This window comes from Giraffa tippelskirchi, chromosome 4 (genome assembly GCF_054371585.1).
Source record: "Giraffa tippelskirchi isolate mGirTip1 chromosome 4, T2T-mGirTip1v1.2.pri, whole genome shotgun sequence".
NCBI lineage: Eukaryota > Metazoa > Chordata > Mammalia > Artiodactyla > Giraffidae > Giraffa > Giraffa tippelskirchi.
In genome coordinates, this window is record NC_137278.1 from 107,615,854 (window position 1) to 107,760,032 (window position 144,179).

Consider the following 144,179-nt stretch of genomic DNA (forward strand, 5'->3'; position numbering starts at 1 on the left):
TGCCCTTTCCACAGTTTGCAGAGCCAACTCTCCTTGTGGTGTTAGTTGCCGAGGAGACGTAGGTGATGAATCTCCTTTCAAAATATCAAACAATGGTTTCAAACTTACAGTAGGGAGGCGTAAGTAAGGGCGTATCCAATTAATGTCTCCCAGCAACTTTTGAAAATCATTTAAAGTGCGTAACCCATCTCTTCGTAACTGAAAATGAGGGACAGAGAACTTTTCTTTTTCTAAACGGAAGCCCAAATAGGAGTATGGAGGAAAAGTTTGAATTTTCTCAGTAGCTATAACTAAACCTCTAGACTTTAATGCAAGTTCTACTTCAGAAAAAGCTTTTAATAAATAGGCATAATCAGTATGAGCCAAAAGAACGTCATCCATATAATGAAGCATGTAGACATCTGAAAACCTTTCACGCACATTTGTTAGGGCTGCATCTACAAATTTTTGGCATAACGTAGGACTATTAGCCATTCTTTGAGGCAATACCTTCCATTGATACCTCTGCATGGGTCGTGAAAAGTTAACAGAAGGAACACTGAATGCAAAACGATAACAATCTTGAGGTGCAAGAGGAATGGTATAAAAGCAATCTTTTAAGTCAATAATAACTATATGGGCTCCTCTAGGAATTGCCATTGGAGAAGGCAACCCGGGCTGCAAAGCACCCATGATTTGCATGGCTTTGTTAACCTGACGAAGGTCTTGCAATAAGCGCCATTTTCCAGATTTTTTCTTGATAACAAAAATGGGTGAATTCCATGGCGAATTAGAAGGTTCTATATGGCCCAAAGTCAACTGTTCCTGTACCAGTTGCTGCGCAGCCAGCATTTTTTCTATAGTTAGGGGCCACTGATCTACCCACACAGGTTCCTCAGTTTTCCAAACACTAGGATCAGCGTGAGTAACAGGACAATCAGTAGTCCCCACTAAAAATATCCTAACCCTGCTCCTGGTGCTAGCTTTTGAGGCTGAATTGGCGCAATTCTTCCCTGACCATACTTACCTAGGCCTTGATGAGGCAAAAGACCCTGATCAAACATTTGTGAACTAACTGCAGTGCTTGGACTGTAAAGAAAAACTCCCATTTTTGACATAACATCCCTTCCCCAAAGATTAACTGGCAATCTAGGTAGTATGTAAGGACGTATTTTGCCTTGATGGCCATCTTGATCCTGCCAATGCAGTAGCTCTGCACTCTGTTCAGGATTACTGGACTGCCCAGTTCCTTGCAAAGTGGAAATAGCTATATGTTTAGGCCATCCGCTGGGCCAATGATGTTCAGCAATAACAGATACGTCAGCTCCAGTATCCAAAATCCCTTTAAAATTTTTCCCATTAATTTTTAACTCTAATTCAGGCCTGGATTCTTTAATAGCTTGGATCCAATAGGCATCTGAAGACCCAAAGGCAGCAGTGCCACGTGTCTTTTGAATCTCGTGCCCTGTAATTTTAAGAGGGAGGAGAACAAGTTGTGCAATTCTTTGTCCTGAATGAATAGTACTAATAGTACGAGGTGATTCTGCCATAATTTTAATTTCTCTATGATAATCTGAATCTATGACACCTGGAGCAACACTAAGGCCCTTTAAAGTGGTACTACTTCTTCCTAACAGTAAGCCTACTGTCCCTTTAGGTAATGGCCCAAACACTCCAGTAGCAATAGTCTGAATTCCCATTTCAGGGGTTAATACTGTGTAGGAGGAGGCACACAAGTCCAATCCGGCGCTCCCCGAGGTGGCTCTAAACAGGTCTGAGACCCGCTTTCGACTGGAGAAGTCTGCTGAATTGCCCCATAACATTGTTTCGGGGCCAGGGGCTGGCCCCTCACCCAGTTTCCCTGCAAGGGGGGTAATGGATTGCCCTGTGAATCTGTTTTTGACCTACAATCTTTTGCCCAATGTCTTCCTCTTTTACATCTAGGGCACACATTCGGGGCTATACCTCCTGTCCCCTTATTAGTCCTCTGAGGACATGCTGCAGCTCGATGTCCTGCTTGGCCGCAGGCATAACACACAGCATTGGACGAATTTTTCATCATCTCCTTTTTGCGCTGCTGCTGAAATAATACCTCTTTTATGCTTTTCCCTTGCAAAGCAGCTGCAATAGCAATCCCCTGCATATAAGAGGGACCAATATCAGCACAAATACGAATATAATCAGACAAAGCCCCCTTCTTTCTATATGGCCGCAAGGCAGTCTGACAGGCAGAGTTAGCATTTTCATAAGCCAATTGCTTAGTTAAAATCATACCTGCTTGATCATCAAACATTATTTTTCCCACAGCTTCCAAGAGCCGGGCAACAAAATCTTGATAGGGCTCGTCAGGCCCCTGCCGTATCTTTGCAAGATCTTCTGATCTATTAGAGGAACACGGCAATTTCCTCCAAGCCTGTCGTGCGGCGTTGGAAATTTGAGGATATGCTCCTGGCTGATAATTCAGCTGTGCATTGGTAGCCTGAAATGCACCTTCCCCTACCAACATCTCATAAGTTGTGTGAATCCCTTGTCTTTGATTGATTTCAGCTATATTGTGACATTGTTCTGCAAATTCTGATTTCCACAATAAATAATCACCGCCCGAAAGACATGCACGAGCGATTTGTTTCCAGTCATTAGGAGGCAGATTTAAGGCCCCTAAATTCTCAATCATAGCCTGTGTAAAAGGTGCAGTAGCCCCATATTGTGCACAGGCGACTTTAAGTTCTTTTAACTGTTTAAAGGGAAGAGGATCATAATATCGCTGACCAGCATTTTCCAGTACTGGAAACAGAACTGGGAAACCAGAAACATTTTCTCCATCTTTATATGCCTGATGAATAGCCTGCTGTAACGGGGAAAAAACCTGAACTTGCACAGCGGCCTGAGCGGGAGGAGGATCTAACCCAGCAATAATAGAAGCGGCATAAGCGGGTGGTGCAGCGGGTACCACAATTTTTTGAGAAGGTGGTTCTTTTAAAGTAAGACGCTCCATAGGAGCACAACAGGACTGTTGCACCATTTTATTAGCAGCAGGAGGTGACTCCTCAGCTAACAGATCCCAATCATCCTGGTGATATTCAGCTGCTTGTTCATCTAAATCTTCCTCATCAGAGGGAGACAGCCCATCCTCCGTTTCTGCGAGATGGGACAAAGTAACCAATTTGTCTTGACCCTCTGGAGCAGCAGAAATTGGCTCCTCATCAACCATTTGATTAATTTTAGAACCTTCTTCATGACTAAAATCAAGGCAATCACGGATTAAAGTCCACAATGAGAAAGTTTCTACTGGAACTTTGGAAGGGCCATAAAGTGTATAATGTGTTTGAATCTGCTTACCAATTTTTTTCCAAATCTCTAAACTCATAGTTCCTTCCTCAGGGAACCATGGACAGACTTCCTCAATAAACTGCAAGAATGTGCGTAATTTAGGTTTAGATACTTTGACCCCTCGGTCTTTTAACATTACATATAACATATGAACAAACAATTGACGACTATGAGTTTGCCCCATTTTTTACTCTCAACTATAAACCTTCCTGCCCCCGTATTTTTCTTTGTCTTTTTTCTTTTTTCTTTACCTATACGCGCGTTTTATCTCCGGGCAGGGGCCGAGAATCTCCTAAACGTCGATGCCCCACGTTGGGCGCCACTTTGTCGGGACCAGCCGATGAGTCAACGTAGGCACGGACGCGGGATTCCTCGGCTGAGAAAAGAAACAGACACGGACACAGAGAGACACAGACACAGACACAGTGGGGGTTGAGAGGATCACTGCAACCTGTAATGCCAGTGATGCCTGTTTATTTTTACACACAGAATTTTATACCCTTATACCAGGAAATTCTTATACAATACTATCATCAAAAATCACCTAAATAACATGCATCAGAAATCACCTAAATAATATAAGTCTATTAATCAAGCTCCCATGACTTTCCCATGATTCTGTATCTCAGGATTCAGGTCATAAAAGCCATTTGTCCTGCGTCAGATGTGCTCCAGAAGGCTGCAAGGAGTTTCCCCAGTAAACAATAAGAGGTGGCGGGACAGAGAGCTATGTCTGGATTTGACCCTTGAGTTAACAAGGCAGCTCCCAAAGCAATCCTGCTTGCAGGTTGCCCTGGACTTAACCCTTGAGTTAACAAGGCAATTTCCCAAAGCACGTCCTGCTTGTCAGGTTGCCCCCCACAGTCTGGTATGCCCATCTCTTTCAGAATTTTCCAAAGTTTATTGTGATCCACATAGTCAAAGGCTTTGGCATAGTCAATAAATTAGAAATAGATGCTTTTCTGGAACTCTCTTGCTTTTTCGATGATCCAGCGGATGTTGGTAATTTGATCTCTAGTTCCTCTGCCTGTTCTAAAACCAGCTTGAACATCTGGAAGTTCATGCTTCACGTATTGCTGAAGCCTGGCTTGGAGAATTTTGAGCATTACTTTACTAGTGTGTGAGATGAGTGCAATTATGCAGTAGTTTGAGCATTCTTTGTCATTGCCTTTCTTAGTGACTGGAATGAAAACTGACCTTTTCCAGTCCTGTGGCCACTGCTGAGTTTTCCAAATTTGCTGACATTATTGAGTGCAGCACTTTCACAGCATCATCTTTTAGGATTTGAAGTAGCCCAACTGGAATTGCATCACCTCCACTAGCTTTGTTCATAGTGATGCTTCCTAAGGCCCACTTGACTTCGCATTCCAGGATATCTGGCTCTAGGTGAGTGTGAGTGGTCACACCATCTTGATTATCTGGGTTGTGAATATCTTTTTTGTACAGTTCTGTGTATTCTTGCCACCTCTTCTTAATATCGTCTGCTTGTGTTAGGTCCATACCATTTCTGTCCTTTATTGAGTCCATCTTTGCATGAAATGTTCCCTTGGTATCTCTAATTTTCTTGAAGAGATCTCTAGTCTTTCCCATTCTATTGTTTTCCTCTGTGTCTTTACACTGATGGCTGAGGAAGGCTTTCTTATCTCTCCTTGCTATTCTGTGGAACTCTCCATTCAAATGGGTATATCTTTCCTTTTCTTCTTTGCTTTTCCCTTCTCTTCTTTTCACAGCTATTTGTAAGGCCTCCTCAGACAGTCATTTTGCTTTTTTGCATTTCTTTTTCTTGTGGATGGTCTTGTATCCTGTCTCCTGTACAATGTCACGAACCTCTGTCCATAGTTCATCAGGCACTCTGTCTATCAGATCTAGTCCCTTAAATCTATTTCTCACTTCCACTGTATAGTCATAAGGGATTTGATTTAGGTCGTACCTGAATGGTCTAGTGGTTTTCCCCACTTTCTTCAATTTAAGTCTGAATTTGACAATAAGGAGTTCATGATCTGAGCCACAGTCCCCTCCCAGTCTTGTTTTTGCTGACTGTATAGAGCTTCTCCATCTTTGACTGCAAAGAATATAATCAATCTGATTTCAGTGTTGACCATCTGGTGATGTCCATGTGTAGACTCCTCTCTTATATTTATGATTACAACTCTTCAAAAACTGGCCATAGAAGGAACCTATCTCAACAAGTAAAGGCATATATGATAAGCCTACAGCAAACATTATTCTCAATGGTGAAAAACTGACAGCATTCCCCCTAAGATCAGGAACAAGACAAGGGTGTCCACTTTCACCATTATTATTCAACATAGTTCTGAAAGTCCTACCTATAGCAACCAGAGAAGAAAAAGAAATAAAAGGAATCTAGATTGGAAAGAAGAAGTAAAGCTCTCAGTGTTTGCAGAAGACATGATACTGTACATAGAAAACCCTAAAGGTAGTATCAGAAAATTACTAGAGCTAATGAGTGAACTTAGCAAAGTTGCAGGATACAAAATCAGTACACAGAAATCACTTGCATTTCTATATACAAACAATGAAAAATCAGAAAGAGAAATTAAGGAATCAATCCCACTCACCATTATAATAAAAATAATTCAATATTTAGAAATAAACTTACCTAAGGAGACAAAAGAACTGTACACAGAAAATTATAAGACACTAAGACACTAATGAAACAAATCAAAGAAAACATAAACAGATGAAGAAATATCCCATGTTCCTGGGTAGGAAGAATCAATATTGTGAAAATGACTATACTAAGAAATGCAATCTATAGGTTCAATGTGATCCCTATCAAATTACCAGTGATATTTTCACAGAACTAGAACAAAAAATTTCACAATTCATATGGAAGCAATGAAGATCCAAAATAGAAAAAGCAGTCTTGAGAAGGAAGAATGGAGCTGGAAGAGTCAAGCTTCCTGACTTCAGATGATAGTACAAAGCTACATAAATCAAAACAGTATGGTACTGGCACAAAAACAGAAATATAGACCAATGGAACAAGATAGAAAGCCCAGAAATAAACCCATGCACCTATGGGTACCTTATTTTTGACAAAGGAGGCAAGAAAATACAATGGGGCAAAGACAGCCTCTTCAATAAATGATGTTGGGGAAACTGGACAGGTACATGTAAAAGAATGAAATTAGAACCCTTCCTAACACCATACACAAAGATAAACTCAAAATGGATTAAAGACCTAAATGTAATACCAGTAACTATAAAACTCTTAGAGTATTAAAAAAAATACATTTGAATCGGTTCTACTGAGATGGATGAAACTGGAGCCCATTATACAGAGTGAAGTAAGCCAGAAAGAAAAACAACAATACAGTATACTAATGCATATATATGGAATTTGAAAGATGGTAACGATAACCCTATATGCGAGACAGAATAAGAGACACAGATGCATAGAACAATTTTATGGACTCTGAGGGAGAAGGTGAGGGTGGGGCGTTCTGGGAGAATAGCATTGAAACATGTATATTATCATATGTGAAACAGAACACCATTCCATGTTCGATGCATGAGACAAGGGCTCAGGGCCGGGGCAATGGGATGACCCAGAGGGATGGGATGGGGAGGGAGGTGGGTGGGGGGTCCAGGAAGGGGAACACATGTCAACCCATGGCTGATTCATGTCAATGTATGGCAAAAACTATTACAATATTGTAAAGTAATTAGCCCCCAACTAAAATAAATAAATTTATAAAAAAAAAATAAAAAAAAAAAACTCTTAGAGAAAAACATGGGCAGATCCTCTATGACCCACCTCCTAGAGTAATGGAAATAAAAACAAAAGTAAACAAGTGGGACCTGATTAAACTTAAAAGCTTTTGCACAGCAAAGAAAACTCTAAACAAGGTGAAAAGACAACCCTCAGAATGGGAGAAAATAATAGCAAATGAAACAACTGACAAAGGATCAATTTCCAAAATATACCAGCAGCCTCATACAACTGAATAACAGAAAAACAAACAACCCAATCAAAAAGTGGGAAAAAGACCTAAACAGACATTTCTCCAAAGAAGATATACAGATGGCTAACAAACACATGAAAAGATGTTCAATGTCACTCATTATTAGAAAAATGAAAATCAAAATGACAATGAGATATCATCTCACATCTGTCAGAACAGCCATCATCAAAAAGTCTACAAAAAATAAATTCTGGAGAGGGTGTGGAGAAAAGGGAACTCTCTTGTACTGTTGGAGGGAATCTAAATTGATATAGCCAATATGGAAGACAATATGGAGATTCCTTAAAAAACTAGGAATAAAACCATCATATGACCCAGCAATCCCACTCGTAGGCATATACCCTGAGGAAACCAAAATTGAAAAAGACACATGTACCCCACTGCTCCTTGTAACACTATTTACAATAGCTAGAACATGGAAGCAACCTAGATGTCCATCAACAGATGAATGGATAAAGAAGTTGTGGTACATATACACAATGGAATATTACTCAGCCATAAAAAGGAGCACCTTTGAGTCAGTTCTGATGATGTGGATGAACCTAGAACTATTATACAGAGTGAAGTAAGTGAGAAAGATAAATATATTCTAACACATATATACAGAATCTAGAAAAATAGTACTGAAGAATTTATTTACAGTGCAGCAATAGAGAAACAGACATAGAGAATACACTTATGGACATGGGGAGAGGGGAGGAGAGGGTGAGATGTATGGAAAGAGTAACATGGAAACTTACATTGCCATATGTAAAATAGATAGCCAACGGGAATTTTCTGTATGACTCAGGAAACTCAAACAGGGGCTCTGTATCAACCTAGATGGGTGGGATGGGGAGGGAGACGCGAGGGAGGTTTAAGAGGGAGGGGATATATGTATACTATGGCTGATTCATGTTGACGTTTGACAGAAAACAACAAATTCTATAAAGCAATTATCCTTCAATAAAAAATAAATAAATTATAAAGATACTTTATGGTCTTAATGTCCATATGATAATGATGGAAGTGTAAATTATTACAAGTTCTGAGGGTAATTGGACATTCTCTATGTGAAATCTTTAAAACACTCATATCTTGTTACTCAGTAATTCTATTTCTATGAATCAATCCTACTATATATGGCTTATACATAAAGATATCCATGGCAACATTATTTATAATAAAGAAAATTAAAAAAGAATCTGAATGTCCAACAATAATTTGTCATGTAATGTTATGAGGCACTCATAATGATTTGAGGAAACATTGTACAGCTCTCAAAATCTTTATGAAAAGTCATAATGACTAAAAATATACTTATGAAATAGTGGTAAGTAGAGGGAAAAAAAGAATATACTAAATTGCTTGAAATTATGCCCACATTTAACAAATTTCTGCATATGTGGTTGTCGTTCAGTCACTAAGTCGTGTCCAACTCTTTGTGACCCCATGGACTGCAGCACGCCAGGCTTCCCTCTCCTTCTCTGTCCCTGGAGCTTGCTCAAGCTCATGTCCACTGAGTCAGTGATACCATCCAACCATCTCATCTTCTGTTTCACCCTTCCCTTCTGACCCTCAGTTTTTCCCAGAATCAAAATTATGCCCACATTTAACAAATTTCTGAATGTGTATTTTATATATATATTAAAAAAACATATATAAGTATGTGAATGTATATATATGAACACAAAACACTGAAAGAAGTACACCAAAAGGTTAAAAGCTGGAGGGACTCTTCTTCTGAGGTGGACTGATAGATGTTGTTTTTCCTTTTCAAAAAGCCAAGATTCTTGGGAATTCTCTGTGGTCCGGTAGTTAGGACTCAGGGCTTTCACTGCCCAGGGCCTGGGTTCAACCACTGTTTGGGAAGCTAAGATCCCACAAGCCACTAGGCACGGCCAAAAAAAGAGTCAGGACTCTTTGGCGGATACAGAATAAGCCACTCTGGCAAGGTTAAGCAGAGAAAGTATTTATTAAAGCAAATAATGTAGCTGACAGAATGGACGAGGGTGCTATAAAAACAGTCCTAGAGCAATGCCCAGATCTGGCTGATTCTGTGTAAGAAATGCTAGCAACAGAATTTTTCTACAACTGCTGGCTGTCAGGAAGTCTAGAAAGCTACTCTTAAACTGCAACCCCCAGAAGCTGTACATGTCTGGTGCCACACAGCCAGCAAAAATGGAAACAATGCGGAAGCAGTTTCCACATGTTACTCATCTGCAAGTGATCAGAGGGGTGATATAACTGACTTAAACCATAAAAGGATAATTCTGACTGTTGGGAGGAGAATGTAATGCAGAGGCAGGGGAGGAAGCAAGGAGACTGCTGAGGAAATCATCACCATATTCCAGGTGAGAGGTAAAGACTGATTGGTGAGAAGTGGTTGAACTCTCGGTGTATTTCAAGGGTGACTCCTCGATCGCGATCTGAGAATTTGGGAGACTCAGCTGTAACATAACAGATAGGAAAGATGATAAGTAGAAATCATAACCGAGCAATGTGCTGGGGTGCCCGCAGTGCAGAAAGTCAAACTCTGATGGTAGGTGTTTGCGGCAAAATAAGGGTTTATTGCAAATTGACTTTGCAGAGCTTTGTGGTCTTATGTAAGGCAGTTGTGGGCAAGTGACAGTGAAGTGTGAGCTACTAATCTAGTTTGATACGGTTTGCTCTGCTGGAGGAAGAAAACACTGGTGCCTCGGAAAGAAGCAGTCTACATTGTTGTCAGCTGCTTCTCTTCCTAATCCATTTGATTTGAAGGTCTACAACATTTGCACCAGAGCAGATGTCAAATGAAGTCTTTCTCTGTGAAATGTGTACCCAAGGCTCAAGCCCCTGAAGTCCGGTTGCCATCTAGGTGGTGGGGAGGACCTGGGGATGGTTCCTTTCAAGGAGATCAAGGGCAGTCTTTGTTCTTAAAGATTCCAAATCAGAAGTGTGGGGAAAAAATCAGAACCATTAGTTTGGAGAATCCAGATATCTGAGGAAATTAGAATTCAGGATTCAGTCCATACAAAGTCTCAAAAACAAAATTAATAGGATTAGAATCTAATAGAAAGGTACAAACATGAATTTTCTCTCTACTGTCATCCCCATTTTTTATCAAAGATAATCTTAGTAAAACTAATTTGTTTTCACTAAAGTTGGCCCGATAATTTATAATGACTATATAAGATCTTTTTAAGACTGCTTTGCTGAAGCAAGGTGCTGGGTTGACTTTTCCAAGGAGCTTTATTGGCTCCATAAAGCCAGCCTCAGTTCCTTAAAGCTGTCTGGTCATATCTGAGTTTATGCTTCTCTCTCTCAAATATGAAAATCCAGTCAAACCCTTGGTAATGAAACCACTTGGGTCATTTCTGGGGTTCTGAAAAGTTCTGGTACTGTGATCCTTTATGTCTCAGTGCAGAAAAGAAATCAGAGAGAGGCAAAGTGATAGATAAGAAGTGATTTATTAGAATAGAATGCTTGTGAGGTTTACAAGTGGGCAGGTGAGAAATGCCACGCCCCGAGAACTTACTGGGCTATAGTTTTATAATCAAAGGAAAAGTGGGGAGGGGAGGAGGCCTTCCTCGTCTTTCTTGAGCAGAAGTCATGCTTTCATCAACAGTTCCTCCTCCTGATTGAGCAGGGGCGTTTTCTTTTCTGTACATGTTCAAGTTAGGTACACAAATTACTGTTTATCATGTGTGCAGAGAGCATGTCCCAGGGATCATTAACTTCCTGAGCTCACTGGGCAGGATGTGGGTATCGTGCCACCGTTGCATTACTGTTCAGGGTCACGGCTCATGCTTCCGTTGCGTGGTTTCGTTGCTAAGCAAGCCTGCTTGGTTGTGTGGTAAAGCAAACCTGCTCTCTTGAGTGATCGTTTAACTTACAGGGGGTCTCCCTTACATTTTCTACTTACAGGCCCCTGATGGGATTAACTAATCACCTACTTTGTCCCTTTATTCTGTCCCTATCAGTAATACAGCAAATATTTTCAACTGTGTCCTATTACAAGAGACCAGATTCTTAATGAACTTATGCAAATAACTAACTCTATTGCCACGAAAAGAATACTTAAGGGTTTCCAAATTCAAGAAGGATCAGGTAGAGAGAAAAAGTAAATATTTCTAGGGTATACTTTACCAAAATGCTGCAAGACATAGATAGCTTGAGAGAAGTTTCCTTAAATTTGGGAAAGCATAATATAAAAGAACTGTCAAAGTTTAAAACAAAATGTCATAAAAATTATAATCATCCTCACCAGTTTGCTCAGTCTGATGTAATTAATACTTGTTCTGCTTGAATCTAGTTTTTTCATTAGTTCTGGCAAGTTTTACCCAATTCAATTTTATGATCTTAACCTTAACAGAAACCAGTACTTGTCAAAATCCTTTCCATGAATGTCTCTGAAGATGAAATATTTTTGCAGAAACACTTTTACAAAAGCATCTGAGTGAAACAGTAACTTTCTGTAAATGACAAAAGACTTTCAGTGTGTTATAATGGAATTTTGAGGATATTTCGTTTTTTCTGTGACACATAATGTTTTATGACAATATCTGATCAATTCATCCTAGATGGTTGTTCACTTGCTCTCTGTACATCCCCTGCTCTATAAGTCTCTGCTTTACCTTATAGTCCATGGGGTCGCTAAGAGTCGGACACGACTGAGCGACTTCACTTTAACTTTTCCCTTTCATGCACTGGAGAAGGAAATGGCAACCCACTCCAGTATTCTTGTCTGGAGAATCCTAGGGACGGCAGAGCCTGGTAGGCTGCCGTCTATGGGGTCGCACAGAGTCGGACACGACTGAAGCGACTTAGCAGCAGCAGCACTCACAGGACTGATCTTTCCTCTTGCTGGTAGATCCTAATCAGTACATGCCTACAAGCTTACTTGCCCCAGACCCAGATTATGATAGCTCTAAAGATTAGGAATACCTTATCAAAAGGACAAATAGAGGTGCTCTTCTGCTGGTTTCCCTGGTAACCAAAGAGCCAAGCTGAGGTCAATTCCCTTTATAACTGGTGACTCCTCCTCCCCGCCCACCAGTCCCCCACCATCCCATAGCAAAGACTACTGCCATGCCTTACCTCCTGTCTGTCACACATGGTGGAGTATTGCTCCAGGATTTTGCTTCAGACATGTAAGATCCTTTAAATGATGTCTCTGTCACTGACTCTGAAATAAGGAAGAAATCTTATTTTCTATTTCAAGTTAATCATTAAAGTAATGTTGCTTATCAGCTTAAATTACACAAAATAGTCCACTTCTGGGAACTCTGCCTCCCAGGTAATGAGCATTAAGCTAAAATACTTTTGTTTAGCACACAGAAAACATCATGGCCAGGCCCACCTGTGAATGACTGCAGGTGCAAAGAAATGAACACATTCCCTCCAGAGGCTAATGGGAACTAGGAAATGCTTGACTTGACTTCCCTGCCTTTTAGCAGAAAGAAGCCTGAATTCTAACTCAGGCAAGATGGTCCTGTGAGACAGGAGCTCACCATTTTCTCAGTCTGCTGGCTTTCCAAATAAAGTCACCATCCCTTGCACTAACAGCTCCTCTTTGATTTTTTGCCCTGTTGTGTGACAAGCAGTACGAGCTTGGACTAGGTAACGAATTTTGGTACAGCCAGCCAGAATCCTTGCTACTCCTTGGCTAGCCGGCCTGGCTTGGGGATTCTCTGGTCAGGTCCTAGCAGATGCTGGGACCTCCTATCCTGAGGATCTTGTCTTCAAAATTCCCCAAAGCAGCACTGGCTGCCCCCACCCTTGGCAGTTGGAACAGGGCAAGTGATATCCCTTTAAACTTTAGTTCCCTCATTTATTAATTTTTTGGTCATGCCGTGAGGCATGCGGGATCTTAGTTCCCCAACCAGGGAATGAGCCCATGCTCTCAGCACTGGAAGAGCGGAGTCTTAACCGCTGGACTGCCAGGGAAGGAATCAACACATGGGAGCAGCCCACAGGCTTCATACAGAAGGGTAAGTCACTCGGTGTTTACAGATAGAAATTTTATTTCATCTCCATTTGGGCCTTTTTCTTCAGACTGTCTTGTATTTGAGTTGGGTATCCTATTGGAGAGTGAAAAGAGTTGTTGGACTTTTATAGCTTGGTTTGTGAACTGGTTTATCTGTTTCTTTGGATGCTAGGATTTGTGTGTGCAGTTTGTGTTTTGTCTGTCTTGAATTTCTGTCTTTGAAAACAAAGAATGTTTCTATTAACTCTAAAAAAAGTCTTCTAAGGCACATTTTGGATAAGGGACCTGATTACAGTTGTGAACATGGGTGAGGCGAAGACGCTATATTGCATAATAACAACGCAAGACCACAATACTTGTTAGGATCTCTACAAGGGGTTTGGGAAGGATTATGTGAGGACCCTGTGGGACGCGTACTGATATTCTTGCTCAGTTATTTATGTTGCTTATGGTTTCCTGTGTCATTGGTATTTGTAAACAAGACCAAAGTTGAGGGTTTATTTAGGATTTTCGGTTTGACTGTAGTCCTTTAGATCCTTTTGAGGTTTTCATTTTATTTTGTTTAGTATGGTTTCTCCATGCATTCATGGCAGTCGCTTGGTTGTGTCCGACTCTTTTGTGACCCTGTGTACTGTAGCCCGCCAGCCTCCTCTGTCCATGGGGTTTTCCCGGCAAGAATACTGGAGCGGGTGGCCATTTCCTCCTCCAGGGTATCTTCCAACCCAGGGATTGAACCCCATCTCCTGCATTACAGGCAGATTCTTTTCCACTGAGCCACCCAGAAAGCATGTTTCTTCATATACACCCAAATTAGTTCTGTAATATTTAAAACTTTTGCTAATGTCAAATGGAGGAAAAGAACAGGAAAAAACAAAACAAAACCTGTCCTTGTCCCAGAGTGGGACATTCCCAGGAAGAAAGTCTCCAGTTGGTTCCTAAAAATCAGCTAGAGCTACAAATAGAAATGGACATGCCTTTCCCATAAACATCAGTAAAAAAAGGTTTTAGCCATCTAGACAGTTGACCTTGATTTGTCCTATCTGCCAGAAACCCAATATTTTTTGTAACTGAGTTTTACATTGTTTTTTACATGGTTGTATCTGATTTATGGCTGAAATTTTGGAACAGGAGCTATGGAGTCTGTGTTTGTACATGTATTATAGATGCGTAGCATTATCAAAATTAATTTGTAAAAGAGCTCTAATTATGTGACTTAAAGGAAATTAAGTGCTTATATAAATACTCAAAATATACAACTGGCTAGAATAAATTGGGGTCCATGTGATATAGAAGACAGTCATTATCAAACTAATATCTAGCATTAAACTTAGCTTGGGCTTCCCAGGTATCTCACTGGTAAAGAATTTGCCTTTCAAGCAGGAGACATGGGTTCAACCCCTGGGTTGAGAAGATCCTCTGGAGAAGAAATGGCAACCCACTATAGTACTCTTGCCTGGAAAATTCCATGGACAGAGGAGACTGGTGGGCTACAGCCCGTGGGATCACAAAGAGTCAGACACTACTGAGCGACTAACACTTTCACTTTTCAAGGTTTTAAGGCTAAGAATTATAAAGAAAACACTTCAGTATGAAAAAATGTAGGATGTTTCTTTTTAGCAAAGAAGGTATTAGGAATAAAAGTGCATTTTGTTAAAGGGGAAGAAGGTGGTTCTGCCGTAGAGTTGATTGTTTCTAAATGAAAAGAGGACAAATGTATAAGGACACAAAGTTGTGGAAGGTTTGTGGAGGAGGAATACTGAGTTTTGTGCATTGTCAGGATGGGTAAGATAAGGTTGAACTTAAAGAGAATCTTAAATGTACAGTGGTACAACAACTGAATTTGGTTCTCAAAGGGGACAAACTTGCTTTGAAATATTGAACTGCTTTCGGTAATTGAGTTTCTTTAAGTGAGCTGTATTTGCCATTGAGATCTTTTATTGTTGTTGTTGTCTAGTCGCTCAGTCGTGTCAGACTCTTTGTGACCTCATGGTCTGCAGCACGTCAGGCTTCCCTGTCCTTAACCGTCTCCCAGAGCTTGCTCAAATTCATCTCCAGTGAGTCAGTGATGCCATCCAACCATCTCGTCTCTGTCGTCCCCTTCTCCTCCTCCCTTCAATCTCTCCCAGCACCAGGGTCCTTTCTAATGAGTCAGTTCTTCACATCAGGTAACCAAAGTATTGGAGCTTCAGCATCAGTTCTTCCAATGAATATTCAGGATTTATTTCCTTTTATTATCTTTTATCAGCACTGGCTAAAATTTTTAACAAACTTTCCACAAGATCAAATTTTAACTGAAGTTCACTTGACCTCTAATTAACTTTGAGATTTTCCAAAGGGTCCTTGGAACACCTCAAATTATTTATATTCACTCCATCTCAGGAATATTTAACTAGGACTTATTTGGTATGTTAAATTATGTAGGAAGCACTGTTAAGTAAGTGGTGATAAAACTTCTTAGAGTGTATCCATGATTGTATTAATAGTGTTAATTCTGTAAATTATATGGAACTTCTAAAGTCCTGGTATATCCTGGTAAATGATACCAGTCATAATTTTAGTAATTAAATTTCTATATGTCACAACTGTAACCAAGCTTCTTTTCAATTGCATGTAGTCTTGGCTGACTGATGCCGAAAGCAGGAAGTTATCCTTTTAATGGTTAGAGATGAAAGTGAAAGTGTTAGTCGCTCAGTAGTCTCCAAATCTTTGCAACTGTATGGATGGTAGCCTGCCAGGTTCTCTGTCCATGGAATTCTCTAGGCAAGAATGCTAGAGTGTGTAGCCATTCCTTTCTCCAGAGGATCTTCCTGACCCAGGCATTGAACCTGCATCCCCTGAGTCTGCTGCATTGCAGGTAGATTCTTTACCCGCTGATCCATGAGAGACTGCTATTTATAGTTTTACAGTGGCTTTTGAATGACTATAGCAATTTCATGAAGAAACGAGGAAGAATGATGAAATCCTTTATGTCCAAGAATTTGTGCTATTTATTACATCAGGGTAAATAAAAGAAAGGGAATGAGAGAATGTTGTTTCAAACCTAAGTCCTTCAGCTGAGATCAGGACTAAGGGTCAGTTAGAAAATCCTGTGACATAAGAACAATCGTGGTTGCCAAGGGAAAGGGGGATGGAAAAGGGAGTGGGAGGTGGGGGAGGGATGGACTGGGAATTTGAGATTAGCAGATGCAAGCTATCATATATAGAACAGATGGACAAATCCTACTATATACCACAGGGAACAAGAGTCAATACCCTTCAATAAGCCATAATGGAAAAGAATATGAAAAAAAAAGGTATATGCTTAACTGAATCACTTTGCTGTGCAGCAGAAATTAACACAAAATTGTAAAATCAACTATAAGTCAATAAAAAAAATTAAAGAAAAATTTGTGTATTAATTTCTGGGGCACAGGGACTTGATCAGGTACCACCATCTAAGACCCAGCAGGGTACTCAATTTGGGCCAGGAGCGCTCCCAGAGCAGAGCACTTTCCATTGCTATTAATTCACATAGGGGGCTATATGCAAATAACCAGGCAGCAGGGTTTCTCAGGCTTGTTTACTTGAGGATCTTTACAGAGAGAAGCTCCAACACATGAAGACCACTTGGCAGCACCCACAGCTGAACCAAACTGAGACCTCAGTGTAAGAAGAAGGCCCTTATTAGAGCATTACTTATTAGTGCATCTTGGCAGGATTTTGAAATGAGGAACCAAAGCAAAAGAGTTTGAACAAAATTTAAGAAACTCAGCCAAAAAAAAAAAGAAGAAGACACCTGCCTCTGAATTTTTGAACAAGATTTATCAAGCCTACAGACATTATCTTAATGCAGATCATGAGGTCCTTGGAATGGTAAATTTGACTCTTCAGGGAGGTGCAAAGAAATTTGTGAAAATTAGATGGTGCATTTGGAATAAATCCTTCTCATTTGGTAGATGTTGCCTTTAAAGTGTTCAACAAGGTGAACAGGAGACACAAAGCAAAATGCCATTTTTTTTGACAGTGGCATTGGATTCCCAGAAGGCTAGTTATCCTAAGAGAGGTAAGCCACTATTGGAGAAGGAACATGTGTTTACTCTAAGAAGAAAGAACACTGGAAAACAGCTGGCCCCTCGGCTAACATAAAACAATAAAAGCCTCTCCTATGGCAGAAACAGGAACCTGAAGGGAAGAAGCCCAGGGGCTTGCTTAGACTTGAGACACCTGATTCCCCACAGGAGCTCCCCTTGAAACTGAGAGAGAATGACCTGGTTGTCCTTCCTGATGTTTTCCATTAGGACAGCTTGATATCAGAGTCTAAAAATAACCCCAGAATTGCTTTAGAACCTCCCCAGGTGGGGACTCAACACAGAAGAAACTGCCCCACCAAGGACTGGAAAATAGACTTGACTCAAATGCTTTGAGCTGCAGGAAATTTCGGATAACCTCCTAGTGTTTGTGGATTCTTGTTCAGAATGTGTGTGTGTGCTTTGTCATTGAGTTGTGTCCAACTCTTTGCAACCCCATGGACTGTAGCCCACCAGGCTCCTCTGTCCATGGGAATTCTCCAGGCAAGAATACTGGAGTGAGTTGCCATGCCCTTCTCCAGGAGATCTTCCCAACCCAGGGATTGAACCCAGACCTCCTATACTGTGGATTCTTTACCATCTGAACCACCCTCCTCCAGGGAAGACCAAGAATACTAGAGTGGGTAGTCTATGCCTTCCTCAGGGGATCTTCCCAACCCAGGAATCCAACCAGGGTCTCCTGCATTGCTGGTGGATTCTTTACCAGCTGAGCTACCAGGGAAGCCTTTTTTTCAGATAGTGAGAAGCATATCCCACTGTACAGAAAGTCTGAAGTGGTTAAAGTCCTCCTAAGAGAAATTATCCCCTGAATGGGGTTAAGGCATTGAAATTACTTTCATCTCAGAGACCACAATCAACAGGAAGAGCTATGAAATTGAATTATACATTTAAAAAGGAACATCTCTAAAACATGTCCAGACTAATGTAACTTGGGATAAGGCCTTCCTAGTTTCCTGACTACAGATCAGTGGGTCCAGGAAGCAGGCTTAAATTAAGCCGCTTTGAAATACTATATGGTAGGCCATTTCCAGGTGTCTGCCCAAGCAAGAGAATCCATAGACATTCTAAGACAGTGGTCCCCAAACTTTTTGGTACCAGGGACCATTTTGTGGAAGATTTTTCCACGGATAGGGGTGGAGGGGTATGGTTTGGGTGATGATGCAATTGATGGGGAGCTGCAGACACACACTGGCCCACCCCTCACCTCCTGCTGTGCCATCTGGTTCCTAAAAGGCGGTGGACCAGGCTACAGCCTGGGGGCTGGGGACGCCTGTTGTAAGATACCCAGCAATTGCCTATTATATTAAAACTTCAGGCACTATACTAACCTCTTCATGAGTTTGCCTCCAACAGGTCTGCCTATCTAAATGAGGTAGATGGTAATTTCACTGTAGCTGGAGTAAGAGTCAATTTTTTTATTTATGTCCAACTAAATAGCACAGGAATTTACCGCATGTATTGGGAACTGGAACTCAAGCTCCAAGTTCAACTACAAATTAGACAACTAAGTGCCAAGAGGTTTCATCTGCTTCAAGTAGTTGTAGCTAAAAAGGAACTGACTAAAGAAACTAAGGAATATTCATTACTTCCATTCAGCAGCAAGGAGCCAGAAAGTTTATTGCCCTTTTCCCCCACAAGATGATGGGATGGACATTGATAGTAGGAAATTGTAACAGAGACGAATGTTTGTATTTCAAGTTAATCACCAAAGGGCTTTTGCCTATCAGCTTAAGTTATACATAAGGGTCCATCTCTGAGAACTTTGCCTCCAAGTAATGAGCATCAGGGGCTTCCCAGGTGGCGCTAATGGTAAAGAACCCACCTGCCAGTGCAGGAGACATAAGAGACTTGAATTCAATCCGAGGGTCAGGAAGATCCCTGGAGCAGGACATGGCAACCCAGTCCAGTATTCTTGCCTGGAGAATCCCATGGACAGAGGAACCCAGAGGACTACAGTCCATAGGATCACAAAGAGTCAGACACAACTGAAATGACTAGCACAAATGCACGCAATGAGCATTAAGCTAAATTACTTTTGTTTACCTCACAAAACTTCCTGACCAGGCCCATCTGTCAGACAGGAAGAAATGAACATATCACCTCTGGAGGCTGATAGGAACCAGGAAATGCTTGACTCTACTCCCTCCCCTTTTAGTATAAAACAAACCTGAATTCTAACTCGGGCAAGATGGTTCTTGGAGACACAAACACACCATCTTGGTTTTCTGGCTCTTCAAATAAAGTCGCTATTCCTTGCCTTAACAACTTGTCGATTTATTGGCCTGCCATATGGTATATAACAAAAAAGAAAGAGTGAGCAGTATAGCTTAGACTGGGTACAACTCTGGGCTCTTTCTTTGGTCTTGAAGCCATGCAAGTACAGGGATGCAGGCCTGTGGGATGCAGCCCAATAGATAATAACTGAAATTAGATCTAATAATATTCAGTTCAGCCACTAAGTCCTGTCTGACTCTTTGTGACCCCATGGACTGCAGCACGCCAGGCTTTCTTGTCCATCACCAACTCCCAGGGCTTGCTCAAACTCATGTCCATCCAGTTGGTGATGCCATCCAATCATCGCATACTCTGCCGTCCCCTTCTCCTCCCACCTTGAATCTTTCCCAGCATCAGGGTCTCTTCAAATGAGTCAACACTTTGCATCAGGTGGCCAAAGTATTGGAGCTTCAGCATCAGTCCTTCCAATGAATATTCAGGGTTGATTGCCTTTAGGATTGACTGATTTGATCTCCTTGCAGTCCAAGGGACTCTCAAGAGTCTTCTCCAACACCACAATTTAAAAGCATCAATTCTTCAGCATTCAGCTTTCCTTATGGTCCAACTCTCACATCCATACATGACTATTGGAAAAACCGTAGCTTTGACTAGGTGAACCTTTGTTGGCAAAGTTATATCTCTGCTTTTTAATATGCTGTCTAGGTTTGTAATAGCTTTTCTTCCAAGGAGCAAACGTCTTTTAATTTCATGGCTGCAGTCACCATCTGCAGTAATTTTGGAGCCCCCCAAAATAAAGTCTGTCACTGTTTCCATTGTTTCCCCATCTGTTTGCCATGAAGTGATGGAACCAGATGCCATGATCTTCATTTTTTGAACGTTGAGTTTTAAGCTAACTTTTGCACTCTCCTCTTTCACCTTCATCAAGAGACTCTTTAGTTCTTCTTCACTTTCTGCCATAAGGGTGGTGTCATCTGCATATCTGAGGTTATTGATATTTCTCCCAGAAATCTTGATTCCAGCTTGGGCTTCATCTAGCCCAGTATTTCACATGATACACTCTGCATATAAGTTAAATAAACAGGGTGACAGTATACAGTCTTGACATATTCTTTTTCCAATTTGGAACCAGTCCGTGTTCCGTGTCCAGTTCTAACTGTTGTTTCTTGACCTGCATACGGGTTTCTTAGGAGGCAGGTAAACTGATTTGGTATTTCCATCTCTTTAAGAATTTTCCACAGTTGTGATCCACACAGTCAAAGGCTTTAGCATAGGCAATGAAGCAGAAGTGGATGTTTTCTGGAATTCTCTTGCTTTTTCTATAATCCAACAAATGTTGGCAATTTGATCTCTGGCTCATCTGCCTTTTCTAAATTCAGCTTGAACATCTGGAAGTTCACAGTTCATGTACTGTTGAAGCCTGGCTTGGAGAATTTTGAGCATTCCTTTACTAGCATGTGAGATGAGTCCAATTGTGCGGTAGCTTGAACACTCTTTGATATTGCCTTTCTTTGAGATTGGAATGAAAACTGACGTTTTCCAGTCCTGTGGCCACTGCTGAGTTTTCCAAATTTGCTGGCATATTGAGTGCAGCACTTTCACAGCATCATCTCTTAGGATTTGAAATAGCTCAGCTGGAATTCCATCACCTCCCTTAACTTTGTTCATAGTGATGCTTCCTAAGGCCCACTTGACTTTGCACTCCAGAATGTCTGGCTCTAGGTGAGTGATCACACCATCATGGTTATCTGGGTCATTAAAATTAATCTTAGCAATACTTTCCAGAGGTAAATATATATCACATCTACTGTCTATGAACATATGAACATAGAGACAAATGCAAAGACCTCATAGTCTTGTTCTGAAATTTTAGGCATTAGACAGGTACAATCATGTAAAGCTCACTAGTTATAAAAGAAGTTGAATCTGTTATTTTTTGGTAAATGGAATAAGGTGAGGTTACCTGCTCAGATAACTAAAGCCTTTCACTAATATCTGTGGAGAAGTGCTTGAAATATTTTATTTGCCCAAGTTTCAAATTACCTTTCCTCCTTTGTGCTCCTAATAAGAATTACCTCTAAGTTTATAGAATATTTATATTTCAAAGCACAAGGACAAAAGCAAATTCCTCCAAGAAATTTGGTTCCTAAGGTTAATATTTACAAACTTATTTAGAGTGGAGGTTTGGGGATTGGTAAAAGGAAGAAGTGAGCTTGGAACTGCCTCTAGAGCTTCATTTCCAGTTTTACAAAGAACTTAAGAGATGAAGACAGTTGCTCTCAGTTCCTTAATCCAGCAATCCGCAACCTTTTTGGCACCAAGGGCCGGAAGACAATTTTCCCACAAACCAGAGTGGGGAAGGGTTTCAGGATGATTCAAGAGCACTATGTTTGTTCTGCAATTTATCTATTATTACATCAGCTCCACTTCACCACATCAGGTATTAGATTTTGGAGGTTGGGACCCTGCCTTAAGTAACTGGGTTGTAGTTTAAACGACACTGGAGGTTGACCCACCCGTAAACCTTTTATGAGGGTTTTTCTTTCCCTCAAAGCACATAGTTTTCATTTTAACTTAGAGGAGGAGGCTTCAAAAAATTCCTTTCAGGTTCTGAATATCAGTTGCCAATTCAGCCAAATTTCTGATAAAGTTACTAAATCCTTTCAAATGTCTTGCCAGATTTTGGCTGAACAGACAGTAAATATTTCTGGCAGTATTAAATGACTCCATGGACCCAAAAGGCATCCTCAGAGAAGGTGCAAAATTTACTACTTTCTCAAGATCTAGAGTCACTCACATAGATAGCTTAAGAACCTATGGCCTGCTTCTTCCACGCAAGCAGAAAGCACAAGTCAAGCTCATAGGACACAAAACTAGACAAGCAAGAAGGCAATGGTTGTGCAGGTTTGGATTTGGAAATAAAGCTCTAATTGGCTTTATGTGAGAATTAATATATTGGGCAGAAACCCATCTAACAAAAGAGAAGCACTGAGGAGCTGTACAAAACGGAAAGTCCATCTCCTTTTGGGTGATGGAAAGAGAGATATGTGGCAGATTTCCTCATTGGCATTGGCCAGAAAATTTCAGACTGAGCAATCAAGACTGCATTTCTGGGGAAGGTTGTAACTGCAATTAGGTCAGGTATTAAGTCTTTGTGAACTTAGCATAAGTGACTTCATTTTGGACCTGTCGTTTTCGTTTTCTTTTTTTTAACAATTATACAGATCCCATGGTTCTCCAAAATAATAATTTCAATCTATTTTCTAATCAAAAGATAGTATATCTTATTTTAAAAAATGTAAACAACACAGAAAAGAGTAAAAAATATATACAGGACTTCCCTGGTGATCCAGTGGTTAAGAATCCACCTGCCACTGTAGGGGACGTGGGTTCAATCCCTGGTCTGGGAAGATTCCACATGCATGGGGCAACTATGCCTAGGCACCACAACTACTGAATCTGTGCTCTGCAGCAAGAGAAGCCCTGCAACTACAGAGTAGCCCCCAGTCACCATCTTCAGTGATTTTGGAACCCAGGAAAATAAAATCTGTCACTGTTTCCATTGTGTCCCCATCTATTTGCCATGAAGTAATGGGACCGGATGCCATGATCTTAGTTTATGAATGTTGAGTTTTAAACCAACTTTTTCACTCTTCTTTTCCACTTTCATCAAGAGGCTCTTTAGTTCTTCACTTTCTGCCATAAAGTTGGTGTCATCCACCCTAGGGTGGTGCATATCTGAGGTTATTGATATATTTTTCCTGGCAATATTGATTCCAGCTTGTGCTTCCTCCAGCCCAGCATTTCTCATGATGTACTCTACATATAAGTCAAATAAGCAATGTGACAGTATATAGCCTTCACATATTCCTTTCCCAGTTTGGAACCAGTCCTTTATTCCATGTCTGGTTCTGTTGCTTCTTGACCTGCATAAAGGTTTCTCAGGAGGCAGGTAAGATGGTCTGGTATTCCATCTCTTTAAGAATTGTCCACAGTTTGCTGTGATCCGCATAGTCAAAGGGGCTTCCAGGTAGAGCTAGTGGTAAAGAACCCACTTGCCAATGCAGGAGATATAAGAGATGAGACATAAGAGATGTGGGTTCCATTCCTGGGTTGGGAAGATCCCCTGGAGGAAGGCATGGCAACCCACTCCAATATTCTTGTCTGGAGAATTCCCATGGACAGAGGAGACTGGCAGGCTGGAATCCATAGGGTTGCAAAGAGGTGGACACGACAGTAGTGACTTAGCATGCATGCACACACACAGTCAAAGGCTTTAGCATAGTCAGAGAAGCAGAAGTAGATGTTTTTCTGAAATTCTCTTGCTTTTTCTACCATCCAGTGGATGTTGACAATTTGATCTCTAGTTCCTCTGCCTTTTCTAAATCCAGCTTATACACCTGGAAGTTCTCGGTTCACATATTGTTGAAGCCTAGCTTGAAAGATTTTGAGCATGACTCTCCTAGCATGTGAAATGAGTGCAATTGTACGGTAGCTTCAACATTCTTTGCCATTGCCCTTCTTTGGGATTGGAATGAAAACTGACATTTTCCAGTACCATGGCCACTGATAAGTTTTCCAAATTTGCTGGCATATTGAGTGCAACACTTTCACAGCATCATCTTTTAGGAATTGAAATAGCTGGAATTCCATCACCTCCATTAGTATTGTTCATAGTAACGCCTCCTAAGTCCCACTTGACTTTATACTCTAGGATGTCTGGCTCTAGGTGAGTGATCACACAATCGTGGTTATCTGGGTCATTTACATCTTTTCTATATAGATTATCTGTGTATTCTTGCCACCTCTTCTTAATATCTTCTGCTCCTGTTAGGTCCATACTATTTCTGTCCTTTATTGTGCCCATCTTTGCATGAAATCTTCCCTTGGAAACAATTCCATTCACCATCGCAATGAAAAGAATAAAATACTTAGGAATATATCTACCTAAAGAAACAAAAGACCTATATATAGAAAACTATAAAACACTGGTGAAAGAAATCAAAGAGGACACAAGTAGATGGAGAAATATACCGTGTTCATGGATTGGAAGAATTAATATAGTGAAAATGAGTATACTACCCAAAGCAATCTATAGATTCAATGCAATCCCTATCAAGCTACCAATGGTATTTTTCAGAGAACTAGAACAAATAGTTTCACAATTTGTATGGAAATACAAAAAACCTCGAATATCCAAAGCAATCTTCAGAAAGAAGAATGGAACTGGAGGAATCAACCTGCCTGACTTCAGGCTCTACTACAAAGCCACAGTCATCAAGACAGTATGGTACTGGCACAAAGATAGAAATATAGATCAATGGAACAAAATAGAAAGCCCAGAGATAAATCCACACACCTATGGACACCTTATCTTCGACAAAAGAGGCAAGAATATACAATGGAGAAAAGACAATCTGTTTAACAAGTGGTGCTGGGAAAACTGGTCAACCACTTGTAAAAGAATGAAACTAGAACTCTTTCTAACACCATACACAAAAATAAACTCAAAATGGATTAAAGATCTAAACGTAAGACCAGAAACTATAAAACTCCTAGAGGAAAACATAGGCAAAACACTCTCTGACATAAATCACAGCAGGATCCTCTATGACCCACCTCCCAGAATATTGGAAATAAAAGCAAAAATAAACAAATGGGACCTAATTAAAATTAAAAGCTTTTGCACAACAAAGGAACTTATAAGCAAGGTGAAAAGACAGCCTTCAGAATGGGAATAAATAGAGAGGCGGGGCTAAGATGGCAGAGGAATAGGATGGGGAGACCACTCTCTCCCCCACAAATTTATCGAAAGAACATCTGAACGCTGAGCAAACTTCACAAAACTACTTCTGAACGCTGGTAGAGGACGTCAGGCATCCAGAAAGACAGCGCATTATCTTCTAAAGGAGGTAGGAGAAAATATAAAAGATAAAAAGAGAGACAAAAGAGTTAGGGACGGAGACCCGTCCCGGGGAGGGAGTCGTAAAAGAGGAGAAATTTCCAAGCACCAGGAAACCCTCTCACCGGCGGGTTTGGAGGAAGATTTCGAATCTTGGAGGGCAACATAACTGGGAGAAAAAATAAATAAAACCCACAGATTACGTGCCTAAAGGCAACTCCCAGCTAAGAACCCCAGACGCTCACATCCGCTACCAGCAAGTGGGGGCTGAACAGAGAGGAGCGGGTGGCACTGCTTAGGGTAAGTACCGGGCCGAATGCCCTGAGGGCAATCTGAGGGAGCTAAGGTGAGATAGCAACCTAAACTGTGGGACAGCCAGAGAAAGAGCACTATCCCGCGAAAAGCCCAAATCTAAGGCACTGCCGGCCCGCTCACAGAACAAAGGACTGAGCGATACCAGAGGAGAGCTAGCTGGCTGCGGACCGCCCCATCCCCCGCCGGACACAGCGGGCAGGCCGAGCCAGCCAGAGCCAGAAAGGGGCAAATTCGGCCCCAGAGAGGGCACCCACTACCAAACTGCAAACAGGCTTCCAGTTTCTAAGCAAAGACTGCCTGAGATCCCGGAGGGTCGACAGCCACCGGGAGGGTCACAGCCAGAGACCAGCCCCCCAGAACTGACACAAAGCACACCGGAGCCGGGCGCGCCTGTAAACCGAGACGGGGACCAGGGAGGTGATAAGCCGCACTGCCCCAACAGGGGAGAGTGCGCTCGCCAAACTCCTGGTTGCCTGAGCTGCTCTGACCGGGAACGGCACAAACCGCAGGCCCAACCGAGTCTGCGCCTTTGTGGAGTACCCGGGAACCTGAACCTGAGCAGCTTAGACCTGGGAAGTGCACGCATCTCAGGGCCCGCTCCCCGGCCGAGTAACCTGAAGCCTGAGCAGGGCAGACTGGGAAAGCACACACGCCGTGAGTGGGGGCAAACCCAGTGCGGCCGAGACACTGAGCTCTCCACACACACGCCAGTGATATTGGTTTGCAGTGTTCCTCCCTCCCCACAGCCCGACTGAACAAGCGAACCCAAAGAGACCACCTCCGCCCCTTTGTGGCAGGGCAGAAATTAGATACTGAAGAGACCTCCAAACAGAAGCCAAATAAACAGAGGGAAGAGCGTTGGAAGTGACAGGACAACAGATTAAAATCCCTGTAGTTAACACCGACTGCATTGAAAGGGGCCTATAGATCCTAAAAAGTATAAGCAGGAACAAGGATCTATCTGAAACTGAACAGACCCCACACTGCTCACAACAGCTCCAGAGAAAGTCCGGGATATATTTTTACTATTATCATTTTTTTTTTTAATTAAAAAAAAATTTTTTTTCTTTCTTTTTTCTTTAAGTCCTCTATTACACCTTTAATTTTCATTTTCATAACCTGCTATTACCTTGCCAAAAAAAAAAACTCTTTTTTTAAATCAAACTGCATACATGTATCTTATACTTTTTGTTTTCTTTTTTTACGGTTTTTTCCTGTTTTACTTTTTTTTTTACTGTTTTACTGGGGGTTTTTTCTTTTTATACTGTTTTCTTTTTTTATATTGTATTTTTTATAAGAGTCTAACCTCTACTCTAGATTTTTAATCTTTGTTTTACATATTTGATATCAATTTTGTACATCTAAGAACCCAATCTTTAGTACCCATTTTTACTCAGGAGTGTGATTACTGTCTTGATTACTCTCTCCACCTATTGACCCTCTTTCTTCTCCCCCAGGGAACCTCTATCTCCCACCCTCCTCCTTCTCTTCTCAACCCAATTCTGTGAATCTCTGAGGGTGTTCTGGGCACTGGAGAACACTTCGGGAACAATATACTGCCCAGATCTCTCTCTCCCCTCTTGATTCCTCCCTTTCTACTCATGCTCACCTCTATTACCTTCCTCCCCCATCTCTATGTATCTCCGTGAACCGCTCTGAGGGTACCAGAATGTGGAGAGCACAGAGGGAAGTGCTTACTGGCTAGACTGCTCTCTCCACGTTTGAGTCCCCCTCTTCTTCTCCTGGTCACCTCAACCCTCTCTCCCCCACTTCACCTCTCCATGTAACTCAGTGAACCTCTCTGGGTATCTATCCCTCACTGTGGAGAATCTTTTCACCATTAACCTAAAAGTTTTATTATCGGTGCTGTATGGATGGAGAAGTCTTGAGGCTACTGCAAGAATAAGACTGAAAGCCAGAGGAAACATTAATTAATAAGAGATCATCCAATAGCCTCCACATATACACTGAAACCAAGCTCCACCCAAGAGCCAATAAGTTCCAGAGCAAGACATACCACAAAAATTCTCCAGCAACGCAGGAACATAGCCCTGAGCATCAATATACAGGCTGCCCAGAGGCACACCAAATCCATGCTGCTGCTACTGCTGCTAAGTCGCTTCAGTCGTGTCCGACTCTGTGCAACCGCATAGACAGCAGCCTACCAGGCTCCCCAGTCCCTGGGATTCTCCAGACAAGAACACCAGAGTGGGTTGCCATTTCCCTCTCCAATGCATGAAAGTGAAAAGTGAAAGTGAAGTTGCTCAGTCGTGTCTGACTCTTAGCGACCCCATGGACTGCAGCCTACAAGGCTCCTCCATCCATGGGATTTTCCAGGCAAGAGTACTGGAGTGGAGTGCCACCAAATCCATAGACATCTCAAAACTCAATACTGGGCACTCCATTACACTCTAGAGAGAAGAAACCCAGCTCCACCCACCAGAACACCGATACAAGCTCCCCCAACCAGGAAACCTTGACAAGCCACCCGTCCAACCCCACCCACAGTGAGGAACCTCAACAATAAACAGGAACTTCAAACTACCAGAATACAGAAAGGCCACACCTAACAAAGCAATCTAAACAAGATGAAAAGGCAGAGAAATACTCAGCAAGCAAAGGAAAATGAGAAATGCCCACCAAACCAAACAAAAAAGGAGGAGATAGGAAATCTATCTGAAAAAGAATTTAGAATAATGATAATAAAAATGATCCAAAATCTTGAAAGCAAAATGGAGTTACAGATAAATAGCCTGGATATAAGGATTGAGAAGATGCAAGAAATGTTTATCAAGGACCTAGAAGAAATAAAAAGGAGTCAATATATAATGAATAATGAAATAAAGGAGATAAAAGACACTCTGGAGGGAACCAAGAGTAGAATAACGGAGGCAGAAGGTAGGATAAGTGAGGTAAAAGATAGAATGGTGGAAATAAATGAAACAGAGAGGAAAAAAGAAAAAAGAATAAAAAGAAACGAGGAAAACCTCAGGGACCTCTGGGACAACATGAAACGCCCCAACATTCGAATCATAGGAGTCCCAGAAGAAGAAGATAAAAGGAAAGACCATGAAAAAATACTCGAGGAGATAATAGTTGAAAATTTCCCTAAAATGAGGAAGGAAATAGTCACAGAAGTCCAAGAAACCCAGAGAGTCTCAAACAGGATAAACCCAAGGAAAAACACCCCAAGACACATATTAATCAAATTAACAAAGATCAAACACAAAGAACAAATATTAAAAGCAGCAAGGGAAAAACAACAAATAACACACAAGGAGATCCCCATAAGGATAACAGCTGATCTTTCAATAGAAACCCTTCAGGCCAGAAGGGAATGGCAGGACATACTTAAAGTAATAAAAGAGAATAATCTACAACCCAGATTACTGTACCCAGCAAGGATCTCATTCAGATATGAAGGAGAATTCAAAAGCTTTACAGACAAGCAAGAGCTGAGGGAATTCAGCACCACCAAACCAGCTCTCCAACAAATGCTAAAGGATCTTCTCTAAACAGGAAACACAGAAAGGATGTTTAAACACGAACTCAAAACAACAAAGTAAATGGCAACGGGATCATACTTATCAATAATTACCTTAAATGTAAATGGGTTGAATGCCCCAACCAAAAGACAAAGGCTGACTGAATGGACACAAAAACAAGACCCCTATATATGCTGTCTACAACAGACCCACATCAAAACTAGGGACACATACAGACTGAAAGTGAAGGGATGGAAAAACATATTTCATGTAAACGGAGACCAAAAGAAAGCAGGAGTCACAATACTCATTTCAGATAAAATAGACTTTAAAATAAAGGCTGTGAAAAGGGACAAAGAAGGACATTACATAAAGATCAAAGGATCAATCCAAGAAGAAGATATAACAATTATAAATATATATGCACCCAACATAGGAGCACCACAATATATAAGGCAAATATTAACAAGTATGAAAGGGGAAATTAACAATAACACAATAATAGTGGGAGACTTTAATACTCCACTCACACATATGGATAGATCACCTAAACAGAAAATTAACAAGGAAACACAAACTTTAAATGATACATTAGACAAATTAGATTTAATTGATATTTACAGGACTTTCCACCCCAAAACAATCAATTTCACCTTTTTCTCAAGTGCACACGAAACTTTCTCCAGGATAGATCACATCCTGGGCCATAAATCTAGCCTTGGTAAATTCAAAAAAACTGAAATCATCCCAGCCATCAATTACAGGAAAAAAAAACTATTAAAAATTCCAACATATGGAGGCTAAACAACACGCTTCTGAATAACCAACAAATCACAGAAGAAATCAAAAAAGAAATCAAAATATGCATAGAAACGAATGAAAATGAAAACACAACAACCCAAAACCTATGGGACACTGTTAAAGCAATGCTAAGGGGAAGGTTCATAGCAATACAGGCGTACCTCTAGAAACAAGAAAAAAATCAAATAAATAAACTAACTCTACATCTAAAGCAACTAGAGAAGGAAGAAATGAAGAACCCCAGGCCTAGTAGAAGGAAAGAAATCTTAAAAATTAGGGCAGAAATAAATGTAAAAGAAACAAAAGAGACCATAGCAAAAATCAACAAAACTAAAAGCTGGTTTTTTGAGAAGATAAACAAAATTGACAAGCCATTAGCCAGACTCATTAAGAAACAAAGGGAGAAGAATCAGATCAACAAAATTAGAAATGAAAATGGAGAGATCACAACATACTACACAGAAATACAAAGGATCATAAGAGACTACTACCAACAGCTATATGCCAATAAAATGGACAACTTGGAAGAAATGGACAAATTCTTAGAAAAGTATAACTTTCCAAAACTGAACCACGAAGAAATAGAAGATCTTAACACACCCATCACAAGCACAGAAATCGAAACTGTAATCAGAAATCTTCCAACAAACAAAAGCCCAGGACCAGACGGCTTCAAAGCGGAATTCTACCAAAAATTTAGAGAAGAGCTAACACCTATCCTACTCAAACTCTTCCAGAAAATTGCAGAAGATGGTAAACTTCCAAACTCATTCTATGAGGCCACCATCACCCTAATTCCAAAACCAGACAAATATGTCACAAAAAAGGAAAACTACAGGCCAATATCACTGATGAACATAGATGCAAAAATCCTTAATAAAATTCTAGCAAACAAATCCAACATCATATTAAAAAGATCATACATCATGACCAAGTGGGCTTTATCCCAAGAATGCAAGGTTTCTTTAACATCCACAAATCAATCAATGTAATACACCACATTAACAAATTGAAAGATAAAAACCATATGATTATCTCAATAGATGCGGAAAAAGCCTTTGAGAAAATTCAACATCCATTTATGATAAAAACCCTCCAGAAAACAGGAATAGAAGGAACATACCTCAACATAATAAAAGCTATATATGACAAACCCACAGCAAACATTATCCTCAATGGTGAAAAATTGAAAGCATTTCCCCTAAAGTCAGGAACAAGGCAAGGATGCCCACTTTCACCACTATTATTCAACATAGTTTTGGAAGTTTTGGCCACAGCAATCAGAGCAGAAAAAGAAATAAAAGGAATACAGATAGGAAAAGAAGAAGTAAAACTCTCACTGTTTGCAGATGACATGATCCTCTACATAGAAAACCCTAAAGATTCTACCAGAAAATTACTAGAGCTAATCAATGAATATAGTAAAGTTGCAGGATACAAAATTAACACACAGAAATCCCTTGCATTCCTATACTCCAATAATGAGAAAACAGAAAGAGAAATTAAGGAAACAATACCATTCACCATTGCAACAAAAAGAATAAAATACTTAGGAATATATCTACCTAAAGAAACAAAAGACCTATATATTGAAAACTATAAAACACTGATGAAAGAAATCAAAGAGGACACAAACAGATGGAGAAATATACCATGTTCATGGATTGGAAGAATTAATATAGTGAAAATGAGTATACTACCCAAAGCAATCTATAGATTCAATGCAATCTCTATCAAGCTACCAATGGTATTTTTCAGAGAACTAGAACAAATAGTTTCACAATTTGTATGGAAATACAAGAAACCTCGAATAGCCAAAGCAATCTTGAGAAAGAAGAGTGGAACTGGAGGAATCAACCTGCCTGACTTCAGGCTCTACTACAAAGCCACAGTCATCAAGACAGTATGGTATACTGGCACAAAGATAGAAATATACATCAATGGAACAAAATAGAAAGCCCAGAGATAAACCCACGCACCTATGGACACCTTATCTTCGACAAAGGAGGCAAGAATATACAATGGAGAAAAGACAATCTGTTTAACAAGTGGTGCTGGGAAAACTGGTCAACCACTTGTAAAAGAATGAAACTAGAACACTTTCTAACACCATACACAAAAATAAACTCAAAATGGATTAAAGATCTAAACGTAAGACCAGAAACTATAAAACTCCTATGGGAAAACATAGGCAAAACACTCTCTGACATAAATCACAGCAGGATCCTCTATGACCCACCTCCCAGAATATTGGAAATAAAAGCAAAAATAAACAAATGGGACCTAATTAAAATTAAAAGCTTTTGCACAACAAAGGAACTTATAAGCAAGGTGAAAAGACAGCCTTCAGAATGGGAGAAAATAATAGCAAACGAAGCAACAGACAAACAATTAATCTCAAAAATATACAAGCAACTCCTGCAGCTCAATTTCAGAAAAATAAACGACCCAATCAAAAAATGGGCCAAAGAACTAAACAGACATTTCTCCAAAGAAGACATACAGATGGCTAACAAACACATGAAAAGATGCTCAACGTCACTCATTATTAGAGAAATGCAAATCGAAATCACAATGAGGTACCATTTCACACCAGTCAGAATGGCTGCTATCCAAAAGTCTACAAGCAATAAATGCTGGAGAGGGTGTGGAGAAAAGGGAACCCTCTTACACTGTTGGTGGGAACGCAAACTAGTACAGCCACTATGGAGAACAGTGTGGAGATTCCTTAAAAAACTGGAAATAGAACTGCCACATGACCCAGCAATCCCACTGCTGGGCATACACACCGAGAAAACCAGAATTGAAAGAGACAAGTGTACCCCAATGTTCATCGCAGCACTGTTTATAATAGCCAGGACATGGAAGCAACCTAGATGTCCATCAGCAGACGAATGGATGAGGAAGCTGTGGTACATATACACAATGGTATATTACTCAGCCATTAAAAAGAATACATTTGAATCAGTTCTAATGAGGTAGATGAAACTGGAGCCCATTATACAGAGTGAAGTAAGCCAGAAAGAAAAACACCAATACGGTATACTAATGCATATATATGGAATTTAGTAAATCGGTAAAGATAACCCTGTATGCGAGACATCAAAAGAGACACAGATATATAGAACAGTATTATGGACTCTATGGGAGAGGGCGAGGGCGGGATGATATGGGGGAATGGCATTGAAGCATGTAAATTATCATATGTGAAACAAATTGCCAGTCCAGGTTTGATGCATGATACAGGGTGCTCAGGGCTGGTGCACCGGGATGACCCGGAGGGATGGGATGGGGAGGGAGGTGGGAGGGAGGTTCTGGAAGGGGAACACATGTACACCCATGGCAGATTCATGTCAATGTATAGCAAAACCAATATAATATTGTAAAGTTAAAGAAATAGATAAATAAACTAATTTTTTAAAAAAAGAAATGTTCCCTAAGTATCTCTGATTTTCTTGAAGAGTTTAGTCTTTCCCATTCTATCGTTTTCCTCTATTTCTTTGCATTGTTCACTTAAGAAGACTTTCTTATCTGTCCTTGCTATTCTTTGGAACTCTGCATTCAGATGGGTATATCTTTCCTTTTCTCCTTTGCCATTTCCTTCTCTTTTCTCAGCTACTTGTAAGGCCTCCTCAGACAACCATTTTGCCGTTTTGCATTTCTTTTTCTTGGGGATGGTTTTGGTCCACGCCTCCTGTACAATGTCATGAACCTCTATCCATAGTTCTTCAGGCACTCTATCTATCAGATCTAATTCCTTGAATCTATTTAGTCGCTTCCACTGTATAATAGTAAGGGATTTGATTTAGGTCATACCTGAATGGTCTAGTGGTTTTCCCTACTTTCTTCAATTTAAGTCTGAATTTTGCAGTAAGGAGTTCATGATATGAGCCACAGTCAGTTCCTAGTCGTGTTTTTGTGACTGTGGCTCAGATCATGAACTCCTTATTGCAAAACAGAAAATGAACATGAACAAGCAGAAAAGAACCAACTGGGCAACATTTCGCCACATCCTGTTGCATAAGTTCCCCAACCCTGGGACTGAAAGGTTTTTGCTATGAGCCATGTGCAATGTCAGGATTCATGGCCTCCGGAGGAGAGGAATTCGATCCAGTGCCAGAGACAAGACTGGATTGCTCAGAGTTTATTGTGTAATAAAGTCTTTTTAAAGTATATAAGAGATAGAGAAAGCTTCTGACATAGACATCAGAAGGGGACAGAAAGAGTGCCCCCTTGCTAGTTTTTAGCAAGGAGTTACATAGCTATTAGAAAGCTTTTAAATTAGAGACAGGAAACGCCTCAAAACAGAGAGTTGCACCAGGCCCCTCACCCACAACATGCATTTTGAGATAGCACTGGCACAAGCTGAGTCAGCCTGGCCACAAAACAACTGACATGAATCTTAAAGAAAAGCCGATTCCCAAGCAAATACATAGTTCATTAATAGAGCTTAAGAAAACATTTCCATAAGAAAAACACAGTGGTTAACTCAAGGTTTGAGATAAAGTTCAGGTGGAACCAGGTGTCGCCATGACAACACAGGATTAGAAAAGAAAAGAAAACACCATCTGCCACTTGTAGTTCATTTCCTCCTGCAGCCTGGAGACCTCTGACTTCCCTACTGAAGCTATTAACACTCTCAGCATTTTGTCCAGAAAAACTGTTAAACTTCTTTTAGCAGATGTAAATTAGATATTATTTGCCCTGTTGGATTCACAGAAAGCGCTATTTTTCACCAATGATTGCACAAGGTCCTCCTTGCTGAATATCAGTGCATTTAGGGCATGATGATTTTAGAGCACCACAGGGGCTAAGCTAGTAACTTCTGAGTGTAGTATTTTCAAAGTTTGCATAACAGTATTGAAGTCTTTTTCCATTACTGTGAAAAGATTTTTAAGATTGCTTTTTCCAACTTACAGTCTTTAAAACTTGGGAATAAGACCCTCAGTGCTGAAAAGACCTTGAAATTGTGATACACGGCAGATACTCTGTGATTTCTCAGTATGTTTATGTGACACAACTTTATGAACAAAGTAACTTATGTTTATAATTTGGCTGGCATTTACGGTGCAGTATTTAGTCACAGAAGGACCCTGCCATCCAAATCCACATCATCCTGGCCATTTAGGTGAGAACTTTTATATATTTGGTTGTCACATAAAAAAGACAAGAGTGGTTTACAAACAAGGTTAGCATGTTGTGGTTGTTATTGTTGTTCAGTCAATAAGTCGTGTCTGACTTCTTGCAACCCCATGGACTGCAGTGCACTAGGCTTCCCTGTCCTTCACTATCTCTGAGCGTTTGCTCAAGTGAGTTGCTCAGCCATGTCCAACTCTTTGTGACCCCATGGACTATACAGTCCATGGAATTCTCCAGGCCAGAATACTGGAGTGGGTAGCTATTGCTTTCTCCAGGGGATCTTCCCAATCCAGGAATCAAACCCAGGTCTCCTGCATTGCAGGCAGATTCTTTGCTAGCTGAGCCACCAGGAAACTCTGAGTTCACTTAAACTCGTATTCACTGAGTTAATGATGCCATCCAACCATCTCATCCTCTGTCGCCCCATTCTCCTGCTGCCCTCAATTTTTCCCTGCATCAGGGTCTTTTCTGGTGAGTCGGCTCTTTACACCAGGTGACCAAAGTATTGGAGCTTCAGCATCAGCATTCTAATGAATATTCAGGACTGATTTCCTTTAGGATTGACTGGTTGATCTCCTTGCAGTCCGAGGACTCTCAAGAGTTTTCTCCAACACCACAGTTCACAAGCATCAATTCTTCAGTGCTCAACCTTTCTTATGGTCCAACTCTCACATCTATACATGATGACGGGAAAAACCAAAGCTTTGACTATACGAACCTTTGTCAGCAAAGTGATGTCTGGTTTTTAATACAGACATTTTATTATAGCTTTTCTTCAAAGAAGCAAACGTCTTTTCATTTCATGGCTGCAATCACCATCCACAGTGATTTTGGAGTTCAAGAAAATAAAGTTTGTCACTGTTTCCATTGTTTCCCCGTCTATTTGCCCTGAAATGATGGGGCCAGATGCCGTGATCTTAGTTTTTTGAATGCGTCTATGAGATCTAATTCCTTGAATCTATTCATCACCTCCACCGTATAATCATAAGGGATTTGATTTAGGTCATACCAGAATGGTCTAGCTGTTTTCCCTACTTTCTTCAGGTTAAGCCTGAATTTTGCATTAAGACGCTTATGATCTGAGCCACAATCAGCTCCCAGTCTTGTTTCACTGATTATATACAGGTTGTCCATCTTCAACTGCAAAGAATATAATCAATCTGATTTTGGTACTGACCATCTGGTGATGTCCATGTGTAGAGTCCTCTCTTGTGTTGTTGGAAGTGGGTGACCATTTTAAGTGGTGCTATAGAGTCCAAACACCCCAATTCTCCATGTGCTCCTGTCAATCTTTGAGACAGAAACAGAGAACAAAATAACTGATATAAGAGGTCCATAGTTTCGTTTTGGCAGCTATAAAGCTTATTTGTCACCTAACCAAGTAAGTTTAGATTTTTGATCCACCCAAATATAGTTTATGGTTTGGGGCAACTTTATCATGGGGACAGCTGCAGTAGCCCAAAGTGTACAAGGGGCTTTTTTTTTTTTTTTGGCAGTGCTGGGTCTTAGTTGTGACACACAAGGTCTTACACCTTCCTTGCAGAATGCAGGTCTTTTGTGGGAGGTGGGTGGGATCTAGTTCCCCATCCCAGGCCGCCTGCACTGAGTGCAGCCTTAGCCCTGGGCTACCAGTGAAGTTCAGCAGGTGACTTTTGAGACATCCAGGACATGTGGTGATTTGACAGACATTTGTGCCCAAATTTGAGCATTACTTTACTAGCGTGTGAGATGAGTGCAATTGTGCGGTAGTTTGAGCATTCTTTGGCATTGCCTTTCTTTGGGATTGGAATGAAAACTGACCTTTTCCAGTCCTGTGGCCACTGCTGAGTTTTCCAGATTTGCTGGCATATCGAGTGCAACACTTTCACAGCATCATCTTTCAGGATTTGACATAGCTCAACTGGGATTCCATCACCTCCACTAGCTTTGTTCGTAGTGATGCTTTCTAAGGCCCACTTGACTTCACATTCCAGGATGTCTGGCTCTAGGTGAGTGATCACACCATCATGATTATCTGGGTCATGAAGATCTTTTTTGTACAGTTCTGTGTATTCTTGCCACCTCTTCTTAATATCTTCTGCTTCTGTTAGGTCCATACCATTTCTGTCCTTTATCGAGCCCATCTTTGCATGAAATGTTCCCTTGGTATCTCTAATTTTCTTGAAGAGTTCTCTAGTCTTTCCCATTCTGTTGTTTTCCTCTATTTCTTTGCATTGGTCACTGAGGAATGCTTTCTTATATCTCCTTGCTATTCTTTGGAACTCTGCATTCAGATGGGAATATCTTTCCTTTCTCCTTCGCTTTTCACTTCTCTTCTTTTCCCAGCTATTTGTAAGGCCTCCTCAGACCCATTTCGCTTTTTTGCGTTTCTTTTCCATGGGGATGGTCTTGATCCCTGTCAGCAATACGTGAACTGTGAACTTCCAGATGTTCAAGCTGGTTTCAGAAAAGGCAGAAGAACCAGAGATCAAATTGCCAACATCCACTGGATCACCGAAAAAGCAAGAGAGTTCCAGAAAAACATCTATTTCTGCTTTATTGACTATGCCAAAGCCTTTGACTCTGTGGATCACAAGAAACTGTGGAAAATTCTGAAAGAGATGGGAATACCAGACCATCTGACCTGTCTCTTAAGAAACCTGTATGCAGGTCAGGAAGCAACAGTTAGAACTGGACATGGAACAACGGACTGGTTCCAAATAGGAAAAGGAGTACGTCAAGGCTGTATATTGTCACTCTGCTTATTTAACTTATATGCAGAGTACATCATGAGAAACGCTGGGCTGGAAGAAACACAAGCTGGAATCAAGATTGCCGGGAGAAATATCAATAACCTCAGATATGCGGATGACACCACCCTATGGCAGAAAGTGAAGAAGAACTAAAAAGCCTCTTGATGAAAGTGAAAAAGTTGGCTTAAAGCTCAACGTTCAGAAAACTAAGATCATGGCATCTGGTCCCATCACTTTATGGGAAATAGATGGGGAAACTGTGCAAACAGTGTCAAACTTTATTTTGGGGGGCTCCAAAATCACTGCTGATGGTGATTGCAGCCATGAAGTTAAAGGAGACTTACTCCTTGGAAGGAAATTTATGGCCAACCTAGATAGCATATTTAAAAGCAGAGACATTACTTTGCCAGCAAAGGTCCGTCTAGTCAAGGCTATGGTTTTTCCAATGGTCATGTATGGATGTGAGAGTTGGACAGTGAAGAAAGCTGAGCGCCGCAGAATTGATGCTTTTGAACTTTGGTGTTGGAGAAGACTCTTGAGAGTCCCTTGGACTGCAAGGAGATCCAGTCAATCCATCCTAAAGGAGATCAGTCCTGGGTGTTCATTGGAAGGACTGATGTTGAAGCTGAAACTCCAATACTTTGGCCACCTCATGCGAAGAGTTGACTCATTGGAAAAGACCCTGATGCTGGGAAGGATTGGGGGCAGGAGGAGAAGGGGACGACAGAGGATGAGATGGTTGGATGGCATCACTGACTCAATGGACATGGGTTTGGGAGACTCCAGGAGTTGGTGATGGACAGAGAGGCCTGGCGTGCAGCAATTCATGGGGTCGCAAAGAGTCAGACACGACTGAGCGACTGAACTGAACTGAACTGAGAGTCATTTACAATTTCCTTAAGAGATTCAAAGATTACACGCATGGAATCAAACCACAGTATTTGTTTTGCAATTTTGTCCTGGTAGGTTACCTAGGAAAGAGACAGTGTCATGTTTGTTTTCAAAGCAAACGGAAAGTTTTTCACCTATTATCTTTATCTGGGTAAGGGACAGTCTTTGGGCTTCTACAGAGTTTTTCTGGGGCCCAAATGACTCACCAAAGAGAGGCAGAGTGGTGGTTTTCTTGTGAGTATCATACCCAGCCACTCATCCACCTCTGTACTTGGCCCACTTTGTGTTCACATTAGCAGGAACAAAGACCAGTGGAGGTTATTTTGCACTCTCTGGGGGTTGACATAATCAATAGACTGATTAGTTCACGTGGCTAGGGTTTGGTAAATTGGCATAAGGTTTACCCCCTTATGAGAGGGTTAGTAAGAGCAAGACACAAGTTGAAAATGAGCCCACAGTGGGGACTTAGCGGACAAATAGGATAGAAAGAGAAAAGCGTTCTCCAGCTAAGCTTCTAATAAATGCTTAGTACATGTGGAGAAAGGATTCATTAATAAGAAAAGGTGGTTTTCTGTTGTTTTTTCTTTTTCGTGTGTGTATACAGGGAGTCTTAAAGGCAGGAATGAGGAAATAAATGAAAGTGAGGTTTCTTGATGTGTGATCTTGGGAAAAGCTGTCCACTTCATGATGCTGACTACTTCTGGGACCTGGGAATTGGCCCTGGAGATCCTTAAAGTGACCTGGAGTATCTGTCTCCCCCAGGTGTCTTGAGAGGGATGTTCTAGGCCTGTTTTGGCATGGTTTGCATGAATCCAGGAGAGTTTTCCTTTGGGGAGCAGTGTAGGTGGTTCTTAATACCTCATAAGGTCCTTCCCATGGGGATAACACCACATGAGTTCTTCTAAAGACCTTGATGTACAGTTGATCTCCTGGTTGAAAGAAGGGCGAGACTTGTTGCCAGAGTCCTGCTCCAGCTGGTCCAGGGGTTCCCTCAGGATGGATGACATCGGCAAAGAGAAGAGAAGACACAGCGAGACTAGGCAGGTGTGAAGTAGCATCAGCGTCTCCTAGCTTTATTTTTCAAAGGGAGCTTTTATATCTTGAGTTGTACATAGAGGAAAATGTAAAATGTAGAGTCATGCCAAATCAGCTCAACAGGTCAGCAGTTTTTGACCTTCTTCGAAACCAGAATACCGTTTGTATACCTTAGTTACAAAAGTCTCATGTTGTTTACATCATCTTCTGGCCTGGAGGCCTGCTAACATCTCATGACTCGTTATTGATAAGGGTTAATCAGCCAGAACACTTTTTCTAAAGGTATTCTTGTATCAGGCACAGAACGTACCAGAGCTACATTTTTTAAAGAATACAGGCATGGTAGATTATGACAAGGAAAAGATTCATTAACTCAAGGTTTCAAAGTAAAACCTGTTTTGTGTAATCTAGTTTTGCCTTGAGCCTAACAGAAAAGAATGTGGTCCCATAAAGTCATGGTACAGCAAGCTGAAACAATGTAGCACAAAGGTCAGTTCTTTAGCAAAAATCACCAGCTAGATTAACAATTGTCTTAGTATTTATATAAGTCTCTAACTATTATACTTTTATTATACAGGCTAAGCATGTTAAGAGCAAAAACATAGCAAGTAAATATAGACCGAATAACAGTTTCATAAAGTAATATTTCTTATGTTTTCCAATAGGCTTTCTCCCCCACAAAGGGTTCTGTGCCCATTGGGACTTTTTGTGCATTCAGGCTCTCAATGCTGTTTATTGCTAAGGAGCAGTCATGTACATTGGCTCCAAAGGCACAGGCACATTTATCAAACAAGCTAATATGCTAGCAAGAGGAGTTTAGATTAAAATACTCTTTATCATGGATAATCTTATAGGGTGCCACCGTTAGGGGGGGCATGTCGATTAAAGTTTTAAATTGATCTGTTTGGGAAAAGATCAAGGAAGGCCTTCTGCCTAAGTCACAGAAATTAGGGAGCGGTCTATTATAGCAAGCATCAGAAAGATAGACATCATCTTCAAGGTGAGCGCTGAGGCAGCTTTTTTGAAATCTCTGAGGCCTGAGTTGCCTTGCTCATCAGGTCTTCTCCTCATGACCTTGTCATGGGTGGGATCTCATGAAGTGGCTCCCGGCAGCTTGTCAGTTGGCAGAAGTCAAACCCTGTGACCTGTTGGCTATATGTTTCAAGTACAATCATTCTTGAACATAGCTAATCATAACATCAGATTGTTCACTTAAGTTCCCATCAGCTTCTCTTAACCCAGAAGTGGAAGGTTTAGAGATGCCAATTGACATTGGGTATCCAGAGACCATTTGAAAAGGGTTCAGTCCATGTGCCCTATTTGGAGTATTCTAGCTCTTTAAAAGGGCCATCAGCACAGCTTTTGGCCATTAAAGTCCAGTTTCTTGATCATTTCTGAAGTTTTTTCTTGTCTAGATTTTTACATTCCACTTTCCTTGATGACTGAGGATGATATGGAGTATGAAATTTTAATGAGTACCTCAGAGTTTTTGCAAGCAAGTGGTTTATGTTTGTAAAATTAGTTCCTCGATCTTATTTAATCCATAAAGGAATGCCACAGTGAGGAATAACCTCAGTTTTGAATGTCTTTACCACATGTAAGTCAAATAGGATTCAGTCCATCCCTGAAACATGCAGACAGCAGCAAAATAGTGAGATTAGCCTAAAGCTAGGGGGAAACCCATAACATTTATTTGGAGTGTCCCAAAAGGGAAGTGGCCGTGGAGGATTTCCTGGGGTATCCCAGGAATTTCTCAGAAATGTGGGGAGGTTTACAAGGAGTGCACAGGGAAATAATTTGGTCAGAAATTTTATGGATGCTGAGGCAAAACCAACTTTCTTGTTCCTTATCTCTCCCCCCCCCCATCTGCATTTATCTCACTTGATGGGATATCAGTCAAAAGATGAAAGGAAAGGAGGCTACAGAAAGTCCATTTAGCCTGATGTATCCATCGGGTAATTTTTTGGCACCCTTTCGTGTTCATTTGTCTTCTTCAGATTGTGGGACATTTGCTTAATGGTTGATAATATCAGTCAAGAATAAAAGAAAATGGGGACACTTTACACCCTCTCAGTTTCTATCCTGAGAGCTTTGTACTTTTCTCTAAAATAAATCCTATTCGCTTGCTACTGTGAAAAAAACAAAAGCAATGAACCTATGGTTGCTGTGGGGGAAGGGTCAGGGGAAGGGATAATTAGGGAGTTTGGGATGGACATGTACACACTGTTGTATTTAAAATGGATAACTAGCAAGGTCCTACTCTATAGCACAGGGAGCTTTGCTCAATGTCATGGATGGGAGGGGGGTTTGGGGGAGAATGAATACACAGCCAGGGCTTCCGCCAGGGCTTCCGCCATGGCTCAGTGGCAAAGCATCTGCCTGTCAACGTAGGAGACTTGCAGGAGACCCGGGTTCTATCCCTGGGTCAGGAAGATCCCCTGGAGGAGGAAATGGCAACCCATTCCAGTATTCTTGCCTGGAAAATTCCATGGACAGAGGAACTTGGCGGAACAGTCCACGGGGTGGCAAAGAGTTGGACACGACCAAGTGGCTGAGCACACATACCCTATATCTGAAGTAGGGACTTCAATTGTTCCGTGCGATTTAAATGGTCAAGTCCCTTTGCTGTCCACCTGAAATTATCACAACATTAATAGTTAATCAGCTATTACTCCAATATAAAATTAAAAGTTTTAAAAATAAAATATTTTTTAAATTGGGTAGAGAAGAAATAAGGGTGTCCATTTGGAGCTTGATGTTTAGCAACCCCTTTAGCCTGATCATTTTCTAAAGATTCAGCACTTCCTTGGTATGAGCTAAACCATGAACAGTAGCGGTTTTAGAAGGGAGATGATATCTTGTAATAAGGAAGCCATCGTATGGTCATTACCAGTAGGAGCGTAGCTACAGAGGTTAAGAATTCATGGGATTTCCAAATATGCCAAGAGGACGACTTGTCCAAAAGCACCTCTGAAGTCTGTGAACAGCGGCCATTTTCCCTTCTGCTAGGGTACAAGCTCCAGAAAGAGCTATGAGTCCAGCAGCCTGGGCTGATTGTTACTGTGGCTAAAGAAGAAGCCTCAGAAGTCTCAGAGGGGAAGCTCTGGCATCACCAATTAGTCTGTCTCCCCAGAAATCTCATTGGCAGGCACCATCACAAATAGAAGTCAGCCTGGGTTATCTAAAGGGGTGTCTGGGAGAGCAACTTGTGGCTTTGAGACCATTTCTGCAGCTGCAAAGCAATCACGTGGGATAGAGCAGGACTCCCCATCATCAGGGAGGGGTAGGGAAGTCACTGAATTCAAAAGTATTAGCAACAATGTGAGAGGAAGAAAGATCCAGCTCGTGAGTGATCTGTCATCCTGCGGAGAGGTGCTGCATCCTGTGAACTTGGAGAACAGCTGACTCCGCCTGGGGAGCATGGAGATGAATGGGGAGCCTGGCATATGAGTACTGGCTTTGTCAATCAAGGCAGCGGCTGCAGCCAGCGCATGTAAGCAAGAGGGCCCGCCTGATGCCCCAGGATCTGACTGCATGAGAAACAAGCTTGCGGATGTATCTGAGGGACCAACATTGTCCCAGCATGCCTGCGGCAGCCCCACTATTTTCATGACAATATACTGGGTTGGCCAAGAAGTTTTTTTGGCTTTTCCCATAATATCTTGCAGCGAAAGCTGAATGAACTTTTGGGCCAACAGTAGATGAACAGGATTATCAAAATAAGGTAAGCTAGGAATTTAGAGGGTGGACAAAGCTAATGTTGAAGTTTCAAAGGAGATTATTGCCTTCAAAGGGCCAGGAAATAGGCTCTGGACTGTTGTCTGGGGGGAAGAGCATACAGAGATTTAGTAAGGGCTGCAAAAGTAGGAATCCATTGGCAGCTGTAGTAGCCAGCTGCCTCTAAAAATTTACATAACTTTTGTTTTTTTTCATTTTGTGGGGGGAGGGAATCGACAAAATCAACTCAATCCCATCACATTCATCACTGTGAATGAATTCTAGGTCACGTGATGATGTTTACCAGATATTCTAACCACAGTGTGCTGATTTGACTTCAAAAAAAATATTTTTAAGTATTTTGCAAGACATTTAATGAAATAAGAGATATGTTTTTATTTCACCACCAGAACCTCTTTAAAAATTGACACTATTATTTCTGGAGATTCCAGGATTTCCTTTGGAAACATCCCCCAACTCAAATGAAAGTCTGATGTAGCCTCGTAAAAATCCATGTTGTAATAAGTGCTCTGTCACTGAGAATCCCCGAAAAGACAGGGTTAAGGGCACAAAATGATCCACAAACCATATATGGAGAAACCCTTTTCCTCAAACTTGTGATGAACTCATGTTTTGCTTTCCGTTTTCTTAAAGCTGAAGTCAGCTGTGCTTTGTAAATCTGACTCACACCCCCTCGCAACCTACAGTGCTTCTGGATTCCAGCCCCTGGGGCACCATGCCAGTCAGTCTGAGCACGCGAGTCACATTGGCTGTGACAGCCTGGATGCTCTCCGTGGTCTCCAGTTCTTCCTCTCCAGCAAATACTTTGCCAGATATCAAAAATGAAGATTTTATCAAAGACTGTGTCCGAATGCACAACAAGTTCCGATCAGCAGTGACTCCGGCAGCCAGTGATATGCTGTACATGGTAAGAAAACTTCAGTGCTCGTGGCGGAAGTCAGTCAAAAACAAGTAATGTGGATTAATCTTTGTGGTGAATCCTTGGTAACCCTGTGATAATTTTCTTCTGTGATGAAAGCGTGCAGTAATTTCACCACCTGTGATCAAAACAAGCCCAGTTTTGCTCTGCCTACTCAATTCTGGTTATAAGCAAGCTCAGCCAGTATGTTTTACTTCTCTTTTAGGGCACTTCCTTTCCTTGGGTCTCAGGTAGCATTTAGTTCTCTCTCTCTCTTTTTTTTTTTTTTTTTGGTCTGTTAATTTTTGTGAGGCTTTTTTGTTTCATTGTTCAACTTTTTTTTGTTATTGCTGGCAGAGTACTGACTTTCTCAGGAGGGCAGCAGGGGACCCAGGGGGAAGCTAGGATTTTAATCAGGCTTGAGTTTAAATCCTGGGTCTGTGGTTTTGGCCTGGTTTTTAACCTCTTGGAGCCTGTCAGTAGAGGGACAATTTGGGGTATGAAAATTGCAGAAAATATGTGAAACCAGCATATGTTATTTTGCAACATAGTTGGCCTTCAGTGAAATGTTGGTCTTTGTCACTCTCTTTGATTCTAAATTCCTTGATACCAGATTATCATGTCTCCCACGAACCCTAATGAAAACTTAAGAACTATAATACAACCTTCCACAAGTGGAGGATCTCCGTCTCTACAGTCCTTCTCCATTCCGGACTTGGCACCTGGCCTCCCATGCAAATTTCCACTTTGTTCACTCCGGTTACAGTGTTGTATAACAAGTTGCAGCCTTGACCCTCCTACTGTTTCCTATTTATTTTTGCAGACATGGGACCCACTACTAGCCCAGATTGCAAAAGCGTGGGCAAGCCATTGTGAGTTTGCACACAACACACAGTTGAAACCACCCTACAAGCTGCACCCAAATTTCACTTCATTGGGAGAAAACCTCTGGACTGGGTCTCTATCCATTTTTTCTGTGTCTTCAGCCATCACAGACTGGTACGATGAAGTTAAATACTATGACTTCAAGACTCAGAAATGCAACAAAGTCTGCGGCCATTACACTCAGGTAAGTATCTGACCTATATTCTCTAGAAACGGTCATCTCATGGGAGAGGGGAAAACTGGAATCTGGTGTGAAGAAAATAGAGGATATTAGTGTCCCTATGAATACGAGAGAGTAGGGATGACAGGCTACTTCAAAAGTAAATAAATGGAACAGAGTTCAATACCAGAGGAAATAGTGCTTGAAGAGTGTAGTGACATGGACAGATATTAAATGTGAGGCCCACTAATCTGGACAGCCTTTGATTAATTCTGATAACACCCTTCTGCCCGTGGTACTCTGTTCCATTGTGAACAATCAAAGGGCCTTATGAATGAGTAGATTTATTTTCAGGCCCAGATGGCACAGTGGTAAAAGAATGTGCTTGCCAATGCCGGAAACATAAGAGACGTGGATTCGATCCTTGGGTCGGGAAGATCCCCTGGAGGAGGAAATGGCAACCGGCTCCAGTTTTCTTGCCTCGAAAATTTCCATGGATACAGGAGCCTGATGGACTGCATACAGTCCATGGGGTCTCAGGGAGTCAGACACTACTGAACAACTAAGCGCATGTGAATGAGTCCTCTAGGAAGTTTGAGGCAGCTGTTCTGGGACTAAAAAAGTAGGAGAAGGAAGCCTCTCAGACAGAAACATCACCAAGAACTGACACTTCTGTATCCTCTTAGTTTTTCAAACATGGACTAAATATCTGTGATGTAAAGAGGAAGAAGAAGCCCCACAGTCCCAGCCTCAATGGAGAGACCAACATAAAAACTTGTACAGACAATCCTGTGGCTATCCTGCCCACAAATCTACAGTATAAGTCTCAATAGCTACATTCAGAGTCTCTCAATGAGATTTTTTTTTTTTTAACTCAAGCTGTTTTTGGCTTCCTAATCCTAACTCACATTTGCAGCATGATGGAAACAAATCCCTAGGAAGCATCTTCTGCAGTCTTTTTAATATACTGCCTACATATACTGGCTATATCTTGTTTATCTACTTTTATTTCCTGTCAGTCCTTGTCAAATAACTAAAGGCAGTGAACCTATGTATGACTGATTTTAATGTAGAAAAAAGCTGTTGAAATGATGAAAGGGAAAGTGGCTCAGTCGTGTCCAACTCTTTGTGACCTCATGGACTATACAGTCCATGGAATTTTCCAGGCCAGAATACTGGAGTGGGTAGCCTTTCCCTTCTCCAAGGGATCTTCCCAACCCAGGGATCAAACCCAGGTCTCCCGCATTGCAGGCAGATTCTTTAGCAGCTGAGCCACAAAGGGAAGCCCAAGAATACTGGAGTGGATAGCTTATCCCTTCTCTAGAGGATCTTCCTCAGATAAGAATCAAACCAGGGTCTCTTGCATTGCAGGTTGATTCTTTACCAACTGAGCTATCAGGGAAATAATGTCTGAGGGCAAAAGCATATCTAACAAGCCAGTTAACATGTAACAGTAGGTGTCTTTATTTTTTTATGTCAATATTTATTTGGCTGTGCTGGGTCTTAGTTGCAGTGCGTAGGATCTTCTATCTTCATTGCAGCATGCGAACTCTTATTTGTGGCATGTGGGATCTCTGACCAGGGATCAGGACCCCAACCTCCTGCGTTGGGAGCATGGAAACTTAGCCACTAGGCCACCAGGAAAGTCTGAAGGTGTTTTTAAAGGCAAAATGGTCATAGAAAAAAGTGTCAATATATTTCAGTCATAAAAAGATTCTGATTGCACTGGTCTCGTTTATAGGTGAAACACATTTGGCACAGTTACAGGCAATTGTTATGATGAAAGGGAAAGGGCTGATTTCAGTGAAATCTTCATCTTAAGTTTATTGTAATCAAGGAGGAGCTATCAAATCATCAGTAGCCTTGGTCTCTTTCTTTGAAATATAAATAAGATCTCTAGACTAAACCATCAATTTTGGTTTATGTTAACCAATAAATTTAACCAGAAAATAAATTTCACTGGATTCCCACAAATCCCTCAAGAACAAGAAAACTAGATCCAGATTGCCTACAGTGTTATGTGGTGCTATTATGCATCGGGGTGTTAATCTCCAGAAATCATTGTCAGTTTGAAGGTGCTGACTCTCAGTATTTAAGCTTCTCCCCTATATCAGGCACTTTGTAAAGTACGGGTCATATGTTTTAGTTCACACTCCTAAAAAACAGAGCCTGATGTAACAGTTTATTTGCAAGATTTATTAGTACAGTTGCAGAGAAGTGGGAGGGAGGAGAAATGGGGAGTGTGGTGGGAAATGAGGGCCACAGCTGGGAATGGCCCCCCAGCCCTTGTTGTTGTTGTTCGGTCGCTCAGTCGTGTCTGACTCTCTATGACCCCACGAACCACAGCACGCCAGGCCTCCCTGTCCTCCACTATCTCCCAGAGTCTGCTCAAACTCATGTCCATTGAGTCACTGATGCCATCCAACCGTCTCATACTCTGTCGTTTCCTTCTCCTCCTGCCCTCAATCTTTCCCAGCATCAGGGTCTTTCCCAATGAGTCATCTCCTAGCCCTTAGGAGTTGACTTTCTTTTGAAAAAGACCTGTGTAAATGGATGTATTACAGCATATGGCTAGTGCAGTTTGAAGAAGCTGACAATATGCCATGTGAGCAGTGGGGACAGAGCAACTTACTTGGCCAAAGGGAAGTACGGAGACATAGGACTTGTTCATACAGCAGGAGATATATGAGTTGGTTCTGAAACTGAATGAGATTGTCAAATGAAAAAGAATGCAAAGAGAATGACAGGCAAAATTAACAAGATATAGAAGATGAACAATGTGCACAAATGAGCTTGGTATTTCAGAAGAATGGCAAGCAACCTAGCCCATCAAATACATAATGATCCAAAGACTGTTAAATTGACAAGACTCCTAAAGTCTGCGGGTTGACAGAATGTCCATCATTCTAGGAAGACAATACAGGAGGAAACTTCATTATACGTCACAAGAGAACTGAGATTTCAGTGATGGCCCTCCCCAAATTAACTGAACTTAATTGTAAATTTTCCTCTTGTATCTAGGGGGAAAAAGAGGGCTAGTATTTGGGGCATAAACCGGTTCCTAAATCCACTTCTGTGTAGAAAGGTAGCAGAGCCCAAACTGAGTGATCCTAACCTGCTCTTTTAAAGAGACAGCTACAGTCTATGCCCACCTCAGGTGATGGAGACACAGTCCAGGGACCCCCTGGGTCTGGAAAGATGCAGCACCAGGAGCTACTTTTTCAAGTGAATGCATAAAATATATCACCTTTTAAGGTATGCAGCTCTCTGCATTTAAGATCTCATTCAACCCCCCCTGTGCACTTCTAAGAGATGCTGTTATCCATAGATGAATAAACAGGCTCAGATAGGTCAAGAAGTTGTTATCCCATTGCCATTTAGCTAGCAAGAGGAAGAGTCAGGATTCAGATATGATATGCTGCAAAGATTAAATAATGTAATGTGTGTAAATTACCTAGTAAAGTACTAATATTTAGTAATCATTGAAAAAAGTTTAGATTTCTTCCATGAGTTATTTTTCCACCAATTATATTGGAAGAAGGCTCTGATAGCTTGGTCAAAGACTTCCTGTTTTTATCCTTGTAAGAAATCTTGCTAGGGGGCTCAGGATTACTCAGTTGCCATTTTAAAATCATGCTGGAAATTACCTTGAATAGGTATTTTTAAGTTCCCACTTAGCCTCATCTGTTAGATTTTGGTTGGTGAGCAGTGGTTGTATAGAGTAAAGACAATAGATCAGATTCATTATTACTTCATGAAAGTGTGCTATTTCTGGACATGCTAACACTTTAGTTCTGTCTTCACTATAGATAGATTTGAATTGTGGAAGAATTTGGGTATATTCATATGGAAGATTATTCAAATTAGATATTTTGTTGCCAACAGATCTGCTCTGTAAAGTTTGGGAATAGTTTGACTTAAATAGTTAGGAAGGCAGCAGCTCAGGTCTGATAGTGCTAACAATGTCCACTAGAGGGCACTATTGATCTCATTCCTGGTTTTATTCCCCCCACCCCACCCCACCCCACACACACCTTTAAATTTTCATTTTTACACCCTTGCAGAACTGATAGAAAGTATGATGTCTCAGTTTGTCTGGCTGATTTTATATATGTTGTATATTACTGATAATAAGTCAGATGAACTGAGAATTGAAAGAAGAAGTTAAAAGGGGGATGTTAAGAAGAAAGAGACATGCCTGCTCTCACCGGGTTGAGTTCCCCAGATGCAATGTTTTCGTTAAGTATAAGTTCCTGATTCTGCTAAAAAGGAACACACTCTGGAAGCATATTGCATAGGGCATGGACTGTCGTTGTACTTCGTGGTCAAGTAGAATTAGGTTCCAACCCTCATCTATAAAAATTGGGGCAATACTTATTTATTGATTTGTTATGTGATTAAACATGATGTCATGTGCTGAACACTATCGTGGCACTAGGGAAATTCTCAATGTGTAGCTCTTATTTTTTAATTTTTAACATATTAAAAGAAATGAAAACATGCAATCAGAATCTGCCTGATAAAAAAATTTCAAAAGTTTTAAAGCAAAAGAAAATTAGTCAAAAGAGAATAAAACATGAACATTTGCTGAGAGCTTGCTATGTTTCAGAAGCTGTTCCAAGTGCTTTGTTCTAAGCTCATTTAAATTGTCAAAATAAGCCTATTGAGTATCTTTGTTATCCTATTTAATAGACAAGAAGCTGAAGTCTAGGTCACACAGTGAGTGGCTGAGCTGGGATATGAACTTGGTCTTTGTACTCCTAGCCTACAAAGTTGCACCCAAAACTTGAATGCCAATGAAGCTATTAAAATATAATACAATAATTATATGAGAATATAGTATTATAATATAATAATTATATTATATAATATATAAATAATATATAAATATTAATATATACTTATTTATAATAATATATAATATATTAATAATTATAAATATTTAAATAGATAAATACTAATTATTGTTAATATATAATATAGACAATTATATATAGTATGCATAATATATATCATTATTAATATATATCATATATTATAACATAATATATGATATATATAACATAATTATTAGTATATATCAATATTTATTAATATTAATTAATAATACACATCAATATATAATATCTATAATATATATTATAATATGTATAATATATAATTAATATATATAATATGTATACATAATATAATATATATTATTTTTATAATATATTATAATATCTATATGCTTATGTATATATTATATATTATATTTAATTATATATTATATAATTATTAATGTAAATTATATATGATATATCAATATATTATATAATATAGATAATATATTAACAACCATATAATATATAAATTAACATCATATTAATAATATATTAATATTATATTAATAATATATAATCATATATAATATATAATATAAATAATTATATATAATATATAATATAGTATATATTTTATATATTATCTAGAATATATAGTATAATATATATGAATATTAACATATACTAATGATTATTAATATGTATGATATATAATTATATATTAATAATAATTATTATAATTATATACTATAATAATATATATACATAACATGTAAATATTACTATATATGATATATAATAATATAATATATTAATAATATATCAATATTTTATATATTTATATATTTAATATATATAAATATATAGAAATTTATATATATAAATAAATTTTATTTGTTATTTTTTATTAATTAATAAAAATAGTAAAAAATTCCTAATTTTTAATTATTATATAATAAATACATTTTATTTATATATAAATATATATTTGTATTTTATAAATATAAATTTAAATATATATTTTTATAAAATATATATTTATTAAACATATAAAGAAAAATAAATAATATAAATATAAATATATAAATATCAGTCAGTCAGTTCAGTCACTCAGTCATGTCCGACTCTTTGCGACCCCATGAACCACAGCACGCAGTCCTCCCTGTCCATCACCACCTCCCTGAGTCCACCCAAACCCATGTCCATCGAGTCAGTGATGCCATCCAACCATCTCATCCTCTGTCGCCCGCTTCTCCTCCTACCCTCAATCTTTCCCAGCATCAGGGTCTTTTCCAATGAGTCAACCCTTCGCATCAGATGGTCAAAGTATTGGAGTTTCAGCTTCAACATCAGTCCTTCCAATGAACACCCAGGACTGATCTCCTTTAGGATGGACTGGTTGGATCTCCTTGCAGTCCAAGGGACTCTCAAGAGTCTTCTCCAACACCACAGTTCAAAAGCATCAATTCTTCAGCGCTCAGCTTTCTTCACTGTCCAACTCTCATATCCATACATGACCACTGGAAAAACCATAGCCTTGACTAGACGGACCTTGGTTGGCAAAGTAATGTCTCTGCTTTTTAATATGCTGTCTAGGTTGGTCATAACTTTCCTTCCAAGGGGTAAGCGTCTTTTAATTTCATGGCTGCAATCACCATCTGCAGTGATTTTGGAGCCCCAAAAAATAAAGTCAGCCACTGTTTCCACTGTTTGCCCATCTATCTGCCATGAAGTGATGGGACCAGATGCCATGATTTTAGTTTTCTGAATGTTGAGCTTTAAGCCAAATTTTTCACTCTCCTCTTTCACTTTCATCAAGAGGCTCTTTAGTTCTTCACTTTCTGCCATAAGGGTGGTGTCATCTGCATATCTGAGGTTACTGATATTTCTCCTGGCAATCTTGATTCCAGCTTGTGCTTCCTCCAGCCCAGCATTGCTCATGATGTACCCTGCATATAAGTTAAATAAGCAGGGTGACAATATACAGCCTTGGCGTACTCCTTTTCCTATTTGGAACCAGTCTGTTGTTCTATGTCTAGTTCTAACTGTTGCTTCCTGACCTGCATACAGGTTTCTCAGGAGACAGGTCAGTTGGTCTGGTATGCCCATCTCTTTCAGAATTTTCCACAGTTTATTGTGATCCACACAGTCAAAGGCTTTGGCATAGTCAATAAAGCAGAGGTAGATGTTTTTCTGGAACTCTCTTGCTTTTTCGATGATCCAGCGGATGTTGGCAATTTGATCTCTGGTTCCTGTGCCTTTTCTATCTGTGAGAACCCCAATTTTAATCCAATCTTGTTATAAACTAATGGGTTTTATATTACTGTACCTGACTCTTTCTTTCTTGCATGCTCTCACTTACATGTATACCCCTGGTCATCTGATAGGCATCTCAGGAGCAACAGGAGCTGAACACAACCCCTTATCCCTGTTCCTACCTACCTCCTCCTTCGCTAATTTTCCTCCTCTTAGTAAATGTTGCTTAGACCCAAACAGTAACTTGATTTTTGTCCTCCTCTCTTACCCCACTCCCAATGCAAAAGTAAATCCTTTCAGCTTTACCTGGAAGACAAATCATGGGTGGTGTGTTGTGCTAAGCAAGCATCAGTCGTGTCCGACTCTTTGCACCCCTGTGGACTGCCAGGCTTCTCTGTCTATGGGGATTCTCCAGGCAAGAATACTGGAATGGGTTGCTATGCCCTCATCCAGGGGATCATCCCAACCCAGGGATTGAACCTTCTCCTTGCACTGGCAGTAAGGTCCTTTACCACCAGTGCCTCCTGGTGAACCTGGTTAATTTCAGGAAACCCCACTACCGGCAGCCAAGTGGGAGTCACCGTCTGCTCTCTCCAGGGTCAGTGAAGCAGCCTCCCAAGTCCCCTTGCTTCTTTCAGCCTTGTTCTTCTCAGTCCCTTTAGTATGGAACAGCCAGCGGGCCTCCCTGAGACTTGGTAAAGGGGCTGTTCCTCCCTCCACTACAAGCCTCCCCAGGCGCTGCCCCTGTCTCTGACCTCAGCCTGCCCCTCACCCCAGCCTTCCTCCTACCGCCCTTGCGCCCTTGCGTGCAAGCAGACTCTGTCCCGGGGCCTCTGCCCTCAGGGCTCCCGCCGCAAGGTCTGCTCCTCCTCCAGCATTTAGTTCCCCTGTGCTGCCTCTTCCCCATTCAGGCCTCAGCTCCAAGGCCTCCTCCACACCCCAGAAACAGCTTCCCTGCGGTGAAAGCCCCTTCCTCCCCAGCAGTCACACTCTACCCTGTTATCCTGCTTTATTTCTTCATTCCACTAGCTGCCAAAATATCTTACTGTTTATATGTTTATTTCACACACACACACACACACACACACACACACACACACACACACGATTTGTTTCCAACCAAATTCTGACTGCGTAACACTTCCCTGGAAGTAACTGCTTTATCTCACTAGAGTTAATGTACCTCACCATGTTTAGGAAGGCCTAATCATACTTAAGTGTTCATTTTATTGTCTCCTTCATATCAGTCCATGTTTTCTTTCAGGTTGTCTGGGCAGATAGTTACAAAGTTGGCTGTGCAGTACACCTTTGTCCTCGAGTTTTTGGCTTTGGAGGTCTTCTCAATGGAGCACATTTTATATGCAACTACGGACCAGCGTAAGTGCTCAAATTAATTACTTTTTGAAAAAAAAAAACAAAACTATTTTATCTTCATTGAATAGAAACAGAAAATAGATCTGTATAATAAAGTGTAAAAGAGAAAATGAATGCTACCCGTTAATTCCTCTGCCTGATTTTCTTTGTATGTTTGCTTGTATGTGTGTGTATAAACACCTTTATAAACATTATATAAGTACACATACACAGAGACACATATGTTTAAGAGTAGCAAGACTAAAATGTTTTCAGGGACATAGATTAATTGGATATGGTAATAAAACCACAAGATGGGAAGATGTTCTCTAACATTCTATTATATTAACTTGTTAAAAATTTCTCAAAACAAAACAAAAAAAACCCACTCTGAATTGAACTCCTCAATCTGTATAACTTATTCACTTCCTTTTGACAGTTTCGTTTTTGAAAGACATAATTTTTCTCCTTTTGAAAAATGGGAAGACATATGGCATTTCCCCCACCTTCCTTTAAATCAATATATGTGTTGTTTTGCATCATATACAAACTTAGAAAACAGACATCATAAAGGAAATACATGATTTTCTAGTTTTTACTTACAATTATGTATGCACATTTTCCATGGCATTAAAGTTTTTAAATGGATTATAGTAATTAAAAACAATGAGGTAATAATTGTATAAAGCTTACTGTGTGCTAAGCACTGTTCTAAGTGCTTCACATATATTAAAGGTATTTAATCTTCGTAACCGAGAAGGCGATGGCACCCCACTCCAGTAATCTTGCCTGGAAAATCCCATGGATGGAGGAGCCTGGTAGGCTGCAGTCCATGGCGTCGCGAAGAGTCAGACACGACTGAGAGACTTCACTTTCACTTTTCACTTTCATGCATCGGAGAAGGAAATGGCAACCCACTCCAGTGTTCTTGTCTGCAGAATCTCAGGGATGGCGGAGCCTGGTGGGCTGCTGTCTATGGGGTCTCACAGAGTCGGATACAACTGAAGCGACTTAGCAGCAGCAGCAGCAATCTTCGTAAAGAGTCTGTGATATAGGTTCTACTCTTACCCCTGTTTTGCAGATAAGACAATTGAGGCTCTAACAGGGTACCTGGCCTGCCCAGGGTCCCACAGTTAGTGAATGTCATAGTTGGACTGTGACTTGGGAGGTCTGGCTCCAGAGTCTGTGTTCTTGTTAGTAACAGCTCACCCTATTCAAGAACTGAGATTGTTGCCTGTGTTTTCTTTTACTTATTTATTTTTATTGAAGTCTACTTGATTTACATTATTGTGTTAGTTTCAGGTGTACAGCACATTCAGTTTTATGTATATATATATTTTTTCTTTTTCAAATTCTTTTCTCTTCTAGAGAGATATATAAATAATATTGAGTATAGTCCCATGTGCTATACAATAGGTCTTAGTTGATTATCTATTTTATATGTATTATTGTATGTATTATATCTATGTAATGTCTATTTTATATTTTATATGTAGTAGTGTATATGCGTCAATCCCAAACTCCTAATTTATCCCTCCCCCATCCCTTTCCCTTTGGTGGCTCTAAGTTTATTTTCTATGTCTTTGGGTCTATTTCTGTTTTGTGTAAATAAGGACCATTCTTTTTATTCCACGTATAAGTGATATCACATGACATTTGTCTTTGTCTAGCTTACTTTGCTTAGTGTGACAATCTCTAGGTCCATCCCTGTTGCTGCAAATGGCATTATTTCCTTCTTTTTTTATGACTGAGTAATATTCTATAGGTTGTTTCCATGTCTTGGTTGTTACAGATAGTAATGCTATGAACATTGGGGTGCATGTGTCTGTTTGAATTAGAATTTTCTTGGGTTATATACCCTGGAGTGGGATTGCAGGATCAAACGGCAACTCTACTTTTAGTTTTTCTAAGGAATCTCCATGCTCTTCTCCATAGTGGCTGCACCAACTTACATTCTCATCAACAGTGTAGGAGGGTTACTTGTTCTCTACAACCTCTCCAATCTTTATTATTGGTAGAAATTTTATGATGGCATTCTGACTGGTGTGAAGTGACACTTCATTGTAGCTCTGATTTTCATTTCTCAGATGCAAATGTGTTGAGCATTTGCATGTGATATTGAGTATCTTTTCATGTGCCATTTGGCCATCTGTGTGTCTTCTTTGGAGAAGTGTTTATTTAGATCTTCTGCCATTTTTTAATTGGATTGTTTGTTTTGTTTTGTTTTCATTTGTTTGTTTTTTGATACTGAGCTATATGAGCTGTTTTTATATTTTTAAAATTAATCCCTTGTCAGATCCATCATTAGCAATTATTTTCTCCTATTCCATAGGTTGTCTTTCTGTTTATGGTTTGCTATGCAAAAGTTTTTGGGTGTCTCCTGAGGAGGTACGGGTCAGCAGTGGCTTGCCCCAGGGGCAGGGGCTCTGGTTGCAGCTGACCTGGGTATGGCATAAGCCCTCTTGGAGGAGGTCACCATTAACCCACCATAGAGCTGCCAGAACTTACACAGGACTGGGAAACAGACTCTTGGAGGGCACAAACAGAACCTTGTGCACCAGGACCCAGGAGAAAGGAGCAGTGATCCCACAAGAGACTGACCCAGACTTGCCCGTGAGTGTCCAGGAGTCTCTAGCAGAGGCGTGGGTTGGCAGTGGCCTGCTGCAGGGTCGGGGCACTGAGTGCAGCAGTGCATGCATGGGACCTTTTGAAGGAGGCCCCCATTATCTTCATTACCTCCACCATAGGTTGGCCTCAGGTTAAATAACAGGGAGGGAACACAGCCCCGCCCATCAACAGAAAATTGGATTAAAGGTTTACTGATTGTGTCCCACCCATCAGAACAAGACCCAGTTTCCCCCTCAGTCAGTCTCTCCCATCAGGAAGCTTCCATAAGCCTGTTATCCTCTCCATCAGAGGGCAGACAGACTGAAAACCACAATCACAGAAAACTAACCAATCTGATCACATGGACCACAGCCTTGTCTAACTCAGTGAAACTATGAGCCATGCCATGTAGGACCACCCAAGACAGATGGGTCATGGTGGAGAGGTCTGACAGAATGTGGTCCACTGGAGAAGAGAATGGCAAACCACTTCAGTATTCTTGCCTTGAGAACCCCATGAACAGTATGAAAAGGCAAAAAGATAACACACTGAAAGATGAACTCCCCAGGTCAATAGGTATCCAATATGCAGCTGGAGATCAGTGGAGAACTAACTCCAGAAAGAATGAAGAGACGGAGCCAAAGCAAAAACACCCAGTTGTGGATGTGATTGATGATGACAGTCCGATTCTGTAAAGAGCAATATTGCATAGGAACCTGGAATGTTAGGTCCACGAATCACTGCATATTGGAAGTGGTCAAACAGGAGATGGCAGGAGTGAACATCGACATTTTAGGAATCAGCAAAATAAAATGGACTGCAGTAGATGAATTTAACTCAGATGACCATTATATCTACTATTGTGGGCAAGAATCCCTTAGAAGAAACGGAGTAGCCATCATAGTCAACAAGAGTCCAAAATGCAGTACTTGGATGCAATCTCAAAAACAACAGAATGATCTCTATTCATTTCCAAGGAAAACCATTCAATATCACAGTAATCCAAGTCTATGCCCTGACCAATAAAGATGAAGAAGCTGAAGTTGAATGGTTCTATGAAGACCTACAAGACCTTCTAGAACTAACACCCAAAAAAGATGTCCTTTTCATTATAGGGGACTGGAATGCAAAAGTAGGAAGTTAAGAAATACCTGGAGTAAAAAAAAAAAAAAAAGAAAAAGAAATACCTGGAGTAATGGGAAAATTTGGCCTTGGAGTACAGAATGAAGCAGGGCAAAGGCTAACAGAGTTTTGCCAAGAGAACGCACTGGTCATAGCAAACACCCTCTTCCAACAACACAAGAGAAGACTCTACACATTGACATCACCAGATGGTCAACACCGAAATCAAATTGATTATATTCTTTGCAGCCAAAGATGGAGAAGCTCTATACAGTCAGCAAAAACAAAACCAGGAGCTGACTGTGGCTCAGATCATGAACTCCTTATTGCCAAATTCAGACTTATATTGAAGAAAGTAGGGAAAACCACTAGACCATTCAGGTATGACCTAAATCAACTCCCTTATGACTAAACAGTGGAAATAACAAAAGATTCAAGGGATTAGATCTGATAGACAGAGTTCCTGAAGACCTATGGATGAAGGTTCATAACACTGTATAGGAGGAAGTGATTAAAACCATCCCCAAGAAAAAGAAATGCAAAAAGGCAAAATGGTTGTCTGAGGAAGCCTTACAGCCAGCTATGAAATGAAGAGAAGTGAAAGGAAAAGGAGAAAAAGAAAGGTATGCCCATTTGAATGCAGAGTACCAAAGAATAGCAAGGAGAGATAAGAAAGCCTTCCTCAGTGATCAATGCAAAGAAATAGAGGAAAACAATAGAATGGGAGAGACTAGAGATCTCTTCAAGAAAATTGGAGATACCAAGGGAACATTTCATGCAAAGATGGGCAAAATAAAGGACAGAAATGGCATGGACCTGACAGAAATGGCATGGACCTTACAGAAGCAGAAGATAATAAGAGGTGGCAAGAATACACAGAAGAACTATACAGAAAAGATCTTCATGACCCAGATAATCACGATGGTGTGATCACTCACCTAGTGCTATACATCCTGGAATGCAAATCAAGTGGGCCTTAGGAAGCATCACTAAGAACAAAGCTAGTGGAGGTGATGGAATTCCGGTTGAGCTAGTGGAGGTGATGGAATTCCGGTTGAGCTATTTCAAATCCTAAAGGATGATGCTGTGAAAGTGCCTTTTCCAATACGCCAGCAAATTTGGAAAATGCAGCAGTGGCCACAGGACTGGAAAAGGTCAGTTTTCGTTCCAATCCCAAAGAAAGGCAATGCCAAAGAATGCTCAAACTACCTCACAATTGCACTCTTCTCACATGCTAGTAAAGTAATGCTCAAAATTCTCCAAGCTAGGCTTCATGAGCCATGAACTTCCGGATGTTCAAGCTGGTTTTAGAAAAGGCAGAGGAACCAGAGATCAAATTGCCAACATCCATTGAATCATTGAAAAAGCAAGAGAGTTCCAGAAAAACATCTCCTTCTGCTTTACTGACTATACCAAAGCCTTTGACTGTGTGGATCACAACAGACTGTGGAAAATTCTTAAAGAGATGGGAATACCAGACCATCTGACCTGTCTCTTGAGAAACCTGTATGCAGTTCAGGAAGCAACAGTTAGAACTGGACATGGAACAACAGACTGATTCCAAATAGGAAAAGGAGTACATCAAGGCTGTATATTGTCACCCTGCTTATTTAACTTATATGCAGAGTACATCATGAGAAATGCTGGGGTCGATGAAGCACAAGCTGGAATCAAGATTGCCAGGAGAAATATCAATAACCTCAGATATGCAGATGACACCACCCTTATGGCAGAAAGTGAAGAAGAACTAAAGAGCCTCTTGATGAAAGTGAAAGAAGAGAGTCAAAAAGTTGGCTTAAAGGTCAACAATCATAAAACTAAGATCATGGCATCTGGTCCCATCACTTCATGGCACATAGATGGGGAAACAGTGGAAACAATGAGAGATTTTATTTTGGGGGGCTCCAAAATCACTGCAGATGGTGACTGCAGCCATGAAATTGAAAGACGCTTGCTCCTTGGAAGAAAAGGACCAACCTAGACAGCTTATTAAAAAGCAGAGACATAACTTTGCCAACAAAGGTCCATCTAGTCAAAGCTATGGTTTTTCCAGTAGTCATGGATGGACGTGAGAGTTGGACTACAAAGAAGGCTGAGTGCCGAAGAATTGATGCTTTTGAACTATGGTGTTGGAGAAGACTTTTGAGGCAGCAAGGAGAGCTAATCAGTCCTTCCTAAAGGAAATCAGTCCTGAATGTTCATTGGAAGGACTGATACTGATGCTGAAACTCCAATACTTTGGCCACCTGATGCCAAGAACTGACTCATTGGAAAAGACCCTGATGCTGGGAGAGATCGAAAGCAGGATGAGAAGGGGATGACAGAGGATGAGATGGTTGGATGGCATCACTGACTCAATGGACATGAGTTTGAGTAGACTCTGGGAGTTGGTGGTGGACAGGAAAGCCTGGCGTGCTGCAGTCCATGGGGTCTCAAAGAGTTGGACACGACTGAGCAACTGAACTGAACTGAACTGAACTGATGCAGAAAGTTTTAATTAGGTCCCACTTGTTTATTTCATTTCCTCTACTCTAGGAGGCCGATCCAGAAACATCTTGCTGCAATTTATGTCAGATTGTTCTGCCTGTGTTTTTCTCTAGGAGTTTTAAACTATCCCTTCTTACTTTAGGTCTTCTCTGTATTTTCTTTTCATGGATGATGCACAGTCTTATAAAAATCTTTGCTCATATCTGTTTCCTTCAGTTCCTAGAAATGATACAACTAGGTAAAAGTGTGATCATTTTTATGTTTTTTAAAATTACATATTGCCAAATATCATCTACCATCATTACATCAATTTATGCCTCCTCATCAGTACTGGATAAATTTTTCAGGATTTTCTCAATTGCTAGAAAGTGATATTTACATGTTTTCTTTTGTACCTTTGCTTCCTAGTGATTTTCATTTTTCACCTGATTGCCTGCGTAGATTTCTTCTTTTGTGAATCATATGGTTTGCCCATATTTCTACTAGAATAATTTTGATTTAAAGTTTTTAATTCTTTGTCATAATATTACAATTAGTTAATTTTTTGTCCTTGAATTTTGTTTGGATTTTACCAATCCTCAGGCCCCAGAAGACTTGTTATAGAAACCTCTCTCTCTGTCCCTGAAGTAACAGTCAGAAAATGTGTTGAATATTCTGAGTATGGGTGGAAGTGAGGTGACCAAAATAGGTCTTGTTCAGAAAATAACAGATTTCACTTAAAATCTTAGAGATAGAAAATGAGGGAAACTCAGGAAATACTAGCCAAAGCCATGAATCAGTCAGTAGTAACCTTTCATGACATTTGTATAGCTTAGTGTTTAGGATGCAGGCTCTTAAGACCACCCAACTTACTTCACTTACTGTGTGACCTTGAATAAATCACAGATATCTCTCTGAATCTATTTCCTAAGTAAAAGATCAATATAATAATGGCACCTACTGCTTAAGAGTAGCTCTGAAAATTATACAAGAAAATTATGTAAATGCAATGACAGGCTATGGTGATTGTTTGAGAAGTATTCATAATTATTATCATTATAATTGTTGTTGTTCAGTTGCTCAGTTGTGTCCAACTCTTTGAGTGCCATGGACTGCACCATGCCAGGCTTCCCTGTCCTTCACTATCTCCCAGAGTTTGCTCACACTCATGTCCATTGAGTCAATGATGCCATCCAACTATCTCATCCTCTGTTGCCCTCTTCTTCTCTTGCCCTCAATCTTTCCCAGCATCAGGGTCTTTTCCGATGAGTTGGCTCTTCGCATCAGGTGGCCAAAGTATTGGACCTTCAGCTTTAGCATCAGTGCTTCCAATGAATAATCAGAGTTGATTTCCTTTAGGATTGACTGGTTTGATCTCCTTGCAGTCCAAGGGATTCTCAAGAGTTCTCCAATACCACAGTTTGAAAACATCAATTCTTCAGCGCTCAGCCTTCTTTATGGTTCAACTCACACATCCATACGTGATAACTTGAAAAACCATAGCTATGACTATATGGACCTTTGTCGGCAAAGTGATGGCTCTGCTTTTCAATATGCTGTCTAGGTTTGTCATAGCTTTTCTTCCAGGGAGCAAGCATCTTTTAATTTTGTGGCTGCAGTCACTGTCTGCAGTGGTTTTGAAGCCCAGAAAATAACATCTGTCACTGTTTTCATTTTTTCCCCATCTATTTGTCATAAAGTAATGGGATCGGGTGCCATGATCTTAGTTTTTTGAATATTGAGCTTTAAGCCAGCTTTTTCACTCTCTTCTTTCACCTTCATCAACAGGCTCTTTAGTTCCTCTTTGCTTTCTGCCATTAGAGTGATGTCATCTGCATATCTAAGGTTATTGATATTTCTCCCAGCAATCTTGATTCTAGCTTGAGCTTCATCCAGCCCAGCATTTCGCATGATGTACATAGTCTTTAAGCTAAATAAGCAGGGAGACAATATACAGCCTTGACATACTCCTTTCCCAATTTTGAACCAGTCCATTGTTCCATGTCCGGTTCTAACTGTTGCTTATTGACCTGCATATAGGTTTCTCAGGAGGCAGGTAAGGTGGTCTGGTATTACCATCTTTAGAATTTTCCACAGTTTTTAGTGATCCACACAGTCAAAGGCTTTAGCATAGTCAATGAAGCAGAAGTAGATGTTTTTCTGGAATTGCATTGTTTTTCTATGATCCAAAACATGTTGGCAACTTGTTCTCTGATTCCTCTGCCTTTTCTAAATCCAGCTTGAACATCTGGAAGTTCTTGGTTCATGTACTGCTAAAGCCTAGCTTGAAGGATTTTGAGCATTACTTTACTAGCATGTGAAATGAGTGCAATTGTGCTGTAGTTTGAGCATTCTTTGGCATTGCCCTTCTTTGGGATTGGAATGAAAACTGACCTTTTCCAGTCCTGTGGCCACTGCTGAGTTTTCCAAATTTGCTGGCATATTGAGTGCAGCACTTTCACAGCATCATCTTTCAGGATTTGGAATAGCTCAGCTAGAATTCCATCACCTCCAGTAGCTTTGTTCATAGTAATGCTCCTAAGGCCCACTTGACTTCACACTCCTGGATGTCTGGCTCTAGGTGAATGATCACACCATTATGGTTATTTGATCATTAAGACCTTTTTTGTACAGTTCTTCTGTGTATTTTTTACCATCACTTCTTCTTAATATCTTCTGCTTCTGTTAGGTCCATACAATTTCTGTCCTTTATTGTGCCCATTTTTGCATGAAATGTTCCCTTGGTATCTCTAATTTTCTTGAAGAGATCTCTAGTCTTTCCCATTCTATTGTTTTCCTCTATTTCTTTACATTGATCACTTAGAAGGGCTTTCTTATCTCTCCTTGCTATTCTTTGCAACGCTGCATTCAGATGGGAATATCTTTCCTTTCCTTCATTGCCTTTCACTTCTTTTCGCAACTATTTTCAAGGCCTCCTTAGACAACTATTTCGCCTTTTTGCATTTCTTGGGGATGGTTTTGATCCCACCTCCTGTACAATATTATGAACCTCCACCCATAGCTTTTCAGGCGCTCTGTTTATCAGATCGAATATTTGTCACTTCTACTGTATAATCATAAGGGATTTGACTTTGGTCATACCTGAATGGTCTAGTGGTTTTCCCTACTTTCTTCAAGTCTGAATTTGGCAATAAGGAGTTCATGATCTGAGCTACCATCAGCTCCAGGTCTTGTTTTTGCTGACTGTATGGAGCTTCTCCATCTTCAGGTACAAAGAATATAACTGATCGGATTTCGGTTTTGACTGTCTGTTGATGTCCATGTGTACAGTCATCTCTTGTGTTGTTGGAATAGGGTGTTTGCTATGACCAGTGCATTCTCTTGGCAAAACTCTGTTGGCCTTGTTACTCCAGGTATTTCTTGACTTCCTACTTTTGCATTTCAGTCCCCTAGGATGAAAAGGACATCTTTTTTTGATATTAGTTCTAGAAGGTCTTGTAGGTCTTCATAGCATTGTTCAACTTCAGCTTCTTTGACACTAGTGTTTGGGTCATAGAGTCAAATTACTGGGATTTTGAGTGACTTGCCTTGGAAACAAACAGAGATCATTCTGTCATTTTTGAGATTGCACCCCAGTACTCCATTTCGGATTCTTTTGTTGAATATGAGGGCTAATCCATTTCTTCTAAGGAATTCTTGCCCACAGTCATAGATATAATGGTCGTATGAATCAAATTCATCCATTTCTGTCCTTTTTAGTTCAGTTCTGTTCAGTCGCTCAGTCATGTCCAACTCTTTGCGACCCCATGAACCACAGCACGCCAGGCCTCCCTGTCCATCACCAACTCCCAGAGTTCACCCAAACCCATGTCCATTGAGTCGGTGATGCCATCCAGCCATCTCATTCTCTGTCGTCCCCTTCTCCTCCTGCCCTCAATCTCTCCCAGCATCAGGGTCTTTTCCAATGAGTCAGTTCTTCACATCAGGTGTCCAAAGTATTGCAGTTTCAGCTTCAGCATCAGTCCTTCCAATGAATATTCAGGACTGATTTCCTTTAGGATGGACTGGTTGGATCTCCCTTTTTAGTTCACTGATTCCTAAAATGTCGATGTTCACTCTTGCCATCTCCTGTTTGACCACTTCCAATTTACCTTGATTCATGGACTTGACATTCCAGGTGCCTATGCAGTACCGTTCTTTGTGGCATCTGACTACTTTCATCACCAGACTCATCCACACCTGGGCATTGTTTCCACTTTCGCTCAGCCTTTCATTCCTTCTGGAGCTATTTCTCCCGCTCTTCTCCAGGAGCCTATTGGGCAGACGACATGGGGAGTTCATTTTTCAGTGTCATATCTCTTTTGCCTTTTCATACTGTTCATGGGGTTCTCAAGGCAAGAATACTGAAGAGGTTTGCCATTCCCTTCCTGAGTGGACCACATTTTGTTGGAACTCTCCACTATGACCCATCCATCTTGGGTTGCTCTACACCGCATGACTCACAGTTTCGTTAAGTTACACAAAGCTATGATTCATGTGATCATTTTGCTAGTTTTCTGTGATTGTGGTTTTCATTCTATCTGCCCTCTGATGGATGAGGATAAGAGGCTTGTGGAAGCTTCCTGTTGGGAGAAACTGGCTGCGGGGAAAAATGGGTCTTGCTCTAGTGAGCAAGGCCAGGCTCAGTAAGTCTTAATCCAATTTTTATGCTGATAGTTGGGGCTGTGTTCCCTCCCTGTAGTTTGACCTGAGGCGAAAGTATGGTAGGGGTAATGGTGACCTCCTCCAAAAGGTCATGCCCTCTTGCTGTGTCTCCCAGAACTGTTGCTGTCAGTGCCCCTGACCCCGAGGCAGGCCACGGTCAACCCATGCCTCTGCCGGAGACTCTCAAACACTCACAGGCAAGTATGGCTTAGTCACTTGTGGGGCGCCTGCTCCTTTCTCCTGAGTCCCGGTGTGCACAAGGTTTTGTTTTTGCCCTCCAGGAGTCTTTCTTTCCCTAGTCTTGTGGAAGCTCTATAATCAAATCCCACTGACCTTCAAAGTCAGATCCCCGGGGGATTCTCTGTCCCTTTGCAGGATCCCCAGATTGAGAAGTCTGTTTTGGGGCCTAGAACTTTCGCAACACTGTGAGAACTTCTTTGGCATAATTGTTCTCCATTTTGTGGATCATCTGCCTGACAGCTTTACAGTGGGACTAATGGTGACCTCCTTCAGGAGGACTTATGCCACACACTGCACCTCCCAGGATTGCTGCTGCCAGAGCCCCTGTCCCTGTGGCAGGCTGCTGCTGACCTGCGCCTCCTCAGGAGACACTCGGACACTCAAAGGCAGGCCTGGGGCTCATTTCCATGGGTCCTGGTCCGCTCGGGTTTCGTCTGTGCCCCACCCCAGGCATCTCTGGTGGGTATGAGATGTGATTTTAAATGCATCGTGCCCCTCCTACTGTCTTGCTGCGGCTTGTTCTTTGCCTTTTAATGTGGTGTATATTTTTTGGTGGGTTCCAGCGTTCTCCTGTTGATGACTCTTTGGCAGCTAGCTGTGATTCTGGTGTTCTCACGAGAGAGGAAGCACACGTCCTTCTACTCCACCGTTAGTATCCTCCTGCTGAAGCAGGTTCTTTGTCTTTGGGTGTGGGATAACTCTTTCAGTGGGTTCCAGGTCCTCTTGTCCATGGTTGTTCCGCTGCTTGCAATTTTGTTGTTCTCACAGGAGGAAAGAGGAGCGCACGTCCTTAATAGTACAAAAGTGAGGTCTCTTGGTTTAAACTCACTTTTCTTGATTTCAGAGCTATAAACAATACTAAGTTGTAAAACTTTTAAGCAAATTCATATTTGGGCTCCCCTGGTGGCTCAGATGGTGAAGAATCTGCCTGTAGTGTGGAAGACCTGGGTTTGATCCCTGGGTTGGGAAGATCCCCTGGAGGAGGGCATGGCAACCCACTCCAGTATTCTTGCCTGGAGAATCCCCATGGGCAGAGGAGCCTGGTGGGCTACAGTCTATGGGGTTGCAAAGAGTCGGACACGACTAAGTAAGCACAGCACATTACATAATGTTTCTATGAACACTGAGTAACATTCATTTATTCATACAAATAAAAGCATATATTCATTCAATTATTCAATAAATATTTGTTTACTCAGCTTCATAGAACAACAAGCTAGACACAGTCCCTGCCCCTTTGGAGTTTATTGTCTGTGGCATTCAGACAATAAAAGTACAGATAAAATAACTGCATGACAATAGGAGCCATGCTGGAAATAGAAATAATGCTGTAATTGACACTGTGAGTAGGCAGGGCCCTTGTTTGAGATAAAATGCCCAGGGAAGGGCTTTCTGCGATGTATTTAAGCTTAGGCGTGAAGAGTGAGAAGGAACCAGACATGTGAAGAATCTCAGAAACAGTTAGATACTCAGTTGTGAAAACAAAAGACCAGCTCCTATGGAAATGATGACAGAACAGACAGAAGACCAGGGTGCTTGGACTGCGAATGAGATGAAGCTGGGGGGAAGGCGGGAGCTCAGATCACCCACGGCCTTGTAGGCCACTGCAGGTTAACTTTACCCACATCACAAGCTGAAGCCTTCCAGGTATTTTAAGCAGAAGGTGACAAGACTTGCCTTAAATTTGGAGCTCACTGGGCATGCCTGTGGAGAAAGGATTGGAAGGTGAGTGAGTGGAGGGAAGCCCAGGGACCAGTGAAGAGGGTCCTTGTGTCCTTCTGAGCCCGTTTTTCCTTCTCTACACAAAAAGTCATAGGGCCCCCCATTTCCATGTAATTCTAAAAAGTCTGGTCCCTCCCAGTGTTTCTGAAATTCTCTCAGAATGGGCTCTGGGGTACTTAGTTCTCCAGTCCTGTGTCACTCAGCTCTGGAGTCCTGCCCTCAGCTTGTTTCCATTGCCTCGGACCATGTTGATTCCTCTCCTCCTGGTCACCTCGGGTCTCCCTGATCTGCAGCATCCTAAACACAGACTCTTCTTTGTTACCGTGGGCCCCACCTCCACTCAGGTGGGTGAAGGGATGATTATACCACAGAAGTGGAAACAACCGCTTCCATAAGCAGATGGTACAGGACCCAGCATACTTTGGCCATCACTGCCTTAGGGACTGTCACTCTTTATAAAGATCTGTCTTTTCTCTTCACCAGAGTCCCAGGGCCCCAACCCTCAGGCAACCAGGGGAAACATGGAAACTTCCTACTTCTCTATTGGGCAGAATACTTAGGTTCCCTTGTCTCTTTTGTTAAACTTTTACTTTACTGAAGTAGAGTTGATTTACAGTGTTGTATTCATTTCTGGTATACAGCAAAGTGATTCAGTTGTTTAGCTGCTAAGTCATGTCTGACTCTTGCAATCCCATGGTCTGCAGCCTGCCACGTTCTTCTGTCTATGGGATTTTCCAGGCAAAAATACTGGAGTGGGTTGCCATTTCCTTCTGCCAGGGATCTTCCTGAGCCAGGGATTGAACCTACGTTTTCCACATTGGCAAGCGGATTCTTTCCCACTGAGCCACCAGGGAAGCCCAATTCAGTTATACATATATAATAGTTTGATTTGCTAATACCAAAACTCCTAATCCACCCCTCCCCCACCTTATCCTTTGGCAGCCACAAGTCTGTTCTCTTTATTTGTTTCTGTTTTGTAGATAAATTTGTTTGTGTCATATTGTAGATTTCACATTTAGGTGATAGCATATGGTATTTGTCTTTCTTACTTCACCTAGTATAATTATTAGGTCTATCCGTGTTGCTGCAAACAGCATTGTTTCATTCTTTTTTATGGTCAGTTATATTCCATATACATTCCCTTTACCTCACACCCTCTCCAGCATTTGTTATTTGTAGACATTTTAACGATGGCCATTCTGACCAGTGTGAGGTAGTACTTCACTACAGTTTTGATTTACATCTAATAATTAGTGATGTTGAGCATCTTTTCATGTGCCTGTTGCCATTTGCATGTCTTCTTTGGATTCATGTCTGTTTAGATCTTCTATCCATTTTTTGATTGGTTTATTTGTTATTGAGCTGTAAGAGCTATTTGTATATTTAGAAATTAAATCTTGTGGGTCACACCATTTGCAAATATTTTCTCCCAATTCATAGGTTGTCTTTTCATTTTATCTGTGGTTTCCCTTTGCTGTGCAAAAGCTTGTAAGTTTGATTAGGTTCCATTTGTTTATTTTTGCTTTTATTTCTATTGCATACAGTCTGTAGGTCTCTTGGTCTTAATCAATGCCTTCTAGACAAAATTCAGGTCTTTCCAGAGCAATTCTTCCCAAGGTGAATTCTGCCATTTTACTGCAAATCACAACTGCCTTACTTTTAGCTTATTTTTGAAGTCGCAACTTTTTCCTCTTTTTAATAGTACAGAATGCACAATTAAACAAAGTATGAAGTAGTATAAGTGATTGCATTAAAAACATTCTAGAATGTAACTCATAAGGACTAATGTCGATTTTGGATATCTTCCATAGTTGTTATCAGAATCTCTACTATATTCCTTAGACTATTTTCCACAGTGTAGAGTAAGCATGGGGCTAAATTTAATTTCTGAAGCAACCTAAATTAACTTGGAGTCAAAGGATTTGAACATGTATTTTTAGTTGGAACTGAGGTGTTAGTAAAAAGTAATGTCTCTAATGGGGGGAGTTCTTAACTTTGAAAATAAATATATAGCCTTAGAGGATAGGAATCCATGAATTTGAATTAGAAAAAAGTTACATCTTTTTCACTAACTTCTATAGAAAATATTTTTTATGAATTAACATTCCAGTCATATCAGCAATACTTATGATTGGACAGCACTACTTGTGTCTTTATCAATGTCAGATATGCTCATATCACATTCTAGTTGTAGTTCTCTCAAAATATAATTTGTATTCATCACTAAAATTACTGTTAATTATTAGACTCCCTGTTGTGCTGGCAGTCGTGTCCGAATCCTTGCGACCCCACGGATTATAGCACACCAGGCTCCTCTGTTCATGAGATTTTCCGGGAAAGAACACTGGAGTGGGCTGCCATTTCCTTCTCCAGGGGATCTTCCCAGCCCAGGGATCGAACCCCCATCTCTCATGTCTCCTGCACTGGCAGGTGGGTTCTTTACCAGTAGTGCCACCTGGGATGCCAGACTCCTTGCTAGCTCTGATCTAATACACAGAGAAGTGTGTTTGTATATCACAAGTATTTTTAACATTTAAATTATTTCAATTTAATTGGCTTACTTTATAATCCTATCAACTTTATTTTAGCTATTTTACAACTGTTTTGAGAAAGAACCTATAGGCTCCACCAGGCTGCCAAAGGGTCCATGACACAAAAAAGTCAAGAACTCCTTTCCAAAAGCAGAGTTCCAAAAAAAAATCAGTGCAAAGGCAAGTTCATTGAAATAAACAATGAACTTGTACAGCCTCTCATCACTACTACTCCAAAGTTATTTATGGAGATGTAAATTGTTTGGATATTTCACTTTCTAAGCTGATCCTGGTCAGTTACTTAACACTCTGTGCCTCAGCCTCTAGCTGTGGGGATTAAAAAATTAGTATCTTCCCCATTGGGTCACTGTGAAGATTGATTCATTCAAGGATACTTAGAACAGTGCCTAGTACATGAGGAGCATTCAGTAATTATGATGTTATTCGTGTCACATCTTTTATGTGAAAACAAATTGCACTTTAGGAACTCCCTCATAGTTCTTGTTATTTTCTTTCAGAAGACCCTTACCCCAGCCAAATGGCTCCTATCCAATAAAAACCATGGAGGTTTGCTGGACTGAGAACAAAAATGTGGGTCATGAGAGCTTTTCTAAGATGGACAGTTTTATGGATGGCAGTGATCACACAGGCCAGACATTAAATAGAGGGAACATTTCTTTAAAATCAAATATAGGTCTCGTTGACTCTGATATCTGTACATTGTGATTTTTGGCAACTTAATCTTTGAGCTGTAGTTTCCTTACCTGTAAAACAGAAATAAAAATAACTTTCTCCCAGAGTTGTCTCAGGAATTAACTGAGATGATTAAGACAGAGGTTCCTAAACACAGGCACTTAGAATGAATTTGGCAAATATTAGCAGGCTTCCATTTCTGCTTCCCTCTCTCCACTTCTCTCATCAATCTTCTGAATTTGTGGACTTCAATCCTAGGATTTAGCCAAAAAGAAGACAGCACTAAGTTGTGTCTGACTCTTGCGATCCCAAAGACTGTAGCCTGCCAGGCTCCTCTGTCCATGGGATTCTCCAGGCAAGAATACTGGAGTGGATTGCCATTTCCTTCTCCAGGGGAACTTCCCAACCCAGGAATTGAACCCAGGTCGCCCGCGTTGCAGGCAGATGCTTTACCGACTGAGCTACATGGGAAGTCCAGTGTTTAGCCAAGGACCATGATAAACTGCAATTGGGGGCGGGGTGGGGGGGTGGAGAAAAACTTCCTAATGGATAATTTTCTTCTACTTCACAGAGGCAATTACCCAACCCGGCCATATAAAAAAGGATCCACGTGCAGTGCCTGCCCCAGGAGTGACAACTGTTTGGACAATCTTTGCAGTGAGTAAAAGGAACAATCTACCAATAATACAATGTGTTCAAAACTCTTGTAACTTTCTACAGATCAGTCCTGAATATTCATTGGAAGGACTGATGCTGAAGCTGAAACTCCAAAATTTTGGCCACCTGATGTGAACTTAACTCATTTGAAAAGACCCTGATGCTGGGAAAGATTCAAGGTGGGATGAGAAGGGGACGACAGAGGATGAGATGGTTGGATGGCATCACCGACTCAATGGACATGAGTTTGAGTAAGCTCCAGGAGTTGGTGATGGACAGGGAAGCCCGGTGTGCTGCAGTCCATGGGGTCACAAAGAGTCAAACAAGACTAAGCGACTGAAGAATGAAAACATTTGTTTTACCCTAATAGCTCTTTTCAGGAAAAGGAGCATCAGGTAGCAATCAAAGCAATGACTGACTGTCCTAGGAATGAATATATGTTCAAGAGAAATTTAAAGAAGCAAATATCTTTTATAGTTAGCACTAATCAGAACAACAAATAACTCTGATTATGGGAAATTGTAGACCCAAGATTTGCTAATTTCAGCAAGATCAAAAATGTAACCAAGTTTTTTAACCAAAAGAATTCTGAATTGTGTTCAGGTAGAATTCTACCTGTCCAAAGCATTCAAGACTTAAATTTTCATCTATAGAACTGAATGAAATAAAAGTTGCAGTGTGGCACTTTTCACTATTAAGACAGCATTTAATGAGGAACAGTGTAGAAGGTCAACGAAGATAACTTTCCAAGGATGCTTTACATCACTTTAAAGTATTAACACACAGTTGGCCAAGAGTCCATTTATGTTTTCTGTTCCAGACACATTCCTTTCCTAGTTTTTTTTTTCACTTTTTGCCACGGTGTGAAGGGAAACCTCAATCAAGCTTTTACAGTTGTGCAAATCCTTTAGTACTTTTGCGCTTTTATCTGTAACCAACTGAACCTCTCAGGGTTGCAGGACTGGTGTGGGATGGTCAAAGCAGGAGGTTGGAATGGACTGAGTTTAACAGCATATATTTTTGTTTGGCCAAAGTGTTCTATTGCTTACGTATTTTTTTTTTTTTTACATTTTAATTAATTTTTATTATGCTTACGTATTTTCAAAGTCCCTTCTAAGTCTAAAACTATAAAATTCTTTTCAACTGTTTGTTCCCTTCTTCCTGATTTGTATACATTGAATTCTCGTTTTTACTCCAGCCATATAGCAACACTTGACCACCTTTCTGAGCCAGTCATTTCTCTGCAGTTCAACCATTTTTTCTCTTGTATTAGTTTCATTTACAGAATCTGGAACAAGTGCCACACACTTGATAAATATTACCTATTATTCCCAAGTTCATCCTCCCTCTAATCTCAAATCTTGTTTGCTTTGGTATTCTGGTAGCATCTTTATGCCCAAAGTTTTAGGTGATGTTTTTATGCTCAATCCTCACAATGCTTCTTTAGAATCAGTGATGAGAACAGACAATTATTTTAAATTGCTAAGAGTAATTTAACTATTGCTACTGGTTAACTGTCTTTCCCACTAGACTGAATTCCAAACAGACAGAAGTTATGCCTATCTAATTCACCTTTGTAACCAACCGACGGAGAAGGCAATGGCACCCCACTCCAGTACTCTTGCCTGGAAAACCCCATGGACGGAGGAGCCCGGTAGGCTGCAGTCCATGGGGTCGCTAAGAGTTGGATGCAACTGAGTGACTTCACTTTCACTTTTCCCTTTCATGCACTGGAGAAGGAAATGGCAACCCACTCCAGTATTCTTGCCTGGAGAATCCCAGGGACAGGGGAGCCTGGTGGGCTGCCGTCTATGGGGTTGCAGAGAGTTGGACACAACTGAAGCGACTTAGCAGCAGCAGCAGCAGCAGCAGCAGCAACCAACCGAAGTGCCTAGTCTGGCTGACAAATGACCACTAATTTGACTGCATTTTTTTTTTTAAATCATTATATTTTAAAATCTAGACAATTAGTAACAACAGCACCAGAACAATAACAAGAAGAAAACTTGTGGACTTTTAGCTTTTGATCTTGGAGATTAGCTTGAAATGGTCTCTAATCTTGTGGGATAAAATTCAGAAATTTACGACTGCACTCCAATAATAATCAAAAACCCCTAGACTCAAGAAAGACAAAGGAAAACACAAGCTAACTTGCAGAGGGATAAGGGTTGGAGGATAAAGGCTTTTATCTATCAGATTCCATCTCTGACAACTTATAGCAAAGAATGGAACAAGAAAAACCTTTTGTGGTCTTCCAGATAACTATTCAGTAAATACCAATGGAGGCCAAATTAGGATGGTTTTGCAAAATGCACTGGAATACTAATGGTACACAAGCTGATCTGAGCTAGTGCCTATGCATGGATGATATGTTTCACTATTCAAAAGTTGGATGTGTAACATTTTAAAAATATAGATATGTAAGAAAAAATATAACTAGCACATCACACCTTAATTTCATGGAAGTAACGGCCAAGAAAAGTTAAAGCAGCAGAAGCTTCAATGGCAATTCACCACAGACAATGCCCAGTCACAGGTATGATGACCAGAGATGCTCAAGAGTAGGCAGAGGATCAGCTCCTTTATGGATTCCACCACAGGAATCCAGCAGCAGCTGGCCTGGAACCAGTGTACAAAAGGTGTTTAACCACTTATAAGAAGTATAAGAAGGCTATGGCAGATGTGGAATTTTTTTCCCAGGTCTTGGAATGTCAAGTGAAGAGGAGTAGTTACGACTTTTGATAGCTAAATGTCCTATTAATAAGTTAATGACAGACTAGATCGGATGAGAGGATACTCTTTACTACGGAATGATCACAGGATTATTCTTCTCAGGGAGAAACTTATTTTCAGGAAAATAGTTTAACAAATTGCTCACAATGATTATTACTAATACTTATTTTTAATTGCAATGTTTTATTTTTATTACTTTTATCTGCTTATGTAAAATGACTTTCCATTTATAGTAGTGGTATATAAAAAGTTTTATATAAACAAGATGATTTAGAAATATCAAGTTACTACAGAAAGTACAAAAAAATCTTGACTAATTAACCTTTGAAAATCACTGCAGTAAAGCCAAAGCAACAGTCAATGGTTTTAATTAAGAGACTTGGCTCTTAAAAAGAAAAGCCTCACCAGTACCTGTTAATTTTTTTTTTCTTTCTTCTGATTTTACAGCTAACCCACAACGAGACAAAGTGACACGTATGTATATAAACCTTAAATTGTTTAAGATCTATGTGAACTGTGTTACTGCATTATGGGAAACAACATTAACGAGTATATTTCATGTCTGTTTCACAGGTTACTACCCTGTGTTTCCAGACCGGCCGATATTTCCACGTGACAGATACACATCTCTTTTTCTCATAATTATTCCACCAATCCTAATACTGAGTGTTATAATTGTCATTTGGGCCAAGGGCAAATACCCTCATTTATTTACTTTGAAATAATACAGTCCAGGGAGGAAAAAAATCCTCATTCATACATGGTGTTTTGTTTTTGTTTTAGTAACAACTGGGTGCATTTCTGATTTGCAGCAAACCCTTACTCAAAAGAAGAAATGGTTCATCTTCCTAGCACTATAGGATAGACTCATCTTTACTTTCCACTTTTTAAGAAGCAGCACTGTTTCCAAGCTGCCACAGCTATGACTTGCAATGAGTAAGCTCTATCCCCTGTACGCCTCAGCTTCTAAATATTGTAAAGTGAGAGCTAGATTTAGGTGAGTCTGAGAAACTGCACCAGCCCTCATTAGTAAAAACATTTCTATATAACCTGGTGCATGCTGTTCCAACTCTATAAACGTGATTTTCCACGTTTTCTTGCAATTTGATATCTTATGGTTTATTACTTCCTCAGACTCAGACTGGAATAGTAATTAAGGGAATTACTTTAAAAGGCCTTGCTCTTTTGGATTATGAATTAATTTTGGAACAAAATGTAAATAAGATTACATTAGAGCACTTCCTCAAAACCAAATGCTGGGACATGATTATATTTAAAGTCTAAACAACCTTAAAAATTACCCCTAAAATCATGCTTAGGCAAAACCTGCCTGGACTAGATTAGATACAATCAATGCATATAAACACATATAGACCACTCTCTAGTATAAAATTTTTCAAAAAACATACAGACAATATAATTTATAAAGAAGAGCTGTTTATATTAACACTGTAATAAAGCACACACTCAGAAAAAAGTGATCAGGGTATTACTTCTCATGGATAAGGCAACTAATGTTGCCAACTACAGTATTTCAAAATCCTTTACAAAAGGAGATAGCTCAGTACATTGTAGTTCAGGGTTTGTTTGTGTTACTTTTTCTTCTTTTTCTTTTCATCTGCTTCCATTTTAAGCTTAACTTCTTCAGCTGTAAGAGCTCCCAGTTTCTTATTCTTTGCTTTCTTAACCTTTTCTTTGAGGGCAGCCACATCAATTTTAGTTTCAGTAGAAGCTAAATAAATTAAAAACAATACATGTAATTCTTTAGATTTTACCAAATAAAACAAAGATTACATAAATATGAATAATTTTAGACTACTACTGTAATTGAAAGGTCATGTTATAAAATACAAAATACCTGCTAAAAGGAAAGTTAGAAATTTCTTCAAACTAGGAGAAAACAAAGTACTTAAACACACTAGTAAGAATATACGTGAAAATGACATTATACTTAAACTATCTGAACCAATTACTGGATTCAACTATGTTGAAATTACATTTTTGTCCTTAAATTGTTTGAAATTATTATTTATATTCGTTTCCATATTCTGGAACTTTACAGTACTCTATGTCATCATACAAACACCCCAGCAACTTGAGAGCAGACTTAAAGTCTCCACTACAATGGAACAGCTACACTTTATTCAGTATTAAACTGAGATTAAACTACTATTTGAACACCTTGAAAGTATATAACTGACCAACTCTACAGACTAAAAATTATGATGCTTATGATATTTTTAACCTTTATATAACCAATGAGCTAAGAAACAGAATACAGTATTTTTTAAGTTGTTAACACTGATATATATTAACAAAATAGTAATGTTACATCTGGCTTAGACCAATAGGTGATGTACAACACTGCTGGTGACCTCCCTCCCCTCATTATGCCACTGACCACTTTGGAGAGTTACTTTACAGAAGAGTACAAGGGTTACTAGTGGAAAAGAAAACGTAAAAGAGAAGGTAGGTCAAAACAAGGCCGGGAATAATAATGTTTTTTCTGAGTGTCTTTTTAATAGCCTCTGAGTAAGAAAGATATTCCTGCTATTCTGTTGGTGTTGTTTTAGCCCAAGGTGATGAGAAATCCATGTTAACAATACAAACATCAAGTTTTAAGTCACAGATCATACAAGTGAAGTATAAATTTGGTAAGCTCTTTAAGGGGCATGACAGCAGAGCTCAGGGATCTTCCCGCTCTATTTCTATACAGGATTCACTGCTCTGGCTTCTATCTTTCAAGTCCTTCCTTAGCACAGCAGAGATCAGCAAGCAACTGTCAATCTGGGATACTCTCAAATAGGCATTAGCTGGTGCTAAATTATGGGTTATCTCAGTCACCTCTTGTCCCAAGGATTTGTGAGCAATGAAACGCAGAGAGAACTGATGAAAGACGTGGTTTTCTTAACATGAACTCAGAGATTCAACAAACTCACTATGGGTTTACTTTTCCTCTAACAGACTTTAGCATCGTAACAAGACTTAGAAAACAGAATTACCTTCCTTAGGTTTCTTTAGGTGAACTGTTTTTTCTTTAGGTGGAATAAAAGCTTTGTTTCTTTCCTCTTGTCTCTTACTAAGAGCGTCTGCTTGTTTAGCCTACATGATTAATACAAAGTTTTCACAGTTAAGAACCCAAAGTATCTATGCACTCTGCAATTCATGTTGCAAGTTGGACACAGTCTCACCTTGATCGCTTCCATTTTCTGTCTCTTCTTTTGACTGGCCTTCAAAAAGTATTCACCACTAGCCAATTCTTTATCAATCTGTTGAAATTAGTATTTACAGTTACTTCAGAAATCATGTAGATGAGAAGTCAATTCCTAAGAAATTCACATGACCCTGAGGTAAAGACAGTAGGGTCGAAACTCTTATGTAAGGTAGCGGCCTAATAAGAAGGAAATGTATTCTAAGCTGACAAGAATATACATACACAAAAGCACGTAGGTAGGAAAGTAGGTGATGTGTCCATGGAATACTCAACAGACTGCTTTAGGGGAGGTGGAAGGTCAATGACTCAGAAAAGTGAGGAAAGATACTTGGAATGAGTTTGGGACATGAAGAAACATGAATGACAGGTAAGGGAGGTGGGATGTGATTTACAAATGACTGAAGGTTCCTGAGAAGCTGAAGAGAGCAAAGTAACACTTTATAAAAGGAACAGAAAAAAGGAGATAAAAGCCTGTTTTTTTTCAAAAAAAGTTTCATTTTGTTTATCATACAAAATGAAAAGCAAGAATTGTTAGGATGTAGCAACTAAATACTAATTAGAGCAAGTAACAACTCATTCATTAAATAGTCAACATACTATTGATGTATCTAAGGCAATGCTCTCAACTATTACTAAGCTCTCTACCATTACTAACTTGCTTAATTCTCAACTTCTCATAGACAATTCTTTGAGATAGGTATGATCATCATCCCCATTTTATGTACGAAGAACTGGGGGCACAGATGTGTTAAATTATGCTCATAATTAACAATAACCTCAGATATGCAGATGACACCACCCTATGGCAGAAAGCAAAGAGAACTGAAGAGCCTCTTGATGAAAGTGAGAAAGAAATGAAAAATCTGGCTCAAAACTCAACATTCATAAAACTAAGATCATGGCATCCGGTCCCATCACTTCCTGGTACTTAGATGGGGAAACAATGGAAACAGTGACAGACTTCATTTTCTTGGGCTCCAAAATCATTGCAGATGGTGACTGCAGCCATGAAATTAAAAGACGCTTACTCCTTGGGAAAAAAGCTATGACAAACCTAGACAGCATATTAAAAAGCAGAAAACGTTACTTTGTCAACAAAGATCCATCTAGTCAAGGCTATGGTTTTTCCAGTGGTCATGTATGGATGTGAGAGTTGGACTACGAAGAAAGCTGAGCGCCGAAGAATTGATGCTTTTGAACTGTGGTGTTGGAGAAGACTCTTGCGAGTCCCTGGACTTCAAGGAGATCCAACCAGTCCATCCTGAAGGAAATCAGTCCTGAATATTCACTGGAAGGACTGATGCTGAAACTGAAGCTCCAATCCTTTGGCCGCCTGATGCGAAGCACTGACTAACTGGAAAAGACCCTGATGCTGGGAGAGACTGAGGGCAGGAGGAGAAAGGGATGACAGAGGAGGAGATGGTTGGATGGTATCACCGACTCGATGGATATGAGTTTGAGCAAGCTTAAGGAGTTGGCGATGGACAGGGAAGACTGGCATGCTGCAGTTCATGGGGTCGCAAAGAGTTGGACACAACTGAGCAACTGAACATAGCAAGTTAAGTGGCAGAGTAAGTCAAACGAGACACTGCTGATTCAAAAAGCTTACAGTCATAGAAGAGGAAGATAAGACAACTAGTGAGTACAGGACAGGGCTAGATGGAATACACCAGGTGTTACAGAAGCATGCTTTAGTACCTGACTCACTCACTACTTTTCCCCAGCTAACAGTTTCTTTCTGGCTTCACTTTATTTTCCAATGTAGAGTTCAAGATCCAACACTTACACTTTTTTTTTTTTTGTACTATGATGATCATCATTCCTTTTTTACCTTTGACCTTTCATCAAACCTTCCCTGAAAAACCACAAACACCGGGCTGTGGGGAAGACAAGACAGTATAAAGAAAAAGACGGGTTAAAGGAGAGACGTCCACATACAGCCGAGGGAGGGCACAATGAAAGAAGACCCTCCAGAAGGCAGGTGAAGAAAGAGCTCAGAGAACAAGCCAAGAATGGGGAATGCAGATGGGGAATCAACTGTGAGCTAAGAGCAAGTTGAAAGAGATCTTTCCTGGTAATCTCAAATATTTGAGAGAAAAAAAGCAACATCATCTACTGGGAGTGGAAGGGTGGCAAAAGAGTTAAAAGGACACAAAGCAGCCGGAGAATACTGCTGAAGACCATCTGAGGCTGGAAATGTGAGGTTTTAAGGGGTATAATCCAAAGATATGACTTTCTTCAGCTATGTTTAGTAGCCACACTATGGGAAAAGAAGTCAAGTTTTAGGACTGATGCAAGTTTTAGAGCCGATCTATCAGGTGTGACAGAAAAAGGGAGTATGAAAGAAAACAGCGATAAGCAAGAGAGAAAAGGAAATTATGCCAGAAGACAGTTAATAAAATGAGAGGCATTCATATCTTTAAAAATAAAGACAGATATTAGAAGTTAAGATTTCAAATCCAGAGCAAAACATATAAGTACATGGTCACATGAATGAGGCTAAAGCAGAACCGAAAGCACTGTGGGCTACATCACTGACATTTTTTAACCATGGAACATTTATAGTGGCTACAGGTACAGATACACAACCAACATCAACCACCTTGATGTCATTTTACTCTCACAACATGAAGCTTCCACTCCCCATCTCCATACAGTTAGTTCAAAATAAGTATATTTACACTTATCTTCAGATTCTTACATCTCTACACATCCAAACACCCACAGAAATTCCACCTAAAATACCCTCAAAGTTTCTGACAAAACAGATTAAAATGGTTTTCCCCTCATGTAACAAAATTCAACATTTAATACTGACCTGACTTTCTGGCTGTGGTGGTGGGAATGGTGTATACTCTTTCTTAACAGTTTTCTTCTTTGGTTCCTTGCGTTTATTCACATTTTTGTGCTTGAACTGTGGCAAAAACCTTTCCCAACTCTGTGATCTTAACTCAGAATCTTTCGCCAGCTCTCGTTTAATCATTAAGGTCTTGGGTCATGGTAATATATGAACAAAGTAAACACTTTTAATTTCAGAAGTTATATGTTTCTCAACCTAAGACATTATGAATAATGTTCCTATAAATAATAAAATTAAAAGGAACAATGCTTAGCCTCTTCAGTAGGATGAAAGCAATTCTGTAAAGAAAAAGCATATAATCTCAAATATGCATAATTAACCAAGCATCAGAAAACCATTAGAAATTTAGATTAAGAAACAGAATCATTAAAATAGAGATGAAAAATAAGACTAAGTTTTTCATTAAGACTAAGTTTTTCATTAAAACCTTTGAAATTCAACTGAAGTATACAGGGAGTGCTTAATTAGTGAAGTTTCCTACAAGCAGGAAGCTTTCAGTAGCACATGAAATATTATCATAGGGAACGAAAAAACTAAAGTTTCTCATGATCAACGAAACCAATGTTTTCACATTTCCCCCAACTCCACCTGAATTTTATCGACACTGAAACATCACAGGATGCAAAGTAGGCATCAGATGCAAGACACGCTCTCTTTAATGTTCCAATGAAATTCAAAATCATTTTTTCACCCCAATCTAAGAGTGACTTTTCAAATTCATCAAACTCAAGGACTGTTTAACAAATATCCATCATAAAACATTATATACCATAGTTACATTTCCAAGAACAATCACTGAATGTTATGCATACAGGGATATAACATCTCTCTCAATGAGCCTATAATTTGAGCGTTAAATTCCAAAACGTTTTAATGCAATCTGAATTATTCCAGACTTATAGAAAATGGCAGAATTCTAAAAGATCACACTTTTAAATACAGTCTATGGGCTCATTAGCCTAAGAAAACTGAACTGGTACCCTCTACAACAAATTCCATGAAGCATATTTTATTTGTATCAGAACTGAATCACATTACAGAGTCCCTCCCCTTCAACAGCTTTCTTTCACACTGTACTCCTCAGAGACCTAAGCTTTCAAAGAAGGAACTACAGGACTGGGATGGTGTTGAGTGGGCTGAACTCTACCCAAATAGTTCTGCTTTATCTGTTTTGCATATTAGACTTTCATAAAAGATTTATTTTCAAGAAAGGTTTCTGTAGCTAAAAACAATTTGATAACCACTGTTATACTAATGCATGGTGAACACTCACTTTAATATTGTAAATTGGATGAACATTCTTCATAGTGTCTAGGACTACTTTTCGAACCTGAAATTTGGAAAGAAAAATGAATCAGTTTATTTATAATGAAGATTTTAGTGAACTAGGTAGAAGAGGATTAATATATTGCAAAATAACCTGTGAACCAGGCAATGGCTACCAAATTGGATAAAGTAGTCCCTTCAACTGTTCTGAGTGGCTTCTGGATCTTTCATAATAGTTAACCTCACTTGGATACAATGAAGTCTCTCAATTTTACTGCTAAAAAGTGTTGTGCAGAATTAACACAACAGTCTGGAGCTGTGCAATTTAGGGGAAAGAGAGCTGGATTTAGAGTTAGAAAATATATGCTCAAATACTGGCACTTCATAGGGGAAAGTCACTTAATTTTCCTCTTGACTTCAGCTTTTGAATTTTTAATACAGTTGAAATAAAACCACCTTAAGAATCTGTTGTAAGAATTAAATAATAGACTGTACAGAACTAAGAAATACTCAAAACACCTAAGTTGTTACTGCCCCATGTGAAAAAAGCAGATAACTTATGAGAAAGAGGTCCAAAAGAATTATTATTAAAGGCCCTGGGAAGGAAGTAAGACCGCACAGCCAGATACACACAACAAAAGCCTCAAAAGGAGCTTACAGAATCAGTATGTGCTCTACCGATTTTCTCATAACACGTGACAAACTAATATTCATGAAACATTAACATATTAAACTCAAAGAAAATACATCTTAAAGGAAGTTTTCTGAGCCCGACCTCTCCTGGCTGCATCTGTTACTGCGAAGAGCAAGCTCTGCTCAATTCTCTCATCATTTAAACACGTGTGTTTTCTACTGTTTGCTACAGACTGAAATCTTAAAATACCCACTTAAACCCTGTAGCAGGGGAAGTAATGAACAGACCTTCTAATTCAAAAATGAATCTCTCTGTAGTTACCAAAAGTTGGCCATGATATGTTAAGGTTCAGGAGTGGCTATTCCCTCAAATTACATGAAGAATTTACTAACGAAAAACAAAGCACAATTTTTACAAATTATGAAACAATACATTATCCAATGAACTATTACAGTATACCCCTATTCTTTCATTTATTCTCTGCCAAAGCTAATTTAAGAGCATAAATCTCACCTCTTTTAAGCCACTAAAAGGTCCAATGGCTGAAACCGTGTTTCCCTGAACCATAATGTAACAGTTTGTCAAGAGTTCCAACGCCTATATCAAAAGAGCAATAAGTTGAATTTCAGTACACTGAAAAACTAACAATAGAGGAAGACATACTTTTTCACTAATAAAAAGTACCTTCAAAGTAGATCCTTTGGGACCAATAAGCCGTTGTCTTCTTTTTACAAATCTTTCTTTATTTCTTACTAAAGAACCTATTTTAATGATGTCACATGCAACATCATCCTGAAGAATTCGTATTGCCTTTTGGGAAAATAAAGAAAATAGCCCATCAACATTCTTTACAAGCACAAATGTTTTCCAAGCCAAGAAATTTAAACACAAAAATGAAAACATTTTAGGGGTGAGGGTGGTGGCGGCAGTGATACATGTTGTCTCTAATGTTGATGCAAATAAAGCAAAGTCTAAATTTAACTCTAAATTTACCTGTTCAAATGAAACACTCCTTGCTAACAGTTTGATTAGATCTCTGGCCCTAATGATGATATATGGGTCAAATGTCTTCTTTGTGGTACAGACAGTCATGCTGCCCTCAATCAGGTCCAGGGTTGCAGTAACATGCTACAAAAAGAGCAAACAAGCAGTTATCTGAAAATGAATTCAATTTTAGACGATTACAGATTTACAGTTATCCTAGCCTAACTATTAATTTCTGTGCCATTAAGACATCTCAAAATCTTTTAACTCTATCCTTGAAGAAGCTAGAAAGTTAATGTACATAAGGAATACTTGATTACTTTTAGATTTCAAAGAATATAAGAAACTCAGGTAATTGAAAACATTTATAGTTGGCTTTAGTATAATTTACACTTATTGGAATAAATATTATCTCCAGTCTAAAAAAAACCCACATCAATCAAAATGAGGTCATATTTAAGACTTAAGATAAAAATGTAAAGCTTATAATTTCCCCACCCTGGCTAGATGCAGCTCTAATCTAAAATCTTCTCCCTAGAGGGAAAATAGACTTTCCCTTTCAAACTTCTCCCTGGTGGCTCCGGTGTAAAGAATCTGCCCGCCAATACAGGAGATACAAGAGACGCAGGTTCGATCTCTGGGTTGGCAAGATCCCTGGGAGAAGGAAATAGCAACTCACTCCAGTATTCTTGCCTGGGAAATCTCATGGACAGAGGAGCCTGACGGGCTGCAGTCCATGGACACAACCGAGCGACTAAACAACAACAACATTAGCTAAATACAAAGTAAAAATAAATTGTCATAGGTTTGAAAACAAAAGCAATAACTAGAGAATCTATGCATTAACTTTCAAAAGAACCAGACTTCAACAAAGTAAATAAAAATGCTATTTTCTAACTTGTGAGCATGACCTCAAGAATATTTCAATACAGTGAATGATGAACAATTAAACATAAGGTTAGGTGTCTATCAGTTTAAACACACACACACAGAGAAACAAATTGGGTCTAATCCCAGATGTAGACAGCTGTAAAATACCGCCTGGTTTGCTAACCACCCTCATGCCTAGTGGCACAAATGACTCTAGAGCAGTCCCACAGCTGAGAAACAGATTTTCTATCACAACCTAGTGTGGACACAAACACAGACAAGCCAAATGCTTCATAAAGTGATATTTATCCTTACCACATGTGATGTATTTTTTTCCTAAGGCTCACTATAGCCATTAAATCGACTTCCTGATTCACTGCTGCTGCTGCTAAGTCACTTCAGTCGTGTCCGACTCTGTGCGACCCCATAGACGGCAGCCCACCAGGCTCCGCCATCCCTGGAATTCTCTAGGCAAGAACACTGGAGTGGGTTGCCATTTCCTTCTCCAATGCTTGAAAGTGAAAAGTGAAAGTGAAGTCGCTCAGTTGTGTCCAACTCTTCACAACCCCATGGACTGCAGCCTACCAGGTTCTTCCGTCCATAGGATTTTCCAGGCAAGAGTACTGGAGTGGGGTGCCATCGCCTGATTCACTAAGGGGTCTCAATCCACTTTGAAAAATAAATAAAATCAAATACACTGCTCTAGGAGCACAGCAGGAGCAACAAACAGGAAAGTTGGTCACATCCATCATCTTTCATTTACAATAAGACGTTAAACAATGCCAGGAGCATGCCTCAGCTCAAACTGTACAGGTTGATGGCAACGATCAAAGCAGAGAGTAGACATTCTGAAATCTGGAGTTTCCAAGTGAGTTTCAGACACCCCTACAAATTTAAATCCCCTAAAAATGTAAAAGCATGTGAATTTTTCTGAGTAATCTGTTATTCACAAAACGAAGAACAAATGAACTGTAAGGATAATGCTTACCTAGTCTGTTTAAAACACCAAACGAATCAAATTAAACAGCTATGCTAGCACCTTTACATAGAAATTCATCATCACACATTCACTTACTTAAAACATAAGCAATAACAATCTCAGAGAAATATATAAAACATGCATACATGTTCATTCAAGGCTTTCTGTACCAATGGCCAGCACTCTTTCAAGTAAGCCTCTCTGTATTTCGGAAACAAAGTTGCAAAACTGCTCTCCTCCAAGAGTCCTCTGGGATTGTCCTCTTTGGAGAAAGTTGGCTCCTTCCAACCATCCGGAACAGTGAGGAGTTCGGATTCATCTACAGAGGAGGAAAAATCTACAGATCAGATTTAACTTCTTTTGAAGATTTTTTTGAACACTTGTACGCATACATGCACAAGTTTCCCAATGCTTTCATGCATTTCCTTCTCCCCTGCTTTTTATATTATTCAACAGTCCAAGAACATGCCTCTGTCATTATCAACATACTGTATTAGAACTATCTGTATGTGTTCCAGTCACGTCATAGACAAAGCTCCTTGAGGGTAGGGACTCTGCTCCTTGGATCCACAGTTACTGGCATACACCTGGCTTACAGTGGATATTCACAAACTTCTATTGCACTACACCATTTTAGAGTTGAGGATCCAAATACTATTTGGTTTACATTACTATTTTAAATAAAGTAACATTTCAGACTCAACTAAAGTGGAGCCTATGTCTATATATATTTGTATGTGTGTATACATAAAGTTTTCAAAAACTGATTCCAGTGTATACTTTCAGTTAATATTCACTACTATAGGGTTTTAGGTTTTCCAAAGAGCTTTCATGTGACTTCCTTCTGTATACTCTCATCAAAACTATGAAAGGAAGAACTGGTATTATTATTTCCACTTTAGAAAACATATTCCATTCATAATGTTCAAGTGACTTGTGTAAGGGAATATGAAGCTGACTCAGTCTAGGTCTCTCATTAAAACAAAATGCCTCCTAAGGGCCATAAACTGTCTTCTATATCATTTATTAAAACTCCTGGTCCTGGATTTAACCACCTCTTAAATCCAACAGCTGTATTTTAACTCACTATTACACAAAGGTATGATCCATGGGCCTGCAGCATAGGCATAAATGGGGAGTTTGTCACAAATGCAATTCTTGTGTTCCATCCAGACCTATCACATGTGAGCCTCTGAGATCTGTCTTAATGGTGTCATGAGGAGATCCTTATGCACACTGAAGTTTACAAAGCAGGTCTTTATAGTCCGTTTTAGCCATCCCAGTCAGATATATTTGCTTTCTGTTTCTTTTACTCACATTCACTTTGTTATTTAGGGTTCAAAGCACAGAGAATTCGTCATTTACCATTTACTCCTCAATATCCTGAAAAAAATCCTCAAATTCTGCAATAGTGACTACTTAAAATGCGTATCTGGGCTTCCCTCCTACCTCAGTTGGTAAAGAATATGCCTGCAATCTTGATCCCTGGTATCAGAAAGATGCCCTGGAGAAGGAAATGGCAACCCACTCCAGTATTCTTGCCTGGAGAATCCCATGGACAGAGGAGCCTGGCAGGCTACAGCCCGTGGGGTCGCAAGAGTTGGACACGACTTAGTGTCCAAATAAAAAGCTATCTGACCAAGCTCCTACCAATTTAAACAACTCATTGGTTGTGAATTTAAAGAAAAAGAAAAAAACCTGGCTAAGGAAATAAAGTTTAGTTTCACAATACAAAAACAGCAAATAACCCCTAAACATGTGTAAAGACATATAACCTCATTAGCAATCAGGATAGTTTGAATTACAACCACAATATGATTTCATACTGAACAAAACGACAAATTTAAAATCCATATAACAGCCAAGTGTTAGTGCTCCTACTGCTTCTGGAAGTATAAAGTGCCACAACTTCTTTGGAAGAGATTATTATTTGCACATGCTTTACCCTACACTACAAAGATTCCAATTCCATGTAATGTACATAAACAGAGAAACTCCAGAATATGTTAACCAGGAGAAATGTATAAAGATGTTCATACCACATTGTTTATAATAACAAACAATGGGAACAATCCAAATGTCCAGCAACATTAAAATGAAAATATACATTAGTGTGTATTCATACAAGGGAACATCATACAGTAGGGAAAAGAATAAATTACAGCTACAAGTATTGCCCTGACTGAATAACAACAAAGTTTAGCCTACGAAGCAAGACACAAAAAAATACCTACAGTCCTTTTTCATTCATATAAAATTCAAAAACTGACAAAATTAAAACATTTTGTGCATAGGTGGTAAAGATTATGAAGAAAGTAAACAGAATAGTCAACATGTTTCAGAATGGTTACTTTTAAGTCCCTAGAGTAAAAGAATGATCTGAGAGGTGCACGTAGGGGGTTTTGGAGATATGGTTGGTAATGCTCTATTCTCAACGCTCTGACGAGCTGCTTTTCACTTGTTGGTTTTCTTCTTTCAGCTGTATATACACCGGCCTCTGCCAAACCCTTAATTAAAAGAACAAAACACTTTTAATATCTCTCTAATGCCTACAGAATCAAAGTTTGAGGTTTTTAATACTTCCAGTAAGTCTGGCTGAGCAGGCCCCAGGCTATTTCTGTCAACCAGACTGAAGATAATGGATAAAACAAGAGCGCGAGCGCAAAGCAAGAGAGCAATTTAAAAATAACGCATTGAAAGAGTAGGCGCTGGGCTGGCTGATACTTCAGCAACCGGACAAATAGGAATGATAACAAACGTTCCAAAATTTTTTCAATGGCTGACAAATTGACGCTAAGTGCACGCCAGTAACCTCCTTTTATCACCACTGCTGTCTTAGTCCTTCATTATCACTCGTTCACTTATATGCATAACCACCACCTTCTCCCGCCTCATCCCTCATTCTGCCAACGATTTCCAAACACCGCCGCGAGTTTAAGGCCCTGAAGCGCCCTCCTCCATTTCTTAATCCTGATATTTCTACAGAACACGCACTCAGCAACACCTCTACTTTGGAGACTTTCAGCAGAAGCAATAAATTAGGAACATGTGGCCGGCACCATACAGGGCGGTCGGTCCTGCAAGTCTGGTCAACAACCCCCCAAATCAGCAATTACAGGTACACAAACTCCCAGAACAGGCCCAAGGCGGCGTTACACGTGCCTAGCCAGCGACAGCAAAAAAAAAAAAACCCCAACTCAAAATCCACAAACTCCAGGCTTCGGTTTTTAGACAACCTCACCTTGGTTCTCCAACATCGACTTCGGGCTACGAAACTCACTTTTCCCCGACGCTGTAGTCGGCCCGTTCTGCTTGGAGGACGCCATCTTAAAGCTGCTTCCGGTACTACCGGAAGCGAAACGCCCGTAAATCCTCCCGGCTGTAATCCGCGTACTCGAATTGAGTTCCACCGAACTCCGAGGAGGTCTGCACAGTCTCTGCGCGTGCGCACGCTATTTGCATAAGCTTCTGCTTTGCTCCCGTGTAGCCACGGAGAGGTGGAGAGTTCTTTGACCTGGCTCGTGTAACTACGGAGTTTCATTGCGGGTTGGGAATTAATAGTTCAGCACTGGCAGCAAGTCGGAGAAAGTTTTTATCCTTCGTTTTCTCATGGACTCAGGGTCTAACGCGGAAAGCAGGACTCCAAGCTGTAGCTAGTGCAACTTAAATCTCATTGCTATCACTCCTTCATTCATTCGGTAAATATTTATATGATTGTCCAATATGTGCTAGGCGTTGGGAGGTGGTACAGATATGAGAATATATGAGCCTTGACAGCAAGGAGTGACAGTAATAGATACCATATATTGTGAGACTATTTTGTCGGAGGGCATTTAACATTATTTCTAATCCTTGAAACAAAAAGGAATTTAAAGCAAAGCTCTTTAAGATTGATTTTTTTTTTTTTTGGACAGTATTAAGTTTTCAAAGTCATTGTTTCTGATGGGTACTGTCTAGGGTCCTGGCATTTCTAAGCAGAGATATAGTAATTAAGCGACAATTCTGAAGGTTTTCACCTAGCCTGTTGTTCAGTCTGCTAAGTCCAACTCTTTGTGACCCCATGGACTGTAGCCCGGCAGGCTTATCTGTGCATGGGATTTTCCAGGCAAGAATACTGGAATGGGTTACCCGTTTCCTTCTCCAGGGGATCTTCTGGAACCACGGATCCAATGGCAGGGGGTGGGGGGCTTGGGAGGGTGGCGGCGGGGAGGACTCCTGCATTAGTAGGCAGATTCTCTATTGCTGAGCGGCTAGGAAAATGACTAACTCCGATCTACCCCAACACAGTATACGTGGCTGATGTCACGATGTCCTTACTATGAATCTATACTGCTAGGAACCTAAAAGTTCTTACACACGACAAACATAATACTTCTTTGGTTAAATTGTCTTATTGCTATCCATTTTTAAATTTTTCTGCAGCACAAATAGAGAAAGCATTTGACAGGTTGGATTTCTCACATTAATGAAATGGGGAATATTTATCGGAAGTCCGGCCTCCTGTATCTTTTATAAAAGATACTCGTTTATAAGGTACAGGTATAAAATCAATCACTTAGGGACAGAAGATCAAAAGACACATGATTATGTAATGATTTCTGCTTTAATCCTGTGTGTCTTCTAAATGACAGGCACTGATGTTTAAACAAGCCCCTGTGTCCTTGTCTTCCAAAGTAAAACACTGGCTCACGAGTTAATGATTGGGAAATGTGAAGATGTCGAAACAAAGAGAAGCTCTTGGGCTAGAAAACTGGTTACAGCTTAGACTATAATCCTGCCACGTAAGGACTCACCACACTCACAGGTCCCTGAAAGATAGAAAGGCCTGATCCACATTCCTAAGTTGTTTTTACAGGAAGCAGACCCCCTCTAAATGAAAACTGCTGACCATAAGAACATAGACTCTACACTGGTTGAAACAAGGAGGTTGATGATGCTTGAAACTTTACCTTGATGCCAACCAATCCCAGAATTGTCCAGGAGCTGATCACACCCTGCTCCTTAAACACAGTGAAAGTTCTCCCTACCCCCTCCAGGGTGGGTCACACAGTATTGAGGGCATTAGCCCGCTGTGGCCCCCTTTGCCTGGCAAAGCAATAAAAGCTACTCTTCTACTTCACCCAAACTCTATCTCTGCTTTTCTGTTTGGAACCAATGAACAGAGGCCAAGTTTCAGCAATAATTTCACATACTCTTAACAATTTATTGAAAAAAAAAAGACAATCCCTAAAACAGAACAAATAACAGGTGAAAGTGACAAAGTGAGAAGCTTTCACAGAAGCCCTATGAAGCAGAGTTTTGAGAGCCTTACTCTAAGGAACTCAAATCACTAATAAGTGAAGAGTTAGACTTCAAGTCCAGACAGTCTGACCTTTAATAGCTCCAGAAAGGCTACCATACCAAAAGGATTAGTTGTTGCAAATATGTCAGCAGGAGGGCTGGGTCTTCAGCCTCAGAGCAACTGTTCAAGCCTGCTGGCCCAGCCTGCCGCAAAGCCCACATTTTGGACCTTCCAGGCCTCCATAATCACCTAAGTAATTGTATATTCTGTGTCTCTGGAGAACCCTCATACAGCAATTAACAGTAGAGCAAATCCAAACAGCTGATAAACATACGACACTCAACCTTACTACTGTCTGAAAAGCACAGAGACAACAATGAAATAACACTTTTCACCCTTCACATTGGTTAAAAATACATGTGTGATATTTTTAAATGATAATCTCTTGAAGAAAAGAGCACTTTCATATATTGTTTTGATGGAAATGTTAACTGTTACACTCTTTTTGCAAAGCAATCTGTCAATATGAAATATACACATTCTTCCACTCCTAGGAAACTGTCAACTAGAAATAAGGCACCATTCTATTAGGATGCAAGTACAATTGTGCTGACAACTGCTCTGCATAGACCTAGTTTCGTGAAAGGTACCTTGGAGCCACACTGACTGGTTTGCCATCTACTGGCTATACAGCCTTAGGAAAGTTTCTTAATCCACTCCTGTTCAGTTTCCTGTAATGGAGAGAATAATCTTAATTTAGTGACTTTATACATATAAAGTGCTTGCAAAAAAATGCTTTGTCTATAGAACACAACAGGTGTTAGCTGTTATTTTTTATAGTAACAAAAAAGTAAATTCATCTTGACTATCAGAGATATAGTTAAATAAGTTGGTGTTGTCTTCATAACTGTGAGATATTATGCAACCATTCGTAAGAATTAATTGAATCTATATGGAGAGATTACCTAGAGGCTTTGAGGGATAAATGCCAGATACAGAAAGATGGGATAATTATACACATAGAATAATTATTATAATAATTATATATACATGCATGTAATTATCCCACTTTTATGAAGCAAACCATTCATTCATTTAATAAATACCAACTATCTATAATGCTGCAGACACTGTTTTAAATACTTGGTTCTGTTCTATGTTCTGCACATAATAATAGTTATGTGTGTGTGTATGTGATTATACAATGAGAAAATATTTGGAAGGATACACATTAAACTTGCAAGCTGGCTACTTTAGGGATGAAGGTGATTAGAAAAGAAAAATGAAGTAGGCAAAAAGACTTTAAAAAATAGATGTCCATGATAAGACAGCAAGCATATGAATCTATTTATGTAAAACTGTCTGTATGTGTGTATGCTCCTGTGCATGCATAAGAAAGTCTATGAAAACCCAGTCACAAAATGTTGACTGTTGCCTCTTCATAGAGAGACATTTCAAAGGATGACAACTTAAATAGCAATACGGTTATTTATCAGTCACGATTTATATCATTTAACTTCCTTACAAATCGGGATATAAATGTGTACTCAGATCTGCAGTGTGATTTCCACAAATAGCACTAAAAGTGGAAAGAAAAATGCTCTCTCCAGAGTTTCTTGGCACTAGCAGGTGGGAAAGTCCTGCAGGCAGACCTGTTTGGTTGAGATTTCTCCCCTCCTTGGCCTGTTAAGCAACTTAGACCCACCTGCAGCCATCTCCCTATAGATGATGACTTCGCCAGCTCTCATCCTGCTGGCGATATTTTCCCATGAAAAGCAAGTTGGCCTCAACTCTCCTTTGGAATTAAAGGCCTTGCTGCTGCTGCTAAGTCACCTCAGTCGTGTCCGACTCTGTGCGACCCCATAGACAGCAGCCCACCAGGCTCCGCCATCCCTGGGATTCTCCAGGCAAGAATACTGGAATGGGTTGCCATTTCCTTCTCCAATACATGAAAAGTGAGAGTGAAGTTGCTCAGTCGCGTCCGACTCTTAGCGACCCCATGGACTGCAGCCTACCAGGCTCCTCCATCCATGGGATTTTCCAGGCAAGAGAACTGGAGTGGGGTGCCATTGCCTTCTCCGATTAAAGGCCTTAATTCCCACAAAATTAACCCGGAGGGAGGTGGGCAGAGAAGTCAGGATATGGCTTAACAATATCACGGCTGTGCTTATTTTAATAAGAAAAAAAAGGGGGGGCAAATAAGTGTGATTTATTTTCCATTTAACATTCTACACTCGTTTATCAGAGATAAAAAACAGGTTTTTTTCCACAGTAATCTTTTGTGGCTTTTTTCACTAATTTTTTAAAAAATAAGCAATCAAAGAGGGTTTCCCACATACAAAGGGTTGGCACATTTTTATTTTCTAACACAGATAAACTACTTTCTATTTCAGTCAACCCCATAGACAGGTTTAAAATCTGAAATCAATATTTATCTATCAACATGAATAACAGTAGTAATAACCGTGACTGTAAAAATAAAGCCTCTTCTAATTCCAAGTGATTGCATATTAAAAAAGGATCTCATGATAACAGTTAAAAAAAAAATAAAGAAGCCCAGCTGTAAACTAATCATGTTATTACCCTGTCTTTTACAAAATAACGTCAATAAAAATGAGGTATTCTGGATGCTGCTGCTGCTGCTACTGCTGCTAAGTCGCTTCAGTTGTGTCCGACGCTGTGCGACCCCATAGATGGCAGCCCACCAGGCTCCGCCGTTCCTGGGATTCTCCAGGCAAGAACACTGGAATGGGTTGCCATTTCCTTCTCCAATGCGTGAAAGTGAAGTTGCTCATGGATGAAAGCCTGGGAAACCTGGGATCCACAACTGTACCTGCGTGCTCAGTTGTGTCTGACCCTTGGTGATCCCATGGACTGTAGCCCACCAGGCTCCTCTCTCCATGAAATTTTCCAGGTAAGAATACTGGAGTGTGTTGCCATTTTCCACTCCAGGGATCTTCCCAACTCAGGCACTGAACTCCTGTATCAGCAGGCACATTCTTTACTGTCGCGCCACCTGGGAATCCAGAAGAGAGACCAATTTTGAGAAACATATTCAACCAGTCCTGGAATGCTTTCTGCAGTGCAGCTGGATGTCTTGTGTGTCAGGCTGCAGGGAAATGCCTTTGCAGGATTTCCACCTCTTCCTGCAAGGCCATGCTTAGCCAACTCTCTGGGTGAGGAGTTGTGGTTTACTGCTTGGACTGCTAACAAGTTTGGATCCTGAGTAGGCATTTACTCAACCTCTGATTCTTGGATCGTGAAATAAAGGAATTGAGTGAGATTACTGTTTCTTTTTTGGCTGCGTCGCACAGCCCCTACAGCCTGCAGGATCTTGGTTCCCTGACCAGAGATTGAACTCTGCCCTCTACAGTGGTAGGTAAGCTCATAGTCTTAACCGCCAAGGAAGCCCAGATTACTGTTTCTTAAACCTTAGCCAGTTTCAGAATCACATGGAGGGGTGTGTGCATGCTCAGCTATTCAGCTGTGTTCTATTCTTTGTGACCCTATGGACTGTAGGCCACCAGGCTCCTCTGTCCATGGGATTTTCCAGGCAAGAATAGCCGAGTGGGTTGCCGTTGCCTTCTCTAGGGGATCTTCCCAACCCAGGGATTGAACCTGTGTCTCCTGCATCTCCTGCATTGGCAGGTGGATTCTTTACCACTGAGCCACCTGAGAAGCCTATGTACAGTAGATAATTGGGGTCTAAAGACACTCATTACCACTAGAATATTAGTCTCTCCAAACCCCAGGCCCACAAGACATCAATATTCCACTGGGAATCTAATCTAGACTTTCCCACTGTTTCCAGGGCAATCTTCCCTCTTTCTCTTCCTGATTGTTCTTGTTGATAAGCAACAGCTTTTGATTTAATTTTCAGTTATAATAGTCTCTCTAAAGGAAAGCTGGAGCACATTTCACAATATGAAGTTCCACCATAGCAACAGAAGGCTTTTTAATGCATGCATTAATATTCAAGATCTGCTCAGTGGTGTGTGAATGTATTGGTACTACTGAGAATTTTATGCAGATAGAACAAGCAAACTACAGTCTTCTTTTGTTTACATGACACTTGGGGGGATATTTGAACTTTTCCAGGGAGCAATTTCTAGTCATTTTTTAAATATATAAGCCTCTTCCATCCTTCAGATAGTGGTAACCACAGATAGCCCACAATGAAATGAACTTTCAGATGAAGTATTTTAAACATCAGATGGGTTTTTATTTAAACAAGTCATTTCATGGTGTTAATAAGATGGTGACATTGCTTCTCCGCTGTTTCAAATTCTCTAATTGAAAAGTCTAGCTACCTGACATACTTCGAGTCATGGAAATTCAGATTTTAACACTATAGTTTGCCTTTAATCATCTAGTAGAGCAACCCTCTTGTTTTACCAGTCCCTTTACTAATGTGATGAAATCTACAGATCTTTTCCCCAGAAAAGCACATGTATTTGGGTACATATAACTTTTTAGCTACAATTTGATGGGATGTTCACATGCCTGTCACACTCTTCACAGAATTGCTTTAAGGCAGCATGGGAGGAGTGTCTCAGAAGCCTGGATCTGGGGACTTCCTTGGTGGTCCAGTGGTTAAAATCCACCTTTCAATCCAGGGGACGCAAGTTTGAGTCCTGGTCTTGGAAATGAGACCCCTCATACCGTGGGGAAGCTCAGCCCATGTGCTGCAGCTACTGAACCTTTGCACTCTGGAGCCCACACACCACAACTAGAGAAGCCTGCACACCACAGCAAAGGTCCTGAGTGCTGCAGCTAAGACCCAACACAGCCAAAGAAAGAAATGCTAAGAAGAAGAAGCCGGGATCAGATCTTATGAGCTCTCTAGTTCCTTACTCTTAAAAGCTCCCTAGGAGGGGCATGGGGTTGGAGGGGCCCCTTTACCTTAAATAGACACATGCCTTCCACAGTTACAATTTTAGGACTCTTTAGTACGCTTGTATATAGGCATAAGGCATACTTCACAATATTCCTTTGACTGCAGGTCATAGGAACTCAAAGTAACAAATGAAAAAAAAGGATTTATTGCCCTACCTACCTGGAAACTGGATCTAGGACCTCAACAATGTCATGGAGACATTCATGCTTTTCTCCGTCATGATCTGGAAATGTCTATCTCTCTCATACTCCTACCTGCCCCCTTCCCCCAAGCCACCTGCCTTGTCTTCAGCACCCCCACAGATACACATGGGGAGGAACTGAAACCTCCAGCTCTCAGCCTCCTAAAAGAGATTGGAAGTACATCTTCTCAGTTCGGTTCAGTTCAGTTGCTCAGTCGTGTTTGACTCTTTGTGACCCCATGGACTGCAGCACACCAGGCTTCCCTGTCCATCACCAAATCCTGGAGCCTACTCAAACTCATGTCCATCGAGTTTATGATACCATACAACCATCTCATCCTCTGTTGTGCCCTTCTCCTCCTGCCCTCAATCTTTCCCAGCATCAGGCTCTTTTCCAATGAGTCAGTTCTTCGCATCAGGTGGCCAAAGTATTGGAGTTTCAGCTTCAGCATCAGTCCTTCCAATGAATATTCACAACTGATTTCCTTTAGGATGGACTGGTTGGATCTCCTTGCAGTCCACGGGACTCTCAAGAGTCTTCCCCAACACCACAGTTCAAAAGTGTCAATTCTTTGGCGTTCAGCTTTATTTATAGTCCAACTCTCACATCCATTACCTGACTACTGGAAAAATCATAGCTTTGACTAGATGGACGTTTGTTGGTAATGTCTCTGCTTTTTAATATGCTGTCTAGGTTGGTCATAGCTTTTCTTCCAAGGAGCAAGCGTCTTTTCATTTCATGGCTGCAGTCACCATCTGCAGTGATTTTGGAGCCCAAAAAATAAAGTCTCTGTTTCCATTGTTTCCCCATCTATTTGCCATGAAGTGATGGGACTGGATGTCATGATCTTAGTTTTCTGAATGTTGAATTTTAAGCCAAGTTTTTCACTCTCCTAGTGTGGGCAAACTCTCCAGTGACTGCCGCTCTGGTTGACAATTTGATTGCAGCCTCCTAAGAGACCCTGAGCCACAGGCACCCAGCTAAGCTGCTCACAAATTCCTGATCCCCAAAGAAACTATATGTTTGTTGTTTCCAACAGCTAATTTGGGGGGTGGTAATTTTTTACATTATACAACTTGAACAATATTGCAGCAAGTCTAAGCATTCATCTAAACAACACGTTTTGATGGACAGTGAGCATAAAACTTTCTCTCAGGAGGAATGGTTTTCTTTGATTCTTGCCACCAGAGGGCAAAATAGTCACAAACGAGGGCTTCGGGAAAGAGCTTAAAGACTTTTCCTCTTTCCAGGGAGCCACCTAAGTCAGACCTGCAAAAAACCTTAGAAATCATCTGGTTCAGTTCTGTTGGGTCACAGAGGAGGATTCTAATGGCTAGAGATTAACTGACTGGTCCAAGGTTACACAGACTCAGCTGCATATAACATGCAGACCAGGTAACTTAATCAATTCTGTTGTTTTTTAAAATCACTACGTATAGAATAGAGAAAAGTTTTTTAAAAATCTTCTCTATTTAAACTAACCTATTAATCCCCTAAGACCAAAAAAAGTATGATTCAGTGTCTATTATGAGCCATCTACCATACATTATGTGCTACATGTATGCTTTTCATTTAATCTGCACAACAAACCTTTAAAACTTACACTTATCAGTACATGAGGGACAGTACTTTTCAAGGACATATAGCTAGAAAGAAGCAAAACAAATCTGAATCTGATACAATTTGAATCTGATAAAATTATTACAATAATTTTGACAGGAGGTAAGGGGACAACTCTTTGATTATATCAGAAGTTTGTTACTTCTGGAAATGTTTTAGTACGTTAAGATACTTAGTGAAGTAACTGAGTGATACTTAGTGAAGTATACTGAGTGAAGGTCACTCAGTCGTGTCTGACCCTTTGCGACCAATGGACTATACAGTCCATGGAATTCTCCAGGCCAGAATACTGGAGTGGGTAGCCTTTACCTTCTCCAGGGGATCTTCCCAACCCAGGGATCAAAGCCAGGTCTCCCGCATTGCAGGCAGATTCTTTACCAGCTGAGCCACGAGGGAAGCCCTAAGATACTTAAGTGGTTGCCATATAGCATTAAAGAGAAAAAAATAATTTTGATGATTCTCCGTTATTTCCCTGAGGACACACACACTCTCTCTCTCTCCTTCCTTGCTTCTTCCCTTCTTTCTATCTGACCAGCTTTGTGAGCTTGATAACCTTCCAGGGCTTTATTTTGTTGCACCTCTTTCATTTCCAAAATGAGAATACACCTACCTCCTTCAAACTCTCAACAGGGATGCTGTGATGATTAATGAGGAAATCTTTACAAATCTCATTTGATTTTGCAGAAGACAGTTGTTTAATAAAGCTGAAGAATAATTATAATGGTAATTAGTCATATTTTAAGACAGATGGAGAGGTGTCTGGCAGCAGTGACTTGGAGCTGTCGCCACACCAAAACGATGAAGTGATGGTAACATGTCAGTTGCATCAAGTGAGAAGCAAGGAGAGTGTAGTATCTGCCCAACTCACACGCTGCTTTGGTCATCATCCCTGTATGGCATATTCTGGTGCACAGTCGCAACAGTCACAAGGCAGCCAGGCAACCCTGGAAGAACCACCTGAGTGCTGTGATAGAATCTAGTCTCCAAGGAGAGCCACCATCGAGCCCTTCACTCCTTAAAGATGCATGCCATTCCTCAACCAAGAGACTGAGCCTATTTTTCCTCCCCTTGAATCTGGACTCGCCCTGTGACTGACTTAGACCAGTAGGTTGCTCTGGCTATGACTCTACTAATACCAGGTCAAGCCTTCAGGAAGATGGGAGCTTCTGCTTCCTCTGTCTTGGAAGAGAGCTGCAGAGTGGGGAGTCCAGCTGCCTTGGGACCATGTCGCTAGGAGGAAGCTTGAGCTGGCCAAGTGGAGAGACAGACAGAGAGGCGCCAGTCAGCTCTCAGATGTTCCAAGCATCATAGCTGATACTGTAGATGTGAGGAGTAAAGAAGCAACCTTAACCTTTCAGCTCTAGTAAACAACATGTGAAACGAAAGAACTGTCCACACCAGAAATAGGAGAATTAATACATATTTGGTATTGAGGAGCCATCATGTTCTCAGGATGTTTGTTATCCAGCAATAGATATTTGAAATACCTGTCACCACTTAAAATAGGGTCATATACCTCTTGACCCTCTCTCTTTGCCAAAGGAAATAGAATAGTCCTTCAGAGAAATGAAATGAGAAAAAAAGTTACAGTTTGATAAAATGGAGTGTGCTAATTTCTTTTTAGAGGATACAGATTTTAGCTTCATAATAAAATAGTTCTGATAAAATAGAGCATTCCTTTCTTCCTTCATACTCAACGAATACTTGTTGAATAAATTTTTTGGCTGTAGTGTATCTGGTACAATTCTGGGCGTGGAGTACTTAGTGCTAAATGAGACACATACAGTGCTAACACCCTAACTAGAGAAGAGAAATGACCATTACAGAAGATTATTGCAGCCAGTGGTAATGCAATTGAGAAAGGGTAATGTGATAGCATCACCATAATCTTTCCAAGGGTCTCTTCCTCATGTATCTGTAATAAATGAAAGAGAGAGAGAGAGAAAGGGAAAGAAAGAAAGTGAGTTTCCCCCCCAAGTTTCTAATACAGCTTAATTGTCTACCAACTAATCAGCAGTTTCTTTGTATACAATTCAGGATCTTCCCATTTTAGACTTCACGTCTGTAGCTTTGCTAACACTGAAGCAGATCTGATAAGGAATTTTTTTTTTTGCTAGCTTATTATTTTGGGGAAGGTGAAGGTGGGATGTGCCAGCCTTGAAGGAATAGATGCTGCGAGGCCCGGGGCCCGGGGCCTGGGCTGGTCTCTTTACATAGTCTCTGAGTCACGGTCACTTCTGTGCTCAAAGAAAATAAGTCTGAATTAGGAAAGAAACAAGGAGCTAGATATTTGATAGTCCTGAATTTCTGGAAGGCGTAACTCACTGGTTTTCTCCTGAAGGAAGGGCATTTTTCATTAGAGAATTCGAGTGAAGAAACTACTCTTCTTTTACACACAATGTGGCTCCCTGTGCTACCCTGTGAGTCTGTTGCTCGGCACTTCCTTATTCTTTTAAAGGGCTTCCCAAGAGGCTCTAGTGGTAAAGAACACGCCTGCCAATGTGGAGATGTAAGAGATGCTGGTTCAATTCCTGGATTGGGAAGATCCCCTGGAGAAGGAAATGGCAACCCACTCCAGTATTCTTGCCTGAAGAATCCCATGGACAGAGGAGCCTGGTGGGCTACAGTCCATGGGGTCACAAAGGGTCAGACACGACTGAAGCAAATTAGCACATAGCACATATTCTTTTAAAAGTAGCAGTGACTTCTTTGAAAATTGACTCTGTCTTACTTTCTTTGTTCCTTCAGTCTTTCACATACTATTCCTCTTAACAAATATTTGTTGAATGAACAGATATTGGATAAAGAGACCAAGATCTGCATTTGAATCCTACCTCTGCATCCTATTAGCAGTGTGACTTTGGACAAATTATTTCATTTCTCTACATTTTCATTCTCTCAATTGTAAAGTAGGAAAAATAACATTTTACATGATTGTTTGTAATAAAAATTACATACATATAGCCCATATGCAATTAACACAGAAGTTACATGTGGTTGAAGTTAATTAAATGTAGCTCCTCGCCAAAGAGGTTATTTGGTTTTAGGTAAAATCTGGGAAAAGTGGAGATCACTGCTATGATCGGAATGTTTCTGTCCCTGCCCCCCTCTCCATTTATATGTTGAATCCTAACCCCCAAGTTAATGGTATTAGAGGTAAGGCCTTTGGGAGGTGATTAGGTGTATGGGATGGGAGTTAGTGCCCTTCAAAAAGATGCCAGAGAAAGCTCCTCTGCCACCTCCCACCATGCGAAGACAAAGCAAAAAGAGCTGGAGAATTCTATGGACTATACAGTCTGTACAGTCCATGGGGTCGCAAAGAGTCGGACATGACTGAGCGACTTTCACTTCACTTCACTTCATGAACCAGAAAGCTAGCTCTGACCAGTCACTAAATCTGCAAGTGCCCTGATCTTGGGCTCCCCAACCTCCACCACTGTGAGAAATCAACGACTGTTGCCATAAGCCACCCAGTCTATGGTATATTGCTATGGCAGTGTAAATGGACTAGAACAATCACTATTGCTAGAATTCAATTTGAGTGTTATTTTTATTTAAATGGTGATTTTTCAAATCCTGCTTTCACCTAAGGTAACTTTATTTGGCCACTATGAACTGGCAATATCTAGCATCTGTTATACTGTATCAAGTCACTGTTTTGGAAATGATAATACTGTATTTTAAATTGATGATATAGCAATCAAAGTTTGCTAAGACAGGAGTCAAAATAACTGAGAAAAGAAGCTGCCAACTTGACTCCTTTTATAAACTATAGTCTAATACCAGATGATCTAATCCTCAAATGGCTGTTTATGGGAAATTCATTGTAAAGTCCCATGATGTTAATAGAAAAGATGATATATCCTTGCCAAAAAGAGACCTGGGTAGATATTTTAAAAAAAAAAAAAATTGTCTTCAAAGAAAGCTATTACCTAAAAAGGAAAAAGTAACACAGATAATTTTTGTCATTTTTTGATGTTTATCACTTATTTGTGGAATAGGTGGATAAAATTATTGATACAAAATTTTTAAAAATTCAAATGAGGGGTTTATTATAATTTTTAGAGAATTGGCTTGATTTGGTAAGATGAAAACAGTTGAGACCCACCAGTATTTTTAAATGAATGATAAGGAGAAAAAATTATGACTAGGATAATCAGTTTAACATTAAGAGCTATTTGGTTTAGACTGTAACTTAAGAGGAAACAAAGCAATGATATTCAATTTACAGCTTTAAGAGGATTCAAATCTTTTCTCTAACCACTAGGGAGAGGCTTATCTGTTCTTAAGAATTAACTGAAATAAGCTAATTCTGACTTTTCAAAATCTGTATGATTGCTAATTTCATGATACTTCATCCTACATGAACATAAGAGTTGGTAAATAAATTTAGAGAGAGCAAGTGATTTGTCTTCCTAGTAACACATTCTTACCTTGCATAATACACAACTGAAAGATTTCAAACTACTCACATGCCTTGCTGACTTGGCAGTCTGCAATCAGAGCGCATACTCTGGCCCTGGGTGTTCTAGACATCATCTCCATTTAGGAGGAAGTTAGAACAATTACCTCCATAACTTTAAAAACACTTTGCCATCTCCCAGAAGCAATCAGTTGGAAACATAAGATAAACAACAGACCCCAACACTATGGCAAAAATAAAATATGGTGTTTTTATCACTGGGCTCCAACTGGATACAGCATATAAGCTAGAAGATTCTGTGATCTGGTTATACATTCCATATCACCCCAGACAGATCAACGAAGGTTCCTTAGGATTTACTCTGACAGACACTATTATAATCTCTAACTCTGGACTTAAAAGTATATATTTGGTTTAATTTCTACCCAGAATTTCTAGGTCTATACCATTGTCAGTTAAGCCCTATTTTCTCTGCAAATGGAACATTTTTCTGAAGATCTATTTTCCTTCAAAAACAGAGGAGTTATAAATACCCCTCAGTCCTGGGAAAGTAGATGATGAGGAGGGTCAGGAATGGAATAGGTAGGAGAATCTTCCCTAATCTAACTTCATATTGACTCTTTACCCAATTTCTGCCAATGACCTGAATGATTCTGGCCTTGAAAATACTAGTAGTCAGGGAAAAAAGATTACAACCTCTGTCAGGTGTAGATCATCTAGTCTTCCATTTTCTCACTCCATAAAAATATATCATGTCCCAAAGTTGTACCGGATCTTAGAAAAATACTGCATTGGATAAGATGGACATAGTCCATGCTTGCATGAGAGTTTACAGTGTAGTGAAAAGTGTTAGTCACTTAATCGTGTCCAACTCTTTGGGATCGCATGGACTGTAGCCCACCAGGGTCCTGTGTCCATGGAATTCTTCAGGCAAGAATACTGGAGTGGGTTGCCATTCCCTTCTCCAAGGGAATCTTCCTAACCCGGGGATCAAACCCAGGGTCTCCTGCATTGCATGCAGATTCTTGACCATTGAGCCACTAGGGAAGGCCACAGTGTAGAAGTGAAGGAAACTAGACAGATGTTTGCAATCAAATGTTACCTGTGGGAAGTTTGAGTGCTGTGGTAATATGCTACAGGAGTGTTCCTGCTTCTTCCAAGTGGTAGAATGGCAAAGGACACCAGTGACCCTCATCTGGGTATCCCAGTGCAAATAATTTCATGGGATTCTATTTCCTCAGATGAACATAAGAGGGCATGGGCTAAATGAATTCTAAAGGTTCCTTTCAGGGATAAGGTGCGAGAATTCTATGCAAATCTATTCCGTCTCAGTGGCATGTTCATATTCATTACTCTGAAAGGATAACTTGTGAAATTCTTGGGAACTAAGTATAAACAACAGTTATGTCTTTGGTCATCACTAGGGTGGCAACAATGAAGCTCCAAGGGCCCTGTGGTACCCAGTATGGTCTTACTGTTTCCCAAAGGCCCCCTTTTCTATGTGTGTACCAAGCCAGGTGGGGATACTATACTCTTCTGGTTCACAGTGAGCTGTTACATGCCCCAAAGGTGCCACCTCAAAAGGTTGTGCCCTATCATTTTCTTCCTGAAGTAACCAAGTGGATTACCAAGAAGATAATTACCAAATTATCTTCTTAAGCCTTTCATTACCAAAATAAGTGATGAGTCACACAAACAAACAGAGACATAGAAATCATCCCTAGTTTTTCCATAGATTCCAAGGTAAATATGCAAATGACTTCCATAGTCAGTGTCATTGCAAGGCTCTTCCAATACCTTTTCCAACTCTTCCCTCTTGTTTTACCCACTATTGAGACTAGGAAACAAATGTGTTCAACTCCCAACCTTTCTCTCAGCTAAGAGTAGCTATGTAGCTCAGTAATGGCTTATGAAATGTAGATGGAAGCCCCTGGGGACTAGGACGGCTTTTCATTGCTTTGTTTTCCCCTATTCTTCCTGCTTGAAACAAGCCTGTGATGGCTGGAAGTACAGCAGCCATCATGATACCATGAGAATGGAAGTCATCACTAAGGTTGATGGAGTAGAAAGAGAAAAAAATTTAGTTCTTTGAAGACATTTTAGAGATGCTGCCTCAGCCTTGGACCATCTACAGTAAAATTGATATTTTGACTGTTTATTGGGTTCTTGTTTCTCACAAATGAATATCATCCTAACTTACAATGCTTACTTGTATACAGTGCTAATTATATACAGAAGGGTCACGTATAGGAATGTCAGAGTGGCCTAGTATACTTAGCAGGAGCCTGAAATTGATTAGAACATGCCTGTTTGTGTTTGAGTGGTGCAAAATCATCTAGGTTCTTTCATATTGCTTTGTCTTTTAAGTATGAGATTTTAATCAATAAACATTGGAATATCTGAATTGTATGGAAACAAAGCTACTAGCTCCAACCTATCTCAACAAGAAGATAAAATTCCTTTCAATTTTGAGAAGTCCAGAGTGACCACTCTGAATGGTCATACGTGCCCTGTTTGAAAGAAGAGTCTGAGCCTGAAAATATGTGTTTTTAAAAATGCAAGACTGCCACAAGCTGCATATTATGGGACATGCTAAACACAAGTTTCCACTCTGGAGAAGATATTTCACAAATATTTAAACATCTGAAGAATATGAGCAGTTCCTTGTGTCCTATTAAACAAAAAGTGTTTTGAAAATGTCTTCACCCTACAGAATAAGAGACAAAGATGCATAGAACAGTCTTATGGACTCTGAGGGAGAAGGTGAGGGTGGGACGTTCTGGGAGAATAGCATTGAAACATGTATATTATCATAAGTGAAACAGAACACCATTCCAGGTTCAGTGCATGAGACAAATGCTCAGGGCTGGGGCAATGGGATGACCCAGAGGGATGGGATGGGGAGGGAGGTGGGAGGGGGGTTCAGGATGGGGAACACATGTAAACCCATGGCTGATTCATGTCAATATATGGCAAAAAACCACTACAATATTGTAAAGTAATTAGCCCCTAACTAAAATAAATAAATTTATTAAAAAAAAAAGAAAATGTCTTCACCCTAGGCTCTTGAGTCAGACTACCTGTGTCAAATCCTTGTGTAAATTCTCATTGGTGATATGATTTTGGATAAGTGGTGGAACTTTAGTGATGCCCAGGTTCCTTATTTGTGTAAAGGAGTAATAACAGCAATTACTCCTAAGACATCCACACACTGTACAGTGAACTAACTGCTTGTGTTCCTCCAAAATTCATATGTTGAAACTCCATTCCCAAATAGACAGTATTAGGAGATGGGGCTCTGGAAGACTTGAAGCCTTTATGGGTAGGATTGTTATTGTTGCTGAGTTGGTAAGTCATGTACAACTCTTTTGTGACCCCATGGAGTATAGTCCACCAGGCTTCCCTGTTCATAGGATTTCCCAGGCAAGAAACCCACTGGAGTGGGTTGCCATTTCCTTTTCCAGGGGATCTTTCTGACCCAGGGATCAAACTCACCAATGTCTCCTGCATTGGCAGGCATATTCTTTACCACTGAGTCACTTGGGAAGCCCATGGGTAGGATTAGCATCCTCATAAAAGGGACCCCAGAGAGGTTTATTGACCTCTCTCCATCAAGTGAGGATTCAAGAAGACAGTCATCTGCAGCCTGGAAGAGAATCCTCACCAGAACCCTACCTATGTTGGCATCCCATTCTTGGTCTCCCAAGCTTCCAGAACTTCAACAAATAAATTCCTGTTGTTTATAAACCACCCAGTCTACTGTACTTTGTTGTAACAGCACAAACTGGCAAAGAAACATTGGATAGAGGTAAATTTCCAAGTAATATATATTATTATAATTGTCAGGATAGAGGCTTACTTTGCAGGTTTGTCTGTTTCATTTTATATTGCTACACAATTTCTTTTCATGTGTTTAAGGTATATCAGTCCTTATGGGTATTTGGTCATCAGTAATATTTTTTCATAGATGAAATATAAGCCCTCTACACTTGTTGAAGTTATTGGAACTCTTCAGCATCAAGAAATATTTTTGTCCAGTGTCAAACATGATGTTTGGCACATAGTAGTAGGCTTGTAACAAATATTTGTTAAATAATCAACTAGGATTCCTAGGAAAGAAGGTAAGAAGAATAGGCAATTTTTTATCATATTACTTTTCTGAAGGGCCAAATACAAGAGCTGTCATTAAAGCATCAAGCCCCCAACATCTTTGTGTACTAATTTCTGAGTTCCCAGAACTTGTTTTCAGCTATAGTATTGTTAGCATTATGAGAACATCTCAAATTGTCTGGTATCTCTTTGTTATTTATTTATTAGTGTTTGGTTTGTTCAAGAGGGATAGCAGGGATATGGGAATTAACCTTAAGCCACTGAATTATTCATTAAAATCTAATATTCTCAACTGGGGAAAAACAGAACAAGAAACAAATTTCATCAACTCTCAATAAGCTATTTTCGGGTTTCTACTGGCACTTTGTTAACAATAGATTAATACTATAGATAACAATAATATAAACAGAAACTTTTTTTTTTTAACAGAAACTCTTAAAAAACCAAAAATCATAAAAACATTATTTGATCAGCCACAGGCCTTCTATGGAATGTTTAGGTGACAGTTGTATGGTATTCATTGTTCATGAACACAATCTATAATTATGGATGAAAATATAAACTAATAAGAGAATTGAGCTCAACCATTGACCCTGATTACCATAGGCATGCTGGGGTTAGCCAGAAATTCTTGAAAAGAGACAATAAGATGATGGTTTCAGATTCTGTTACTATAGAGCTGGAAGACTAAAGAAATGCCTGAAAATACGGAATTGTAATTTTCTGAGCTTCAGGTTAGATAAAAAGCTGATGTCTGGGGCTTCCCTGGTGGCTCAGTGGTAAAGAATCTGCCTGCCAATGTAGGAGACATGGGTTCAATCTCTGATCCAGGAAGATCCCACATGTGTGGAGCAACTAAACCCTGTGTCACAACTGTTGAGCCTGTGCTCTCGAGCCTGGGAGCCACAGATACGGAGCCCCCATGCTGCTATTGAAGCCTGTGTGCCCTGGAGCCCGGCTCCACAGAAAAAGAAGACAGGGCAGTGAGAAGCCCACACACTGCAGCTATAGAGTAGTCCCCTGCTCTCCACAGCTAGAGAAAAGTTCATGCAGCAAAAAAGACCCAGCACAGTCAAAGATAAATAAACAAATAAAATTATTTTTTAAAAAGGTTGCTGTCTGTCAATTTGTTGACACAGGACATATTCTTACGTACTCTATACATTCTTCAGTTCAGTTCAGTCGCTCAGTCATGTCTGACTCTTTGCGACCCCATAGACTGCAGCATGCCAGGCCTCCCTGTCCATCACCAACTCCCAGAATTTACTCAAACTCATGTACATTGAGTCAGCGATGCCATCCAACCATCTCATCCTCTGTCATCTCCTTCTCCTCCTGCCTTCAATCTTTCCCAGCTTCAGGGTCTTTTCAAATGAGTCAGCTCTTTGCATCAGGTGGCCAAAGTATTGGAGTTTCAGCTTCAGCATCAGTCCTTCCAATTCAGGACTGATTTCCTTTAGGATGGACTGGTTGGATCTCCTTGCAGTCCAAGGGACTCTCAAGAGTCTTCTCCAACACCACAGTTCAAAAGCATCAGTTTTTTGAGTGCTCAGCTTTCTTTATAGTCCAACGCTCACGTCCATACATGACTACTGGAAAACCCATAGCTTTGACTAGATGGACCTTTGTTGGCAAAGTAATGTCTCTGCTTTTTAATATGCTGTCTAGCTATACATTCTTAATTGCGTTAATTTTGTTTGGTTACAAGTTTTAAAATAACCTCGAAGAGTCACAGCCTACACTAGATAGTTAATTTGTCTTTCATATAAAGGAATTCAGAGTGAAACAGTCCTAGATTGGAGTAGACATTCTTGATAAACATTTTATATCCAAGGCTAGGAAGAAACTCATGCACTTTACACAGAATTCTGGTAGATTTGAGAGATCCCATGTGATGGCTTTTGTATGTTTTGATTAAAATAAACTCTATGTGGCTTTTCAGTTCAGTTCAGTCGCTCAGTCGTGTCCGACTCTTTGCGACCCCATGAATTGCTGCACGCCAGGCCTCTCTGTCCATCACCAACTCCCGGAGCCTACCCAAACCCATGTCCATCGAGTCGGTGATGCCATCCAACCATCTCATCCTCTGTCGTCCCCTTCTCCTCCCGCCCCCAATCCTACCCAGCATTAGGGTCTTTTCCAATGAGTCAACCCTTTGCACGAGGTGGCCAAAGTATTGGAGTTTCAACTTCAACATCAGACCTTCCAATGAACACTCAGGATTGATCTCTTTTAGGATGGATTGATTGGATCTCCTTGCAGTCCAAGGGACTCTCAAGAGTCTTCTCTAACACCACAGTTCAAAAGCATCAATTCTGCGGCGCTCAGCTTTCTTCACCGTCCAACTCTCACATCCATGCATAACCACTGGAAAAACCATAGCCTTGACTAGATGGACCTTTGTTGGCAAAATAATGTCTCTCCTTTCTAAAATGCTATCTAGGTTGGTCATAACCTTCCTTCTAAGGAGTAAGCGTCTTTTAATTTCATGGCTGCAGTCACCATCAGTAGTGATTTTGGAGCCTAAAAAAATAAAGTCTGACACTGTTTCCACTGTTTCCCCATCTATTTCCCATGAAGTGATGGGACCAGATGCCATGATCTTAATTTTCTGAACATTGAGCTTTAAGCCAACTTTTTCACTTTCCTCTTTCACCTTCATCAAGAGGCTCTTTAGTTCTTCTTCACTTTCTGCCATAAGGGTGGTGTCATCTGCATATCTGAGGTTATTGATATTTCTCCCGGCAATCTTGATTCCAGCTTGTGTTTCTTCCAGCCCAGCGTTTCTCATGATGTACTCTGCATATAAGTTAAATAAGCAGGGTGACAATATACAGCCTTGACGTACTCCTTTTCCTATTTGGAACCAGTCTGTTGTTCCACGTCCAGTTCTAACTGTTGCTTCCTGACCTGCATACAGGTTTCTCAAGAGACAGGTCAGATGGTCTGGTATTCCCATGTCTTTCAGAATTTTCCACAGTTTATTGTGATCCACACAAAGGCTTTGGCATAGTCAATAAAGCAGAAATAGATGTTTTTCTGGAACTCTCTTGCTTTTTCGATGATCCAGCAGATATTGGCAATTTGATCTCTGGTTCCTCTGCCTTTTCTAAAACCAGCTTGAACAACTGAAAGTTCACGGTTCACGTATTGCTGAAGCCTGGCTTGGAGAATTTTGAGCATTACTTTACTAGCATGTGAGATGAGTGCAATTGTGCGGTAGTTTGAGCATTCTTTGGCATTGCCTTTCTTTGGGATTGGAACGAAAACTGACCTTTTCCAGTCCTGTGGCCACTGCTGAGTTTTCCAAATTTGTTGGCGTATCGAGTGCAGCACTTTGACAGCATCACCTTTGAGGATTTGAAATAGCTCAACTGGAATTCCATCACCTCCACTAGCTTTGTTCGTAGTGATGCTTTCTAAGGCCCACTTGACTTCACATTCCAAGATGTCTGGCTCTAGGTGAGTGATCACACCATCGTAATTATCTGGGTCGTGAAGATCTTTTTTGTACAGTTCTTCTGTGTATTCTTGCCACCTCTTCTTAATATCTTCTGCTTCTGTTAGGTCCATACCATTTCTGTCCTTTATCGAGCCTATCTTTGCATGAAATGTTCCTCTGGTCACTCTAATTTTCTTGAAGAGATCTCTAGTCTTTCCCAATCTGTTATTTTCCTCTATTTCTTTGCACTGATCACTGAGGAATGCTTTCTTATATCTCCTTGCTATTCTTTGGAACTCTGCATTGAGATGGGAATATCTTTCCTTTTCTCCTTTGCTTTTCGCTTCTCTTCTCTTCCCAGCTATCTGTAATATCTGTATATCTGTATATCTGTATATCTGTGTATCTGTATATGTGGCTTTTAGCTAATTCCAAAATTCACATTCACCCTTAAATAACAAAATTTTGTCACAATTTAGAATATCTTTTAAAAGTAATACAGAAATGTTAAAAAAAAAAAAAGTGAAAGTGTTAGTCTTTCAGTCATGTCCAAATTTTTTCATCCCTGTGGATGTAGCCCGTCAGCCTCCTCTCTCCATGGAATTCTCCAGGTAAGAACACTGGAATGGGTAGCTATTCCCTTCTCCAGGGGATCTTCCTGACCCAGGGATTGAACCTGGGTCTCCTGCATTGCAGGCAGATTCTTCATCATCTGAGCCATCAGGGAAGCCCTTAAAAAACAAAACTTTGTCACAATTTAGAACGTTTTTTAAAAGTAATAGAAAATGCTACATCAATTTAAGGAAGGTGTAATGGAGATATTAATATAAAACAAAAGCAATTTCAAAAATATTTTCAGTGTGTGTGTGTTCCAGGATCACTAAATTGGAAGAGACGAAGGCATTTTGTATATGTAATCCTATAATTTATTTTATTGTAGGCATTCAACAGATATATTTTTCCACAAACATCCTAGGTCCACAGTGAGCAAGTCACCTGCATACTTTTTAAGATGTAGTTCTGGCCCTAAAGGGGCCACAAATCCTAAACACAGAATCCGAAGATGTATGCTATGTTCCAAGTGTCAAGGGTTATCCCAGCAGTAAACACGGATTGCAGGGGTAGCGGGGGTACCAGAGAATCCAGACGGGCTTGTGGCTTTCCTTGCCAGGTGCTGGAGAGAGACAAAGGCTGCAGAGGAGGGGAACTGGCAGAGCTTGAGAGTCTTGTGCCAAATGGTGGAGAACCTTGCAGCCATAATTTTTATTCAGGCAAATCAGGTCTTCAGTTGGCTTTGCCAGGAGTACCTCAGGCAGCTCATTCACCCTCATAGAAAGAATTCCTAAATCTGGCTTGTGGGAAGTGAATAGGAAAAGCCCATTAGTGTTTAGCAGCCAAGCACCTCTTCAGCAAGCGTGCAAGGATAGAACATCACTGCCAAATGAGAGGCAGCAGGGTGTGACCGAGAGAGACAAAAATATTGAAACAGCCCTGTTCTCCTTGCCCTCTTCTGCAGCCTCATCTAAAAGAGAAATGTAAACTAAAACTCTCCAAACGTAAATTAGACTCAGCCACCCACAACTCCTTGCTTTATGCTGAATTTGCTGATGTTATTAAGATGCCTATGCCCTTTGACGTGTTCAGTAATTCAATTTATTAGGAGACTAGACTTATCTACCTCCAGTTTTCAATTCCATTCTGACCATCTTCCGTACACTTATTATCTTCAGAGAGAGCGTCACACAGGGACACAGATGTGCCCCCAGACTGAGAACATGGTTAGTTCACTCTTCTACCCATCAAAGCTGGTTACTAAGTGTAATTGTAACACTTGGGTAATGCATGGAATGGGCTTTCCAGGTGGCGCCAGTGGTAAAGGACCTGCCTGCCAGTGCAGGAGACAAAAGAGACTCGGGTTGGATCCCTGGTTGGGAAGATCTCCTGGAGGAGTGTATGACAACCCACTCCAGTATTCATGCCTTAGAGAATCCCATGGACAGAGGAGTCCATAGGGTGTCCAGATTAAGGCATAAGACTCTATGATAAGAATAATATTGCCATTGTTTCTTAAAAAGTCCAATACAAGGACTTCTCTGGTGGTCCAGTGATTAAGAATCCACCTGCCATGTGTGGGACTTGGGTTCAGTCCCTGGCCCTGGAAGATCCCACATGCTGCAGGGTAACTAAACTCCTGTGCCACGGCTACGGAGCAGCGGTCAGAGCCCAAGCTCTGCAACAAGAGAAGCTCTGGGAGGAGGAGCCCACACTCCACAGCTAGAGAAAGCTTTGTTGCACGGCAACAAAGACCCACTGCAGCCAAATAAATAAATGCTTTTAAAGGGAAAAAAATCCAATGCAATGTTAATAGAAGTATCACACACTGTTTTTAAATGTTCTCTGATTAATCAAATATATGCCCACATGTGCCTACATATTTTTCACTTAGAAGTCAAGGCTTGTTTAGATTTTGTTTAAGTATGAGATATTTTAGACACACAGAAAATTACAGAAAAAATAAAATTGCTACCTAGTAGCCACTACCTAGAATAACACTTTGTCACTTTGGTTTTCAGATTGCTTAATCCTTCATGTCCAGTGATTATCACTGTCCTAAGGTTGGCAAGTGTCTTTTCCATGCACATCTTTACACTTTTATAATATATAAATGGGCTTCCCTGGCAGCTAAGATAGAAAAGACTCTGCTTGCTATGCAGGAGACCTGGGTTTGATCCCTGGTTTGGGAAGAGCCCCTGGAGAAGGAAATGGCAACCCACTCCAGTAAATATACTCATAATACTATACAGTATTGTTTTGTGCAATTTTAATGAATATAAGTATGGTACTGAACATATTTTACAACATGCTTTTTTTAAAATATACATCCTCATCAACATTTTACCAATCAGATAGTCACCACATAGTATTACATTCTATTGCAAACAACTTCTTCCAATATACAGCTTTTCTTTTCACTTTTTTGTGTCATCCTTTGATAAATAGACATTTAAAATCTTAATACAATCTAATTTGTAACATTCTTCCTTTATGATTTGCAATGTTTGTGTCTTATTTAAAGATTTTCTCTCCATGATTATAAAATATTCTCATTTTTTTTTCCTCCTATAGCTTCAGGGTTTCAGGTTTTATTTTTACATTTTGGTCTTAATTCAGCTTGAATTAAATTTTCTGTGTAGTATAAAGTGGGAATCAAATTGTATTATTTCCAAATGGAAAAATATTTGTCCCAAGACTATTGACTAAACCCGTCCTTTCCCGTAGCTTTGCAATGCTTCCTCTGTCAGAGATCAAATTTCCATATATGAGCTTTCTAGTCTGTTCCATTGGTTTACTCTCTATACTAATGCTGTGCCTTTTAAAAAAGTATAAATAACAATATGTAGTAGTGAGATTCTCTGCAGCGTAATCCTTTAAAAAAAAATTTGCCTGCACTATTCTTGTCTCTTTGTAGGTTAACTGAATGTTTAGAATCAGTTCTCTAGTTGCACACACACATTGGGATTTTATTGTGATTGAAGTCAATTTAAAATTAATGGATAGAACTGACATCTTTATATATTGAATTTTTAATCTATTAGCATTTTATAATCTTCCCATTTACTTAAGTCTCTTTTAAGATATTTCCATACTATCTCATACACTTCTGCATATTTTAAGAGGTATTCCAAAGTACCAGCAATTGTGTTCTTATTTTAAATGACATCTTTTAAAATCATATTTCCTGTATTGTAGATCATTAAGAATATAATTAACTTTAATATATTACTAATGTATGTAGCAAGCATTCAGGACACTCATATATTCTATTTGTAGATTCTTGTGGGATTTTTACATAATCAATAAGATAATCTCTGTATAGTGGTAGTTTTGTTTCTTTCTTCCCAATTTAACCTTCTATTTCTCACCATGCCTGAGTGGACACTCAATATAATGTTGAATAGAGGTATCACACACTGTTTTAAAATATACATCAATTATCCAAATATAACACACACATACGTACATACATATTTAAAGTTATAACTTATTTAGATCTAATTATGTGTTTGCTATTTCTTTGCTCCCTACTGCCACATTCACACTACAGAGTCAGTTCCTTTCTCACCAAAATGTATCTTTGAGTAATTCAGCGTGGCTGTGTGAGTGCTAAATGTTACCTCTTAGCCTTCTTTAAAAATGTCTTTATTCTATTCTCATGCTTGGAGAAATTCCCTGGGGTATAGAATTCCAGGTTTACATATTTTAGCATTTTACGGATATTTTCAGTCTTTCTGCCTTTATTGTTGCTGAGAGCATTCTGGCTATCAGTGTAATAATTGTTTCTCTGCAGGTAATCTGTGCTTTCTCTCTGGTTGTTTTTAAAAATTTTTTCTTTGTCTTTGGAATTTTGTAGTTTTATTACAATGTATCTATACAGGAATTTTTTCCTTTATTCTACTTAAGACCTGTGTGTTTTCAGTCTGTAAACTCGTGTTTTCATTAATATTGACCTCTTCATGTATTTTCTCCTTAAATATAATCTCTTCCCCACTGCTTCTTTTCTCTTTCTGGAACTACCCTTAGAGTTTTCTGGTTGTCATTCTGTTCTCCATTTCTCTTAACTCCTCTTTGATACTTGGCGCCTCTATGTGTCTCTGTTCTTCATTTTAAACCATTTCCTTCGAAATGTCTTCCAATTCACTATTTCCTTTTTTAGTTGTATTATTTTTATAAGTTTTATTTAGTTCTTTTTCATATTTGTCTTCTCTCTTTGCTTTTGGTTTCTAGTCTTTCTTTTACCTCTTAAATATCAATACATTAATTTATTTTACAGTCTTTTTAGATTGCTCTAATAGTTCAAATTCTTACAAAGTGTTAATCCTCCCAGTGTTTGTATCGGCTAACTTTCCCTCATAACAAATGTCACTCGCGCGGTTAGTAATTTTTTCCTACTGGGATCCATCTTCAATTGGGAATTTTTGTCTCTTCCGGGAGTCTTAAGTATTCTCTGTTTTTGAGCTATTGGTACAAGCAGCTTTCTGTTTGTTTCTACTGGTTACCTCAAAGTGTTCTTTGGTCCAGAATCACATCATTATTATTTTTCAACCTAAAGAATCCTACACAAAGGTAGTAATATATATATTTGGATTCCATGTCTGTGTCTGACACAGGCTTTTCAGTTTTCCAATAGAGCCTTTTTTTTCCCCACTCAGCTTTAGGTCAAAACAAACTTTCCTGTCACCCATTTAGCATCCTTTCCAATGTTCCATATACGTGTCAAGGCATTTTCAGTCACAGTATTGCAGCTCACAACAAAGGACTAAACTTACTATTTGTCTTAATGCAAACAGTATCACTCTTAACTGCCAATCAGGATCCTGAGGTATCCGATCACAAGGCTGTCACATTAGCTGTAAGTTTTCTCTTCTGATGACTTAGAATTTCCCTTTCAATTAAAAAATATCAGCCAATTATTACCGTATGTGCACTGGTGCATTCTTAGGTTGTATTTCATTTTGTTTAGCACCTCCATCTGTTTTTAACAAGAGAGGTTTCCGTACTAGGTCAGTCTGCATTACTGACAAAAATTTTTAAAGATAGAGAAACTAAAGTTACAAAGAACATTCCATTTTGTGAAAATTTTTGTATTTCTCCCAAGGGGTAGGACAACTTGTATACATGAACAGTCTCAACCATGTACTTCATGGCTGTCGAGACCTATAATTCACCTCTAAATCCTGGTCCTCAGCTAAAAAAAAAAGCTCAAATAGTCTCTTTGTAATGTGTTAGAAAGATCATTTATATTATAATAATACAAGTATTGTCATACATTATAATAGCTATTCATCTTCAGAAGATGTTTGAAACAAAAGTCTAAGGTCATTGGAAGTAAAATAAGTAAACCAAAAGGAGTGCTTCCAACATGTCATTATTTTGGGGAGAATAAATGGTTTTGGTTAAATATCATTTATAAATAAGAAACAGACAAGATCTTCTCTTGCTTTCATTAACAAAGGATCTATCTCATTAAAACAAAAGTAATGAATGCTTTTTAAAAAATATCTGATTTCCACAATGATTTTGCAGAAGACTTCATCAGAATGTCATGTTTAAGGTATTACATTTTGAAGGCTGATGAGTGAGGGATTAGAACAATTCAGGACCATTTAGCCTAGAGAATGAAGTGGGAGGTGGTAGAAAAGAGAGGCTGGGATGTGGAGAATAAACTTGAATTCCGTGTGAAAAACGTCACATTTTATTCTGGAGGTGGTGGAAAGCCATTGCAAAATTTTAGTGAGGGTAGCGATGTGGTTGAATTTCATTTTAGGTAGATGATAAATGTGAGAAGTCAGATCTAAGAATAAGGAGTCCAGTTAAGAGGCTGTTGTAACATTCTAGGCAAGAATGTTCCCAGCCCAGATAAAGGGCTGTAGCAGTGAAGATAAAGGTGGAGAGAACAGAACTGATAAGCATTTAAGAAGCAGAACTATCAGAACTTGGAGACTGATTAGATATAATCAAGAATGTGAGGGGAAAAAAGAATTCTCAAGCAACCCACAGACTTTTGGCTACAGTGATGTAATGGGTAGTGGTGTGATTAACCGATATTAGAAAATAGAAAAAGAAGCAGATGTGGGGAAACTAATGACCATTAAGTACTTAGTCGACTCACGCGCTATATCCTTAGTGCATAGAGAGAAGGCAGGGCTAGACAATGTGCGTTTTGCATCATTAATACGTTAACCACAGCTAAAACAACAAAGAAACTGAGGATATCTGAGAGCAGCGTGCAGAGCAGAAGTGACCTGGGAACTAGATCCTGGAAAACATCAGTATTTGAGACTCAAGTGGATGATGAGATGAAAGGGAACTGTCAAGGGTATGGAAAGAAAGTCCTAGAGGCCAAAAACGCAGAATTTCAGACAGTGTGTATGTGTGTTTGTGTGTGTGCGTGTGTGCGCGCGCCATCTATTCACTATCTTCGCTCTAAGAACTCCTGATGGACAGCAGGGACTCTTTGCCTGGAAATGTTAATATTAAAAGCAAACAACTAAAACCGTGAAATTCTTGGGAATTAGAAATGAATGAGAGTTTCATTCTGCAACTCATTTTCTCATCACCCAGCAGGAAACTACCATTATTGTTCACAGTTATTGTTAATAGAAGAATTAAAAAGCTGCGCTTGAAGGGAAAGACACCCCTTTACCCTACAGTAACAAATTAAACATTCCTGCTATTCAGTTCAGTTCAGTTGCTCAGTCGTGTCCGACTCTTTGCGACCCCATGAATCGCAGCACGCCAGGCCTCCCTGTCCATCACCAACTCCCGGAGTCTACCCAAACCCATGTCCATCGAGTCGGTGATGCCATCCAGCCATCTCATCCTCTGTCGTCCCCTTCTCCTCCTGCCCCCAATCCTACCCAGCATCAGGGTCTTTTCCAATGAGTCAACTCTTAGCATGAGGTGGCCAAAGTATTGGAGTTTCAGCTTCAACATCAGTCCTTCCAATGAATACCCAGGACTGATCTTCTTTAGGATGGACTGGTTGGATCTCCTTGCAGTCCAAGGGACTCTCAAGAGTCTTCTCCAACACCACAGTTCAAAAGCATCAATTCTGCGGCGCTCAGTTTTCTTCACTGTCCAACTCTCACATCCGTACATGACCACTGGAAAAACCATAGCCTAGACTAGACGGACCTTTGTTGGCAAAGTAATGTCTCTGCTTTTAAATATGCTATCTAGGTTGGTCATAACCTTCCTTCCAAGGAGTAAGCGTCTTTTAATTTCATGGTTGCAATCACCATCAGCAGTGATTTTGGAGCCTAAAAAAATAAAGTCTGACACTGTTTCCACTGTTTCCCCATATATTTCCTGCTATTACACAAATTGAAAACCAGCTGGCAAATTTAAATTAAAAATATTTATAGCAAGTAGAAGGGCTTCTCAGATAACTCAGTGGGTAAAGAATCTACCTGCAATGCATGAAACGTAAGAGATGGGGGTTCCATCTTCGGGTGGGGAAAATCCCCAGAGGAGGAAATGGCAACTCACTCCAGTATTCTTACCTGGAGAAGCCCATAGACAGAAGAGCCTGGTGGGATATAGTACATAGGAGTTGCAAAGAGCTGAACACGATTGCATACCAAGTGGAAAACCAGCTGCTAGTTTCTCTCACCACTCGTGAAGAGCGTTTTATAGCTGGCCATAATTCTCTTACTTAAATCAGCTTAACCAATAATAACTATTAACTAGGCAAAGGACATTTTATTATCATCCATGCAGTGGTAAAGAACTCTTTAACTGAATAGTTTTCAAAAGAACAACACTTTGAGGAATCATTGTCTTAAGGACTTTTGTTTCTTTGAAAGTGAAAGTTGCTCAGTGTTGTCTGATTCTTTGTGACCCCAAGGAAATTCCCCTTACAGTCCATGGAATTCTCCAGGCCAGAATACTGGAGTCGGTAGCCTTTCCCTTCTCCAGGTGATCTTCCCAACCCAGGGATTGAACCCAAGTCTCCTGCATTGCAGGTGGATTCTTCACCAGCTAAGCCACCAGGGAAGCTTTAAATAGGTAAAAAGTTCCTTTGACCTCAAAAATGTCCCCAGTCGTCCTAAGGCTCAGATATTTCTACAGATTTCCTCATCGATTCATTTAAAACAGTAAGAAATCTTTAACCACTTTAAACAAAAGCATAACAGGAGAGGGGATCGGGAGGAGATGAAGTATGTATGAAGTGAAGTGTCAGTCGCTCAGTCATGTCCCACTCTTTGTGACCACATGGACTATAGCCCACCAGGCTCCTCTATCCATGGAATTCTCCAGGCAAGAATACTGGAGTGGGGTGCTATTCCCTTCTCCAGGGGATCTTCCTGACCCAGGGATCAAACCTGGGTCTCTTGCATTGCAGGCAGTTTATTTATCGTCTGAGTCACCAGGGAAGAATGTATACAAGAATGAATTTGATGCAATATTTGTGATGTTTCTTAGAAACACATTCCTAGAGATATTAGCAATCTTGTTCATGAATGCAAAACACCACTGAGTCAAGGCCTAATCACAGCTTTTTGCTTATTCACTTATTTGTTTTGTTTGTGAAGTTGCCAGTGTTTCTGTGCCTTGTAAGACATTCTATTCTAGTTAGTGGAAAACAGAAAAGACAGACAAGAACTCAATGAATCGAACAGAAATTGCTTAAACCAATGACACACATCACGAAAAAGAATTCAGCTGATTCAAGACATGAGTTAAGAGAGGAGACTGATGAGTCAGCAGCAGGGGACCTCCAGTGGGCCTGCTGCTCAGGGCTTGCTGGGCGAGGGCAATTCTGCCCTGGTATTTACACAGATCTGGTCAGTATGACTTAATAATGGAAAGAAAAAATGTTTGTTTCAAGAAAAATACACATGAACAACAGATCCTAACAGAGTTCATGGTCCTGCTGTCAGGGGAGACAACAAGAAAAAGCTGAATTGAAACTCTCTTCTCAAAGGTACCCATAAATGAGACACACAGATGATTTTCAGCGTGTTAAGGATTCCTTTGATACACTACTTCTAAAGATATCCCAGCTTCCACTTATTAGAAACCATTATTTATGGAATTCAACTAGATACCAGAGGTCAACTTAATCCCTTGTTGTATTTTCCAAATGTCTTACAAATTAAATTTCTTATCTTCCTTGAAGCACTGAATTCTAAAAAGAACATCACCCAAAATGAATAAACCATTTTTTCTGACTTACATGTTCCTTTTAGTCAAAACAGAAAACAATGAAGGATATTTTAAGATAGCTTTCTTTCCCTGCATATTTAAGTATGATGCTTCTTATGTATAAGCAATTTCCTTTTAAACTAAAGGAAGTAGACTCTGAAGATGTGGAGGAGGATGAAAGGGAGCAAGCCAGAAACAGGAGACTGAGAACTGAACCACCTGTACCAGAAGCACAGACTTCTTACAGATGCTTTTTGACTTTTTTACAAAGACTCCGCTTAAGCTTTTAGGTAGTCAGTTGCAAAAAATCTGATTAAATTTGTACCCAAGAGTCTTTCTTTTTACCAGTTTTTATTTTAAGGGAGGGGAAAGAGACTTGCTTCATTTTCTATTTACCAGGAAAATGAAGGGACTCTAGATGACTTTACAGGATTCTTCCTAGTCTCTGATTTTCTTCTAAAACATTGAGCACTTCCACTTGACTGCCTGTTCTAAATTTACATGGCAGACACAGAAATAACCAGTCAGTCAGTAAGCCAAATTTGTTTCTAAATGGGCCAGAAACTTCATTTTAAAATAGACGAAAGTTGGAAGGAAATAGGAGTGAAGTCAATGCAATTTATAAGGAAGGGCTTCTGATTTTTTTTTTTTGAAGATGAAAGTGGAAAAACAAAATTAAGGGGAATGAGACAGAGCAAGAACTTGTAACAATGGGATGCAATGGATTACCATGGGATGTGACAATGGAATAGTGAAAGTTATTTCATTTATATTCTAAGAGTAACTGACTTGTTTGAAGCAATCTATTTTTGGTGTCAAGCAAAAAATACAAATTCGGGAGAGCTTTGAGAGGGCAACTTAACACACAGAATTCTTGTTAAGAATTCATTTTTTCTATTACATTTCACTGGACCTCCCCATTGAGACTATCTACCAGCTGCTGTGTAATCCTCGTGTTGATAAAACAACATGCTCATGATTTACTGATCCAATCAGGACAGAACAATAAAAGTCTGTAAGTACAAGTAGTTATCCCTGCTCTAATTCCATAAACACCAGGGGGATTATCAATTAAAGATGCCCTCTCAATCTGCTATGAAAAAATATATGTACTGGAAGTCAGTTGAATTTTGATTATATTGAATGCCCTGTTTCTTACACTCTCTTTCACAAACTGTTTTTCAATCTTGGATAAACCTTTATAAATGTGACACACATTTCGATTCATGAAGCAAACCATGTAAGCAAACCATGGTATGTGTAGCAAAGAGGAATATGACTGAATCATAACGCTATACATCTCCTGTTATCACATTAGTGTCACATGACATTAAAGATCTTTTTTTTTTTTTTCCTTGTCTCTTTATATGTTTATTTTCTTTTAAACTAACTTGGACCTGTGTGACTTGTGTCTACTTAGCTGTGTCACATTCATTCTTTAACTCCATTGTTTCAGAAAATGTAAGCCATACTTTAAAAAGAGTACCATAGCACTTCAAGGATTGTTTTAATGGTTTAGTAGAGAGAAAGAGGAGGGACAAAGTATTCAGTCAGAAAAAAATTGCAAGTAATTTCTGCTTTCTTTTGTTACTTCTGACTTTTCATTCTGGCTCTCTTTGGATTGTGGGTGAGAAGACTGGTTAAAAGGGGAAAAAAATCCCCAGTAGTCTAAATTAAACAGTACCTGTGGGGCCTGAAAAGTAAGTCAGCTAGATAGAAAGTCAAGTATTTAGAAAGTCAATTGAATAGCTATAACATTACAAATTGATTTATTAGTCCTGGTCTTAAATCTGTTTTTCATGTAATTTATTCTTTCTGAACCTTATATAAGCAGAGAATATCTTTCACTAGTGGGAAAAATATCTTGATTGATGTTCTTTCATGAAGTATTTAGTGATTTTTATGTTATTTTAGTCTATTTAATAACCAGAAGTTCATTGTTTTATATTAAATAAAAACTAAATATTTCTGGAATATTGAATTCCCAAACTCCAATTTTCCTCTCAAATCTATAAAAAGGTAAAAGAAAGAAAAAGATAGTTAGGGAGGAAAAAACAAGCTGAATGTAACCTACAGATCTCAATATTTACTAAGTGTACTCTGTTTGCCTGGCATAGTGCTAAGCTCTGGGTGGTGAGGAGAGAGTTACAGAAAATCGAACTATCAAGGAGTTGACTCTCTAGATGATGAGATAAATATATTCATATTGATAGGCTGAAACACCAAGGCACTCATGAGAGGTGTTATTAATAAGGACTTTACGAATTGAAAGGTTGGGGATATCAAGAGTTAATTTTGGTGGTATGAGAAGATCACCAAGAGGTCCTGAAACAAGAATGAATGATTGTGACTGAAAGATGATCATTATCTTCCTCTATGCAAAAGTGGAAAGGATGACATTTTGGGTGAAGAAAAGTTAAAATCAAGAGCAGGGCTGACATAACTAATGAGAGCTGTATATAGCTCAGGGAATTCTACTCAATGCTCTGTGGTGACCTAAATTGGGAGGAAATCCAAACAAAGAGGGGATATAAGTATACATACAGCTGATTCACTTTGCTATACAGGAGAAACTAACAACATTGTTAAGCAATTATATACCAATAAAATTATTTTTTAAAAAAGAATATGGCTGAATCAAAAAGTCATAAGGATCAAGCTTGGCTGGAGTGGAGCCCTTGGGCTAGATCACCAGAGTAGGTAAGGAAAAAGAGTGTGAAGAGGGATTTTGGAAGACTCTTGAAGGTCAGGTAAAAAAAGGGATCCGGGAAAATAGAGTCTGAAACTTGTTTTTGTAGGTGGTGGGCAGTTGCCAAGGTGAAAAAAGTAATCTGGAGACATTAGATTATTAAATTGGGAGACACATTGTTTTATCCAGACAAAATTAAGTGAGTTATTCCAAAGAAATTTGGTCTTCTGATTTTCCTCACTTGCATATACTGAGGCTCCTTTAATACTCAGTTGAACACATGTAAACCCATGGCTGATTCATGTCAATGTATGGCAAAAACTATTACAATATTGTAAAGTAATTAGCCCCCGACTAAAATAAATAAATTTATAAAAAAAAAAAATACTCAGTTGACCTAAATTTATTTAATCAATAAACATTAATTAGATTCCACAGTAAATTAACATGTGTTGAAGAATCTACTGTATGTCAGTATCCTTCATATAGTCCTCCCAACACCCTGTGGCATGTTAGCAATACACACCCATGTTGTGCTGCCTTTGCAGATGCTTAACTGATTGCTGACCCAAGATCTCAAACACTTAAGGGATAAGCACTGCTTGACCCCAAGTCTTCCAAATGAAAATCTCATTCTCCTTCCTCTGTTACATTCCATTTCTAATCTGTGCCAGGCACTGAGATGGGTGATTTTTCATTTTAAAAAACAAAGCAGCATCGACGCAGTTACATATTAATATTTTTATTTAGAAACTTCTCTGTGTACATGGAGACAAATAGTAGTAACTGTAGGAATTTTATTAATTCCTCCAAATCAAGAATAGGTAAAATTTCAGATACTTAAAAAAATAACCAGAAGAAATCAAAAGGTTTGATAAATTCACATCCATTTAAAAGTTTATTAAGTGTTTTATAGACATTATGTTTTCACTAAAAATGGAAATTATGTTATTTGGCACATTTTTTCACTTCATAAAAGAATTGTATGCAGTATGTCTGACTCCTTTTTTTTTCCTGACTCATTCCTAAGAGTTGGATTCTACAAAGCATAAAAATGCTATCAGAATTACTTTTATATACACTCAGGTAAAATTAATCCAATTTTTCCAAATGTAGAAGGAATATGTAAAATTATGGTAAGTATTTAGTAATTGGCTCTGGGAAAAACAATTACAGTATTTGCCTATTTTTGTAGGGCAATGGCCTACAGCAGCCACTAGAGGGCGCTCTGTTTTCAAGACACTTGGCAGTTTTCAAGCCACTAGAAGGATGTCGTTGAACACAAGTTGGGAAGGATGCACTGATAGGCACCATTATACAGTGTGTTCACTACACAGATTAAACAGACATCAATAACCTCAACAGTATGGTTAACAGTAAAATTCAGTGAAATAATTATGAAGTATTGAATTTTGAGTATCAAATTGAAACTTTGAGTATCCAACTTGTAAATGTAATTTATTTAATCATATGTTCCTTTTCATCTGGTGGCTCAGATGGTAAAGTATCTGCCTGCAGTGTAGGATACCCAAGTTCGATCTCTGGGTCAGGAAGATCCTCTGGAGACCCACTCAAGTATTCTTGCCTGGAGAATTCACAGAGGACCCTGACAGGCTATAGTCCATGGGGTCGCAAAGAGTGAGACATGCCTGAGCAACTTCCACTTTCCTTTTCATCTATTTTTTAATTATTAGCAGAATTTGAAAATCAGATCTTAAAATCTCTAAAAATTTAACAGTTGACTCTTGCAAGCCAGTACAAGCTGGCTTCAGCACACCACTGGGAGACCAAGAAAAAGAAAACAGGCATCAAAACACACAAGAATATTTAAGTAAAGACAAAAACTCCATGACTCTGTGTGAGTCATGTGTATGGGGGTCAACGAGATATCCATTAATACTTACTGGGAACTTACTAAATACCAGGCAGCTCTTTATGTATAATTTCTTCTTTATTCTTCACAACCATCTTATAAAGTTGTATTTCTATCATTACTTATTGACAGATGGGAAACAGGCATGGAGAAAGTTTTGACTCAAATGCCCCTGCTCTTAAAAATGTATATAGCACCCTGATGCCCCAGTGAAAGATCTCACACCCTTCAAAGGCTTTCAACCCTGAAAGCCACTCAGAGCGCCAACTTAAAAGGGCAGAGGATTTGCTCCTTCATCAGGAAAGTCTCAATAAGCAAACATCATGTGCAGGCTTCCCTGGTGGTTCAGTCAGTAAAGAACCCACCTGCAATGCAGGAAACCCGGGTTCAATCTCCAGGTCAGGAAGATCCCCTGGAGGAGGGCATGGCAACCCACTCCAGTATTCTTGCCTGGAAAATCCCATGGACAGAGGAGCCTGGTGAACTACAGTCCATAGGGTCCCAAAGAGTTGGACACGACTTAGAGACTAAACCAATTACACCATGTGCAGTAAGTTGATTACAAAGATGGAAAGAAAGTTCACTCTGACTCTCTTCCACCTAAATTTTAGGGGTGCACACACTGCTCATATCACTACATTGTTTACTTTCTGCATGCTTCTATTCATCTGAGATTTTCTTTCTTTTAAAATTTTTGCCCAGGCCCAGCAGCATGTGGGATCCTAGTTCCCCAACCTGGAATAGAACCCAAGCCCCTTGCATTGGAAGCGTGGTCTTAACCAATGGATCCCCAGGGAAGTCCCCACATGGGATTTGCAATTTCCGAAGAATTAAATACAATTTAGTAAGGCTAGATGCTTTTTTTTTTTTTTTCCATTTCCTAGATTTCCAACCGTTATTCTGGGAACAGAGGGCTTAGTTCTTGTCTTCCTGTCAGGGTGATTAATTAGATTCAATTTCATCCTGTCTTCTCTGCCATCCTGTTCTGGCCCCCGGTGACTAATAACTCATCTACAAAGTCCAAACAAATGGTCACAGTATCTACTTTTTATTTTTGGAAGTTTTCCCCAGCCAAAACGCATAGAACCTCTTCACAGGCAGCAGTTTAGAAATTCCTGGCCAGGATTCCTGCTCTTAACAGCCGTCCTTGATATGGCTAGATGGCTCGTTGACTGATACCCTAGGTGGCATCATGCCAGCTCAAGAGTTGTCAGGCTATTTGAATCAAGAATCAGCACAGGGAGGTGATAAATATAGATGGGCAGCCTACAAAACAGCTTCGTGAGGCGCCATATCTTCTTCAGGAAGTCCCTTTGTGCCAGCACTAAAGCATTAACACCACATGTCTTTTTCTACACTTGACATCTGTGGACACTTAGAGTGTGTGACAAAAGGAGGAAGAAGAAGAGAGTGGAAAGGAAGACAAGAGAGTTTGTAGGTAAAGCGAGCAAAGCAGAGAAGGGTGAATGGCAGCAGGGGACCAGGAACCCCCACCCCCACCCCACTGGCTTTTTTAGTGTGAGGTGTGAGCACTAACAACAGGCCACTTGTTTCAAGGTTAGAGCTCAGCACAACTGAAGGAAGGAGTCAGGAATGAGCAAGTCATGTCTCTGCTTCTAGCCACGCCAGAGATCCCCGCCCCCCACTCCGCCTCACCCAGAAGGGTCCGTGAGTCCTACACACCACATGGCCACCAGGTGAAACCTTAGGACAGGAAATGGCCCGGCCCCATGAGTTAAAGCTCGTTATGAGCCCAGATCACCGGCCTCTCGAGGGGGCGAGGAAACACGGCTGTTCAGACAATTCCAGACATTCAGACGAGCTTGACATAGCTTTAATAAATTCATCAGGGAAATGAAGATGTCTAGCAGCCTAAATATGTGTGTGAGTTTGGGAGAACTTGGGATTCAAGATCTGTGGGACTGAAACTCTGTCCTGTAGCTTATTTAAGGCTCAAGAAGGGTAACAACTGGTCCAGTATTGTTTTACAGATAATCCTCAATTTCCTCATCTGTAAACTGAGAATAAAATTAAAATACACTCCGCCATGCTGTTAATAGGCTCAAATGAGATGACTTATGGAAAGCACTTTTTGAACGGCAAAGTCCATGTGAATGTACCACTGGGTTAAGTTTTGGAAGCAGTTGTAAATGAGTTACAACACTAATCTCCATTATCAGTTGTTTTTAGAAATCATATAAAACACACTTTGGGTCGTGACTCTAGTATTAGTACTATAATTGTTTCTAAACTGGTAGCATTTTAAAAGCCATCTGGGGACCCTATATCTTCAGACTAACAAGGAAGTCATTGTGATTTCTAAAAAGTCACTCACTGAGTTAACTTCAGAACCTACATACAACTCAAAAAGTCAGTCTCAACAATGACTGCTCATTTACGACCCCGTATAGTGTTTGCTCTATTTACCTAATATACTTTGGCTCAGATATGAAATCAAGTTCATCCTTAAGGAAGATATTTACATTATGCTTCATAGAAGCAATGTCATATAACTTTAGAATTTGAATCTTCTTGGTTTTTTAGGTTAGGCAGGGTCCATGCTTATAGACCTTCCTTGTTTATAAAATTGAGGGCCAGAGAGATGGAGTTCTGATACAAAATCTGATTTTCTATCTCAAAGTGATTTCTTATTCTAGGGAGAAATTTTCCCCTATTCTTTTTTTTCACCCTATTCTTCAGGTTTGTTCTCACTGAAGTCCTTCAATCGTTGAGTCAGTGACATAGTTGCAAAAAATAATTTGAACAATAGTAGCACTATTGGAATATATTATAAACACCATCCCTCAGAGTAGCCATATTGAATTACTAACATTTCACAAGTGTGTATTGATATATTCATTTAAAAATTGGTCTGTTGGATTTTTAAAATCTATTTAATGTATTTATTTAGACTTATTTAATTTAAACATAGACTTATTTAATCTATGAATTGCCTATTTCTAAATCTCTCATTTTTACTCAGAAGGTTTACGGGTCTCGAAATATTCATTGATGTTTAGGCAATTCAGTATCAAATCATGGGAAAACACAATAAATCCAGATTGGTATTTTAGAAAAGAAAAACAATACAGTGTTTTTTTTAAAAAAATGCAGCTGTATGTATATGGCATTCTGAGTGTGAGATTATTTTCAGAATTTGAACTTATTTTCCAACATTGAAAATTCACTCTAGATTGAGAATTTCTATTTCTTCTTGACATGTCAACATGAGTTCCTACCAACTCAATGTTACTTCCTCAGGGAAGCCCTCATTCTCTCCTCCAGCCACTATAAATGGTTTCTTTCTGTGTGTTCTGATAGCATTTACAGTTTACAACTGTTTTAACATTGGCATGTCACCCTCTTTGTTTTGTGTCAAACTCCAGTTTACTGGGAGCTTATTAAGAGTAGGCATTCTTATCCGTGCCTCTCTCCCAACACCTAGCATGATGCCTGATACATAGTAAAGTGTAAAGTTCGATAAATTTTTGATGAATTAATGAACACAGAAAATTTAAACTATAAGACAGTGTAAATAAACAAAAGAAGTTTGCACTCTGTTAACACAGAAGTAGCCTGATCAAACGCTTGTCTATTTACTACTGTCTCCTTATGTCTCAGGGGAGGGTCAGGCTGATTCTGAGTATTCTGAAGAGCATGCAGTCATAGACACTGAAAAACCCAGGTTGAGGACACTGCCAGGAGAATTACTTGAATTATTTTTAGCACTTCTGTTTAGTTGAATGCATTCCTTTGCAGGGAATTTAAAGTGCTTCATTCAGCTGTCCTTTAATTGTCACACTCCTGCGAGCTGGGGAGGCAAGAATTATCACCTTATTTCATGAATGAGGAGGCTGGAGAAGCGTGACTCATTCAAGGCCACTCAGGTGGCTTTTGGGAGGGAGATTAGAAAATGTTGTTCTTATTCTTGACGTTTCTGTTGTGTGGAAGTGCCATTAGCCTTAGCAGGGGAGTAGCCGAAGCTCAGTTGCCCCCAAGGAACTCCAACATCCACTTGGATGCTGACCTAGGCTGTAAACAATTCAAAGCTGCCCCAGTCAGGAGTATGCTGTGTGGGATTTGTTTTCCCTGACATGCAGGACCTGGAGGTGTTTCTGGGCGTTCCTTTTTCAGAACCAGCTATGCAATTTGTAGGGACTGCCACATAATAAAAATGTGCTCCTTGTTCAGAAATTATTAAGAATTTCCGGAAGAATTCTATAGAGCCTTCAGCCCTTCAGAGGCTGCACATCCATGAAAATTGCCATACCTGAACCTGGGGTTGACATGTCCATACGACTGTATTTAAGATGGATAACCAAGACGGCCCTGGTGGTGCAGTGGGTGAGAATCCGCCTGCCAATGCAGGGCACATGGGTTCAACCTGGTTTGGGAAGGTTCCACACGCCACGGAGCAATTAAGCGTGTGTGCCACAGCTCCTGAGCCAGCGCTCTGGGGCTCGTGAACCGCAGCTCCTGAGCCTAAGCGTCGCAGCTACTGAAGCCGTGTGCCTCGAGCCCATGCTCTGCAGCAAGAGAAGCCTCCGCAGCGAGAAGCCTGCACTGCAATGAAGAGGCGCCCCCACTCACCGCAACTGTGGAAAACCTGTGCAGCAACAAAGACCGAGCAGGCACCTAAAAAAATGGGTAACAAACAAGGACCTACTCTATAGCACGGGGAATTCTGCGCAATATTATGTGGCAGCCTGGATGGGAGATAAGTCTGGGGGAGAAGGGATACATGTATATCTGTGGTTGAATCTCTCTGCTGTCCACCTGAAATTATCACAATATTGTTAATCAGCTGTACACCAATATAAAAAGCAAGCTTTTAAAAAATTACCCTATCTTTGCTCTTCTCCTCAGTTCAGTTCAGTCACTCAGTTGTGTCCAACTCTTTGCGACCCCATGGACTGCAGCACGCCAGGCCTCCCTGTCCATCATCAACTCCCAGAGTTTACTCAAACTCATGACCATTGAGTTGGTGACGCCATCTAATCATCTCATCCTCTGTTGTCCCCTTTTCCTGCCTTCAGTCTTTCCCAGCATCAGGGTTTCTTCCAATGAGTCAGTTCTTCACATCAGGTGGCTCTTATTTTCTTCCAAATCCTCATAAAGTTTTTACCTTTATGCTCCTAACATCTCCTATCTTCTCTACCTCTTTTCGGTAAGACCCAATTCAGAGTGCCCTCTATGTCTACATGGGGGTGAAATCTGTAAAATAAAACTCTGCTGAGGTCATTACCTTGTTTAAAATCTTCCAGCAATTTCTGGCCATCTCCTGGGATAAACTTTAACTTCCTGGCTTCCCTTTCAGATCTCTACCGCTGCATTAGGAACCACCCCAAAACCTAGTGGTTTAAAATAATAGCCATACACCTTCTCATAACACTGGGTCTCCCAGTGGCATCTGCAAGGCTCACTCAGTGTTCTTTGTTGGGTGGCAGATCAGCTAAGGACTGGCAGGCCCCGGATGACAGTTGTCTGGGGATGCCAGCCAGTCTGCCTCCCTTCTCCTCTTCACGGACTCTACAGTGTGAGGAGGTTGGCTGGGAGAGGCCCTGGAGGCAGCTGGATTCCACGAGAGTCAAAGTGGAAAATGGAAATGTTTCCTGGGGCCTCAGTTCACCACAGAGTCAGCCAGTCTACACCCTATGGGTCAACATAAGTCACTAGACCCGCCCAGATTTGAGAGGTTGGAGAAAGAGTTTTCTCCTCTTGGTAGAACAGCAGCAGCAGCAGCATGGGACTAGAGGGGTATGAGGAATTTGTGGACAGACAGTAAATCCCCAACATACGAAACTTGAGTTGTGAACTTTCAAAGATGCAGTGTGACCCTGTATGCCAACTGTTGTACTATACTACTGTACCTTTCAAGGTACGGTACTGTAAGATTAAAAGTGCTTTCTTTATTTTTAATGTGCATATTACTTGCGTGAAACCTATTATATTATAAACGCTTTATAGTACAGTACTGCATCGCCCATTGTGTAACTTGGGTACCCAGGCTAACTTTGTTGGAGTTATGAATAAATTGGACTTAAGAACGTGCCCTCAGAACTTGCTCATATGTAGAGGACTTGCTGTATTTTGCAACTGACCATACCTTGCCATGTGTCCTCCCTGACCTACACTTGCTGACCTCGCCTCCCTTGTCTCCATCACTCTCCCGAAATGATGCTCTAGACTTGGTCACATAATAGTGATGATAACCAGTACAAAGATACAGTCTTTCAGTACTTTGTCTCAAGCACTGTAGCATATGTTGTGCATATGTCATTGTGTATTTCATCCTCCAGATTCCCTATCATGGAGGTATTTTTATTCCCATTTTAGGGTCAAAAAAATTGAGACATTCAGGAGCTTAACAGGTCTCACAAGGAAGAACCTGAATTGGGATTCAAACTTAGAGATGCTTGATTCCAACATCCATCAAGTTTTTACTCTGCCACACAATCACACCAAAATGTTTGCCTTATTTGTTGTATACTCACACACCTATGTGACTCTCACAGGCCTTTCCCTTAGGGAGAAAAAGCCTCTCTTTCAGTCTTCTCTCCTCTTCCTTTCCCTTCCATCTCCCTCTCCACTCACCATGGAAAAGTGCACACACAACACTTCACAACAGCTCTCATTTCCCCAGGCAAAGTTAGATGACCCGCTTCAGGACCCTATAAAACCCCTTTGCTTACTTTTTCCTTCTTCTTGACCATTTTCTCCTTATCTTATTTATTTTTGCATCTCCCTGACCTGGTATAGTCCTCAGCTTATAACCATTGGTTGATAAGTGATTGTGGAATGGCATTTTCAAAAGCATGCTAACCTTACACACTATTATATATAAAATAAATAAACTATTATATAAGGACCTACTGAATAGCACAGGAAACTATCAATGTCAAGTCAATATCTTGTGATATCCTATAATGGAAAAAATCTGAATAAATACTTATCTATCTATCTGAATTGGTCGGCCGTACAGCTAAAACTAACACAACATTGTAAACCAACTATACTTAATTTTTTCAAAATGCACAGCAAGCAGACTAGAAGGAAATGTAGTAAAAATAGAGTTAATATATGAAGGGGAATTGAGGCATTATGTCATTTTATTTTCTATGTCTACTTTATTTTTCAAATTTTCTATGACGAACATGTATTGCATTTACAATGGCTAAAATAAATTTGATAAAGAGAAAAAAACATGCTAACTTGTCAATTAAGATTATATTCAGACACATTAATAATTTCCATTGAAAAAAGCAATCAAATGAGCCAAATGGTCAAAGCAGTTGTTCATGTAGAGTTTCAGGAAACCTTTTGCAAGTGCCAGTCTCACCAGGCCATTCATTCATCCAGTTATTGACTTATTCAGGTTCTTGTGTACAGGACATTGTGTACTTTGACAAGACATTCATGCATTTAGTTACTTATTAAGAAAATTACCAAATGCAAAAATTAACCAATTTTATGTTTAAATGTCACTCGATTCTGTTTTGGTTTGATCTTATAAACTGTTTTGGTTTGATCAATACTGTGATCTACGTTATAGGTTAGCTGACTTGGCATCTTTCTTGATTACCTTCACTGTCAAGGCTGTATATACCATATACTTATTTTCTCAGTCTCTCTTGCAGATATGGGTAGTCATGTGACGCAGTTCTGTTCAATGACACACAATCTGAAGTATGCTAGTACAGTTGTTGTGAACAGTTTCTTCTTTAAATAAATCATAGACACAGCTGGCTTCATACGTGTCTCCCTTCTTGCTGTTGTGAGTGGAGACATAATGGCAGGAGCTGCAGCAACCATCCTGAAACTACAGAAATGAGCATCGTGCTAAGCATGGTAGAGCCTTAAGAGAGAGAGAGAGCACCTAAATCCTCCATGACACTGTTGAGCTATTGCACAAGCCTCCAGGCAATCTATATCCAGCCTCCTGCAAAGTACAAAAGAAAACACTATTTGTTTAAACCATTTTTGGTCAATTTTTGTTACTTGTAGCCAAATGCATCCCTGTATAATACAAATAGAGTTTGACAATACAATGTAGAAATGGCCTAAAAGGAGAGGTGCTATTTATAGTTAAAGAACAATAACAACATGACTGCAACATAAAGTCTTAGAGGGCAGGAATGTTTGTTTTCATTTTATTCACTGTGGTATCTCCAAAATTTAGAATAGTGACTGGCATGTGGTAGGCATTCAATCAGTGTTTGCTGACTGAGCAGTGGCATTTATGTTTGCAGAGTTGCCCCCTAAATTCTGTGCCCTTCCTTCCCTTCTGCAAGATGCATTTTCAGCTGCATGTCTTAATGGTTCTCTGAAACTTGGCTCAACCAGTAAAAGTGTCCTGAAGCAGAAGTTTCATGCAACCTCAGAAGGAGTCAAAGAAAGGAGTCAGAGGAGCCCTCTAAATTTGGTGAAATCTGGCATTCGCTTTATTATAATATCACAAAGGTCAGAGGATACTGGAAAGGGGACCTGAACTCTCAGCTCCTAAGAGCCGTGTCACATGTCTTACCTGGGCTCACCTGCTGCCTGACTCTGTCTGCTTGAATCGCTCATTCCATCTTTCAAACAGGATGGGATCAAATAAGAGGGCTGACCTCAAGCACCAAAATGTGGTCATAAAATTTGTAGTTTATTGCCTCCTATCTACCTGTTATCATCAGAGAGATGTTGGAGGTTTGTGAGGCAGAAAAGTATAAGTTGTTGAGTTTTTGGCTTTTATGCATCTGTTCAAAGGTATTTTTCTATCTTTCACATCCAATATTCCCCAAAGGACCAAAAAGATAAAATGACATTTGGGTGAATTTCCTTCTTAAATAATTAAACATGATTCATCTTTCCTCCATCCATGTTCAAGAGATATTTTAAAGGGAAATTCTTCCTCCTATCGATCTGCTCTAACAAGAACATCATTTTGACTTTCAGCGCTCAGTTTATTGGTGAGAAAATACTCGTGGCATGTACAGTTAATCATAAGCTGTCACTGTGAGGATAACAATGCTGATGTAACCAACTGATTTAAAAATGGCTAGGCATGAAATTCACTCTCCTATCAATAATTAAGTTGTCACCCTCTGAAAAAATATGATCAGAATCATTAATATTACTATTTTTCCTGTTTAAAGATTTCTAGGATTTCCCTGATGGTCCAGTGGTTAAGAATCCACCTGTCAATGCATAAGGCATGGGTTCAATCCCTGGTCTGGAAAGATTCCACGTGCCTCGGGGCAGCTAAGCACATGCGCCACAAGTACTGAGCTTGTGCTCTGGGGCCCGGGGAGCTGCAATTTCTGAGCCCACGTGGAGCATCGACTGAAGCCCGTGCACCCTAAAGCCCACGCTCCCCAACAAGAGAAGCCGTCACAGTGAGAAGCCTGGCGTAACAACTGGTGAGTAGCCACAACTAGAGAAAGCCTGCACACAGCAACGCAGACCCTCACAGCCAAAAACAAATTAAAAGAAAGATTTCTACAAAAGATTCATTGTGATTCTTTAAAACTATACTTTGTTGCTCTTCTTAACTTCTGTCCCTCTACTGAAAGCGATACCAGATATGTGACTTCAAGTGGATTTTTGTGTTATAGGAGTCCTGCCTGTAATGTCCTGGGAAAGAAATTATTCTCTGGAGAACAGTCTAAACTAGTCCAACAGTTTGCCTGAGGAAAGCCTGAAGAAATAGGCTATTTTCACTTTGTTTTTAAAAATAGAAACACACGAGACTGTATGAATTCAGTGTCCGTAACATGTCACATCTCAGCCAAAAGACATGAAGTCCTAAGTTTTTTCACAAGAATTAATTCCATCAGGCATATCTTACTTTGTTGCTCTCGGCTTTATTGTGTTTCACAAACACAACACTTTGTTACAAACTGAAGATTTGTGTCAACCCTGTATCAAGTAAGTCCTTTTTCCGGGCATTTGCTCACTCTGCGTCTCTGTGTCACACTTTTAAAAATATTATAATTGAGATTATTTTTAAAGAACAGTTTAGGGCTGCAGAAAAATTAGGAGGAAGCTACAAATTTTTCATATATTCGCTGCTCTATATCACAGTTTGATAATTCTCAAAATATTTCAGCCCCATTATCTCATTGAAGGCTCAGATAATGGTTTACATTTTTTTAGCAGTTAAGTATTTTTAACTAAAGTATATACTTTTTTAAAACATAATGCTATTGCATACTTAATACACTATAGTATAGTGCAAACATTACTTTTGCAAGCACTACAAAACCAGAAAATTCATGTGAGTCACTTTATTACATTATCCACTTTATTGCAATGGTCTGGAACCCAACCTACAATATCTCTGAGGCACGCCTATTTTGGGAAGAATTTTTAGTTCTCCATTTCCTTCTCTCTTTGGAGCTCAGTAACTCTCATAAGTACAACAGTGTGCATTGACATTTTTCCAAATAGTGCCAGACTGTTAGTTTTGGGAACCAGATTTGGAACTTGTTTGCCTCATTGAGTCCTTTATTTTGTCTTCCATTTGGGATTTTCACCATCTTGCACACCAGGCAGCATACCTGACTTTGGAGAATTCACACTGGATTTGCTTCTGCAAAGAAGTAATTGGATTCCTCTGTTAACTTTTGAACCCTGTTCTAACCTCAACCATCATCCCTTGTCTAGCCCAAAGGACATCCGAGCTTTGTTTATGAGGGAAAAAATGAGGAAGAGTCAACCGACAGATCAGGGTCAGGGTCAGCCACTGGGATCAGGTGGTGGCAGCTTTAGCATTTTTCACAGGACACTGAGCAAGAATGAAGACTCAAGGGCATCTTTCAGAGAAGAGCAGAGCTGAGGACTATATCCAGGGCTTGGCTACTCAGAAGCCTCAGGGGCCACTGTTGTCTTGCAGAAAACATTCCCAGCTGGGCAACTGGCCTGGTTTATGGAAAGATGAAGTTGCTTATGGTAGAGAAGTGCTGACAATTATTTTATACCCTTGAAAAGGGCATTAGATATAATCTATGAGGCAATGAAGAGTATGACTGTTTCAGAGATTATCTCGCAAGCTTGGCTTCCCAGGAGTGTCCCCTTTTACAAGTCTGTGGTTTATGCTTCTGTGGATGTGGAGGTTGGAACACTATTCTGGGACCTGCCAGCAGCAACAGTCAGCTTGGTTGTGTTCATGCTCTTGAGTGTATAGAAGCAGTCATAAAATTTGGCTTCTTGCTGTGAAATGACACCTGATATGGAACTGTCCCCTAAGGAGGTGTCGAACATAAAAATTCAGTGGAGAGGAAGAAGTATGAGTCCAGCTGAGTATACACACCAGATTGGAACTGGCAAAAGTGAAGTCTGTAATGACCTTTAAATCGTCTCCCTCGTGCTCTGCTGGCAGATTGACTTGGAGTTTGGTTAGGGGATAAAGAGCTCTCTAGAGCCTATGTCAACAACAACAAAAAAATCATGAAAGATATATAAAAGAATGTGTGCGTGCATGCTAAGTCACTTCAGTCCATATAAAAGAATACCTAATGTTTATTTAGTATTTGTGAAGAGTCAGGCCCTGGGTTAAGTATTTTGCAAGCATCATCTCACAAGTAGGTTCATGATTAAATCCTTGGAGGAAGACACAGTTATGAACCCCATTTTATAGTGGAGGAAATTGAGATTTTAAAAAGCCATCTCACCAATAAATGGCTCTACCAGGTCTGTCTGATTCTAGTGCCCCCAAAACCTGAACCTGATAGACTGTGTTGGATATTTACTTATAATTTCAAAGTCAGTCATTATACTAAATAAAATGAAAGAAAAATAGTGTGGAGAATGCAGATAATCATTGAATTTCAAAGGGCAGTTTATAAACACAAATTCTGAGCTATAATATTAGTCATCCAGCAAGACTTCAGTTGCACATAGATTCAAAGAAATGTAAATGTTTGTTCCACATAGCAATTAATTTCAGAATAAATAGCAAGTTTGTCAACATGATAATCTTTCTCTTAAAGTACTGATTTTTAGAAATGCAGGCACTGTGCTCTCTCTGTTGTTTTGCATCTTACCAAGATGCTCAGGGGCCCTATGCTGCAACACAAGCTCCCTTCTGTCTATTCAGGTGTTTTGGATGAGCTGGTACAGATAAAGATACACTTTCTGTCAGAACTTTTCTTACTAAGAGTTATTTTAATTCATTTGAGTAAACAGATCAAAAATTTCTCCCAGGAAAAGTCCAGGGTGGTTTGGTGGAAGGCAGTTTGCAAATGCTAGATCTTAGCTCAGTTCAGTTGCTCAGTCGTGTCCGACTCTTTTCAACCCCATGGGCTACAGCACACCAGGCCTCCCTGTCCATCACCAACTCCCAGAGCTTACTCAAACTCATATCCATCGAGTTGGTGATGCCATCCAACTATCTCATCCTCTGTCATCCCCTTCTCCTCCTACTTCCAATGTTTCCCAGCATGAGGGTCTTTTCCAGTGAGTCAGTTCTTTGCAGCAGGTGACGGAAGTATTGGAGCTTCAGCTTCAGCATCAGTTCCTCCAAATCTTAAAGTGTTGATATTTATTCTTCCCACTAGAGGACAGTGCTTGAAAGGATTACAGTCCTTACCTCTGAAGTTAGTACAACGGACTGGAACAAACCCTAGTATTGTTACTTCCCCTAACCCACACAGAGAGCACATAAAGATTTTATTTCTTTGAGGGAGAAAGAAATATGTTTGCTCTAACATGATGCAGAAATCAATGATGATGCTGTCTTAACTTGCTGAGCTTGGAGAAAGAGAAACACTAGTAAAATTTAATACTCTGAATCATCAAAGGATAAATAGAAGAAGACATCTTTATAAATGTAAGTGAAATCCTTTTACGATAAACTCTTAAAGGCAGAATATTGTGACCAAATGTTCAGAAAAGTAATCTCTGTTGCTTTGGTTTGATTATCATTAGAATGTACTGGAGTGAACAACTTATTTCAATGAGCATCTTTTTTCTTTTGTCAGTATAATGGTCACACACGGTGTATGGTACAAAATACAAGCTCAAAAAATACATAATATTATGCAATTGTTAAGCTTTGCCCTTTGAAAAAAGGATGAGTGCTGAAAGGGCAGTAGTTGGTATTCGAAGATGGATTTAAAAGCTGTAGAAATTTGCTGAGAATACCTTGGGTTACCTGCTGGAATCTTCCAGAGTGTCACTAATTAGAGAGGCTGCCAAAGTGGTAGCATTGTTTCCTTAAAACATAATTAAAGCCCACAGTTCTTGGGTCTTGACCTCTGCTTTAGCAAGGATGACTGGGACCCTGAGGGATTCACTGAGAATTCTTACTTTTCAAAACAGTCTAGTGGGGATGGGGGACGGGAGGAATACACCGAGAGACTAAATCAGCAGTTTATCAAGGGTTCCCAATCCAAATTTTCTGATTTTTTTCTGGTCAGCCCAGGTGATTCACTATCAGCAAGTAGATACTGAGTGCCTACAGAGTCACAGATTGAGCAACTTGGTGGAGAGCCTGGAGCAGTGCTGGGTACTATAGGAGGTTCCAAATTTTAAATCTTTTCCCTGCCCTGAAGGATAAATGAATATAATCACCTTCACATATGGAAGGTGACGGATACTGTGAAAATGGAAAGAGTTCAGGTGTGAGGATGGGGCTGGAGAGTACTGTCTTAAATCACCGAATTCAATAAAGCAGAACCCCTCCCCACTAAGAGCTTCGAACCTAATGGAGAAGTTACCCTGACACCCAGTTAACCTTCTGCTTCCCTGGCTGGTGTGTGACTCTATCTGAAGAGTTTTTATTCAGTGAACACTATGTGTTCATTCTCATTGTTTGCCTTGACTTAAAGGGAACAGTCCTGAAGACAACCCAAGGAAGATTGTTAACAAAAATCACCAGAGTCTGGAAGATGATTTTTATTCACCGTCCGGAGCTGTGTTGACTCTGATGGCCCTGCCCAAGGCAATAACTACTCTCTGCAACACCAAGAGCTTTCCTCTTTGTAGAATGAAATTACAGAAACACCCACGTCACAGGATTCAGCATGTGGATGGACAGGAAATAAGGGTAGAAGCCACTCTGATGAGCCTCACAGAGGTCTTTCTGTTCGGGATCCATTGCGATCTTAGAGACTTTACTCATTTCAAAGCAATAGGCTTTATTCAGCCTTCATTTTGGGTGTGCAAACATTTAGCCCCAGATAAATGGAGACCCTATTACCCACATTTCAAAGAGTTTTTAACTTTAAAAGCCTTAAAGCAGATTTTTTTCTGGAGATAGGCTTTTTTTTTTTTTTTTTAATGAATTAGCTGCAATTGTAGAATGCTGGACCTGGAAGAGATTTCAGAGATCTTTTACATACACACACACTCCTGATTTAGAGAAAAGGGAAGAAAAATCAGGCTGTTTTCCCTAAGTCAAGAGCAAATTTTTGGAAGGGCTGGAACCATGTTTTCTGATTCTCAGCCCTGTAGGCTGATCAGCTGAGAACAACAAAAACAAGATTTGAATCAGATACAAAGAGAAATTGACTTTAAGACCATCACATCCTTCAATGAGATTTGTTTGCTCATGAATTCTACATTATATAACTAGCTACTCAGAAATACATCTACAAGAAGTATTGAAGTACCAGTATAAAGAGGGACAAAAAACCAAGAGCACAATTATTACGTGCGGTCACTAGCCCATCAGGTATTTTTAGTCTTATCAGAATCAACATGGCAATAAAATGTCTCCTTGTCCTTCCAACTTCCTTATTAAAAGGCATTAAATTTGTTTTTCTCACACATAGAAAGATAAGGTTGTTAATTGCAGGAACTGCTTATCAGCAAAAATGTAAACTAGCAGGAGAGTCATTTGATGGTTTAGCTAAGAAGAAAAAGGAACGGAGGAAGGAAGGAATACAGCATAAAGAAAGCCTCAAGGAATGAACATGAAATCAGTGTTCATAATGAATTTAACACTTGTAAATGGAAATATTTCCTAGAAAGTATTCTTCATATTTTTTAAAAAGGAGATAATGCAAAATACAGAAGTATGAACATGTGTAAAATGCCAATTAAAATTAAAGGAATAAACTGAGATAGCAAAGGACAGGGGAGCCTGGCATGCTGCAGTCCATGAGGTCACAAAGAGCTGGACATGACTTAGCAGCTGAATAACAACAACTTTTGCTAGGACTATTACAAATGAAAAATACCACCCCGACTTCAGGATGGTCCTAGCAAGATTGTGCGTGACTGGAGTGAACACAAGGTATGAGGGAAAAGTGACCTCAGAGTCTACTCCAAGCCTGAGTCTTATAAATCCTGTCAATGACTGGAGTTTGGAGATGTCTTAGGTTGTGAGAAGTTTATTTCACAGTGGTTAAAATAAAAAAGCTGCACTAGACAGTAGAAGATTATCCTCTTACAGAAAGAGAGAAATGAGTCCAATTGTATCCACTTCACCTGCATTTAGAGCGCTGATGCTAAACGTGCAGTCAGCTCTTGGCTCTTGTGTTTTCTTCCGTCAATCAGAACGCTTGCAAAATGGATTTTCAGTATTAAGGGTTAGTCCATAACCTCAGTCTTAGAAAAGACCACATCAAGCTCGTGGCATTTAACTTCTATGAATTTACATGTCATAGTCCCAGGTTTTTGCTTCCTCCATAAAATAAGTTAGTGTAAGTCACTTGTATGGATACAAAGATTTTCAGATTAATTCATCTAAAACATACACACGCATCAAATTAATTAATCATAGCTCCTAATTTAGAGGAACAGGTAAGATGTTTGGGTATTTGGGGGCCATTATTCTTTTATTGGGCTTCCCCAGTGGCTCAGGTGGTAAAGAATCCATCTGGAATGCAGGAGACTGCCAGCAAAGCAGCAGACCTGGGTTTGATTCTTTTATTATTTATTCTTTTACTTTTTTAAGCAGGAAGGAATATTTTAAATATAATTGGATGTCGGTGAAGAAGGGTTTAAATTCACAAAGCCTTATGGCTAGAAGCAGCATTTTTTTTGTGTAGAACTGCTCTGTTCTATGTACACCACCTGTCTGTCTAACTCTCCACTTACCAATCTGGAGCAGTTTTCCAAAACTCTTTCAGCTGTAGAATCCTTTAAAAAATCGTGTCTAAAAATGTAACATTAAAAAAAAAAGACACTCTGGCTGTGACTGGGGAGAAACCCACATTGGGGCTCTCTGCACACCACCTGTTTGTCTAATTCTCTACTTAACTGATCTGGAGTAGTTTTCCAAAACTTTTTCAGCTGTAGAATCTTTAAAAAAAAATCATATCTGAAAATGTAACTTGAAACAAAGACACTCTGGCCGTGACTGGGGAGAAACCTACACGAGGCAGGTTCTGTCCCACTGTTTGGACAAAGGATGGTGGCGGCTGAAGGAATGTGTGACCCTGTGGCAGCTGCTTCTGGCAACCGCAAGGGGAGGTGCTTGCAAACCAGCCTGTGCAGCGGTCATCCAATAGGCTGCATCAGCCTTCGCCAAACCAGAGATCATTAATAATTCATTATCATTAATTAATAAAATACATACTCCTCCTTTTTAATAGGTACTGACTGGAAACACTGTAGCAAAATTAGCAGATACTCTAAATTATGAATCCTGTGTGTTAAACAACCTCCAAATCATAACTCATGCATAAAAAAGGACATCTTCTGAGTCCCTGATGAGTAGAGAAGTTCAGAAAAAATCTACTGTTAGCTATTTATAAAGAAAGTATCTCAATTTCTGTTTTATACTCTGATGGGAGGGGATGGAGTACTCTTGCTTTATTCGCTTGCATTTTTATTTCACTATAAAGAGCCATATTTTCATAGTTGAATATTCGTATAGTTGGCCAAGTGGTGTTGAATCATGTATTTGAGCCAGTATTGGCCAGGGGCTGTGAGCTCTCAGAGGATGAGACTCACAGCTGCTAGACATCAATTCTCAGCCAACTGCTGTGTGTTTCAGGCACCTAGGGATGAGATGGCCTTGGAGCCAGATTACTTTCTATTACTTCCTGTTCTTCCTTGTTCTCCCTCTGGTCCCCATTCAGACTTTTTAATAAATGCAAACTATATCCCTCCTTGAAAAAAACTGCATCTGCAGAACTTTCCTCTTGAGCATCTGTCATGCAGGATTGAAAACTCCAGAAAATGCAGACGATATTTGGGTTTTAGCTAAAATAATTTTAAGAGACTTGGAAGACATAGGGGCCCACTAGTTGAACTTCACTGGCACAGTGTTGCTTTTTTAAAAAATATTGAACCCTAGAACTAGCTCATCAGATCCTTTGAGTAAGCTCAGCTGATCAAACTGCAGTTCCAATGACAGCATATTGTACTAAGTGCTGGAAATAGATGAGATAGTGGGTAGACAAGTTATGATTCTCTGTGAGAATGGAAGAGCCAGGGTGGTCTTTGTAAACGCAGGCTTGACACTCCTCTGAAGCCCTTGAAGATTACATTTGATTCCTGGGTGCCTTCTAGAACAGAAAAATAAAAAATCTATTTGTTAATTGCTATTTCAAGGTAAGGAGTCTTTGTGCTTTCAAAAAAAAAAAAAAAAAAATCCCTTTGAATTCTCACCAGAGAAGTTCTTTGAAATTTATATGTCTCTCAGTAAATTTGGATTGGTGCATCAGTCTCAGGCAATCTAGTAATTTTCAGCTGTTGGACAATCAAATCAACCCTCAATGAATGAATCTTTTCACATATCTGCATTGCAAAGAAAGGGGTAAAAGAGGGGAGAGGGGTGCAGAGGCTATGGAAATTGAGTATCACTTATTCTCAGATTCAAAAGTCCTTACAGCTTTAAATGAGCATTTTGCTTGGAACAATTGGCAGTCCATTCACTCATTCACCAGTTTATTCCATAAATGTTTATTGGGTGCCTGGAATATACCAGGCACCATGCCAGGTTTGGGTTACAACAAAGAGCATCTTCTTTCCTTAAGGGGGTATAGGTTAGTGCTGCTGCTGCTGCTAAGTTGCTTCTGTCATGTCTGACTCTTGCGACCCCATGGACGGCAGCCCACCAGGCTCCTCCGTCCATGGGATTTTCCAGGCAAGAGTACTGGAGTGGGGTGCCATTGCCTTCTCCAGGTTAGTGCTATAGACCCAGAAATAAACAACAAGGACTTGTAATGGACTGACTGAAGATGCACAAGCTTGTAAGGGACAACAGAGAAGGAAGACCAGGACCAAACCAATCCTTGGCATGAGGGTGGCATTGAGATGAGCTGGGCCAGAGAAGATGGATGTTAGTGAGTGGTGGGACTTGAAAAGGGAGGGATAATCAGGCACTAGAGTTTGAAGAGTCTTGTGTACCAAATGAATTTATCTGACCTTCCCTTGCCTTTGTGTCTCTCAGGACTTTGATATCTTGGTATGGCCCATATCCCAAAACCACAGGATAAGCAAGAAATGTCTTCCTGAAGCATTAGTTCTGCTTAATGGTGAGTACTTTAAAATATTTGTTACTAAAGGAGTAGAAGGCACAGTCTACATCCATGTGTAAGATGAATCATGAGATGCCGAAGATATTTTGCGCTTGTGATGGGGAACTTGAGGTTATACCTCCAGCCCCACTCTCCTCCCATTAGAGGACATTATAGAAAAGTTTGCAAAGCATGTTGTCATGGGCACTACTTAAGTTTAAGTGACCAATGACAGGAGCTAATCTCTAATTTAGAAAGACCTGCGGCTGCGTGGTAGATAGTGATTCAGAGAAGGGTGATAGTGAAAGCAAGAAAAGCAGCTAGGAGGCTCTTATAGTCCTCAATCTGAAACATCACACTGACTCTGACTAGGGGAGTAGCGACAGGGATGAAAAAAAGTGATTTGCAAGATTATTTATTGAGTGACTATCATGTTCCAGGCATTATTCCAGGCAGGGAAGAATACAGAAAAGATCCCTGCTTTCTTGAGCTAGTGGAAGAGACAGAACAAAAACAGTAAATAAGAAATTAACTTCATTGTATAAATTAGTGATGAATTTTGTGAAGGAAATGAAAGTGGGAAATGTGATATTGTCTTGGGGCATGAATAAAGTGGTCGGGAAAGGGACTGGGAGAGTGAGTGGGGAATGAAGGCAAACGTGATGGTTGAATGACAGTGTCCTACATGAGACCGGGAACATAAGGAGAAAGGAAAGTTTAAGAGGAAATAATGTTGAATGCAGTGTGGGAGATGCATGAGAATATGCCTGAAAGAGAACAAAGAAGATAGGAATATCTATCTCTGCTACACCATAAATATCTCTACTACACCATATCTATCTCTGCTACATTATAAATACACACATGCTCATAGGCATGCATGCACGTGACACATGTACACACCCCCCATGGAATCACTCCACACAGAGATGGGGATGTACTGAACCTAAGGATCAAAACAGCAACAGTATGAAGTGAAAATGAGGTCCCAGACACCTTCTGAGGGTTCAGATGAAAGATCAATTCTTCTTTAATAATTAAGAATCATCATCATGTAGGCACGAACAGCGTGCTCCCTCCTATTCAGCAGAGACAGTCAATGGTTTTATGGTTTTATTCAGCACATGTGCTAAGCTGCTTTGGTTGGTAGACAAAAATGTTAAGTGCATGCCTGGGTTGCTCCACAGACTGCCTGAGATCTCCTTGTGGGTGTGCTTTAAGACAGCTCTTCCTCACTTTTCACCTGAACTTCAAAAAGGCACCGGTGGGCCCCCTGGGAGACTGCAGGCTCTAATGAGGCCCCTGCCTGGCAGCTCAGGAAGCCACAAAAATAAGGAGGGAGTCTGCTGCTCTTCCCTGCAAGTTCCCTAGAGCCCCAATTATAGAATTTAAAACCCCAAATTCCAAGGCTGTGTTGCCATTGAAAAAAAAACCCATTTTTTCCCTGCCCAGACAATGTGAGACAATAAAACCCCAATCTGAAAAAGAAGCAAGCCCAAGGAACTTTTTTCTGGGAAGTGGAAGAACAGTACATAAATCTCATTTTTTTTTTTTTAAATCCTCTAACAGGCTTCCACTGCAGCTGAATGTCTTTCTTCAATAGCTATTGCTTTATAATGTGAGCATTTACATTGACCTTTAAATTGGTCATTTGGCTGGAGACAGTTTTCTGTGAGGCAGATTAAACTAGGAAAGCGTCCATTGGTTTCTACTGAAATCCTTTATAATTATAAAAGCCACAGATCTCACTGATTCCAACATCAACATTAACAAACACCCCACCTTCAAGAAAGGAAAAATGTGCCCACATGAAAGAGCACTTTGAGTACATGAAAGTTTCCGACGTGCAGCTTTAAATAATTCTTTTCATGGGTTATCCTATTATGGTAGAGGAAATGAATGATTTTTTCCCAATCATGGGGTTAGAGACTAAGAGTGAGCTTAAAAAACAGAGGGTGCTGGCCAAAGCCTGGAATCCAGGCATTCTGGAAGGCTGTTGCTTGTGGTGATCTGGTAAAGGGTTACTCAGGGAATAGAACTATAGAGGCTAGGTCTTGAAAAAGAAACCAGGGTATGAGATAGCACACACTTATCCAAAAACCATATTTCAGAGCTGAATGTGGGCATGTAACTGTCCTTGTTTTTCTGCATTTTTTTTCTTACATGCTCAGAGTCTCAGAAGATTCCTGGCACATGACCACGTTAGGAGGCTGTTTCTGTACTCATAGAGGCTGTGGTGCCAGAGACACGAAAAAGCCCCTAATTTTCTAAGTCTAGACATGAGGGGATATCCAATGACCAAATACACGTACCCATTTGTTGCTTTTTTTTCCAGGAGAAAAATCAGCTGGGTTTCATGAATACACTTCTTTAATCAACTTTCCAAACCAAAGAACTGTGTGCATTTGGCAGCCATATTTTAAAGAATAAGCTGAAACCCAATCAAGTGAATTATTGAGGATTCCTGTGTGTTAGCATCATCTTAATCTAGCACTTTAGTTTTAATTTAAGAACTGTAAATTCAAAATTTAATCTGATATTCATTCCCAAACTGATCCAGCTAGAGTATATTTTTCTCCCTCTCTCAAACATCACAAAAATATATTTAAAATCAAAACAATCTTTAAATTTATAGAATGAGAAATATAACACCCAAGTGAAATGAACAATCACATTATCCTTCCTGGCACATTCTCCTCCCAGAGATAAGCTTTATGAGATGCCAAATTATGACTGGAACCAGCCAGCTTTTGTAGAGTATTTGAAAATCTACCACATCAGAGTCTGATAGCCGTGCACACAACTGGGAATCGATTCCTTGGGCCAGCTAATCCATTGGTCTTCATTACCGGACCAAGATCTCCGTCAGCCTTGAATATTTAGATTTAACTTGCCAATGTTGGCCTCTTAGTGCTCTCTTTTTCCCAAGACCTCTATGGCTAACTAATTTCTTTCTAATTTATTAAATTAGCACAATTAATTAGGCTATTGACAATCCTTGAGGTCACGAACCCATTTTTATTTTTATTTCTTTTTTAGGTCTCTTGAAGTAGGTTTGTGTTTAGCCATTCAACAGACAAAGAGTAGCCACTAATTTTATTCAGATCTAGCCGCCTACCCCTATCTTTGGAGAAAAGAACCCTTTGAGAGTTTCAGCTGTATCTGGGACAAAAGGAAGTCCAGTTTTCACCAGGTTGACATAGTAAATCACATAATAAAATAACAGTGATTCTACACACAAAAGGTATAGTTCATTTGGCACAACTGTCCTTTATCTGATGCCTCATTAGGAGATTTCAAGCAGCTCATTTGCAGCATGAAACCATCATTCTGGAGAAAATTTCTTCATGAGCAATTAT

The 144,179-nt window shown here is 40.0% G+C and overlaps 2 protein-coding genes and 1 long non-coding RNA gene across 45 annotated transcripts; 2 read left to right on the top strand and 1 right to left on the bottom strand.

Moving 5' to 3' along the window:
* Positions 1-9,556: 9,556 nt before the first annotated feature.
* On the top strand, positions 9,557-74,152 carry GLIPR1 (GLI pathogenesis related 1). Of its 41 annotated transcripts, none has more exons than XM_081596417.1 (11): positions 9,557-9,631; positions 13,117-13,249; positions 44,216-44,489; positions 45,304-45,549; positions 53,869-53,981; positions 64,933-65,014; positions 65,298-65,516; positions 65,621-65,705; positions 70,575-70,660; positions 73,841-73,867; positions 73,967-74,152. In XM_081596417.1, the coding sequence occupies exons 3-10, from the start codon at positions 44,298-44,300 to the stop codon at positions 73,862-73,864; spliced, it is 1,047 nt and encodes a 348-aa protein (XP_081452543.1). In that variant the 5' UTR covers positions 9,557-9,631; positions 13,117-13,249; positions 44,216-44,297; the 3' UTR covers positions 73,865-73,867; positions 73,967-74,152. The 41 variants fall into 41 exon arrangements, 33 of the variants coding, with proteins under 33 accessions (XP_081452543.1, XP_081452549.1, XP_081452539.1 ...); XM_081596423.1 differs by having other exon boundaries at positions 65,331-65,516; XM_081596413.1 differs by having other exon boundaries at positions 44,269-44,489.
* A 661-nt stretch (positions 74,153-74,813) lies between these two features.
* KRR1 (KRR1 small subunit processome component) lies at positions 74,814-87,547 on the bottom strand. Of its 3 annotated transcripts, none has more exons than XM_081596448.1 (10): positions 87,481-87,547; positions 84,347-84,519; positions 82,361-82,495; positions 82,052-82,177; positions 81,881-81,964; positions 80,741-80,797; positions 79,426-79,596; positions 76,585-76,662; positions 76,396-76,495; positions 74,814-75,125 (listed from the first exon to the last, which is right to left on the bottom strand). In XM_081596448.1, exons 1-10 carry the CDS (start codon positions 87,524-87,526, stop codon positions 74,986-74,988), a joined length of 1,110 nt encoding a protein of 369 aa, XP_081452574.1. In that variant the 5' UTR covers positions 87,527-87,547; the 3' UTR covers positions 74,814-74,985. The 3 variants fall into 3 exon arrangements, with proteins under 3 accessions (XP_081452574.1, XP_081452573.1, XP_081452575.1); XM_081596447.1 differs by having other exon boundaries at positions 87,442-87,547; XM_081596449.1 differs by lacking the exon at positions 79,426-79,596 and having other exon boundaries at positions 87,442-87,547.
* LOC145547276 (uncharacterized) lies at positions 75,737-84,903 on the top strand. The gene is made up of 2 exons (XR_014083693.1): positions 75,737-75,862; positions 83,563-84,903. It is a non-coding gene; the product is annotated as an uncharacterized LOC145547276 (long non-coding RNA).
* Positions 87,548-144,179: the final 56,632 nt, after the last annotated feature.

Bases quoted from the DNA above. Each gene is read 5' to 3' on its own strand.
- GLIPR1 (XM_081596413.1), top strand. From the start codon at position 13,156: ATGCTCTCAGCACTGGAAGAGCGGAGTCTTAACCGCTGGACTGCCAGG. The intron at 65,015-65,297 runs GCAAGTATGGCT...TCTGCCTGACAG, and splicing joins AGACTCTCAAACACTCACAG to CTTTACAGTGGGACTAATGG. The intron at 65,517-65,620 runs GTGGGTATGAGA...GGTGGGTTCCAG, and splicing joins CCCCACCCCAGGCATCTCTG to CGTTCTCCTGTTGATGACTC.
- KRR1 (XM_081596447.1), bottom strand. From the start codon at position 87,526: ATGGCGTCCTCCAAGCAGAACGGGCCGACTACAGCGTCGGGGAAAAGT. The intron at 80,798-81,880 runs GTGAGATTTATG...TCCAAATTTCAG, and splicing joins CTTTTAGTGGCTTAAAAGAG to GTTCGAAAAGTAGTCCTAGA. The intron at 76,663-79,425 runs GTCAGTATTAAA...TAATTTCAACAG, and splicing joins CACCACAGCCAGAAAGTCAG to ATTGATAAAGAATTGGCTAG.